The sequence below is a fragment of the Dipteris shenzhenensis genome, chromosome 31 (assembly GCF_047967505.1).
Source record: "Dipteris shenzhenensis isolate YYH24624 ecotype China chromosome 31, Dip_SZ_1.0, whole genome shotgun sequence".
NCBI classification, from domain to species: Eukaryota; Viridiplantae; Streptophyta; class Polypodiopsida; order Gleicheniales; family Dipteridaceae; genus Dipteris; species Dipteris shenzhenensis.
Window position 1 is genome coordinate 3,642,222 of NC_141626.1, and position 134,885 is coordinate 3,777,106.

A 134,885-nucleotide genomic window follows, 5' to 3' on the forward strand; every position below is an offset into this window, starting at 1 on the left:
TTGGATTGGTCAAGTTCGGGAGGAGGGCCCTTAAAATTAGGGTGCAAGTGAGGGAGAGAGTGGTTTTTGAAGGGAAGGAGAGGGGGGGAAGTAGAGAGGGCACGGAGGTGAAGGTCAGAGGGAGAGAGACGTGTTGGTCGTTGAAGGGAGGGAGAGAGGTTGAGGCAAGGGGAGTGAGAGATGGAGAGATGGCAAGGGGTGGGAGGGGAGCAGACGGCCTGAGTGCAAGGAGGGGGAAAGGGGAGGGGAAGAGAGGGAGTGGGAAAGGGGAGGGGAAGAGAGGGAGGGGGAAAGGGGAGGGGAAGAGAGGAGGGAAGCAGTAGGCAAAGATAGCAGGGAGGGAGAAGAGGCATCATAGGGAGGCATCGAGGGGCATAGTGTAGGCGGAGGGAAGAAGAGGCATCGCAGGGAGGGGCACAGTGCACGTTAATTTTTTGGGTGGTTAGCTTAGGTTAATTGAGCGTAGCAATTAGGAACGAACAAATTAATTAATAGAAATAAGGCATGAAGGCGAATAGTAGATTATACTTATTTGTGTGTACTTTCCCGCTCGTGCTTTAAATGTAAATATAATTAAGTACGTAAATGTGTACGTAAATCTATATAAGATGTGCGTGTATACAGCTCTATGCATGTCTTATCTTGTGCAGGAGTCTGCGCACAAGTACATATATACAAGCTTGGGTAAAAAAGGAGGGGTGATTATTGAGGGTAGGATTAGAAAAAGTAGGTTTATTCAAATTAGAGGGTTTGAATTATTTAAACATATTGCTCGTTTCATTTGAAGCGGGGTCAAATTTGTTGACAAGGTACCTTGCCACATCACATAATTCAAGGGATAAATTTATTTTTATGTCTTTATTTTGTACAATTGTCAGCTATTTCATTTCATATGAACTTCAATACAAAATGTTTATAAATTTGCTACGAAAAATATAGAACCTCTTTAGCACTCTCTTTGTGGACACTATTAATGATAAGAAACCATGAAAAGAAAATGATTAATTAATTAAAAATTGCTTATGGGACTATATTATAATTAAGTCCATATTTTATCTTTTATTTTATCAAAAAACACAAAATTCTACCTTGCAAAATTTTGTAATTAAAAAACCAAGCATATTGAAAGAATATCCAATCCAAGAAAAGCAATCTATACTACAAGCAAAAACTCAAAAGCCAGAGTGATTCATCCACTTCATAAAAACCATGAGGATAGTTTGAAACCAACTCATAACCTTCCCTATAGAGTCATAATCAACTAGAGAATCAAGTGACCCTTAATATAAAAGAAAATGGCTATTGTAACACTACTTCTTAGAAGCCTTTCCTGTAGGAATAGTAGAGGATCATTGTGTGTAATCTTTGAAATGATAGCAACTTCAAATTGTCTCCAAGCCCTTTGAAGGGGCAAGGCAAGTGATGAGGAGTAAGTCGAAACATCGAGCAACTGCGTTTGAGCGAGCCTAGAGTTCGAGAGATGCTTGTGATGAACTTTTTCTAAACCTATAGTAGCAATAGTTTTCTACTAGAAGTGGTTGAATCCACATGACACTAGTAGGGATTGTTCTTACTTATGTTTGGTATGATTCTTGGCAACATACAAAGATGAAACTTACTATTGGGGATAACTCGTAAGTCCATGCAAGTAAGCAATGATTTAATGAATCCCAAATGAAAAATTATTGGCAACACACAAAGAGAATACCTATTCATTGATAAATAATAAATCCATGCAAGTTAGAAATCATTCAATAGATACAAAAGGGGAAATGCTTCAATGTCTACACCTCGCGGTAGTCACTCAAAATTATGTAAGGTAGCACGTGAGTTGAACGGGTTTCTTTATTTTGTGGACTTACATACAAACAACAATAGTCCCGCACATGATATAGAAGCTCCTCCTAGAATAATCCTTCACAAAAAACTATTTGTAGCTCATCGATTTTTATGCTACCCATATGATTTGATCCATTTTGTACACAAAATGATCACATGAATAAAATGTTTAAACTATGGAACTGATAAATTATTTATCACCTTATGACCACGATGCTAAAAAAATATGGATCACCTTCATATGTCCATGACCATGCATATACCTTTGAACAAAGGATCCGAATTCTATATGAGAAAAATTTAAGAAAATATAGAGTTTGATAAGGTTTAGCTCTGATGAAACAAAGATAAGTACAACCTTTCTAAAGCTCTAGAATTTTGACACTCTAACATGATAAATGGATTCATTCGTATTATTTCAATCGTTTTGACTACAAACATGACCATAGTTGGAGTCCGATTGACCAAATTATGGCCCAAATAAAATTGGCAAGAGGAGCCTGGGAGGTTCCTCCTCCCATTATTTTTTGCCTTGTAAATGGAAATTTCACAAGAAAAACACATACTCTGACCCCTTTCTTCCACCCCTCCTTCTTCCTTGACCCTTGCAAAAACATTGCCAAACATTTTCAGAAATTGTTGTTTGTGTATAAGACAATTGATTCCTCACAATATCATGGGTAGGACAACAACTATAAAAGTAAGCAATGCATGCTACTTTTTGAGCATAAATCATCATACTAGAATGTCAATTTTATGAAAGTCCTCACTCGAACTATCACCTCGCTCGAACGCAGTTGCTTGAATTTTGGTAATCCTTGCAAGTGAGGGTCTTTGTTGCAATATGGAAATTTAACCCTATATGAATGTTCATATCTTGGACACTACATATTCAAAAAAAAAAGATGAGGAGGTTATTAATCTCTCTCTCTCTCTTAAGTAGCAAGGGATTTGAAACTTATTCTAAACTAAACGATTACACTATGCTGACATGTAAGCACATTAGGTAATTCACTCTGCTTACATAAAGGGATTTGAAACTTATTCTAAGCTAAACACATTGTATAATTCACTTTGCTTACATATCTTATCGCGCTTCATCTCTCGTATTCACATGTCCTACCAAACTCAATTAATTAATTAGTTTTGGTGCATGGAGGCTTAATTAAGCTAAGTTTATCTATGGATTAATTTATTTATACTTTAATTAACCTCTATTTTTCTATGGCTTAATTTATTCATGCATTAATGAGCCTATGTCTCTTCATAGCTTAACTTATTTTATGCATAGAATATGTCCAAGGGGGGCTTCCCCAAATGTTCAAGAACCCAAAACCAAGATTCGAACCCAAAACCTTCTTTTTCCCAAGCATGATCCCTACCACTAAGCTATTAAGTATTATTATATGCCCCTTTCCTGAAAATGGAATTACAAATCCTTCCTCATTCCCCTTCCCCTTTGGGATATGCTTTCCTCTTTAATGCCCTCCATAATTGGTCCCCCCCCTCCCCAATCTCACAAGTCCCTCCCTCTTTAATGTCCCTCCCCCCCCTTTTAACTTAATTCAAGCTCTCTCCCTGCCCCACGTGACACTAATTATTGCCCCCTTTCCCCCTTTACTCTTATATATTTTGGCATCATATACCACTCCCCTCTCCCCCAACTAATTAATTAATATGATTTTTTGAATGTTTGGGCACCTATTTGGATCACTTTACTTTAAAAATCTATAACTTGGGAATTAGGAATCATATGGCTATGATTTCAAAGCCAGAATTTTTTAAAAATGTATATAAAAATGAGAAGCTGAAAAACAGAGCCAAAAATCTAGAGCTTGAGAATTGACATTAATTCAAAAAATTGACATTAATTCTGATGAAATGGTACTAGATTAACAATGATGCTACCGTAACCTAAAATAACCATAACCTAACATACCCACCTAACAAAATCCTAAATCCTAACACTAGCCTTCAACCAGCCGCCCGCCATGGTAACGGATCTATGGAACACAAGGTATCACCATGGGGAGGGAGAGATCAAGAGAAAGGTTTTCACTAGAAGCAGTGAGTGAGGAAGGTTGATGCTCGGAGGGAGGCTGCAAGGAGGAAGGAAGGAGTATGGAGGGAGAGCAGGGGAGGCCTGTCCCTTCCAACAGCGAAAGCCTTGCCCAAACCTTCAATCTGTGCAAATTGAAACCCTTGCCCAAATTGACTTTGTCTTTGTAGTGATCGTCTGCCTTCTCAATCTCCTACACATGAATTCAAGCATTGAAGAAGTTCACCTTGCTAGGTAGGTGCATTTTGTATCAATTATAGAGGCATGCAATTAAAAAACCTCATGTGTTGCCTTCAGCATTCCTAACACGAGGAACCTCTTGTCATTGATGTCATGGGTGCTGAAACTGTTCTCCAGCAGTGTGTGAGTAAGCGATACCCACCCCTTTACTAAAACTGCTGAGATGGCCTACGAGGGATCAACCGCGTCACTTCCAAACTTGTCGAGATGGCCTCAAGGAGATTAGCCACATAACCTTGATAAGGGCAAAGTTGGCATTGGCCGATTCAATGAGAGAGTGAGGTAAAACGAAAGGGGGGAGATTAATTGGGAATTTAACTTAGAGTAATTCTTTAAATTTAAAGGACACCTTTTAAAGTTAGGTTAACTTTTTCCATTCGTGGTGGGAAGTAGGGGAGCTAATTAATTGAAATTTCCATTAAAAGTTCGTTAGGGGCACATATTACACTTAACAAAAAAACAAATTTCACCCTCAAGCTACATCAAATTAAAAGATGAAATCAAGGCAAGCCTAAGAACTCAAAATAAATAAATAGAGACTCATTCCATTAAGTACTTTTCTAAGGCACACAAATTAACTTTAACAACCTAAGCTAAAAGCCATATTAACCTAATTGCATCTGCCCTCTCCCATCTCCTTACATTCCGCTATGTCCCCATCTCTCCCTCCGCCACTCTCTCTCTCTTCTAAACAAACATTATATAATTCACTGTGCTTATAGAAATGGCTCACTCTACTTGATTTAGAAGTTGGATGGCCACGTATCCAAAGCCAAGATTTTTTTAAAATGCATATAAAAATGAGAAGTTGGAAGCTACACTAACCTAAAACAACCATAAGCTGACTAACAAACCCCTAACACTGGCCTTTAGCAAACCGAACACCATGGCAATGGATCTATGGAACATAGGGTTGGTTAGGTTTAACCCATGGGAGGAAAGCTCAGGCAGAATGTTTTTCCAGGGGCAAGTAGGGTTTGCCAGAAGTAGTGAGGGAGGAAGGTTATTGCTCAAAGGGAAGGTTTGACAGCCTTGCAGCTACTCCCTCTATGACCCTATCCACTAATAGCATCATCGACATCACCTCCAATGACATTCTATCACTTGCCCCTACCATATCCCCACAAATCTCCATCCTTTCCCCCTTTTTTCCCCTTCCCTCTTGCTCTTGCTCTGCATTCCTACCCTCATATCATGCATTCCATTCTTCCAATTCAATGTGATTTGCCCCTTTTTTGCTTTCATGCTCTCTCATTTAATAAGACCTACAATTTGCATGTATTTCTCTACTACAACCAATGTTTTTTAAAAGCAACACTCTTGAATCTTTGTAGTGCCTCTCATCATAGATGCCAAGTTGGCCATCCTTATGTAATAATCATTAAGGAAGAAGCATAATTGCTAGTTTTCAATGATCATCACACGAAAAGCACGATGGTAAGCTTTTTGTTTCGAGAAATCCTTGCAACAATGTGCTTAGGGTTGCTTGTTTGCAAGAAAGCAAATCCAGTTATTGATGATTTAAAAGTTACTAGTCATAAGCTTGATTCTCTTTTAATCATGTTTCAATGTGGGCCATAGGAAATGTGCAAGCATTCAATGGGAGTACGAGATCTACAATCCTTGTTATTGAATCTTAACAAACCTGTTGGCCATCACCTTGTGACTCATTTTTGGACATTCCTGATGATCGATGTTTTGCTAAATGCCTAGATTTGTGGTAGCTTTGGTTTTAATTTCAATTCAGTTGAGTGAGCATCCTTCTTTGCTATGGAGTTTTGCTCATCCCCCTCTCTCCATGATGTTGTTCAAACCACTTCCACCTTTAATTTCACTCAGCCACCACCATAAACCTACAATTCTTTAGTTGATCAATGAGCCGAGGCCAAACATAAAATCGATCCTCCACAGTTAGACTCTCGAGAATCAAGTTTTAGCTGCAATGAGCCATAAAAGGCTATTGTTTTCTAGGATGAGATATCACATAGAGTTGAAGTGTTCAACTTACCACAATTTTTTGCCTTTCTTTTGGAGAAAAAATGGTGGTAATTGGTGCATTCATTGTCCAAAAAAATTTGGTGTCCCTCTACAGGATTTGAGATTTCCCAACATTGTGAGGCTTCCAAAGAAATGTATAACACAGAAGATGGAGCATGACTATCTAACCATTTTGAGGACATGTTGGGCAAGGCACACCCCAAACCTATGGGTGGAAGAGGTTGCAAGGAGTGGAACGACTTTATGGGTGCCTAGTGTTGGGATAGCACACACTATTGGAAATGAATTAAATTATGCTCACATAGGTTATATTTAACCCTTTGGTTTACCTACTACTATAACCAATGATGACATTCTAAAAATCATGTTGCAGAAATTCTAAGATGATTCTTAGGTACATTGGCCATACTAAGATGATTCTTAGGTACATTGGCCATACTAAGATGATTCTTAGATACATTGGGCCATACAACTAGGTGGCATTCTTCCTTCAAAATATTAAGATGGATCATAAATACCATGGGTCATACAATATCATTTGTAGAGTGTCAGCAATTTATCAATCAGAGCTACCCCCTACTTCTAGGATACATGATGTATTCTATGTATCACTCCTTAAGCCACATGTTGATCAAGCAAACATGTACTCGTTGAGTTGCACACCTTTGGACAAACAAGTCTGTATCAATTTACCTAGAATACATGATCAAATGGAAAGGTTTTAAAAGTTAAAAGCTCTTGGCAACTCGAACTATCTATTCTTTCAAGAATGTCCTTATTCTATGCTTGGTTCAAAGTCCACACCCTTCTCTTGCTCGAACCCTTTAGCAGCCAAATAGGCTTGTAATTAGGCACATCGTCACCTGACCTTCATCTTGTAGACCCATTTACATGGCAATGCTTTCCTTACATGTGGCAAAGAAACCAAGTAACAAGTCTTATTATTCATGAGTGAGCTCATCTCTACTGGCATAGCATACTCCCACTTGTGCCGATCCTCAGGCATCATAGCCTCCCTATAGCAAAAAGGCTCCTCGCAATTAGTAAGCATCACATACTCTGCCCTTGGAACAAATCTATTAGGTAGTCTAGACATTCTAGTTGATCTTCTCAAGGGCATTTTAGTTTTGCATCCCACCTGCATATCAGCCTCATTGGGCTCATTATTTCCACCAATAGATGATCCATCATCTGCCCTTGATTGTGTGCCTGTGGGAGTACCTGGGGCACCATTTCTTGAACATTTGATGCATGGATAACTTGTTGTCTATCAACATATGCAGGTGGATTCACATCTTGGAAAGCAGTTCTCCTCATTTCCACATCCCTCATGGGTATCTTATGCATCTTCTTCTCATTGAAGACCACATGGCTTCGTATGGTCTTCTTTGCTTTTGGATCCGAGAGACGATATCCCATCTCTCCACTTTCACCATAACCCAAAAAGATGCATTTCCTAGACTTAGGATCGAGCTTCTTCCGAAGCTCTTTTGGCACATGTGCATATGCCTCACACCCAAATATATGCAAAGGAGAGTATGAGGGCTTCTTACCACTCCATGCCTCTTAAGGAATACTAGCATTCAAACTCTTACTAGGTGATCTATCAAGCATTCTTCATTGCCTCAGAACAAAAACCACCAGAAAGTCTTGCATTGGAAAGCGTACATTGCAACCTTTCCTGAATGGTGTGTTTTATTTCTTCTGCAACTTGATTTTGCTTTGGATTACGATGGGACGTGAGCTCCCTCTTACATGTATCGCAAAAATGCTAAAAGTCATGAGAGAGATACTCTCCACAATTTTGAGTCCATAGGCATTTAAGCGTTCTACCTGATTGATTTTCAATCAAAGAAAATGATTTTAAAAATACTTGGAACACATCGCTCTTCTGAGCCATAGCATAAGCCCACACTTTCCTAGTTACATCATCAATTAGTGTGACATAGTATTCAGTCTTGCCTAATGACCATGTAGGCATAGGACTAGATACGTCTGAATGCACCAAAACAAGCTTTTCAAGCTCTTTCTTTCCCCTTCTTTTATGGGCTAATTTAGTCTACTTCCCATAGAGACAATGCTCACAAAATTCAAAGTCAGAAAAACTCAATTGTGATACATAACCCAAACAACATAAGAGTTTCATTCCATTTTGGCTCATATGGCCCAACCGACAATGCCACAAAGAAGTACTTGGCTGCTCGATTATTGCAAAAACATGATTAGAAGCCCTTGATACATGTAAGGGATACAGAGTCCCACACTTGGCACCCTTGGCTGCATAGAGCCCTTTTGAATTTTCCAACTCCCAAAACCAAAGATGGTCTTAAAACGAGCATCATCTAGCTGACCCACTGAAATGAGACTCCTGGTCAACTTAGGCATATGTCTCACATTTTTCAAAACAAAAGCAGACCCATTTGCAAAAGAAAACTTTATGTCACCTACCCCCACTATGTCACATCCATAGTTATTTCCAAGATGCACACAACATGTCTTTCCATGGTCAAAAGTGGAGAACCATTCCCTATGGGGAGTAACATGAATGCAAAATCCAATCCTGGGAATATGTATTGTCTGAAGTGGTAAGCAACTCTGTAGGTATCCTAGACATGAAGAGAATGTCATTGTCACTATTATCAGTGGCTGCTTTGATCTCCTCAATCTTCACTTTTTCTTTGTCCTCCCTTGGACTCTCTTCCTTCTTATTTGTGCCCCAATTTGCATTCTTTTTCTTATCCTTTTGCTCTCTTTTCAGCTTGTAGCAATCCTTTTTCATGTGGCCCTTCTTGCCACAATGGTGACGCTCAATGTTTTGTGCCTTGGATTTGCTATGAGACTTCCCTCTTTCTCGGGACTTCCCCCTAAACTATGATCTTCCCCTTTGAACATTTAAGGTTGCATCCTGCTTCTTGCCATCCATAGACTTCCATCTAATCTCCTCGGCCAACAAGCTACCCACAACATCATCAAACTTTAGTGATCCACTAGGTGCAGAGTTATTGACAATTGTATAAAAAGTCTCCCATGAGGATGGCAATGAACACAAGAGGAATATTGTCTTAGTCTCCACATCAAAATTCAACTTCTGAGCCTAAAGTTGGCTGAAAATAATATTGAATTCAAGTGAGAAGCAATGGAGACCCCTTCCTTCATTTGTAGCTCAAACAATCTCTTCATGAGGTAAATTTTATTAGTAGAGATGATTTCCTTCTCATAAGTGGCACGTAATTTCTTCCACAAATCTTCTGTAGTTTGCTCATTTCCTATTGTGAAATAAACTGACTCTACAAGATGAATTCTAAGAGTAGACTTTGCTAATGCATCCAACTCATTCCAATCATCCTCAAACATAGCTACAGGCTTAGCTGCAATCCCTTCCAAGGGTTTAATTTGCTTCTTTTGAAATCCCTAATCTGTTCTTTCCGCAAAGAAAAGTTTGTCCGATCAAACTTTTTAATACTGAAAAACTCCTTTTAAGACATGGAAGAGAATGCCATGATGCAAATAAATAAAAATCCCCAATGCTAGTGCCTAAAAGAAAGAACCACACCAAATACTAGGTGCATCCAAATATGTCTTCCACAATGGAGGGTAATATCACCAAAAACCCAAAGCTCAAAGCATCAAAATGAATTTGGATCATGTACATATACCATGCATCCATATGAGTAAATCTAGCCCAAAAGAAAATCCCAAAAGAAAATGCCAACCTGCTGCAATGACAAAACAATGGCAAACCCAATGCCAATAAGAGCAAAATGCCTCAAGCGTAGACACCGTCCTTGGGCATAAGCATCAATAATGTCTCATCCAAGAGAGCATAGCACTATTAGTGCATTAATTGCAATGTGTGAAAGTTGTCCCTCAGCATAAAATAGCATCTTTGTGCTAAACATCTATCAATAAAGCAATTGACAAGGCAATCTAGGCCTATCAACACATCCAATAAGGATCGCAATGCATCCAAATGACCTATAAAGCATCCACTACAACCCAATGCACACCACAAATGAGTGCACATGGCTCAAAATGCAACCAGAGCGATCTACATAAGGTATGCTCAAAATCATGGCCTCCAAGCAATGATCGCTATACTGAAAGTAAGACCTGAGATACCTCAAAACCACTACAATCTTTGCATACACAACATCAATGACATGACTTGCAATTTTCACAACTCAAAGAATACTTCAAAAAATCACTCTGGATGTGAAGTAAACCCAAGTCAAATCTTGTAATTGACCTATAAATGAAACCTTAGAAGCCTAAGGTTCAATTTAAAAATTCCACGTGTCAAAAAATCAAAGGTTTGAACCTTTGAATGGATTTTTGACAGAGAAATAGATGATTCGATGTCTCAAAGAGATAGAACTTCTCCAAATCTCCACAGAATTGCTTAAGAGATGACAGATGGAGGTTTTCAGGCCTCTAGAATGCAATGGAGCAGATGGTTTTGGAAATCATGGTCCCAATTAACAAGTCCAACACATGGATTGAAAAACATTTCAGCAAACCAATCTATTTGTAAACACCACGTGAGTATGAACGATGAGCAACACATAAGTTTTAGGATATCTTGAGTCCACCGGAATTGACAGATCGGCAAATGGTTGCTTCAAACTTGAGTTCCAACACCCTAGCATAAAAATGTTGTGAAGCAAGTCAAAAATCCAATGAAATGATCCCGAATTCAACAATGAAGCAGTTTTCAAACTCCCAAAGTGCAATGGACACCAAATGCAAGCAATGCTTACCTCTTCAAGGTCATTTCGGACTCTCAATCACATTGAAAGGAACAAGGAAATCATCAAAATTGTATTTTTACTCCAAAACCACCTTCAAGCTTGTAAAAAACCATTGAGAGACTTCTAGAAACCATTGCAGGCTTCTACAAGGTTCCAATACCGCTTGGGTAGCTCAAACAAGCACCCATAGACTTGCTCCACCCTCCCACAGAGCTACAACAGTAGACCCTAGGCTCCAAGCACACACATGAGCTCAATGAGCCACCCACACACGAGCTTGAATAGACCACCCACAAGCATCAGCTACACCACTTGGGCTCTGATACCAGTTGAGAGTGCTCTCAAAACGGAAGCAAAACGGAAGAGGGTGAGAGAGAGGGAGAGCCAGAAGAGAGCCACACAAGTTTTTGTGGGTGTAGAACTCCCTAATCTTTTATGTCATTCGTATATATATATGTGTTTGAGTATTGTACATAACCGGGGAAAAGGCACAATGGCCTTTAACCCCCATCCCCCAAAGTCAACTTCACTCGCTCTCTCGTTGGTCCCCTAGATGGAGTTTTAACATAAGGCCTAAATAGGAAGGTGGGCTAGGTGTGTTTGACATCCAACAAGTAGCCTCTAAAATAGCAGTTTCTTGGATAATTATCACTTCAAGAGTTGGAATGAGCTCAACTCAAGTTGTAGAACTTCTCTTAGGTTTATTCTGAATGTTCCCAATAGTGGAAAAACTACCATATTGTCTGCCATCTGCAATCTTGAACTCTATTGCACTAAAGGTAGTTTGCCGTGGAGGTCACTATACCTTTGATGTAATCAAAAGGTACATCATTTTCTCATTGTTTGGATGTATGTCATACATAGAAATTCATGTCAAGGATTTATCATAACAAACCTTCCATTCAGAAAGGGACTACAATACTGGGAGCAATTGTGGTGTAGAGAACAATTTAGATGGAAAACATGCACGAAAATAAGGAGAGAGTTTAGACTTACCAATCAATAATCCTAAAGACTTCTTGAAACATTCAATGGAAAGGGGGTTCTTTTTTAGTGTATAAGAAAGAATTTAGCTAGGTGGGGTCTCCCCACTTTTTTTCCATTCCTATACCTTCAAAAAATGTTGAGTAAATCTTCAAGGTGTTGAACTCCATATGGAACTGATAGATAGTAGAACCTACTGGCTAACCAGATTTGAACGAATGTGGGTCAAATCCATACTAACAAAAGAATCCTCTCTCATTTGGTTAATACTTCGCAAGGTAGTTTGGCAAAATGCTAGGGGGGGCAATATTGGAAAGGAAGTTGGAAAATGTAAACAATGCCCAGGTCACATAGAAGATATCTTCCATATTTTTTTTGCTTATCCCAATGCCAAAAGATTATGGAAGCTAATACAATTACATTTAGGCAAGCCTATCAATTGGAAGGCATTTTTCCTTAGGGAACCTAGCATGAGCCAAATAGAATGTGTGGATACATGTTATTGCTCATGCCCTATGGTATATATGGATATATTGAAATAGTTTTCTAATGTTGAAGTTGCTTCATGAATTGGTTTAACAAGAACAATGCAGGTTGGACCAAGTAGTTTTGAATTACAATGAAGTGCATAATTATCTTCTTAAAGAACTAGAGGCTCTGGAGCTATAAATTTACTCTTGCAAATTGGGAATTCAAATTGAATATATTGTAAACTAAAGTGAAGATAAGAATTCACTGATGACCAACTAAATATTTATCATATCTTTATTCCTCAATTTCTATGAATAAATTTAGCACCAAACCACTTGATTAGGAGATTTCTATGAACATGCTAAATTGTAGGAATTGAATGACTGCATACGCATGAACTCCTACCCTGATGAGATGTGAGAATAGTGTTATGGTAGGATCCCACATTGAATCTAAATGATTCTTTAATTTATCTTGTTGATATAAGAAACTTGGAGACATATTTTGATAGTGCGTGAATTGGATCCATTCTATTAATAATGACCTAGCCAAATGAAAGATTTTTGATGGGCATGAATAGACTTACGTATACTAATCCATGGTGGAGTACTAAAAATGTCCATAAAGAAAAAATAATGAGATGCTGGCATTACTTGGTATGGGTTGAGATGATATGCCTGATGGATAAAAATTCAACATAGCAATATTCACTACAAGGGATCTCACCTACAACCAAGTTTATGAGTGATAAGACCCCCTTAAAAATGCATTATAAAAGGAATTTTTCCCCTATTAGAGGAAAAGAATGTTATCCAATGTCATTTGTTGTTCTGTCAAAAAAATTTAATGTATTTATCAATAAAACAATCTACACATCTCTAGAGCATAATTCTAGAACTACGCAACAATAGTACTAGCACTACAACACAATAAACATCAATATTAGGTCATACGCTCATACATCTTTAGAGACATAATTCTAGCATGGGTATCCAACTAACTAGGTTCACACACACTGCAATTACTAAGGGGCTCAATAAAAGTGTTGGTATAAATAGATGTGAGCCTTAAAAGATGGAGTGTGCATAAATATTATCAAAAAATGTCAATACATTGCAATTCGATACAAAATGTCTCTACATGCATGGGAATGCTAGGAGCCCTTGTACCAAGCCCCAAAATATATGTCTAAAAGTGCAAGTGAGAAGGTCCTCTTTCTTGGTAAAATTATAAAAAATGACACTACAATATAGTTCAATATAAAATTATAGTGCATACATGGAAATTCTAGAATAGTTATGAGTATCATCTTTAAAATACGAATACAATTGAATCCATGACAAAATGACAAAATGGCATGATTCACCGTGATTCCTTTTTTTTGTAGGTGGATGAGTAGCAAGTAATGCAACATGCACTGCAACATCTATCTTAGGCTATTGCATTTGTATCATTAGCAATGCTATAATTAACATAGTGCTCTTTCTAGCAAAGAGTTCTATAGTGCGATTGTGAACATTGCTAAAATAAACCTACACAACTTCACACCTTATTGACATGCACCTTGCCAAGGATCCACCACCATTGCTTTCTAAATGCAATTTAGCAATAGAAACTTTATGAAAAAAAACATTCATTTGTTTGGCTAGTAGCCTAACAATACTAATGTAGATTGATAGCAATAAGCCAGTCATTGTACGGCACTAACATACTCATCTCTCAATAAGTCATTGTGAGGCATTAACATACTCACCTCTTGATAAGTCATTGTGAGGCATTAACATGTTCCTCATCAAGAACGTAACTGTCTAACAACTCTGCGAATTCCTCCCTCTATTCGCTATTGGCAAATGCTATGAGATGGAGAGTTTAGAAATTCCTCCCCTTATTCACTTTTGGCACATGCTGTGAGATGGAGAAACTCATAATTTATTTCATGGTTAGATGATAACACATCCATAGACTATCACCACAATTTAAAGACATTATATGACATAGCATTGTGTATCTTCATAGGTGGGTCTCCCCTAGCTATTGCTAGTAGTGGACTTCATGAAACAATATAGCATCATACAACATTAAAATGAAATGCTTGGTCAAGGTCGTCTATAAGGCAAGTTTGGGGCAAGTGGTACATACATAAGAAACACCCATCATCCAGCAAGCAATAGAAAGAAAACTTGAAAGCAAACTCAAACACAATTTCCTCAATCTGGTTCCATGCAAGCGTTTAATTTCAACCATCAACACCCTCAAGGACAACGTCCAAAGGGAATTCTGCAAAGATGACATTCATGTACTTTGGGCTTTTCCTTAAACATGCCTCCCATGAGGTCATTCACATTTCTAGCATGGATTACACTTAGAAAAATCACCAACATTAGATACTATCAAAAGATACAATAAGATCAACACTAGTCAACTATCATAACTATATGCAAGCTCTCAATAATTGTTCCTCTTATAAGTCTCACCCTTTATTTGGGATTGATGTTCATGACCTCTCTCTTGTCCTGTGGCCATGCCACAATTGAATTGGCTCCCTACACTTGAAGATCCTACAATGGTGATTCTAGATATGATGCTTGAGGAAATGGTAGACCTATCTCAAGAACCAAAAGAGTGGGAAACAAATAAGGATGATGGAGGACCTTCAAATCCCTAAGGGCAATTTAGAGGAGCTCCTTGGTGATGCCCCCAAAGCTATGCTTTTAATCACATGATAGGTGTTTCCCAACCACCCTGCTTGAAGCGTGTTATAGCCTTTGATTCTGTCAGGCCTGAGCAATTGTCTTGTTGGACATTCTTTTTTTTGCTGAGGTATTTTAAATGGTGAGCGACTTGAGCTATGGTCTTAGTACTATGTCCTGTCTCACTTGCAGCAGAAAGTAGGTAACTATGTCTTCATCGATTAAAGCAGGGAGCCATGGTTCACGTACAGTTGACGTTGACAATCTCTCCGTCCAGAGTGAAGACTTGGCCATGCATTTGTGCAACATGTATAGGGTCAACTTTCTTTTTGCAACATTCACAAAAGGAGTCTCGTGCTACTTTAATTAATGATGCCGTGTTATTGCATTCCACGCAAGTATTGAAGTATGGTGCTCCAGTGTTTTCAAAGCTAAATTCTCCAATGATCTGTTAACATAAGCAGTTTGAATTTTTAAATTTATTTTCTTAATTGCGTATGTATTTCAAAGTAAAAGTAAAGTGCAAGGAAAAAAACGAAGATGCAATTTATTACTTCTGGCAGCTACTTTCAAATGCCTCTTGTGCAAATAGCATATGATGATAGACTTGGTCACACACAACACTTTGAGCCAATTTCGCCTGCTCTTGAATAGTACCCATGTACAAAAGAATGAAATCAACTCCTTTGGTAACACAAGACAATTACAACACTGTAAACACAATATTAAACACAAAAAGAAAACCCAGAAAGTGAACAACCGAGGAAGATGACTTGCTTCATGAAATACTACACAGGAACAAAGACAACAACGACAGAACAATTGCAGAGCAATTTATAAAACAAGGAGGGGTAACAGAACACAAGTCATTGCACACATACGAATCTTATGCAAAAAAAGCCAACAAAGCACGCTACAAGAACAAACTGATGATAATTTAACGAAGAATTTCAGCATTCAAGCGCTTGTAAAACATTTGAAGTACATTGAGGAAAGTATTTCCCCAACAGCCTCGAATGGAAAATAGAGAACTTAGCAATGTCCTTGTAAGATTTCGATGGTGTTTGTTTTATGGACCTTTTTTTTAATTTATGGAATGCAGCTACCTCTGCCAGCTTCTTGACATCTTCCTCGTACATTACAGTCCATGAGGCTGTACTTGTCTTAGCTAGAGCATCAAAAAAAGAAAAAAAGAAAAAAAGGGACAACTAGACAGTTGTACATGTGTTCCTGTTTACAACAACATCTCCAGTGCTTTTCCTTCAACTGTAAATAGCACTACAGGTTCTTGTACGTAGTGTAAAGTCATTGTACTTTTCTAGTAGCAATAAAGCTTGTCGTGCAATACTTTTGTATAATATTGTGCCATTAGAATATTATGAAAAACAATGACAAAGAAAAAACAAGTACGATCTAAGCCTATGCAACAATTGATTTCACTTGATAATGTCTTATTGAGCCAACATTGCACACGGATTTCCAACTATCCATACACAGCTAGTAACTGTCTATTTGATTCTATTTCATATTGCATAGAACAGAGTCTGACATTCGTGACCTTGCGTTATATTATGATGGTACAACATTTTACGCTTAAGCTTGAGCAACGGGATAATATTGCACTATCATATTCATCATCTGCCCTTGCACCAAAATTTTTACAAAGTCTTCACAATGTCCAGACACCAGGCGAGTATCTCTATTGAATGGCTTTACCAGTTGAACAAGGCGGCTTGTGGGGCGATCACTTTTCAATTCAATGGGCATCAAATTTACTACTCAGACCTATTACTGTTTGGTCACAACATTATTCTCATATCATAATAATGCATGGAAATCACTTTGAAACGCCTCAGGTGAAAATAGCATACGATGATAGGCCCGGTCACACACAACACTTTGAGCCAATTTTGCCTACTCTCGAACAATACCCGTGCAAAAAAGAATGTCTACCAACTATCAAAACAAAACATAAGCGTCAAATAACTACGGGTCCTGTTCTAGCCAAAGAAACTCAAGAGACAAACAACATTGACATCAAAATGAAATCAATTCCTCTAGCAACACAAGATCATGGCAACAGTGGAAACATAGTATTAAATACAAAAAGAAAGCACAGAAAGTGGACAACTGAGGACAATGCCTCGCTAAATGGAATAATGGACAGAAACAAATGCAACAATGACTAAACAATTACAGAGCTTTATAAAACAAGGAGGAGCCAATGAATGTAACAAAACACAAGTCATTGCACACATACGAATCTTACGTAAAAAAATGTCTTCAAAGTCATCCCAAAAAGCAAGCTGTAGTACAAGTAAGGAAGTAGTTGCATTGAACCGAGTGAGAAGCATGTAACGGTTATTGACATTTGTTAATTTTATATGATGAATAGTACTTACTGTTGTAACATCCTCAAATGTAGTTCCATCAGCAACTTTCAGATAGTGTTGCTTTGCATATTGCCCTTCGACATATCCTGCAACTATGAATACATCGATTTGAACAGTTCCTGATATGAACCTCTCCGTTTCATTGCAAAAGCTTGCAATGTTAACTATTGGGAACATTTGCAAGAGAACTTCAAATTTGGAATTGATATCATACGTGTTCCACTAGTTACTTTGATTAGAAATTCTAAGTCCGCCTTCTCATATATGCTTCCTTTTCTTCTTATTACTTGAAAATTTTTAACTCGAACACATGTATATTACTTAATTAGTTTCTTGTGAAAAGCAATTAGGGTATTATTAAATTGTAAAGTCACTGTGATCAGTCCCAATCGGTCGGTCGAATCCACATGGACATTTTGGTATTTGGAGTCTTTTTTCTTGTCATATGTGCCGCATCTGTTTAAAATTAGACCTTTAAATGCAACATCTCGTATGTTTATGTCGAGGTCTTTTATTTGTACAGCCTCAAGTTTTGAGTTTATCTCTGTATGGATTCTACCTGCTACGTTGGAGTATTTATCTATGTTGGTAGTGTTAATTTTAGTAATAGTAGGTTTTTTTGCAACAGGCAAAAGCTCATCGTCATGTTCTCTTTTCTGGGTGCGTAGTAATTGCTTTTTCATTTCCATGTCTCAAAGCATGCGTACCTGTCAAACCAATGAAAAGGTTAGTGAGATTAGTGTACATGTTTTTAATATGAAATGTACACTTTTACTATCATATCGAGTCTAATACATTATGATCTGTTTATCCCTCGATAGCAAGAGTAAAAAAAACTGTAACTCTATTAAAATATTCAATTGTGGATTTTTTATTTGTATAAAAGCAGTAAGGAATATTTATTTTCCAATAGCAATGAAGTCGTACAATGATATAATTAAATGTTCAAAATTATTTGCAATAGAGATAAATTGAAACCCTTAGATATTGGGGTTGTACCTTGTCAAATGGTTTTTTTAGTATCCTAGAATTCGTTTATGATATTGTATTTGTAGTTTTCAAATACCTTTTTGAGATCTTCTCTAATATAGTATGACCTATTTATCCTTCGATAACAAGAGTAAAAAAATTGTAATTGCATCTAAATAAAAGCAATAACAAACATTTATTTTCCAATAACTTTTTTTTAAAATTACAAAGAATTAGCGTGAGAGAAAAGAACAAGTGACCAGCTACATTGTATACAAATATTGCAACTCTAAATTACACTTTGCACAGGACAAATCAGTGGCTCTCAAATTTTGTCTATTTACTATTACATCGAAGTCCTGAGTTTGTAGAACTCACTACTGTAAGACAACAAGCACTGATCATTGTTTCAGACAGGGTATCAATAGTAGGATGATGGGTAGCACTAATAGAGAATGCTCTTGTACATATGTCGTGAAGCTTGTTCAGTATATATCTTTCCTTGGGTGCAGTAGTATATTCTAACCCTTTTGCTAATTTGCTTATGTTAAAGCAAAGTGAGTAGACATCTTACGATTTGCAATATCAGGGAGGGTTGATACTGAAACATTCAGGTGCAACATGACGGGACCTCTGTTTATGTTGCTGGAAGGTTTCTACAGTATCATCTAGAAGAGCCGGAAATGTTTTCAAGGTATCAGCTTTAGTATTCAAGTCCAACCCACCAAGCCAACAAAAACATCGTCTGTTTCTTGTGAAAAATGAACCATTGGAGTGCAAGTTGTTATGTAGAATGCCTTTGCTGTGTATATACTTAATAGTTTTGATTAATCCATTGACAATGTCAAATATATGGCACTTAAAACGTTCCAAAGTACCGACTCTTTCCAATATATCTAAAAAATCTTTGGGTACAGATCTACAAGTGTTTGCACTAATCAAGTATAACCACCTATCCAAGTGGCTACCGTTCCAGTACCTGTATATGACCATTGGCTCATTGTCATCTCTGACTAATCCTACTCCACTGACAATACCTGGATGAGTAACATAGACACATGTAGCCTCCAATAGCGCAAGCAATTCTTTACTGTTATGACTACTACTTCTTACAAAACACTTTGCAACAAACACACCATCCCTGAAAGTCTCCTCAGAAATCCTGACATTGCTGACCTGTGTGAATGTGAGCAATTACCCTTGCCTTTATAATCCTTATATAATTGCTTAATCAAAGCAACCTTATTCTGAAAACGAGGGTCACTAAAGACTTGATGGTCTAGTGACTGTGCAGATATGCCAATTTGTCCGACAATTCTGAGATATTCTCCTCGGAGTAATTCTTCACTCAACAACCAAGTTTGAGTCTCAAACTTTGGCCATCTGGTACATAGTTCTCTATAGTTGCAATTTCCTTTGTGAGAGTTTTGGACAATTCTTTTGAAAAGGAAACCGATGCATCTTACCTAAAAGACAACCCTCACATACATGTTTGAAAATTGTGTGAGTTTGAGGTATATCATTTGCCATGTCTTGTGAATGTAACTTGGCAAGAGCTCTATAATTGAGATGACTCATTCTCTCGTGCCAAAGATGAGTTTCAGCAAGGTGTGAATCTGAAATAGCAAATGCTTCAATAGAGAGTGCAGCTGAGTGATCATCAAGGTGATAAAGCCCCTTTTTCAAGGTGCCAGTGAGAGCTATGGGACTATCATCACGAAGATCATATACTAGGCATCTGTATCCATCAAAAATCACTCTGAAACCTGAAGTGGTAATTGCTGAAATTGAAATCAAGGACATTAGTCAGAGTGACAAGATGGCTTGAACTGCACATCGCCAATTCCTTTTACAACATAGGAAGAATTATTAGCGCATGTGACAGTCCCCCCTCGAGGTGCATTAGCTAAGGAATGAAACAACTGTCTACAAGATGTGACGTGCTTGGAAGCACCACTATCAAAATACCAAGATTGAGTAGCATTAGCAGTAAAGAATGAATCAACTTGGGAGGGATCAAAGGAGCAATGGACATCCCATGCCCAATCATCCTGGAGAGCATGTGCATGTGAGGCATCTGCTGGCTTGTGGGATTCAATTGCATGTGAGGCATTAACTATCAATCTTGCTTTCTTTTTCTCCAAGGGAATGCGCTTCCTGCATTCTGAAATTTCATGCCCTGGCTTGCGACAATAGTTGCATCTTTTCTTCTTTGACTTATCTGCTGTATTTTTAGATGCCTGGGAGGAATTGCCACTGCATCTAGGGAGGAATTGCCACTGTTAGACGCATATTTAGGCTTGCCCGTAGGCTTGGAAGCCTTGCTTTTTCCTATTTGCTGTGAAGCAAATGCATGATCAAGAATAGTAGCTTGCCTATTAGCATGACTTTGCTCTTCCTGCAAAAGCAAAGTGACTAGCTGATCAAAAGAGTAGTGGTCTAGATTACCCATGGCCACTAATCGAAGGGTTGTAGCAAACCGTTGATATGTACCTGGCAGTCCATTCAATGTGGTATTGACAAGCGGAGAATTTGGCACCACCTCATGAATATTGGCAAGTTATTCCATGAGATCCTTGACCTTTGTCAGGTATGCATCCATAGAGTCACCTTCATTCATACTGACTTCCTACAATTGCTTTCTTAAATATGCAACACGTGCCAAGCTCTGATACCAGTGTACGTACGGTGAGTGTGGAAGCAAGTACAAGAGTAGAGGTTGAAAGGCCGTCACATCAACTAGATAGAAGAAATGAAATGACAAGGTACATAAAGATAGACCCCAAGAGTAAGTGTCCTTCCTAGGTGTCACATAGGACTAAATGTAGTCCTATGTGGCGGAAAAGGCACTAGAACACTAAAGTGCCTATAACTATGCCTACAAGGCACACATACGACGGCCATCACTACGACCCGGAGAAGATGGCCTACATTCGCAGCTGATTGATTCATAGCTTTCCGTCGTTCTTCGGCCATCCCACACCTTTTTTGCCCGTTTCTCTGACCTCCAAGCTCTGGCTATGGCGGTTCCACCTCCGCTTGCAGTTTCGCTGCATGCTCTTTGAGCTCCATACAGATAAAGATGCATACTTCGCCCCTCCTCAGCTTCTTCCTCAGCTTTGCCTCCCTCGCTCACTCCTCGCCCTGCCCCCTAAACTTCACCGTCCTCGATCAGATCGAATACGTTGGCAAGGAGGTTGCTCGCTCCACGAACATCTCCTACCGCTGCACTAGCTACATGCAGGCTAAATTGCAGGGGAAACAATTGTGTCGAAGATTGCACTGTGGCAAACAAAAACTCTTAAATGTTACATGTTTGGGGTTGGCAGGCGATTCCCGGGGTCCCAAAATCACAGAAGGCTACAACCCAGCAACGTGGATGCTCGAAGTGAGCTCACCGGCAGCTGAGTTGCACCTCGGCGTCGATTTTGCACAGATTTACAAGGAGTCCACTCTTTACTAGTAAGAACTGGCTGCGCCTGAAACCCGCAATTATCCTCCTACTGATTTGATCGTTGACATTCTGCCGGTCTGTAACTGATAAGCTGCTCTCTGCAATGGCTCCTACTTCTTCTATCTCCTCTAGCTCGAATGTTACAGATAAGCTGCTCTCTGCAATGGCTCCTACTTCTATCTCCTCTAGCTCGAATTTTGTGGCTAGGAGGACATGATCGTGAGGAAACGGTGACAAGCGTCTGGGTATAGATCCTGGAATGTATTTACGACCTCCCCCTAATGCTTCTACTTCCTGAACTCGCTTCTCATACTGAGATTCCAAGAGGTCTCGTACCCTCTCCACATCTACTGCCAATGCTACGAGTGAGCCTCATCCACAAAGTCACAATGACAGAGGAAAGGTCCACAAGTTCTTATAAAATTTTGGTATCGGGGGAAGATGGTTTGCCCACACCCAACCCTCACACGTTCAATTTGATGACGGAGGTTTATGATTCTTCAAATAGCACCTGGGCAATGGCCGGCAATCCGTTTCCGGAATGGAGTGGTGATGTTTGAGCCAACGGTAGAGGTGTGGAGCGAAATTGGATGTGCCGATGCCTCTCTGCATCAGCATCCCGTCCTTGTTGACTGCAAAGAACCGGCTTCTGATGGTGGGCAGGTCAGTGATACAACAGAATCGATCTAAGGCGACAACGATTTGCATATGGGAGTTGCAGCAAGGTGCAGGAAAGGGTGCTTGGGTGGAGCTTGCATCTTATTCTCCACATCGCCACCGATCTTGGAGATGGCTACCCAGCGACCCTATTTTCCCAAAGCATAGCAAACTGATTTATTCTCGCAGGCCCTTTTAGAGATCTCGACTAGCTGCGAGGCAAGTAAAGAGCGAACTAAGGTCCATTCACTATTCATGTACGCCTAATGGCCGAAATGTTTTGGTGTGAGGATCACTGGCTGCACGATCAGCTGAATACGGAGCAAATTAGAGGCAATTCTGATCCGTGCTTGCTTTCGCTGATCGGATGAGGGCGTAGTTTGTATTCACAAAACAAGTAAATTTCGTCTGTCTCTTTTTCAATCTCTACTTCTGTACTCAATCTATCTTCTTTCTCTTACCATCTCTGTAATTTTATTACGAACTCGAGCCTCTATCACTTTCACTCACTCAACTATTCAGGGAAATTATACGCAAAGACATAACCACAGCCACTTCGCAAAACAAAACGAATATCTAAAATTGATCCATCGACGAAAACATCCGCTGACCTTCGTATTCGTAATATTCGCAACAACCGAGAGTGAAATAACTTCGTATTCGTAGTACTTCCAATAGTCCAGAGAAAATTACAACCCCGAGCTTCTGCTTCAGCGAGAAACGGCAACCTTGGAGCTTCGGTTCAGCAAGAAACGGCAACCTTGGAGTCTATCCGCAAGTGCACACACGACAACCTTGGAGTTTGTCCGCACACAGAGCAATAAACAAACGCGCGATAACGATGACAAAAAATAAAAACACGAGGTAAGCATGGAGCAAGCGTGAAAGTAGGCTACTTGAAGGCTACGTGTCGAAAAATTGTATGGGACACTTTCTTAACAAAAATGTAACGTAACGATAGCTCTGCGTGAAAGGCAGTGCTAATAAAGTTGAACGATAGGAAGGCAGTGCTAATAAAGTTGATCATGTATGCACAAAACTCTAGTTTCATAAGGAAGTTAACTAGATCCAGGCATGCAGCCCTAAGCAACTGGATGAAGGAGAAGGGTCATTTTATCCCACTATGCTGCCTGCCTAAAAATTGGATGCCATACTACTGGTAGTGTGGTGATGCCTTATGGGACGTTTCAATAATCTAAGTTGTCGTCTACCTGTGTGCTTGCTACTTCGTTTCTGGCAACAAATTGGGATGGGTGTGGGATGTGGAGGCTGTGTTGGGCATTTTGCATGACTTTTCGATAGGGTCAAGACGGCAAGATGACAAGATTCTATCTGTATTGCATGCCTTTCAAGAAGGAATTGGTGCGACTTGCCATGTTTCTCCACTTCACGTGACGCAGGCCGAGCCCAAACATTCATGTTCGCCCTTTCCCGCGAGTTAACTGGGCAACTCGAGCGAAAGCAACGAGAGGAGGGCGAAGCTGTACTGCCGGGTAAGCGAGAGCATACCAAGGAAGCAGAGCAACTGAGAGAGAGAGAGAGAGAGAGTCGTTGAACGCATGGGGGTGAGCATTGTTAATACTGTACTCCCTGTGCTCCACGATCGCTTTCCCAAGAGGCACAAGAGGAGGTTAGCAGAATTGGGAGGGGAGATTAAAGAAGGCGGTTTCGACAAAGTTGGAAGCAAGTAACAGCAAACACCATTCGTCGTCAAGAAACCAAAATAGATTCCAGCCTGCAGCATGAGGTTGTATCTGGGCCGTACCTGGGTTTTGCAAGCCATGCTAGCATGCTCGTGTTTTCGAGATTACAGTTACGATGCTCCGAGCCGGCCATCATAGAGGTGAATCCATTTGAGAATGACCTTCTATCCCGCACAATACACATCCGCATGTTATATGTTATTAGTTTTACTTTTCCCCTCGTAATCGCAATGGATATTGCTGTAGCGGTATCGTTGCGTACCTAAGCTCTTAATTAATAATATAAATACCGAAAATAAGAAGCCCTACCATGAGGGCGTCCAGAAAAAACATCCAATAAGCCAAAAAGGAATATTTACCCGTCTTGCCGAAGTCAAAGCTTCACGTAACATAAATCTGGGGGAAAAGCCTCTACTAATGAATATGTTGATATATAGTACACGTACCAACCAGATTGTGCATTGTGAGTTTCTTCTTGGATTAAGGCGAGCTGCATGATAATTACTTTAACAGACTTTAACAGCAGTTCATATACATCTATTTATCAAATAAACTTGCAAACACAATTAGAAGTGGCAGGGAATGTGCTCATTAGGCAATGGAGATACAAAAAACAAATGGAAAGGCTATATGATTTCTGTCAACAAAAGGAGAGGCCGAATCCTTCAGCAGCTATCTGGCTTTCCTGGTTTACACATGTTACAAGGCTTTCCTCCTCGTTGCACATACATATGAAAAGGCATATCCTAATATCAAGACCCTTGAGCTAGGGGGAAAATAATGAATATTATATTTTCATCCATTGCGCTTCGGGGCAGTACTTGAATCTCAGAACACTGTTATCAGTACAATAGGAGACCATATTGAGGTCTTTGAGCCACAGTTTGGGGCATATGCAATAATGCATACGGTTGGTATAAAATTACATTCGCAATAGCATGTGTTAGCAAACTGCTGTCGAAACTTCTGGCTGGTTTGCATTAAGTGAAGATCTCTGAGGGATGTTGGATTTCCGCAGCTTCACTTTAAAAGAAGCCTATACAGCACCACACAAAAAGTAAATCCATAATCATCCTTCTCTTTAAGTTATATTTCCAAATGCTGTCCTCCCCAGAAGGTTTTTCAATCACAGTGCACAGTACGATACCTTGGTATCTGGTCCAAATTCAATGGTATATCCTGCACGTATTCTTCTGGGTAGCAAAGAGGGCAACTGAGCACGCCTTCCTTCAACACTGCAATCATAAAAATTTGATTCACAATGTGCACTTCAAGAATTCTAAGAGTTCTAAACATTCTCACAAACGAGCACTAACACAGGTGGTCAGGAGGCAAATGGTATGACAAATTACATACAACCCATGTAGAAAGTTTGATATTCAAAGTTAAAAACTGTTAATGTGTAAGAGCAGATAAACAAGAATCATCTCCGGGGTGTGGACCCCAAATGTACTTAGCATTTGAAATGGAAAGGTCTTTAGACACTGCTCTTAAGACACACATGCTGTGCTTGAATGTGTCCGCATGGAGCCTGCAAGGAAATACTGTCACTATGTGTGTATATTTGTGCTGTCAATACCACCTACCTAAGCGAGGAAAGGATAGCAGTTTATACAAGATTGCCGTGTGAATACAAGAGCAATCTATAATAATGGGGGTGAAGATTGGGCATGTGTCATGACAAGAGAAATGATTATTTAGTTAATTAATAGTCATTAGAACCTTATTATTATTAGGCGCCAATTTGATGGTGCGGTTATATGTTTGTATTTATGATCGATCAAGCGGTGTAAATAGTACCGCCAAAACTATGTAACATTGGCCAATGATTAGTAATAAAGATGTGCACATACGTGTATAGGTCCTAGGGGCAATAGGAAAGGGAAAGGGTGCATTAGAGTGCATTGAATGGTAGGTGCATGGGCCATATGATAAGGGTAGGTGTAAATGGGAAGATGGAACTTGAGTGATCTCAAGCGACATTAATGAAAGGGTATCACCCTTTCATTGGAAATCTCACGTAGCATTCTCCCTACCACATTGCATTCATCCGTTATCTCTCTCCCACCTTGCATGTAGGTCGAAAAAGAAACAAGTACTCTCACGAGGGCGCTCTTCCCCATTGGAGGGCCAATCGGCATTCAAATTCTGCATGCATTGCACACATTTGCATTTTGGAAAAGTGTGGATCTTCACATTTGGTATCAGAGCGGTGACGGGTTATCATCAACTTCGTATGAAAGCTGGGGATGAACATAAGACTGCTTTTCGCACTCTCACTGGACATTATGAGTTTTTGGTCATGCCTTTTGGCCTAACTAATGCTCCAGCCACGTTTAGTAGGCTGATGAGAAGGGTTTTGCGACCCTACTTGGGAAAATTTGTCATAGTCTTTTTTTACGACATTTTAGTTTTCAGCCAGAATGAGGAAGAGCATAAGGATCACCTTGCTAAGGTGATGGAGCTCCTAAGGAAGGATCGATTGTTCCTAAATACCAAGAAGAGTGAGTTCTTCAAGACAGAAATAGAGTATTTGGGACACATTGTGTTTGCTGAGGGAATTTGGGTTGACCCTAAAAAGATAAAGGCCATAATTGAATGGCCAATACCCAAAAACATACATGAGCTGAGATCCTTCCTAGGGATGTGTAGTTATTATCGCAGATTCATTAAGAATTTTGTACGTCTTGCTTCCCCACTAACAGATTTGTTGAAGAAGCATTCCTTGTATGAGTGGAGAGAGGTTCACCAAGTAGCTTTTGAGGAGCTTAAGAGAACATTGGTGACTGCACCAATGTTAACACTTCCGGACAAGGACAAAGAGTTCTTTGTTGTATGTACGGATGCGAGTGGTACCTCGATTGGGGCAGTGTTGATGCAAGGAGGGCATCCCATTGCTTATGAGAGTAGAAAACTTCAAGGGGCTGAATGGAAATATATCACGTATGAGAAGGAGTTATTGGCAGTCATTCATGCTCTAAAGTTATGGAAGCATTATTTATATGGTTCTGCTTTCAAGATTAAGACTGACCATTAAAGTATCAAGCACTTGTTTTCTTAACCCATTGTCTCTTCAAGGCAAATCAAATGGGCTGAATATATTCAATCTTTTGGGTAATCAAATATCGAATATCAGAATTTAGTAGCTGATGCTTTGAGTAGACGGCCCTAAGTTAATCACGTTTCTGTGATTAAGGAGAAATCATTAGGAGCAATGGTTGAAGCTTATCCTTTAGATGAGGACTTTGCTGACATTTATGGGAAGATTTAGCATAATGAGGTCGGGGATTTAGAGGCTTATTCCATCGTGGATGGATACTTATTTTTGGGACGTGCCATATGTGTACCCAAAACATTTCGGTATCTAGTCATGAGTGAGTTACATGCGAGTCCATATTCTGGACATAGAGGCATTAGAGGGACCACTGATAATATTGAGAGATACTTCCATTGGCCTAAACTTCGCAAAGAAGTTTCGACCTTTGTTCAACAATGTGACGTATGTCAGCGCATTAAATCTGCCACAGGTAAAACTGCTGGTCTTTTGCAGCCTTTGCCTATTCCCTCAGAAAGGTGGGAACACATTACAATGGATTTTGTGTCCGGTTTCCCCAAGGTTGGTCAGTTTGAGCAGATTTTCACTGTTATAGATAGGCTAAGTAAACAAGCTCATTTTATTCCCTGTAAAAAAGAGTTGTTTGCTCCTGAAACAGCAAGGTTATCCATTAGGGAAATCTTTAGGCTACATGGGTTACCAAAATCCATTGTATCCGATAATGATGGCCGTTTCATTAGCAACTTTTGGACAGCCCTATTAGAGAATCTCGGAACCAAACTGAAATTTACTACAGCCTTCCATCCTCAACAAGATGGACAAAGTGAGAATGCCAATCAAACCATAATTACTTTACTTCGAACACCTGAATCTTTTGGCATATCAACAGCCTTTATTCCCCATAGCTCCATTTCATTCCTCCCCAGCTTTGTACCAGTCCGTGGTTTTAGTGGCTTCCATCGCTTTGTGTGGTATCGCAGTGCGTATCCATCTTCTTAATCTTGAGGTGCCCGGATATTTACATGGTGCTTCACCCTCCAATAGTATGATATTTGTTTCAGCTAGTAAGATGGGATATGGTGTCCGTACTTGTACCCTAGTTCTCCTATGGTAAAGCGTATGTGCACTATTTCTATGCTTTTCCAATATGATGTAGAGACCCGGGTGTCCAAGTTGGGCATCAATAGAGAACCACTATTTATTAAAAGAAAAACAGAAAGTTTACTAAAAGTCTTCAAAAGACCGAAGGGTCTATGAGGCTGAAAGAAGCTTGATATAATGAGCTGAATTGCTTGAGCTATCGAGCTCTTTATTTCAGCATAGTATTCAGCAAGGGCCTTAGCACGCCCTTTGCTCCAGCCCTTTGTGGCTTGTATGAGTTTTCGCTTTTGGCATTTTTCACACCTTGTCCCATAGGCCCATGAGGCCTTCCGTGGACGTTAATACATATCTCTCTCTCTCTCTCTCTCTCTCTCTCTCTCTCTCTCTCTCTTTCTCAGAGACTTTGCTATGACAGATCATGGAGCAGCAGGAGGGGACCAGACCACAAGATACAAAGGCTGAACAAAGACAGCGGCATGTCACAGATTTCTATGCATTTGAGTCAGCTCCAAGACACAATGGATTGAAAGAGCTAACTCATATGCGGGCGGTATGGATTGCTAATAGAGGATTGCAGAGGCTACCTGTGACATGGAGAGCAACCAAAGCACACTCCTCTTAAATCCAGAGGAAGTTTCGACCTGATTGCCAAATTTTGGACAGCACCATGCATATGCTTTGGTGGAGAGGTGATACAAAGCTTTAAAAAACCAATAAAAAAGGTGATGCAGAGGAATATAGTGCAAAAGATGTGATCCAAGCTGACCCGTGTATAGGATTGCAAGCGTGTGTGGAAATTCTCTTCAGGCACTTTGCCTCAAGACAGAACAGTGCATTGACATTGTGACATAAGGCCTCTGCCTTGCACACATATGACACAGGTGGACAACATGAGAATGAAACCTTTCGAAGATCCCATTGCACACAAGTGAGGCAAATCAAAGGTTTTGAATTTTTAGACTCCACCCTATATCAGCCATGCTCTAATGCGTCTCCATCCAACTTTACCTTGTAGTACAATCCTACGCAAGTACACTTGAACATCCAGAAGCACTAGAGACCATTTACACAGTATAAAGGTGTGTCTAGTGAAGTCATTGAAGCCATTGAAGCTTTTTGTCTCGATTTCAGCTCTGTTCTACTTGAGGTAGAGCCTAGCCTTAAAATGAAAAGGTTTCCAACCATCTATTTCTTTTCACTCACATAGAAAACGTTTTCCTCTTCATCTTTTCTTCAGAAATTGGCTCAATAATCCAAATCCATGTAAAATATTGACACCAAGTTTTGTCAGCAAGCCATTTCACGCTTATAGTGAGACAGTCAAACACTGACTCAAGCTGTGATAATCCCGCATGGATGTTTCAGGATTATCCAGATAAGGCAAAGAGTGGCCATGCATAGCTTAAAATCAATAGAAGAACTAACAATTGAAGGAATGGTTTGATCAGGACTTACTCAGTAACCCATGTGCCACTTGTGCTTTGAAGATCTGTGATGTAAAAAGCTCCTTCTCTGAAGGCAAATTGAGCATGCTTTTTGGATACCTGGATAAAATATGAGCGCTCTTTACATTTTCCCCTCACAAAATACTAGCTAAATTTTATGCTGAAAAGAACCCAAGAGAACTTTCAATGTAGCTGGATATATGAAGATTATTCACAGGTATCAAAGCACAGGTTATTAATCTCTCCTACCCCTGGTGCATTGATCAGTATAACAATGCCTTCTGATGGGTCCGGAGCGTCGTTTCTGCAAAATGGGAAATGGGGACATAGATAAGAAACCCTAATGAAGGAAAAACAAGCGTCAAACTGGCATCACTTCAAGATGTAAATGTACCCAACAATTGCCAACCATCCTTCCTCCTGGCTGAGGGGTATGATATCAGATCCAGCTGTTGTCACATCTAATTCAGACATCATTACTTGGGCTGGAGTCAAGTACCAGCTGCAACACACTTTCATGTCAATTATGACTTTGATCCTACTGTAGAAGCAAAATTTACACTGTTTATCATATTGGTTCATTCAAACAAACAAATTAGACCCTCTGCAACTAATGGTACATACTCTGCTTCCACAGAACGTTCTAAGGCATCATCATCTGTGAACCACACGCTGAGCTTGCTACTAGCCTGCATACATATTAAAAAATCGAAAAATTATTTCTGCCTTTACGCCTAGTATACAATCTTATTATTAGGAATCTTCCTTTCATAGAAACATTTCCTAGTACTCAAGATCAGTGATTATTCCAGCATCAAGGTTATTACATTGCCTCCTTGTGGCTTCCATCATGCACTTACCACTCAGAGTTAGCAGTTTTTTTCAAGCTCTCAAATGAGGATGTAGACTTAACAACACCAGGCTTAGGTGTTCTCTTAGGACATCTCTGAAATTAACTGCCATACAGAGAAAATAATATGCACATGTATAAGAAGACCATGATGTATAACTGCAGTGTTGAGCAGGGCTGGTATTGGCACTGCTTGATGCTATTGCAACATTTGAATAATGTGACAGGCAAAGTGAGTTTCTCAAACAAGACCATAGATTCAAAGGCACAAAGATGTGGACATCAGATAAGCTTACCCAAGCTCAACCGAAGAGTTAAAGAAAGTCAGAGAAGCCAGAAAAGTGAGAATTAGGCTGTTCACGGTTATGTGAGAGCAAGTTTTAGAGACTTTAACGATGCTCAATCTAGAATTGATGCATTTCTCATGAAGTTTGCTTCATACTATGTGATCACTCGATGATAGGATTTTATTAGAGCATTATGATTGTACCATGCACCTCGAGTTCCCATGTAGGGGTCATGATGTATTTCGTTTTGGTCTCACAGGTCATTTTTAGCGTCATGCAGATGTGAATACATATTTCTTTCATTGCAACAGCCTCCAGGCTGAACCAGAGCGTTACAAGATGAGAATGGGTACATTGACTTATCCAACACCCCCCCATAATGTCCACACTCGTCACATATATGAAATGAGCAGGTGGATGACAACCCTCCCCAAAATATATCATTCTATGCAACTTTATACCATGTCATTAGGATCAGAACTACTATTCAACATGTGGTAGAATCATTATCGCATCTAGTGAGAACTATTGATAATTCTGGTCGAAAAGATTGGATAATAGTAAATAAACAGCTGTTAAAATCTTCAACTTGAATTTTATATTTCATGGAAAAAAAGATGGCTTATCATCATTTCTCATTACATTTTTGTAATGATTTATCGATTATTGTTATTATGCTCTTACTTGATTTACTGATAGTATCCATCTTGTAATCTCTTGTACACTGCTGAGCAATACAATGACTCAAGGTTGAGGTACAGAGGGACTGTGACTTTAATAACAACTAATAATCTTGAACAGTAGTAGGGTATTCTGCCAATTTATGATTGATACTTACCAGTGACGATCTTGTAGTTATACTTGAGGCATCTCTAGGTGAATGGTAAAAAATTTCTTGTGAAAGGGTACTTGGGAGCTCAACATACCTGCTCCACCTCCCCTAGCTTGCCCCACCTCTTCCCCCTCCAACCCGATTCCCTCCCTCGCGACCATCCTTCCTGCCCAACCCTCCTCCAACTCAATTCACCCCCCATGCCAATCCGTCGTGTGCCTGTCACAGCCCCTCTTTGAGGGCCTTTTCTTGCCCCACCCCGCCAGCTTTGGGCTCCGCTTGTCTTGGCTGGTGTGTGTTCCAGCACCAGTAAACTGCCTATGTGGCAACATCTAAGGGCCCATTCTAGCACCCTCGTGTCTCTGCAAGGACTTCCCAATCCTACCCTCCACTCCCGCAAGATCTTCCATCCCTGATAGCTAGTCACAACCCTCCGCACTGGCCTGCAAAAGTTGCCCCCAATGGCCTCCCCTAAGGACTTCCCCCCTTTTTTACCTATAGGATGCGCTTGACACCAAAGAGGTTCTTTTGGGGTGGTGCTCATAGACCCTCGTTTTACCTCCTTCCCTTTCCCCCCTTTTTCCATCCCCCCCTTCATCCCTATTACTTTGCCATCCTCTTCTCTCCAATCTAGCACGACACAACTTTTGTTTGACAAAGGGTCTTGGTTTTAAGAGACGATCACTTGGTTCAAATAGAAGGGCTCACATGGCAATGCCCTCGACACCCTCTACCATCTAGATGTCCCTTTTCCCAAAGGACACCAATAGGTTTAGAAAATATAGCTTTCTCTTCATGATCGACAAATGGTGGGACACACTATTGTCTAGGCGAGCTTATCCTTGGAGGTGACCACAACCGAGATGTCATCATCTATGGTAGGGGTGTCTTTCTACTCCAACTTAGCTCCCTGCCACTAATACGTACAATGAACCAAACAAGTTACAAATCATGGGCGATGGCACACAGTATATCCACTCGGCCAATCTCCTAAAAAAAACTCCTCGTAAGATCCTACGCATGTTTTTCACTTGCATGTTTTCTCCAAAGCCCTCATCTCCCTAGATGAATCTAGATGCCATGTGTCAAAATCTGGAGGCCCTTAGCATGCACCCTTTTCTCCCTCTCTTGGGATAAATATTAATTCCATTTGCCTTGGCCCCTTGGCGATTCCCACATTTAGGTGCACCTAGGAAGGTCGGACAAGATCCTTGAGGGCATTGAGTTGGTTCTCCAAAGAACCTCAGGAGAGATTGAGTGCACTCACCAACCTGAAACAAGCCAGGAGGAAGAGCAAGAGATCGAGGAAGCTATCCTTGAGGCATAGCGGGAGGGGCTTGGTAGGTCCCTTAGATGCCACAAATCCTCCATGTTGATTTGGACAGTTCTCCAAGATAGGAGTTTCTCTCAGAGTTTTCTGCATGGAACAAGACCACAACAAGCCCTAACAAGTATGATCTTGAACATCGGCTTGAGTAGGTTACTTAGATGGAGTGAGAGGCATGGGAAATAGACCCTAGAGATAAAAGGGTCTTAGATTGAGTGGAGTGAAAGGATCATCGCTAGCTGACAAGGACGGAGTTGGACCATTGACCCTACGCCATTTCAGTTAGCACTCTTGGTTATGGGAGGGAAGTGGCAGACCATTCCATGAGGCTCAGTCAGAGGCAAGTGTTTCTAGCGATCCAGGATAGCGCACCTCATTTTATTTTCTTTTATTTTTTGCAAAAAAGAAACTTCCATTAAGTATAAACAAACCCCGCAAGAGCAAGCTCAAAGAAGAAATACATCGTACAATGCATGAGAAAAAAACTTCTCGGAAAGAGATGAAAAACAACTAAGGTTGAGTCTGAAAATGCCATGCCATCTCAATCCTATAATAGACTTAGAGAAGAAGGGGCAACCCCTCCGCTCTCTAAAGAACGCAAGCTGCACGAGGACCCCTGCATGCTCATACAGACGGCCATCGGTGTATGTATAATGTCTGTCCATATACTAGCCAAAAAGTTAGAAGGGTTAACCTGGGATCTATTCAATGCCTTTGTGCCTCCGGCTCTAGATATGCCACGCTACAATACTTGCTAGTATCTCCCATGAAGAGTTTGCAGAGACATCCATCACAACTCTAAATGGTGAGGCAGAAACATCATCCAAAGAGCATGGCTCAACTAAGTGGCGCCGAATCGATAAGGCCCAAGAGAGTCATGTCTCATAAAAGACCTGAGGCCCCGAAAGAAAAAACTCATTAACTAAGCCCCAAGTCACAAAGAAGGGGGAACGGACAAAGGTATTGAGAATCCGGGCTATCCCTCTCCAAATAATTCCTCGCCTATCTGCAATCCCATAAGCAATGCTGAATTAACTCCACCACAAGACAATTGTATATCTATTGCTGATAGTTGCTCTCAAACATAATGATAATGAATCTTAATGTGCTTTGTGCCCGAATGAAACACTGAATTTCTCGCAATAGAAAAAGCACTCTGGCTATTAATGTAGATGGTAGTAGAAGCTGGTTGGCTGATGTCAAGATTTGTGTTGTAGCTTACGGAGCCAGACACCCTACTGTAGCTGTGAAGGCTGCCCTATATTCAGCTTCACAACTGGAAGTATCAACTATAGGCTGCTTCTTGTTGAACCATGAAATGCATGAAGATCCAAGCATGAAACAGTTGCCATTATGAGACACTCTCATGTCATAACAACCTGCCCAGTCACTATTCGTGAAAGCATGCAAGACCAGTGGAGACTCGTCACCATAGAACAGTCCCAAATTTTGTGTGGACTTTAAGTAACGGAAGACCCGCTTCACTGCTTGCCAATGGTGTGTACTAGGCATGTGCATGTACCTGCTCAACTGAGAGACGGCATACTGAAGATCGGGCCGGGTATGACATAAATAAATAAGGCAACCCACACCCTCCTGATAAAGTTTGCATCAAATGGGCACTCCCATCCTCGGAGGAGAAATGAAAAGCCAGGCTCCAATGGTGTAGAAATTGGCTTGCAATCTTTGGAAGCGGTCTAAGAGCTGTCCAATATATTTGGTCTGACTCATAATTATACCCCCTTCAACATATGCAAACTGGATGCCCAAGTAATGTTGCAACCAGCCCATGTCTGTCATTGCAAAAGATTTTTGCAAAGCTGCCTTGAAATCTGCAATTTTCTGCAAGTTTGGCCTAGTGATAAGCATGTCATTTTTTGTTCACTTTTCCGGACATAAAGAGTAGCCTCCATAGGGCTGTTATGAAACCCAAGGCACAGCAAAAAGAATGTATCTTGGCATACCATGCCTGTGGTGCCTGCTTCAAACCATAAAGGGCCTTTTTAAGCCGGCATACCTTAGTTTCAGACCTTGGAAGTTCAAATCCTGGAGGCTGAGTGGCATAGACCTCTTCCACTAAATCCCCGTGAAGGAAGGCGGTCTTGATGTCCAATTGATGGACCTCCCAATGCCTGTGAGATGCAAGAGCAATGACATAGCAAATGTTCGTGATGTGTGTAGCAAATGTCTCTTCAAAGTCAATACCATGCTGTTGGGCATAACCTTTCGCAACAAGGCGAGCTATGTAGTGATCAACACTGCCATTAGCTTCGTGCTTCAATTTGTAAACCCACTTTGTGCCGATGGCACACTTGCCTGCAGGCAAATCGCACAAGTCCCATGTGCCATTCGCTTGAATGGAATCAAGCTCAACTCTCATGGCCTGCATCCATTCATGACTTTCAAACGCATCTTTGTGACATAGAGGCTCCTCATTACAGGAAGTGGCAATCAAACCTACAGCCAAAAAATTGCCTTGCATCTGTTTGTGCGTACCTTTAGTGCAGGCAAGCAAAGGCTCAGCCTGCTTGCTGTCCCTAAGGGTATCCAATATTATATATTATATTGTAATGTGTCTGTATATATATATATATATATATATATGCGTATACATACATACTTACATACACACACACACACACACACACACACTTACACCCCCCCTATATACATATAAATAATGTTATAGATAATATATTATTTAATATACATAATAATTTATATATTTATGTCTCTCTCTCTCTCTCTCTTACCTCCCACTATCTTTCTTATCTCTCTCTCTTTCCTCCTCTCTCGATGTGTGTGTGTTATTATAATACATATATGCTATAAAAATATATATATATATAAAATATTGTATTATATATTTATCTCTCTTTCTCTCTCACTCTCACTCTCTCTCTTTATCTCTCTCTCTCTCTCTCTCTCTCTCTCTCTCTCAAAACAAGCTGATCTAAAGAATAGTTGTTGGGGTTACCCATGGCCACTCATTCAAGTGTTGTAGCAAATCCCTGACATGCGTTAGGGAGTACATCGAGTGTGGTGGACACAACCTGTGAGTTTGGTACAATCTCATCAACATTGATGAGCTGCTCTCTGAAGTCCTTGACCTGTGTCAAATAGGCATCCATGCTGCCCCCTTCATTCATCTTAACATTATCAAGCTGCCTGTGCAAATAAGCAACTCTGGCCTTATTGCATATCTGATAAAGACTGGCCAAAGTGTCCCATGCAACTTTGACTGTTTTGCAAGACTGAACATGAGGTATAACAACTCTCTTGCAATTCATGGCAATCATTGCATGTGCTTGTGCATGTCGTTGATCCCTTCGAATGTGTTCTTGTGTTGGAGGGTCAACGGAAGGCATGGAGGGAGCAGTGGTAGATGAACAGAAGTGGCAAAAGTGGCTGCGGTGGCAACATGTGCCTATGATGAAGACACAAGTCTAGTCTTCGATCCAAATCTAATTCCCCAAAAGTTCCTAGACACCAACAGGTGGCGCACCAAGTATGACCACATGGGATAATTGGTGCCATCAAGCTTGTCCTCAGCTGCAAGCATCCCAAAAGATCCATGGTTTCCCATTGCAAATGAAAATCCCCATAAAATAAAAGTGCTCTGCAAGTGTCACAGCCTCAAGGCTACAATGCAAAGAGCCGGCTGCCCAAATATCTGCCTGCTTGCTGCAAATGTCAAACAAAAATGACAGCAGATGTCTCCAAGTGTCAGTGCCAAGATGACTACTCAAACACTAAGCAAAATGCACAAGCTATTCCCAAAATGACCTGCAAGACAATGTCCGTCCAATCAAAGGACGCCCCTGCAAATAGAGGTCCTGCAAATCTGAGCTGAATCTGTCCCACATGGTAGCTGAATGCCACAAACGTCAAAGGACAAAAAGCCCAAATCAAAGGGCAAATGCAAATAGAACCCAAATTTGGTTGTGTCAAGCAAAGAATGCTGCAAATATCAGCAAATCTGGCAAAAGCCCCAAATTTGGAGAGGGCAATTACGCCAAAAAGAGGGCAAATTGGTAAAAGCCCCAAAATAAGCAGTAATTTTGCAAACGTGAACAAATCTGCTGCAATTTCTTGCCAATGTAACTGAAAAACCCCCAATTTCATATCAAAGCAGCCAAACGTCACTGCTATTTAGGCAAATGTGAGAAAACAACCTGCAAATCTGAAAATACTTCGCAATCTGCCAGCAATAGATCCAAAATCCCCAACGTCAGAGTTAAAATGAAGTCAAAATAGGGCAAATACTGCAAAAGCCCCAAAATGTGACCAAAAGGAGCAAATGTCATTGCAAAATCTGCAAATGTGACACAAAAGCCCCAATTTCTAGAGCAAAACCATCTCAATGTCACTGCAATATGTGCAAATGTGACATAAAAGAGAGTGAAAAGCTTCAAATCCAACTATGCCAAGGCCCGGATGACTGAAAAGAGTCCAGCTCTGAGCTAAAAACCTTAAAAAACAGCTCAAAAAAGCTTAGAATCAACTTTTGTAGGAGAGGCACTGGCCTGAGCAACAGGTCCTACATGAGGTCCTCATTAGGATTTGCTTCCGCCTCTAGACCAGCCTCCACCCAAGAAAATTTGCTTGTATCTTCCAGCTGGTAGCTAATGGAGGTCTACCCATAGGACCATGGGTGGACGGGGTCTATCGCTCTTGTGACATTGTGGACCTTGAGATGGTAGCTCACTACCTGTGGAGCTAGTTGCCTAGCAACTCAAAGGATCTCGCAATGCTCTCTCAAGATTGTGGCTATGATACGACATAGCCGACGTGACTTCACTCAGACATGGCAACGTAGTTGAAAGAGGGACGACATGCTTTCCCCATGAAGATGGTCTCTTAAGCCTATAGATAGATGGACTGAGTATCGCTCACCTAGAAATTCAAGACTTGGTCACCACCACATTAAAGACTCAGGCATGGCAGCCTAGATGAAAAACGGGACGACATGCTTTCCCCATTGAGATGGTCTCTCAAGCCGGATAGATGGACTCAATGTCACTCACCTAGACATTCAAGACTTGGTCCCTCCCTCCCACCATAGACCTTGCTCTTTCATACTGCAATTGGGCAGCAGAAGACTCGGCCTGCAACCACTCATAAACATTTGGCATGATGTCATCACATCCTATAAGCCACCTCGGAGTAGGCCATGGAGGAATCTAAGAAGACCACCAAAAGAGCATTTCTGCAAGGCATAGCCGGCCAACAGCTTTAACACTCTCACAAATCAAGGAATCCATTGGTTGTATACACCTCCACACTTGTTGTTGGCACCTGTTTGGGGATACTCTAGGTAGTGACCTGGGATCCTGAGAAGGAAGCTGCATAACAGCCAGCTGTCCATTGGTCAAGCATCCCATGGATTGCTGATTTGTATCGGGTTTTACAAATTTTCAGCATTGTTACTTCAAGAATGAGCAGTTTTCCTTTGACTTATTACTTGCTGATTATAAGCCTTGATAGAGCTGCATGATTGGTGATTACCATCTCCTAAGCTTCAAGACTAGTACAAGAAGTTAATACAAGCAAGACATCTCCATCCAACTCTTGGTGTTAAGGTAACACCCTCAGGGGCAAATCTCCCATGAATTACTACAGGAATCCAGCATCAAATTAAAGGGAGTATAAATTTATTATCAGGACCTTGCTTAAGCTAGAAGACTAAATAACAAAGGGATGAAGCGCTATATACATATATATATATATATATAGATAGATATATATAATGTAAGCCTTGGTTCTTAGAGGCATTGAACCGAGATTAGAGCAGAGTAAAAGTTGAAGACACTAACAAGGGTCTAGTGGCCCAAAAATATATTTACAGAACTAGCAGATTATCTAATTAAAGCATAATAATCAAGGTAAACTTTCTGCATACATGTCGAAAGGCACTACCACCCCCACAAAGGCTTGCTGGATGTTTGTATAGAACACATAAGGAGCTGCTCAGCTCTCCTGAATCAGATAGAGACAAAATGTAATAAAAAAGGATCCATTTCATACTTACGTATCATGTCCTGAGTCTAGAAAAATGCAAACCTACTTTCAGATGAATAGCTGCAATCCTCCACCAACGAATATGAACATTCTGTCCCTGACAAACCCAGGGATCCATAACTTGACAAATTCTCAGGAGTGTAGCTAAACACCAAGAATTTTATTTGCCTCCAACATCTATGCCTAAAACATCTCCAAAATGTTTAAAAAAATTTAACATATCTCCATAATGCTTAAAGAGAGAGGACACTATCTTGACTAAAGATGGAATGTGGGAGAAAATAGATATGGCTACCAAGGTGTCACGGACCAGCCTCCTTCCTTGTGCTTTACGTTCCATCAAACAGTGGGTTTTCTGGGTCTTGCAATCGTTTCATCCAGATGGTGAATGCCAATTACTGCTGACTGGCGAGCGTTCTTGACATCAAGATGCAGCACCCTGTTGCAGGCTCAAGAGTTTATCGCTTAACGGTTGCTCACTAAAGGGCTTCATCGCTCAATCCTAGGCTAGAGGCTCAGGAGTTCGTCAATTGTTGCTTGATTGTTGCTCATTGAATGGGTTGGTTGCTTAGTCCTAGATTAGGCTCAGGAGGTTTTACTGCTCAGCTCAGCTCAAGCCCAGGGATTCGTCGCAGAACAACTCCAATAACCATCCACAAAAGAGCAGCACCCTGAGGACCAGGCCTTGTTCGAGCTGTTCTTGGGGAGTTCTCTGCATCTTGAACTCCAAGCTGTAAGCTCTGATTGGCAGCTTGCTAGTCTAGAGCTTTCGAGGCCTGATTTTTCAGTGAAGTCTCGCCAAGGGTCGCTTGAATTTTCGACCTCTTTCAGAGCTCTTCCATCTCCAATCAACAAGCACTTCTTTGGTTGCTCGAGATTCGGTGGTGTTTTTATTGCTGTTCTTTTTAGGAGCAGCCCAATGGAGTCCTTGGTGTAGCTTCTGCTTAACAGCTCCAGCACTTGGAGCCTTTCTTCCTTTTCAGGCAGCTGTTTGTTTCTCGGGAGAACTGACCTTGACAGCGACCCTTGGTCTGGCAAGAAGGGCTCACATGGCAGCACCTTCGACCCCCACTGAGGTTAAGATTATGCTCTCTCCGGAAGACAAGCAGCAGGTCAAGTGTGAAGTAGAGGCTTTGCAGGACAAAGCCTTGGTGGGTCGCATTGTTGGGCTCACCCCGTTAAGGAAACAGGTCAGGGATTGGCTTCAGGCGAGCTTAGCCCTAGGGGCTGACCACATCCAGGAGGTCACGATCTATGGGAGAGGAGTCTTCCTCATGCAGCTGAACTCCCCCGACACCATGGCCTCCCTTGTTGAGCAGAGCCCTATCCTACTAGGCCCTCATGTCGTCTACCTCCTTCCTTGGTACCATGGCTTCACAGTCGAGGACATGGATTCGACTCATCACGTGCCACAATTCCCAATGACACTCCGCTTCCCGGGGCTTTCGAAGGAGTATAGATCTATTCTTCCTTCCATAGGGAATTGTTTTTGCACAGTTCTAGCATTTCCGCAACAGACAGCGGCTTCAGTAGTGGCAGATGGCGGGGTCCCCCGCCTCCGGGTTATCGCAGAGCATTAGAATCCCTCCTAGAGGAGATCCTCCTAGAGACCTTAGATGGAGGCGAGTTTAGACAGCGTGTGGAGATCTCTGGCTTGCCCGGGCAGTGTCTTCGATGCAAACAGATGGGTCACCTGGCACGGGACTGTTTGGTGGGCAGGGCCCCTCACCAGAGACAGGAGCATAGGGAGGCTCAGCGCCTTTCGTCGGCTAGGCCCCAGCAGCAAACTCAAACACCTTGGGTCGAGCCTTCCCAAGGGACTTGAACCAAGGTAGAGAAAAAGAAGCCCTCCAAATCAGCTCGAAAAAACAAAAGGAGAGCCAGACTTAAAGAGCACAAGAAGGCGCAGACTTCTTCTTCCCAGGACACAGGGAAGGGGAAGGGGAAGGTACCAACGGAGTCCCCAAACCAGACACAAATGGAGGAGGAGCCTGGAGGAGACCTTTTTTGATCTCCCCTCAAACCCGCAGGTGACAGTAGAGCAGAGTACCCAAGTTCCCGTTCAGTGGGAGTCTGGAGCCCCAGTAGAGTCGGCTCCGAAGGTCCCTCCGCCTCCCCTACTCCTCCTCCCGAGATGGCCGCCCCCCCTGATCCCGCCCGCTGTTTCTCTCACCTCCCACCCCCCGCCTCTCCTTCTCGCCCCCCCCCCCGCCCCCTTACAGCAGTCTCCTCCCCCCCGCCCACCTCTTGCCCTTCCTCGTCTTGGCCTACGGGCAAGGGGGTGCCTGAGCACTCTTCAACGCGGCCCAGCCCTGGCTCAGCCTCCTCACAACCAGGGTCATCGGGGCCCTTCTCTCAGCTTCCACGTCCTAAGCCCCACCCTGGTCATCCTCTACCCAGAAAGTTTTGGAGACTAGGGCCATGGAACTACCTAGAGATTCCAGATAGATACCCGCTTGCTCTGGAGGTGTCAGTTCTGATTTTACAGCCCCGAAAAGGGGCTCAGGATCACTCCCACCATCCTTGAGCAGAGGCTGGATTTGTTTGATCCCAAAGGGAGGGGACCGCTCAGACATTCGACAGTGGAGACCGATCACTCTGCTAGACACCTCATACAAGATCTTAGACAAGGTCTTGAGTTTGCGGCTACGACCCCATCTAGTCAAGATCATCCACGACATGCAAACAGGTTTTGTCCAGGAGCGTAGCATCCTCAACAACATCTTCACCTTTTGGGAGGCGTGGGCCAGGGAGGAGGCGCAGCCCCTTGCGATCCTGCTGCTGGATTTTGAGAAGGCCTACGATCGGTAGAGTGGTCCTTCTTGGAGGGCACGATGCAGAGATTAGGCTCCTCAGACAGGTGGATCAGAGGGGTCTCCGCCTTGTATGCAGGGAGTTCCAGCCAGATGTTGATTGTTGGGTTCACTGGGGAGGCCTTCCCGCTCACCCGCTCTGTGAGACACGGCTGCCCACTGGTTCCCTTCCTCTTTCTCTTTGTCGCGGAGGCATTGGGCTATTTCCTGAGGTCGCAAACGATTGGCCTCAGAGGGATGAGGCTACCGATCAGACAGGAGGAGCTACTTCTGGACTCAGAGTTCGCAGATGATACAACCTTGTATGTGGAGTGTCCCACGAGACCTGGATGCAGTCAAGGGGGCTCTTGAGGTTTATTGCACCGCCTCAGGGGCAAGGATCAACTGGGGTGAATCAAACGGTTTTCTTTTAGTGACTGAGGAGTCCCAGGAGTTCTCATCCGAGTCAGCCTCCGGTACACGGAGGAGTTTGCACGCCAGCCGCTTATCTGGCACCCGGAGGTCAGAGACCAGGATGGTTTGATGCTAGGGTAGGGGCTACACATTGGCTGGAAACAATGGGACAGCGGCCTGGCTCACTCCCTGCGAACATGCTCTAGACTCCCATCACAGGCAGAGGCACGATTGGAGGTCCTTTCTCATCTAAGAGGGGCTGGCCAGAGGATGGTGGAGATAGAGGCAGCTATTTCTGACTATTGGAGGGAGGGACTGCAGGTTTTCACTCTAGCACACTGGCTAGGACAGTTCTCTAGGAAGGGTGTACCTCTGAGGATTTAGCTATGCCCGCAGCCGCCAGCCCCCACGAGCACGCAGTTCTATGATGTGGGACCGAGCGGACTACTGCAGCCTTGGATCACCGGGGATCAAGAGATGGACGGGATGTTAGGCCAGGTGGGTTGGCAGCGGATCAAAGTAGTGGGACGTTTGGGCAAGGAGTGGTCGATCGACCCCTCTTGCATCACAGACCTAGATGCCCCCCTCTGGAGACTATGGTTATGGGAGGGACGCCCTCTCAGCAAGATACAGTGGGACCTCGGAGAGTGGTTCTGGCCGGTCAGCAGAGCAGGTCTCTCGAAGAGAGTGGAGGAGGTCCCTTTGTTCTCGTACACCACGTGGATAGGACGTCGCATCCAGATGGGTGCAATGGCCTGGACCCCTTTGCGGGAGAGACATTGGAGTGCGCAGCAGGTGCTCGAGGAGGTTAGATCCAGCTTTTGGGCCCGCGTCCACGGAAGATATCCTATTTCTTCTGGATGGTCGCACACGGTGGTCTCCTAGTGGGTCCGTGGCTTCAGTAGATGCGGGTGGATGGCAGCTGCCACAGATGTACAGTCGGAGCTATGGAGACTATACCTCACTGCTTATGGAGCTGCCCAGCAGCTCAGAGGATCTGGCTCAGAGCAAATCCCTCATGGCGTTGCCAATTTGTTTTTGTTTTTGGCCACGATTGGCACCATTCCGGTTTTGCCAATTTGTATGGTTGTATTTTAAGCATTAATAGAAGTTCCTTTTCTCTGTTTAAAAAAAAAAGAGAGAGGACACTGCATCAAAATTCATAAGATGTTAAGCTGTATGATATAGAGCAACACATGTCTTCAGATTGACCGGGCTCATTTTTTGACACTTTTGAAATTTGACATTTCGGTATGTCTGTTGCCATTATTTACTATCTGCTTACCAAAAGCAACACTACTAAATACCAGGAAGATCATATACCTTGTCACTCAGTCTACAGCTGGGCACTCTTCCCTCCAGTTTTGAGCTGCGTGAAACACATATGTTTTGTCAAATATATGAAATTGAAGTATCACTAAAGACCAACACGCCACGATAATTTTCCACTTCTCTCAGGACAGCAAACTCATTCTGTGCACTGAAAGAAACCAAAAGCAACACAAAGTTGTACCTGTTACCACCAAGGACCCAATCAAGCATTAATGGCATACCAATGCTGATAAAAAATCTGCCCCCAACTCTTCCAGGATGAGGTATCCTCAATTTTGTCAAGAACTACAAGAAAATGATGTCAAATGTGGGTGAGACCCAAATTACATCCTCTTTTGATGCTTTGCTGGATTTGAGCAGCTACCTAAACATAGAACCAATGTAGCAAATGCAGCAGCATACCTCTAAAGGTCCAAGCCCTACACCCAAATATGGTTTGTAAGTGGAGGCCATTATAGCAGCCATGCGAGCCATGCCATGAATTGCACCAACCCTCAACACCCTCTCATTCTCATAGCTGCACACACCAATGGTACCAGCATTCTCAAACCCATACATATCTTCTGAGATCTATTGACCTGGGATGCGGCTCGCTAAAATAAAAAAATTATTGATTTCATAAAGCCAATCGGACTTCATTGGGGATGACTAACAGCCATTTCGCTTACAGCCTGAATACATCAGACATTCAACCAGCATCCCTAGGTTCAGGACTTACACAGCTTATAGATTATAAAGATTCATCCTAGTTTACAGAGTCATACCTCTTCAACGCGGCAGTAATGTTGACAGATTTGTCTTCTTTGGAGCACTGCTTCCATGCCTTCTCAAGTTCCAGTGCAAGTTGGTAGCCATCCTAAAAACCATGGTCCAAGAGTGTGATCACATATTTACTCAAAAGAGCGAGCAGCACATATTTACTCAAAAATGCGAGCAGCGTCTAATGGTTTCTATTACAAACCATGGAAAATTCCCACTAGATTAGCCCTTCCAGTGATCTACAATGAAGACTATTAACACATCATTGAAATATTCAAATATAGAGAGCAAAGCATGCTGCATGCATAGTATGTTTAACCTCAATAGCCATGCACCCTCCTTGTCCCATGTTAGGCTGCATGGCATGTGCTGAATCACCGAGGAGTGTTACACGGCCTTTACTCCAAGTGAATATAGGAATTCTATCATATATATCACGACGAAGAATCATCTCCTCAGGTGTAGCGAGCAGCAAGTCAATCACGCCATCACACCAATTTGTGAACAGTTGCAGCAATCTATCCTTTTTGCCTGCACAAATGATGTCCAACCTATCATCACCAGCAACTCATAAAGATCATTTAGAACACTTTAGATAAAATAGCAGAAATGGTCTCAAGGATTAGAAAAAGACTCCATGCAGATGTGTATTATGTGACAATAAATAGAGCCAAAAACAATGCATTTTCAATAAATGATTAAGCTTAGAGATTATATCCAAAACTCTATTTGCCATACACAGAATGGTATTAAGAATACATAACTTCAAAATCAGTATGAAAAGTGAGAAGATCTCATTGCAAACACTACCTGGTCGCAAGTTTGTGGCATCTCAAATCAGAGTGGGTGAAAAAGTGAGAAGATCCCATTAGTCCATCAATCATAGTCAGGGGAAACGGAAACAGGAAAATGGGAAATGGAAACCAAAGCATTTCGGGATTTCTGGGAGGGCGGAAACAGGGAAGCGCCACATCAGCAAGGGGTAGAAAAGGGCTGAAAGAGAGGACTAAAGGAGTGGAGGCTGAGCTTTGAAGGAATGGATAATGAAAGAGGACTGAAGCAGCCTGCAGGAGTGAGCACAGGGAGTGCAAGACTGAAACTGAAGGCCAAAACAGAGGTAGAAACAGCAAAAGGAAGATGGTGGGGGGTTGTTTTCTGAAACGTCCTGTTTCCGTCTTCTGAAAGTGTTTCAACCAGGCTGAAACGTTTCAGGCAGCCATTTCAGAAGTTTGAAACGTTTCAGACGTGAAACGGCGTTTCAGGCCTGGGACTTCTCTGAAACGGCGTTTCAGCGTACCTATGCCATCAATAGTTTGTGGCATCCCGATTTAAAGCCTGCCTCTCATGATGTCTCATTTGTGTCAAACTGCCAATAGAATGGTTATTAACTCGTAGAATTAACTCATATAAATCCTCAGAAATGTTGGGCCCTTGTGATTCTTCTTAATATAAGCTGAAAGCCGGAATTTTTGAATCACTGAGTCAAAAACCTGTTGCAACATAGGATGAAGACTCTAGAGAAAAAGAAACATCTGCATCCTGAACAGAAAGAGACTCTGGCACAGTCTTCACCGACATAGGAATTGGATCAATATCTGTACTCTCTGAAGAAGGACCATCTGACGAAAGAGCTGCATCGAATACATCAGGACTCATCATGTCAGCTTCAGTCAGGATAGCAACTTGAGAGAGAGCATGCGGATCATCCTGTAAAATCCCCCTTGCAAGGGGCACATCCATATCTAGAGGAGAAGGAGACTGATGGTGCTCAGCAGGGGTGCGATCATGAGCTTCTTCAGCAAGAGAAAATTGGCCTGTGATTTATCTACCTTCCTCCACTAGTGCTTCGGAGCAGTAGAAGAAAGCTTCTCCAATGAAGCCATAGCAGAAACCGGAGGAGAAGGGAGAGTAACCTTGACAGTTGAAGAAGGAGCAGGAGAAGTGGGCCTGGATGCAGAAGGGCAATCACGTGCAAAATGACCAACTTGTTAGCACCGATAACATGCAGTGGGAAAAGATGCAAAATGCAGCCTGATGCGCATCGGATGGGCAAATCCCAAATCAAGATAAAGAGTAGATGGCACGGGCTGCATCATATCCCACAAAATGCAAAGGCGTACATCACGGATAGCTTGCAAGAACTCCTGTCGCGGAACATGAAGAGGCCTCCCCAAAAGCGCTACAAAAGTAGGAAGATGCTGAAGAAGAGGCACAGGCAACCCTTTGAGAGTAATCGAGACCGGACAGTGTGTTAGAAGGGTAGCAAAAGGATCGAAAAGTGGATCCCACGGCATCACATAAGCAAAGAAACCAGCCCCAAGAACACCACCACAACTGACAAGCCGCTCTACCACATCAATCGAAGAACGGTGGGCAAATAAATCCCTTTGCCTAGAAAGACAAAGGAGGAAATACAATCCGAATCCACTGCGGCTTCAGCCCAACAACGAAGATGAGCAGCAGAAAAAACCCTGCCCATAAAGTAGAGACAGACTCCAAACTGTTGAGCCTGTCGAAGACCTGAAACCAGAAGGGCAGAATCCAATGAACAAACAAACGGGGAACCCGATGAAGGAACATCTATGACACAGGCTAAACATAACTGGCGCATATGATCCAGCTGAAGGGAAGAACAAGGGCCATCTGCGAGATCAAGCTTTGCCGATTTAAAAGAGGATGAAGAACGCAAAGCACCGCGCTTCCGTTGAATGAAAACTTGGGCAGGAGGAATAGAGGAAGCAGAAAACACAAAAGAGGTTTCGGGAGGAGCAGCAGTAAGAAAAGATGAAGAGGAAGGTGATGGCTGCAAGCAGTGTACAGATCGCACAGAATCAGCGGGGGAGAATTGAACGGAGAAGGGACTACAAGTTGAATCAAGAGGCTGGGACTGTACTGACGTCCGTACAGCCTGTACGGACGACCATATAGCCTGTACGGATGGCCGTACAGATGGTATGGATTGCAAAACTGGAGAGGGGACAGATACAGAGGTGGTGAAAGTATGTACGGACAGACTTGGGGGCTGCAAAACTAGCAACGGGATAGGTACGGAAGAGAACAAAGGCTGTATGGATGGGGAAGAGGGTCGTACATGCTGTACGGACGCCGAAAAATGCACAAAGGGGGGCTGACAGGGTACAAATGAGGGCGAGGAAGGCCTTGGGATGGACAGACAGGGTACAAAGGAGGGCTGAGGTACGGGAAGAGAGGTAGAAGCAGTCGAGCTCTCCATAGCTCCTCACCAGAAAGATACACAGGACCACACACACACCTTTTTCTTTTTTGTGGAATCTTTGAGTCATTATATTATAAAAAAAGCTATCCCAGAAAGGGAGAGCTATAATACATCAAGAGAAAATCTCACTGTAGGACAAATATACATCATGATCAAAGACACAAGATTGCAAGCAATCCAAAAGTGATTGCTGCAAAGAGTGTCTGAAGAAAGCACCAAAGACTCTATGATTATGATCCTTCCAGAGAGTCCAGAGTGCCCAATACCAAACCCAAACAAAAAAGAAATCAAACTCATGTCTGGGTGGATGTACACCAAAAAGCCAGAAGAACTTGCCAAAAGCAATCTGAGGAAACCGAGCTCTCAAAATCTGCTGTACCTGAAGCAAACGCAAGCTTTTTTTGCCATGGCGAGAACACCAGAAGATTTCTAGAACCTCAGACATAAAAGAGGCAAGATCAGCCTTGCTGAACATAATAAGAGACAAGTAGAATTGAATATACACCATCAGAATAGATTGCACAATTTGAGACGAACATGCAGAGGCCAAGTTGCCAATTTCCAATACTCTAGCTTTTTCTTGAGAGCTGTGAGAATCCAAGCAGATTGTTAACAAGGAGAAAGTGTCCAACTCAAAGGATAGCCAAGATGACGATCCAATTGAGTTAGTGGGATGATTTCTCTAGGCCATAAAAGAGAGTGCCATTCCTTGGAATGCAAAGGCAACAATTCTGAAAATTACATGAAGCCCAGCAGCTAAACCATATAAAGAAAGAGCTTGCATTAGCTCAGAAAGATCCTGCTCTGTATTTGCAGGGAGTGAAAAAAGAATCATCTCCATAAGCTTGAGCAAGCAATGGTTTACTATCATGAATTTCCAAACCGTAGCTACGAGATGATCCATATACTGAAACATGGGGTGCATGGCTATAGCATACAGGAGTGCACTAAGTGGACAGCCTTGATGCACCGAACAACGAAGAGTCCATGCTTCAGAGATATCCCCAGAAAGAATGCAAGCAACTTGACTGTCACTATAAAGCTGGTATATGATATGCCGCAATTTCTGCCCAAATCCCAAAGCATGCATTGTCTGAGAGCTGAAGTCCCATCGAACAGTATCAAAAGCCTTGGCAATATCAACTTGCAGTAAAAGAACATCCTGCTCTGTGTATTTGGCATACTCAATTCCAACATAAGCATTTGCGATATTATCAGTGATATACCTGCAAGGAACAAAACCATAACTGTGCAGGATGTAAACCATCATGCAAGTATCTTTTAATACGATCAACCACCATTTTGGTGATGATTTCATAATGACAGGCATAAGAGTACTGGGTCTCCAATCAGCCAATGATTCACAAATCTGCTTTTTGGGAAGAAGCTTTACTAACCCTTTTTTCCAAGAAACTGGCATATGTTGCTGTTCCCAAGCATGGTTGATCATACGCAGCCAAATGGGCTTGAGAAGATCCCAGTATTCAAGAAAAAATTCTAGTGTAAGGCCATCCCATCCCAGAGATTTCCATTTACCACATGATCGAACAGTAGTGGTCAATTCTGTTTCAGTGAAAGGGCATTTAAGCTCAAGAGCTTGTGCATGCGAAACAATAGGGAAAACATGCTGCAGTATTTGAGTCCGATCTGCCAATACTGCCGGAGAAAGAGGATCAGCCTGTCCAAACTGCCTGGAAAAATGATGAACACAAGCTGCAGCAAGTTGAGCTCGAGAGGAAGTCCAATGTCCATCAGAAAGCAGAGTACAACAAATATTGGTAGCTTGTCGCTTATGATGTAAGCTCTTTAAAAACCCCTTCGACAAGCAACCTTTATCCAAGAAAGCTTGCTGACGAGCTCATTCTATGATCATTACTTTGCAAACAATGTCTAGCTTGGCATAAAGATGTGCTTTCTTCAAGAGACAAAGACCGAAAATGACCGAGTTAAGTGAAAGACTGACAGGTAGATTTTGCCCGAGCAACCATATCCCTGAATGTTTTGAGATAATTTTTGCCATAATCGCAAATAACTGATTGCATAAAAGCAACAAATGCATCCCAAGCATAATCAGTATCAATAAAACTCTGAGGTGAAAGAGTTGTGTATGGCCAGATGTATTATCCCTTGACTGAGGAGCATTGTTGAAGTCACCACAAAAAAAAGCATACTTCCTCCATGGATACCTCTGCATATCTTCCCAAATCTGTCCTCGATGACGGGAGGATTGAGGAGCGTAGACAGATGAAAATTCAAAGATATCACCTTGAACAATGCATTGCATAACCATCCATCTGCCTTGTGAATCAATGAAGGCCACAGAGGGATGAAGATCATGCCTGATCAGGAAGACCACTCCCGAAAAGGAATGCTGTCCAGCATAGAAAATCTCATAACCGTGAAAATGACCATGCTGTCCAGCATACACATGCTGATTATGTTCCTGCAAAGCTACCACATCTGGCTATAAGTAATTGAGATACCCCCAGACTGTCTTCCATTTAGAAGCATCACGCAAACCCTATACATTAAGTGACAGCATATTTATAGATTATGTACAGCAGAGAGAGAACTGAAATCAGGCCTGCATATCAACCTCAAGATCCAGACCCCGGCCTTGAGGTATTACAACTGGTTGAGAAGTGGACAGCAAACCAACAATATCTTCTTCGGGAAAGAGAGTCCGACTGGCTGTCACAGCTGCCCATGTAACACCCACTCCTGAATTTTCTTCAGGAGTACAACCAGTCGAGGATGCACCATTCCAAGTGCGAGAAGGTAAAGGTCGTCTAGCAACAACAGTTTTCTTGGGAGTCTGCCAAACCTCCTGCAAAGTTTTGTCTTTCCCTTTGGGCTGAGAGGTGGAAGGCATAGAGGGAGAGGCATTCCCATTGGACACAACAGGGGTCTTGCCTTTTTCTTGAGCTGGAGTAAGAGGCTTGACACCCTTCTGTTTGAAGACAGGCTGACCCATCATTTCTTTAGTAAGCATCAGAGAAGGCATATTTTCCAAAGGCCTTCTGTGCATAACAAGAGGGCACTAAGAAGCCATGTGGCCAAACTTCTTACATTCAAAACATGCACTTGCAAATAGGCCCCACTTGAGCTTGTAAAAAGCACTGCCCATATCCACCTGATTCACTGTAACAGAATAGGAGTTAGGAGTGGGATGATCAGTATCCCACAAAATGCAAAATCGGTTGGAGTTCCCATTTGGCCGCGGAGGGCACACCACCTTACCCAACGATGCTGCAATTTTGGGTAAGAGAGAAGCCAAGCACTGAGGGAAGTCAACCACTTCCACCCATACCGGACAACGATGGCGAATTAAAGCCTGATAATCCTTGGTGGGCAACCAGGGAAAAACATGCACCATTTGCTGCCCATAAAACAAAGGGGAGTGTTCAAGGAGCATCTATTTGTGGAGTTCATCTGTCATAATAACCTCAAAAAAACCCCGAGCAGCATAATGCACTTTCTGAACAAAACAACCACCCAAAGTCCTAGTGAGCCAATTTCCCACACCTGCTGCAACAAAGATGCATCCCAGGAAAAAAAAAATAGCATGCTTAGCGTATTCACGCACGGGATCAACGATGTCATCCACCTCCACCATGAGCCCAACAGTGGGAGCAGAGTCCTTCCAATCCCCGCGCATGTCTTCAAAGCCCTCATGCATAACATTAAAAACTAGTTGAGCCTCAAGAGAAGCATGCATCGAGTCATCCTGACCCGAGTCTTGCTTCTGCTTCTTGTGCATGTAAGTCTTGACAGTTTCCATGGGAAAATGAAAGGAGTAACAAGGATAAGCTGAAAGGGAAAGACAAAAGAAAAACAGAGAGAGAGGGTGAGAACTCTCTCTACAGACCTCACCGACTGACAAAATCTGATTGTACGGACGCGACTGTACAGAATGTACGGATTCCTGTACGGAAATATCTGACAGTACGGATTTTTCCTGGCAGTATGGAATCTGTACGGATTTTTGTACGAAAATCTGCATGGAAAATTTCTGACAATACGGATTTTGTGCGGATTTTTCTGAGAGTACGGAATTTTCTGACAGTACGGACGGTTGACCCCCAAAAAACTGATAGTACGGACGGATGTACGAACGGGCTGACGCGAAAACATACGGACAAGCACCCGCTACGTGGGAGCACGAGGGCTGGCGCGGGAACCAAGAAAAGAAGCAAGAAGGGACACGCAGGATGCTGGCTGCAAGCTAGTCTCCTCCTCTCACCACAAACACACACCTCTCTCTACCACACACACACACACTCTCTTGCCTCCCAAAAGGATCTAACCTAATGGATGGATATAGCCACACACACACACACTTTTTTTTAGTGAAATCTTATATTTCTATGTAGGAAACCTCAAAAGAGGTAAAAACCCACCAATAAGTACAAGGAAAAAATTTACAAGTAAAGCCTCAGAGCAATAGTCATGAGGCAGCCAAGTAAAAAGTTACATATCAAGCTGGAGAAGGATCAAACACAGCATCCTCCAGCTTTAAATTATTGCTCTGTAAAAACTGATGCAGTGATGAAACCACACCATCAATAAAAACAAGCTGTTTTTTGTCCTTGTGATTCTTCTTGATATAGGCTGGTACCCGAAATTTCTGAATCACAGGGTCAAAAACCTATTGTAACATGGGATGAAAAGATTCAAGTAAAAAAGGTACTTCTACATCCCGAACAGAAGAAGACTCTGGCACAGGCATCAAAGGCAAAGGGGCTAAATCAACATCTGTATCCTCCGACGAAAGAACTGCATCTGATAAAGCAAGACTCAGCATTTCAGCTTCACTCTGAGGATCAACCTGAGAAAGAGCAAGGGCAGCATCCTAGATAATCCCCTCTGCAAGGGGCACATCCATATCCTGAGGGGAAGGAGGTTGAAGATGCTCAATAGGAGTCGCATCCTGAACTTCTTCAGCAAGAGAAAGAGTGGCCTGTGATTTTTCTACCTTCCTCCAATAATGCTTCGGAGTAGTAAAAGAAGGCTTATCCAGCAAAGCCTTAGCGGAAACCGGAGGAGAAGGAAGAGCAAACTTCACAGCTGAAGATGGAGCAGGAGGAGTGGTCATGGAAGTAGAAGGGCATGCACGTGCAAAATGACCAATCTGACGACACCCATAACAGACTGTAGGAAAAGAAGCAAAATGTACCCTGATGTGCATCGAATCAGCAAAGCCCAAATCAAGATCCAAAGTAGATGGCATAGGTTGCATCATATCCCATAAGATACAAAGTCGAACATCACAGGTAGCCGGCAAAAACTCCGGTCTCGGAACATGGAGAGGCCTCCCCAGAAGCATTGCAAGAGTTGGCAGATGATGAAGAAGAGGCACAGGCAGCGCTTTGAGGATAATCCAAACCGGACAGTGGGTCAGAAGAGAGGCAGACGGATCAAATAGGGGATCCCAAGGCATCACATAAGCAAAAAAACCCGCTCCAGGAACACCAGCACGATTGACAAGGCGCTCTACCACATCAATCGAAGAGCAGTGGGCATAGTAAAATCCTTTGCCTAGAAAGACAAAGGAAGAGATACAATCCAGACCCACAGCAACATCAGCCCAATGACGAAGATGAGCTGAAGATAAAACCCTGCCCATAAAATAGAGGCAGACTCCCAATTCCTCAGCTTGATGAAGACCGCTGCCCATAAAATAGAGGCAGACTCCCAATTCCTCAGCTTGATGAAGACCGGAGACCAAAAGGGTAGAATCCAAGGAAGAAACAAGTGGGGAACCCAATAAAGGAGCTTCTATGACAGAGGCAGAGCACAATTGGCGAAGAAGATCCAGCTGGAGAGGAGAAGAAGGACTATCAGAAACATCCAGCTTTGCCGATCCGACTAAAGGCGAGGCAAACACACCACCATGCTTCTACCGAAAAAAAACACGAGTAGTAGGAGTAGAGGTAGAAAGAGGAGGGGCTGAGACACGAAAAACAAAGGAAACAGGTGTTGAAGCAGCAGGAAGGGAGGGGGAAGATGACACCGAGGGCTGCAACACCGGAACGAAAGGCAGAAGAGGCGCAGCGACAGATGGAGACCGTATAGGCAGCCGTACAGCCTGTACGGACAGCCATACAGCCTGTACGGACGGCCATACGATAGGGTTTGCAGAGAGGAAAGCTGCTGCAGGCCAGAGGCTGAAGGACTCAGTCCTGAGGGCTGTACGGAGGGTGTAGGAGAGGCAACAACCTGTACGGACTGCATGAGGAGACCAGATGAAGGGCGCGACTGAACAAAACAGGGCTGGGACTGTACAAACAGGCGCCAGAAGGGAGAAGGAAGCTGTACGGATGGTACGTATGGGGCTGGGAGGTGAATAGAGGATGACGGAATAGAAACAGAGTGGGACGGAGGGTCGGCCAAGGCTGCGGGGGCTCCAGAGGTCTCCATCGCTCACTCACACGACCACACTCCACACACTTTTTTTTTTAAAATATCCAGTGCATATATTTATATGATCATAAATTTACATGATGGGAGGTCTCCAAAATGGAGAGTATCCCAAAGTTCAAAAGCATAAAAAGAAAAGCTCTATGCAAGAAGCATCCATATCACCCTCATGGCAAGCATCATATAAGGATTGCCGCAATGAGGCTCGGAAAGATTCATATGACTTGTGAATCTGCCGACCCAAGTATGCCAAATTATGCTCACTCCAGATTGTCCAAAGAGCCCAATATCGCACCCAAGAGAGAAATAGTAAGTATTGAAACAAAGACTTCATAAATCTGCCAAAGAGCCAGAAATGTTTCCCAAATCTGTGACTCGGGAAACGGATCCGAAGATAATCTGAAATTCTCCTGAGGAGAATCTTAGTACACGGGCAGTGCCAAAGCAAATGAATAATAGTCTCTGAAGGAGCCTGACATCTTAAACATGTGGATGGTGCAATGCGACGTTTAGCAAGTGTGACCCCCACTGACAATGTACCAGTCATACATCTCCAAAGAAAAAGTCTTTGTTTCAATGGCATTTTACACTTCCATAACATCCTGAGATTCTTACGCCACCATGAGAGGGGCTTCCTTATATGCCACAGAGAATTAGCATATTGCTGAATCCATGGAGCAGGCTGAAGAAGCCTATAGGCTTTGATGGAGGTTAAGGTAGGAAGAGGAACAGGATGGATGCATGTAGCAGAGGGTTGCAATTGCCAATCCATAAGCCTGTCGGTGTCAGCCACAGGAGGAACAGGTAGAAAAGGATGTAATAAATCAGCAATTTTCTTCCATATAGACCTATGATGCATTCCCAATGCATAGGAAGTAGTGGCTTGAGGAAAAGATAAGGCATATCCCTGATTGTAGGCCCGAACAGGTTCCTGTAAGGCGAGCGGAATTGCAAAAATGGCACTCCAATGAATACTTTCTTTCCTCATTGAGTTTGTCCCCAAGCAATTATCACGAGCCCATTTGACCTTAAAAAAGTACTTGTTTCTAGTCAAGTATCAGAGCAGTAGAGAAAGGACATCCAGGTATCTTTCCTACAAATCTGCCAATGACAACCTCCCAATGATCAGTAGTCCAATGACCATAAGCACAAGTCCTCATGTTGACACACATGGATGCTAGCATACAAGTCCATGGCTGTTGTTGGCGGAAAAAAGTATTCAGCATAGTCGCCTTCCTTCCAAGCACATGATATCTTATATTGAGGACATTAAGTCCACCATGCATCCTAGGAGAGCACACCATTTCCATCTTCATCAGTCTCAATGCTTTGACAGCAGGTTTTGTCCTCCATAACATCTCCATAGCTTGACACATAAAGACTGAAATATCCCTCGAGGACCAATGTATCAAAGGCAAATAGAACTGGACATAGGACATTACAATGGACAGTACTATTCTGAGCCTGACATGAAGAGGCCAAATAGAAATCTTCCAGTATTCCAGTTTATGTTGAAGTCTTTGGAAGATCCATTTTAACTGCTGCTTCCTGGTGATATGCCATCCTATGGGATATCCCAAGTGCCTGACTACATCTTTGGAATGCACCACCTGACCTGGCCAAAGAATAGAATGCCAATCACATTGTTTCAGGGGAAGTAATTTAGATTTGTCAAAATTGACATGCAATCCTGCTGCCAAACCATACAATGAAAGAGTGGTCATAAACATGTGAACTTCCTGGGGAGAATTCTGTGGCATAAAGAAGGAATCATCAGCATATGCTTGTTCCAAAAAAGATGCAGCCCCAGGGATTTTAAGACCAGTCATCTGTCCTGTGTTTGTAAGATGATCAAGATGCATCAAAAGGGGATGAGTCACAATGGCATAGAAGAGAGCACTAAGAGGGCAGTCCTGTCTAACTGATTGACCCAATGTCCATGACCGAGACAGATGACCCCCAAGAATGCACTGAGAAGTAGAGTCAGGATAAAGCCAATAAACTGCATTGCTATCTTGGGACCAAAGCCTAACTTTGTCATGATTTGAGAGATAAAATCCCATTGAACAGTATCAAATGCCTTAGCAATATCCACCTGCAATATAAGGACATCTTGATGCGAGTACTTAGCATATTCAATTGCAGTCAAGGCATTGGAAATATTATCATGGATTTGTCTTCGCGGCACAAATCCGTATTGATGAGGATGAAGTCCCGCATTCAGTATCCTGTGAAGCCTATGCACAATCATTTTGGTAATGAGTTTGTAAACTACATGCATCAAAGTACTAGGCCTCCAATCTTACATATGGTCACATAGATGTTTTTTGGGCACAAGTTTGACTATGCCATGCTTCCAACAGTGCGGTAACTGATTTTCTTGCCAGGCAACATTGATCATTTGCAAGAGGACATCTTTTAAATCATCCCAAAAAGAAATATAAAATTCCACCGTAAGGCCATCCCAGCCAGGGGACTTGTATTTGCTAAGGTGGAACAATGCATTATCAAGTTCTATGTCAGTAAAAGGTCTCTCCAAGGTAAGAGCATCATCCATTTCCACTATTTCAGAAACATATTGGAGAAATTCAGTCCTCGCATCAGTCATTTGATTTGATGGGGAACCAGGAGCAGAGAACAATTTCTAGAAATAATTTTGGCATTCATCTTGGAGATCAGAGAAAGAGTGCGTCCAAGAGCCATCTAGCTTCCTTACCCTTAGACATGAGCTTTTCTTTCGAGTAGCATGCAAGCCCTGGAAAAAAGCTTTTGATGAGCAGCCCTTATCCATGAGGGGCTTCATTCTTGCCCTAATCTGCCATTTGTGCAATTTCCTCTGATCATTAACAGTCAATTTAATCTGAGCATGTGAAAAGGAATCATTTTCTGATTCAAAGAGAGGCCTTAAATGTGAAAATTCAGTCAATTGTTGTGCTGTCCTTTTTGCCCATTTGACCTCATGCCTCCATTTAGTCATATGCCAGTTTCCATACTCCCTAATGACATTCTGTATACGAGAGACAAAACTGTCCCAAGCATAATCCATGTCCTCCTAAGCATGCAAAGGCAAGGGATGAATTGCAAATCTGATCATTTGCTGGAAATAGTGATGTCGGAAATAAGCCTGATTAACATGCCATAATATACTGGAAAGGGGACCACGCTCCACACACACACACACTTTTTTTTTTTGGGGGGTAAATCCATGATTATATTATCAGCAAAATTTACATGAGGGTCTCAAAAAACAGAGAGCCTCAACAGGAAATCAAAAGCAAAGAGAAACTATTTCCAGGCATGACTGAGGAAGATCTCCTTGATGGCAAGCATCATAGATAGATTGCCGTAGGGAGAGTCTGAAATATTCATAAGATTGCAAGAACGGATTCCCAAAATATCTCATGGTGCATGCTATGCCATGGTCCCCTAACAAGGACTATCAAAGTCTCATTCGGCATCATTGTCCACACACACACACACACACTTTTTTTTTGTAAAACCAAGATACTTATATTATAAAACATTCATTTACATCCAGGCCGTGCTCAAAATAGAGCTACAGCCCTATCCATCAAAAACAGTAAAAGAAAAGTTGAATACAAGAAACATCCAAATCTTCCTCATGTAAGGCGTCATATAAAGACTGCCTTAATGAGGCTCTGAAAAAGTCATAAGGATGCTAAAGAGGAGAATTCAGATATGCTTGGATGCGCTGCAGCCAGAGGGTCCATAAGGCCCAGTATCTGATCCAGTGGAAGAAGAGAGAATACTGTGACAAAGAAGCTGATAGTTTGCCATACATCTAGAAAAACCTGTAGAACCTGTGTGCTGGGAATCTGAGAGATAAAAAATAGGAGATTCTATCTAGAAGGTCTCTGGAATATGAACAAAACCACAATAAATGCGGAATACTCTCCGATGCAAGGTGACATCTTGGACAGAGAGGTGAAGCTATTCGTCGTTTAGCCAATTTCAGTCCCACTGGGAGAATACCAACAATACATTTCCATAGGAATAGTCTTTGCTTCAATGGCATTTTCAACTTCCATATCATTTGCAATCTTCCTTTCCACCAGGCTAATGATTTGTTCAGATGCCATAAAGAATTAGCATGATGGGCAATCCAAGGAGGAGGTAATATTAATCTATAAGCCTGTATAGATGTCAATGACTGCAAAGGCTTAGAAGAAATGCTTGGACTTGAAGGCTGAAGGTGCCAATCTTGAAGCCTGTCACTGCCATTCAATGTCGGAATCAGAACCAGAGGAAGTAGGAGATCAGCAATAGCTTTCCAAATAGGTCTATGATGCATTGTCTACATGCTGCTGGAAAAGGGAGAATATTTCCTTGCATATCTACAACGTCATCAATGAACCGGATACCCATTTTCATAAGAGTGTAAGCTCTGATGGGTTGTTGAACAGCAAGGGGAGAGGAAAACACAGCACTCCAATGAATACTCTCCAATCTGAGTGAAGATGCTAGAGAAGCAGGATGAGGAGACCATTTGATGTGAGAGAGTACTTGCTTCCAATCCTGAATCAAGGAATTAGAAAATGGACAACCAGGGATTTTACCTTGAAATTTTCCAAGTACTACTTCCGATGGATCTACTATCCAATGTCCATAAGCATGTGTGCGCATCTGACCACAAAAAATTGCTAGCATAATAGACCAAGGCTGCTCTTGTTGAAAGAATGTTTTGAGCATAGTGATCTTTCTTGCCAACACATGATATTTGATGTTTATTATATTCAAACCACCATGCATTCTGGGTGAGCAAAGCAAGTCCATTTTGAGCAACCGTAAAGCTTTTTTATGAAGCTTGGTTTTCCAAAAAATCTCCATGGCTTGAGACATAAAAGATGTGAGATCTCGAGATGACCAATGTAATAGAGGAAGGTAGAACTGGACATAAGCTAGAACAATAGACTGGACAATTCGAAGCCGTACATGCAGAGGCCATGTCGAGATCTTCCAATATTGTAATTTGTCCTAAATTTTGTTGAACACCCACAACATTTGTTGCTTATTACTGATTTTTCAGCCAATAGGATAGCCCAAATGTCTTACTATATTTTCCGGTTGAATAATTTGGCCTGGCCACAGAATAGCATGCCAATCACAAAGCTTGAGAGGCAAGAGTTTTGATTTCTGAAAATTAATTTTAAGACCAGCTGCCAACCCAAAATCTGAAAGGGTATCCATCAAGAGGCGAATCTCCAATGGACTGTTCTTTAGCATGAAGAATGAATCATCTGCATAGGCCTGCGCTATGAAGGGTCGTGAACCAGAAATCTGAAGCCCCTCTAGCTGTCCAGTATCAACCATGTGATCCATATAAAGAAGCAAAGGATGTGAAGCAATGGCATAAAGCAAGGCACTGAGAGGACATCCTTGTCGAACCGAACGTTCGAGAGTCCAAGACTCAGACAAATGTTTCCCTATAAAGCATTGTGCAGTAGAATTTGAATAAAGCCAATATATGACATTAGATAGCTTTGGCCCAAAACCAAGTTTTTGCATGATTTGAGAGACATAATCCCACTGTACTGTATCAAACGCCTTCGCCACATCCACCTGCATGACCAACACATCTTGATCTGAATATTTAGCATATTCCATTGCGATAAGTGTGTTAGTGATATTGTCATGTATGTGCCGTCTTGGAACAAAACCATATTGCCTGGGATGAAGTCCATCATGAAGGATATCCTTTATCCAATGTACCAACATTTTGGCAATCAGTTTGTATATCACCGGCATCAAAGTGATTGGCCTCCAGTCATCCATAGTCTCACAAAGAATCTTTTTGGGCACAAGCTTAACCAGACCATGCTTCCAAGCTGAGGGAAGATGTTGATGCTGCCATGCTGCATTAATAAACTGCAGAATTGGACCCTTCATTTCTGGCCAAAAGGCTTCGAAAAATTCAACCGTCAGACCATCCCAGCCAGGGGATTTATGTTTACCCAAATGCTTAAGAGCTTCATCCAATTCATCATCTGAAAAAGACATTTCCAGCATTGAGGCTTTTTGCGGGGAGACAATGGGAGAAACAAGCTCAGTAAATCTGTTACGAGCCAATGCGACCTGAGGTGCAGAAGAAGATGGCTGAGAATAAAGGAGCTGAAAATGATCCAGACATTGTTTTTCGAGCTGAGAGAGAGACTGGGTCCAGAGACCATCTGATTTCCTTACCCTCATGATAGATTGGCTTTGTCTGTGTGCATGTAAGTTCCGAAAAAAAGATTTAGAGGAACAGCCCTTATCTAGCATAGGTTTAACTCTGGCCCTAATCTGCCATTTAGACAGCTTGCGTTTGTCATTGGCATCAATTATAGAGGAAGCACAAGACAATAAATGCTGCTCAGAGTCAGATAGAGATCTTTGATGACTAATCTGTACAAGATACTGCTTGTATGATTTTGCCCATTGGATATGCTGTCTGGTTTCTGCCATGTACCATCTTCCATATTCCTTGATGACATCTTGAATACGATGTATGAAAGAGATCCAAGCAAATTCCAGATCCTTCTGAGCATGGGATAGCAATGGCTTGCAAGCCAGTCTGATCATATGCTGAAATTTTTCGTGAGAAAGATAGAATTGATTAACCTGTAAATTTCTCACTGAAGAGAGCTGCAAGTCATCCAGAGGCATACCAAAAGAAAGGGTGAGCCAAAGTGGAGTGTGATCAGATAATTGTTGTGAATAATCAGTCCACATCTGACATGTATATTCATCATATTGCTGAGCATGAATGAGATAATATCTATCAAGCCTGGCCCAATAATCTATAAAAGCATTATGATGATATGTAAATCCCATCACTGAAGGATGAGTTGCTGTCCATAAATCTGCAAATCGAAGTGATGATGTCATGTGTTCCCATTGCTGGATTTCAGAGGGCAGCATATGTGATTTATGAGTGGTATTGTCCTTCCAGTGAGGAGAATTGTTGAAATCACCACAAAGTAGAGCATTAGAGGACCAAGGATATTGCTTTATGGAGTTCCACATTTGAGCTCTGGAAGCTGAATTTTGAGAGGCATACAAAGATCCTATTTCAAAAATCTCTCCATTGATCAGACATTGGATAATCATCCATCGTCCACCTAGATCATTATATGCTATCAAGGGTTGCAGATCATGTCTGGCTAAAATGCACAGCCCAGAGAATTGTTCCGATCCTGAATAAAATATATCATATCCTGAAAAAAACCCATGCTGTCCAGCAAAAAAATGCTGATTATGCTCTTGGAGACATACAACATCCGGATGAGTTGTATTTATATAATGCCAAAGAAGCCTCCATTTATTCTGGTTGCAGAGGCCCTGTATATTATAGGAAAAACATTTAAGAGAAGCACGCATGAAAATATATACAAGAGAATGATCGGTCCTCCAAAAGAGCGGGAGGCCTCAAGCCTCTGCCATTGCCACAGGGTCTTGCTGACCCTCAGCTTCCAATTCCCTGATAATATCATCTTCTTCACAAAGGGGAAGACCCTTCTTGACTGCATTGACCCAAGCCTTTGAGATGGGGCTGCTTGAAGAGGTAGAAGATTGTCCTGGAGAAGGAGCAGAGGCATCCCAATTTTGAGATTGGAGAGGTCTTTGTTTGAGAGGCACCGTCTTCTTTGCAGTCTGCCATCCCTCATGAGATGATGAAATATTTTCTCCTAACTTGCTTTTGCCTTTATCCTTATTTTGAGCTGAATTGGCCTGGCTCCCTGTATGAACTGAAGGCTTTGCTCCTTTAGCTTCAATCTTTTCCACATATGTCTTCTGACCTCCTTTATTAGATGGCAGAGGAATAGCAGCTGGAGGAGGTGGATGAAGGATAGAAGGACACTCCGAAGCAAGATGCCCAAATTTATGACAAGAAAAACAAGCTCCAGCAAAAATGCCCCATTTTAAGGTGAAATATTTCTTGCCCAAATTAACACCCTCAATCTCAACTGCAATAGAAGAAGGGGTCTTTCTATCAGTATCCCATAAGATGCAAAAACAATTTTTATTACCTGTTGGACGAGGGGGACAGATCACTTGTCCCAATGTCATAGCTAAACCTGGAAGCTCTGTTCTCATATAATCTGGAAAATCAACCACTTCAACCCATACGGGGCAATGATGCTTGATGAGGTTCTGATAGTCCTTATTGGGGGACCAGGGCATGATATGCACCATCTGGCGACCAAAAAATAAAGGGGACATTTCCAGCATCTTTTGTTTTGTCAAAGCATCCAAAAGATGAACTTCATAAAATCCTCGGGAGGCAAAATAGACTCCTTCTACAAAGCATCCACCTAGGAGAGAATTCACCCATTGTCCCACATCATTAGCAAAGGGAATTTTGCCTGGGAAAAAGATGATAACTGCAGTTTGAGAGAGCTTCTTCAAAGGTTGCACAAGAGATGGCAGCTTCATTTTGTAAGTGAGTTCCGGAGCAGGTAGAATCCATTCCCTTCTGCTTTGTTGAAAATCATCATTCAGCATATTAAACACATAGGAAGCATCTTCAGAAGAAGGAGCTATGGGGGAAGAGGCTTCCCTTAATTGTCTTTTGGGTTCAGGAGAGAGGGCTCTCTTGACATAGAACTTGTTTGATTCTGCCATGGCAGCTAAGGGATTCAACAGATATGAAACAGCAAAGATCGGACTGAGCACAAAGAAGGGGAGGCAGACTGTACGGAGGTAGACCTGACGCACTGTACGGTGGCACAAAGAAAAGACAGAATTGTACGGACAAAAGGAGAGATTGCAAGTAATAAATGTCAAACTGTACGGGACTGCTGACAGGCTGTACGGGAAAGCAGACTGTGCACGGAAGATTCAGTCAACTATAAAGGAACTAGTACGGGAACAGTACGGACGAGCTGTACGGGAAAGTACGGAGAAGATGTACGGAATTTGAGACGGAGGACTGCGCTGAAAAGTACGGACGATCTGTACCGTTATTTGAGAAGGGGAACTGCCGGTACAAGCTGACGTAAGATGGAGCAGATTCCTTACGGAAGCTTCGTACGGAAATCGTACGACGACCGTACGGTGGTACGGAGAGCAACGCAGATCAGCGCTGACTGCTCTGCGCTTCGCTCACGATCGTCGCCTCTACACGCACACCGCTCAGCTAGCACCTTCGCTCACACACACACCACCCACACACACACACACACAAAGGCTCGGGTCGTGCAACAACAATAGCTCCCTCAGGATCAAGTTCGGACTATGAGCGCCACCTTAGTCTCAATTGTAGGTCGAGCCACCTTCAACAGCGGGCCACTACAGCCTAAAGTCCGGTTCTCTCCATTTCATGCCGCCTGCTGTCTATTTCACAAATCTAAGAAACCCCTTGCTGAAGCTAACCCCCAAGATGGGCCAAGGGTTTAGCCCAACTTGGGGTGACTTTGAACTATGACTCAATCAGCAAGCCCTCGTACTCTATCATTGCCGTGACACACAATCCCTATGCATTTATTTTACCTACAATAAGAAGTTAGAGAGGTTAAGCTTCAGCTTGCAGCCCTTGGAAGAAAGGTGAAGGAGATGGAGAGTAATGGCAGGCAGGAAATCATTGCAGAGGTCATAAAAAAATGTACCACACCTCCATCAGCAACAACACTTAGGTCAAATAGATCAAGATGGCCATCGTGGCCAGCAACAAAACCAATATAGCATATCTTTATGCAGAAGTAAAGAGTAGGAAGCTATAGTGTAGAATAAGAAATTACTATGTATGGGGGGCTGCCATTGCCTTAGCTGTCTTAATGAAGATGAGGGGTACACACATGACGAAAAAATCACATACCTCAAGAATGGGATACCACAAGTGGAATGGGATGAAAATGACATTAGCTGTGTCAATCAAAAAGGAACACGAGTGCAAGTTTATTTCCGAGAGAGTGTAGGAAGAATCAAGATTCTTCGACAGACAAATAAGCTGAAGGGTACAAGGACACGGATATCTGAGCAGCTCACTCCGACTCAGCTCAAACAAAGGAATATTGAACTCACCAAAGTGAAAGATGCACGCAAAGCCGAGAAATGGGCGGTTGACTGAGATGGACTAGATTTAATTAGAGATTTCAAATCTAAACCTAAGACTCTCGGTCTTAAACTGATGTAAATGAAGGCCACTTTGATATAGGACTAGAATATAGATGTGTGCTAAAATAATCTCAAGCTGAGTTGCCATGTGCACTTCTCGACTCTCTGAGACTCAAAGATGTACTAGTCACTCTTCTTTTGATGTGTACTTTGTCTCATAGGCCCGTGAGGCCTCTTGAGGACGTTAATCTCTCTCTCTCTCTCTCTCTCTCTCTCTCTCTCTCTTCTGTGGATACTGAGACCCTTGCTTGCACCATTTGAAACTGTAATGGTACCCTTTGGTCCGAGCCTCGGAGTTTCTCGGAGTCATACATAGGAAAAGGCATAGTCTTCTACACAGAGATGCATTAGAGCCCAGAGCACCCCTTACTGGTGGTCAGTGGATACACTTGGGAGTTAGCCTACAGGGAGGAGATAAGTGGAATATTGGGATCAGGAGGAGTAGCAGTCTTATATAGATCATCTCTTATTGGGGCGATATCATGGGAGAGGAGAGATCCACATTCTAGGTTTCTTTGGATTCGACTACGACGCATCACTAGTTGTAATCTCTTCATAGCGATCTACTACTTTCCACTAAACACCTCACACTTTGCCATGGCAGTACGGGAGGAGGCCGAGACATCACCATATACATCCCTCTATCATGATATCATGGATTTCTCGAGCCGAGGAGATGTTCTCCTAGGAGGGGACTTCAACGCGAGAACAGGAGCACGCCAGGTGCCACTACTGGATTTTCGAGAGGATGTTGTTTTACTTCCCGACATAGATCTTGCCGACGCTGACATGTCACGAGTGTCTGCTGATAAACGGGCTCCTATCCCTTCTTACGGGCATGCACTACTGGATCTAGGTACGGCACACGATCTCGTCATCTATAATGGTCTTGTGCGATGACACTCCTCCAGCGGCTTCACTTGCTTTCTGCATGGAGGGGGGTCTAGCGTAGTTGATTATATCTTGGGATCCCCTGCCTTCACATCACACATCACAGACTTCTCCATTTCACCACCACCACTTGGGGCTGATCACACGTATCTTCTTCAATATCACCACTCCCCGCCTTGCTCTAGTAGGAGAGGGAGGCCTTGAGACCGAGACAAAGCACACCTAGTAGATGGACACACATATCACACTCACCCACATCTCCTCCATTTTCAGACCTGGGGTGTAGCCGACTGGGGTTACAGTGGCACTCGTCAGATGTCGGGTAGTAGCCAGTAGGGCACGACAGGTTACTCATCCAGATAGCAGACAGTGATCCATTACGGGCTTCTTGCCTACACAGCCCTGTCTGCCGTGCTTGATGTTCTATATGCCTATTATATTGTATTGGATCAGATTGTATCTCCACATGAGGAGGATGATTCCACGATGGCTGTATATGATTTTGATGGACATGTGTTATGATATCATTGACTATGTCTCCACAATTTTCTAGCATGGGTTAAGATGCTCGCTTAGTAGCTCCACCCTTTTGCTCATTGTATCAGGTTTTTCTTCAATCTCATAGACCCATCGGTCTTTAGCAAACTTTAATAAACTCTCTCTCACTCTCTCTCTCTCTCTCTCTCTCTCTCTCTCTCTCTCTCCCTCCCCCCCCCCTCTCTCTCTCTCTCTCTCTCTCTCTCTCTCTCTCTCCCCCCCCCACCCCTCTCCCCCTCCAGCTCCATACATCTAGGGCTTGGGGGGGAGAGGAGTTCTCCACCAAGATCGAGTTGTACCATGACCACTTCCTGGGGGTCTCCGAGCACGCTCTTGTCATCAGACCTTAGTATCTCGAGGACAGGAGAGTCTCACATACACTCATCGGTCAGCTGCGAGTCTCATCACATCAGCTACAGATTGAGGTAGGGAGAGCTGCATGCATACCCAGAGAGCAGAGGACTTTCACACTATGCCAGATGGAGGAGATCGAGACGGAGGAGCATTTTCTATGTGTCTATCCAGTGTATTATGAGATCCGGCGACGATATCACTGCCTCCTTTAGGAGGAGCATGGCTTTGGTCCACTCACACGACTGATCCATTTTCACGATCAAGTCTATGTTGGGCTCTACCTGGTCGAGATGCGACGACGGAGAGACTCATTGATGCGACAGACTAGAGAGCAACATGGACTGATGCCACAGGTCACCGAGATCGACAAATCACATACTTTTGTTACAGACTTCTATGCATCTGAGCTAGCTGCCAGTGCGGCTAAAGGAGAGGAGCTTGATGAGATGAGAGCATCATGGATTAGCAGTGGGAGTGTCCACCACGATGCTAGACAAGGGGCACACACTCCACGTGCGACACGGAGAGAGACCAGAGCACGCACGATCAAGGTCCAGTCTATCTCAGCCCTTCTCAGAGGCAAATGCCAGAGACGAGACATCACCCTTGACATAGCCCACCGGATCCAGAGATCGAGGAGACCACGCCCTCCCCCTCACGAGACAGCGAGACAGATATAGATACGAGAGCTCCTCACATCTCATCACAAAGCCACTAGGTGACATGGATATACGGAACCTGAGCATGTTCTTAGTGAACCCTTTGCTTTAGCCCTCAGTGGCTTGTATGAGTTACTTTTTGGCTTGTACTTTGTATATAGGCCGCAAGACCTCTTGCAGACGCTAATACATCTTTCTTTCTTTCTCAGCCTAGCTCACTTGTGCAGCTCCAGGCAGCTCCAGCAGGTCATACACAGCCCTTGTCAGCTCTGAAAGGTTGCACAACAGCTCTAGCAGCTCACACGGCAGCTCCAGCAGGTCACGTGCGGCTCCAGGCGGTTCCAACAGCTTGCACATAGGTATCTCTAGTTCACAAGCAGTTCCAGCTCCAGTTCACGAAGCTTCAACAGGTCGTGCATAGGTACCTCTAGTTCACGGGCAGTTTCAGCTCCAGTTCGCGCATCGCGCCACTCAGATCTAGCTCCATGTCACATGCAGGCAGCTCCCGCACAACTCCAGCATTTTTACTCCGAGTTGGATTGAACCCCCAGGCCAACTCAGGGGTTAGCTCCAACCGGTGCCCAATTTATTGCAGGCCACCATGGAGCTCCCAAAAATGAAGACATTTGCTATTTAAACCCCAACCAACAAGTTCTCTTACTTAGCCATTGCAGCTTTCTTTGATATGTAGGTCTTTATAATATACTGCTGGAAATTTGTCAATTCCGTTCTTGTGTTCTTCCAAAGTCATTTTCTGCTCTATGGCGGGATTACACAAACAAAGATAAAGACGGAATATCTTTTTCATGAACCATCACAACCTTTAGATGGTCAAACGTACACACCCTTAAAACTTAGAAACCGGTTAAAAGCAGTGCCCAAGTATAATCATGCTCTCTTTGCAAGCCAATGACCTTGCATTGTATTTGGGAAAGCTGATCTAACATTGTGTGGAAATATCATTCAGGGATGAAATATCATTTTGCATATCATACAGGGATAACTCCACACTCCAAGGTCCAATTGATGATACTAGAAGAGAAATGTAACACAATTGACTGCATGTCAAGCTGGATATAGTTTATATCCTGCATGTGATATGGGAGTATAGGCAGGAAGGTTCAAGGAAGATCTCCCAATGTCATGCACATTTCCGTAACCCCTAACTTGCAGGCACCTTCTATGTTCTCTGCATAGAGGAATTCATTGGTTGTATAGGCCACCACAGTGGCTATTAGCATATACTCCAGGGTTAACTTGGGCAGTGAGCTGAAATTCTGAGAAGCAGGCTGCAATCAGCCAGTCTCTCTTTATTTTCAGCACCTTGTGAATATGTTGTGTGAACTGTAATGCTAGGACCATAGGTATAAATTATAGTAGAGAGGGGAGCCACGAGGGATCAATAGTGTAAAGAATGGAACAGTAAAGGATCGCAGCATTAGATAGTGTTCTACTGTCAAAAGTAAAAGGACTAGGATCTAGGGGCATACCTAGGCCTAGGCATCAAAATAAGGCTTGCAAAGGTTGGACTCGAAAGAAAAGGCTCCTACATGTTACACACCATATTCATGGAACTTACCTACAAATCATATATGGAATACCAGCCAGTATTATTTACGTCCAAGATAGTAAACTCTCATTTCAGTGCTTTACTGTATGCCATTGCTACTCATCCTATGCTGCAATATATTGATCATCTTGTGGCTACAAGATCACTTCATGGCTTGGAATTGGATGCTAATCGCCACATGGTTGCTCAAGCTTATGCTGATGATTCTTTCTTTACCCCGAAGAATACGCCCCATGATCTTGGTGCCTTGATGCAAGCCCTCTCTGTTTATGGTTTGGCAACTAGTCTTCGTAATAATTTTCAGAAGTCTAAGCTGCTCCCTTTACATTCCAAAGACTGGCATAGTCTATTATGGCCCGGGGATATCATTCCACCCACTCAGTTTGTTCGTCATCTTGGTTACCCTTTGGGCTAGGAACTCACTCGCCGACAACAAACTGATTGGGTTTTGGCTAAGCTTCGGAAAAAGCTTGAGTATTGGAAACTGGCAACCTGGCCTTTGCACGTTCGTCGTCGAATAGTGCAGTCCATCCTTGTGGCATATATTCAATTTTACTTGCCATTGATCATGTTCACTAAGGCAAATCTTACATCTTTCATGTTTGTCTTTATGGAAATCTTCTGGCGATCCAAACATGGCAGAAAAAGTCTCAGGCTGCTTTCGATGCATAACATTTTTTCTCCCAAGATGCATGGTGGATTGAACATCATGGATATTCATGTGCATATCCTTGCCCATAGGGGGAAAATGTTACTACCATTTTTGCAAGGTGATCAGCCTTGGGCTCTTATGATTACGACTTTGGTCACTCATATCAGTATTTCTGCGTTTGGTCATTGGCAACTCGATCAATGGGATTTTTTTTTTTGTACCTGCATTGTATAAAATCCTTTTGCCTCAACCTTGGGTTTCAGAGAGAGGTGATTCTGTTTGGCGAATGCATCACCCAGCCAAGTGGTGGAGGAAAAGATTACATCAACTTTGGGCCTATAAAGCACCGCTTCGGCAACAAGTTTTCTTTTGCAGAGTTCTTCTGTGAGTGTTCCCATCTGGACAGCTATTAGCTCATCAACGCATTGCTCCTGCACTTTGCCATAGATATTCTGCTTCTTCGGAGACTGTGCCTCACTTGTTTTGGCATTGTCCGTGCTCTCGTGAGTTTTTTTATCTGCTTCGACAGTGCCTGCAAGCGAGATTCCCATCTGTTCCGTTTGGGAAGTTCTTATGGCTATTTAGGTTTCATCCATCTAGACCGGAGTTTCATCTTTTCTTTGTTTGGGTTCGCTACTGGGCACTATGGACTTTAACATATAGGAATTGTAAAGTCTTTGGTGATCCTACTTTCTCTTGGTTTGGCTTTTCTAGGCGTTCTTTGCAGCAATCTTTCTTTGATTGCTTGCAGACCCGCTGCATAGATCATGAGGTCTTTTTGGCATATACTAAAATTTTCAGTTGATGCAATTGTAGCACCTTGTTTTGAGGTTGCTACTCATATAATATAATCAATCAAAGATTTCACCAAAAAAAAAGTGTGTGTCTAGCCTATAAAGGGCTGTAGTTCACTTGTCTCATTGATGATGATGAATGAATGAAAGCCTTTCATGGTGTCTACATTTGAGTATTATTTCCTCTCACCCTAGCCTATCTCTCTTTCTCTCTCACACACCATGATTCCTTCATGGTATCAGAGCAGGTCAGCCCTACCCTAGTCCGCCCTCCCACATCATCATCTTTTTCCAGCCCTAGATCTAACTCTGGTCAACTCTCTCCTATGCAGCCGCCTCATTCTGCCTCTCCTCTTGCAGCCATTTGCTACTGATTCTGCTTGCTTTCAGTTGTTTGCACCCCAACTAGAGCCTCTCCACAGCCTGCCTATTAGCACTTAGCCCTAGTATGAGCCTTGTAGGTCAGGTCAACTCTAAGAATTGACTTCTTTGTAGAGGTCTAGAAGGGAATGGAGCTTGTATACTATTATAGCAATAGATTGAGGCTATAGTTGGGACAATGATTAGTACCTACATAGTGAATCGTGCTATAGGCAAGGCATTCGTTGGCAAGCTAGATTGAGCATTCCTAGTGGATGGGGCTTCTGTGATATGGGACACAGAGGTCTACTGATCTAGAGTTAGGTTGCATGTCTTTCCTTTGACCTCCTCCCATGCTCAGGGTGCCATGAGTAGTTTAGTTCCGAGAGAATGATCTTGGAGGTTGATTTCGGTTGACTTGGGGGCCATATGGGCCACCCTTTATATTTTCCTAGAAGGGAATGGAGCTTGTATACTATTATAGCAATAGATTGAGGCTATAGTTGGGACAATGATTAGTACCTACATAGTGAATCGTGCTATAGGCAAGGCATTCGTTGGCAAGCTAGATTGAGCATTCCTAGTGGATGGGGCTTTTGTGATATGGGACACAGAGGTCTACTGATCTAGAGTTAGGTTGCATGTCTTTCCTTTGACCTCCTCCCATGCTCAGGGTGCCATGAGTAGTTTAGTTCCGAGAGAATGATCTTGGAGGTTGATTTCGGTTGACTTGGGGGCCATATGGGCCACCCTTTATATTTTCCTCTTATACATTTGAGCAATACTACAACTTGCTCCAGCTTCATGTTCGCTTCCCGCACTCCACTCCCGTTCCATTTCTTCCTACTCACAACAGTGGTATCAGAGCAGGTTCTCTTGCTCCTACCTGCCTTCCCTCGTGCTCTCCCATTGCTCCTACCTGCCATTTTGCTCCAGCTCAGTCCGGTGCCTCATTTCATCGCCAAAAACCTGTTTTCTTGAGAAGAAAAACAGTGCAACAGCCGTTTTTTGAACTTTTGAGGTCAGATTTCGATGTTTTTTGAAATTTTTGAGCTGCATGCATACTAATGACCTTGTCTCGCACCATTTTGGTAGGGGGGAAATTTTGTACATATAGTTGTACGGATGTCTATTCAGCCGTACGAACCTATACGGACACGTCAGAAGTTGATTTCGAGCATTTTTGGGCTATTTTTATAGGGTTTTTTACTCACATTTTGGGGCTTTTGCAGTATTTCTCCTATTTTGACTTCATTTCCACTCCAACATTGGGGATTCTGGATCTATTGCTGGCAGATTGCAGATATTCTTAGATTTGTAGGTTATTTTGTCACATTTGCTTTATTTCAAAAAAAATTGGGGCTTTTAGTCATTTGCCCCAAATTCGACATTTTTGCCCTTCCAAAAATTGGGAGTTTTGTCAATTTTGTTGAAATTTGCAGTGACATTGGCTTGGTACAGCCATTTTTGGGCATTTGGTAGACATTGCATGCAGGAACATTGACATTGGCTTAGAATTGCAGCACAATGAGCCACATTTGCAACTTGCAGCACAATTTGGGGCTTTTCCCAATTCGCCCTCTTTTAGGCATATTTGCACTCTCAAAATTTGAGGCTTTTGCCAGATTTGCTGTCCGTTGCAATGACATTTGCTTTATTCAACTAAATTTGGGTATATTATGCATTTGTCCCTTGATTTGGGCTTGTTGTCCTGTCAGATTTGAGGCACGCAACCTCCATCTGGGACATTTACAGCTCAATTGATCATTGGATACATTTGCAGACATTTGACCATTGTTTTGGGCTGATATGTTGCAGGACAGCTATCTTTGGTAGGGGGGTCCTTTGACCGGATAGATATTGTTTTCCAGGTCATATTTTTGGGGACAACACGTGCATTTAGCTCATTGTTTGAGCAATCAATTTTTGGTTGGTCATTGCCTGATATTTGCTATCATTTTTGGACAGCCAGCTCATTTTGCAGTGAAGCCTTGAGGCTACTCTTGAGCACGCATTTTTCCTTCAGGGATTTTTTGTTGGCAATGGGAAGCAATGATTGGATGGGTATGTTCTCTGTTGAGAACAAGCTCGATGGACCCAATTATCCCATCTGGTCATACATGTAGAAACATTTGCTGGTTGCGAAAAAAATTTTACGAGGCATGGCACAGTCACAAACCTGAAATTTCTCATATGCGGGTGTTCAGGTCATTGGCTTATGCTCATGTGCCATGTCAGCTGAGGCACAAGCTTGAAGACAAAGCTGTAAAATGCATACTCGTTGGTTCTAGCGTAGAGAGCAAGGGATACAGGTTGTATCAGCCCAGCACGGGCAAGGTCATTGTCAGTAGGGATGTTGTATTCACTGAAAATGTGCCTTTACCTTGGCTGGAATGCAAAAAAAAGCCTATTGTTGATTCCTCAGATGCCTTTGATACATTGTTGCCTCTCTTTCAGTCGCCCACAAATCCAGAGCAGCAAGTGCAGAGTGTTGTGCCATACACTTCTACCAGTGCACATCCCCCTCCAATAGCTCCTGCTCATCCTGATATGCCTTTAGTTGATGATCATGCTATTGAGCAGGCAATGGTACAAGAGAGTGCTGTCATTAAACGGAAAAAATCAGTCCCAAGATGGCTTTTGGACACACTTAGGGACAGCAAACAAACTGAGCCTTTGCCAGCCCGCACTAGAGGTGCACATAAACAGATGCATGGCAACTATTTGGCTGTACTGCTTGCAATGAGGAACCTTTATGTCACAAGAATGCCTTTGACAGCAAGGAATGGATGGATGCCATGAAAGCTGAGCTTGAATCCATCCATGCAAACAACACGTGGGAGTTGTGTGACTTGTCAGCAAGCAAGTGTGCCATAGGCACCAAGTGGGTCTACAAGGTGATGGCAATGTCAACCGCCTCAAAGCCCGTTTGGTTGCAAAGGGATATGCACAATAGCACGGCATTGACTTTAAGGAGACCTTTGCTCCCACCTCACGCATTACTACTATCAGGTGTGTTATCGCTATGGCATCTCATCGGCATTGGGAGGTTCATCAGTTGGACATCAAGACCGCCTTCCTTCATGGTGATCTTTAGGAAGAGGTCTATGTCACGCAGCCACCTGGTTTTGAACAATTCGGTTCTCAAAATATGGTTTGCAGGCTTAGAAAGCCCTCTATGGATTGAAGCAAGCACCCCGGGCACTATCGGAGTAAAGCAAGGCTGCCCCCTATCACCGACTCTTTTCGGGCTCTATATCAACGAGATCACTTCTTTTGTCGATCGACTGGGTTCGCTCCTGGCTGACCTGATGGTGCAGATATTGATGTACGCCGATGACATAGTCCTCATATCATCCTCAGCAGAGGGACTGCAGAAACATCTAGAGGCTCTGGAGATGTTCTACAGGGAGAAAGACTTGACAATAATACATTGGGAAGACCAAGGTTATGATCTTCAACACCTCACGAGCAATGTCCCGTCACCATAGTTTCACATACCGTGGCGAGCCTGTGGAGATAGTGCAATCTTACACATATTTGGGGATAGTGTTCACTGGATCAGATTTCACGATGATCCATGCGGGTATGGCACGACTCAGGAGGACGGGGTGCCCTGGCCCGACTAGAGAGGCGATGCTTCCAGGCACACATCCAGGACCCCCCGGTGAAGGGTTGGCTCTTTGACACGCTGGCGAGACCAACTACCATGTATGCAGCACCTTTCTGGGGGAGTGATATTTCAGCAACTGAGTGAAAGAGATTTCAGAGGCTACAGGTGACCATGGGATCCTAGATGATTCAAAGTAAACCCTCAGTTTCCCATCAAATTATACAGGCAGAGTTCACCACGACCCCTCTCCAGGTTGATGCCATCTTTCAGACAGTGACATTCCTCCACAGAGTTTGGGTCTTACCCCAGTGGAGACTACCGAGGCTAGCATTAGAGTCCTCTAGGCGACTAACAGAGAGTGGTGCTGACACGACATGGTACGCATGGATATCCATGTGGTTTGGTAGTCACGGCATTCAGATGGACAAACTTCCCCCCTTTCAGTACAGTCTGGACGCACCACCCGAGATGATCCCACGAGATGAGATCAATCGTATCATACGGTTGGACCTCCTCCAGCTCCATACATCCACGGTTTGGGAGGGAGAGGAGTTGAAGATCTCAGAGCACGGACTTGTCATCAGACCTTAGTATCTCGAGGACAGGAGAGTATCACATGCACTAAGGATCACCATTGGTCAGTTACAAGTCTCATCACATCAGCTACGGATTGAGGCAGGGAGAGCTACAAGCATACCCAGAGAGCAAAGGACTTGCACACTATGCCAACTAAACAAGATCAAGACGGAGGAGCATTTTCTATGTGTCTGCCCAATCTACTATGAGATCCGGGGACAATATCATTGCCTCTTTCAGGAGGGACATGGCTTTGGTCCACTCACACGGCTGATACATTTTCACGATCAGGTCTCTGTTGGACTCTACCTCCTTGAGATGCATCAACGGAGAGACACAATGATGCGACAGGCCAGAGAGTAGCATGGACTGACGCCACAGGACACCGTCGACAGATCACAAACTTTTGTTACAGACTTCTATGCATCTGAGTCAGCTGCCAGTGTGTCTCAAGGAGAGGAGCTTGATGAGATGAGAGCATCATGGATCAACAGTAGGAGAGTCCAGCACGATGCTGCTAGACGAGGGACACACACTCCACATGCGACATAGAGAGAGACTAGAACACGCACGACCGAGGTCTAGTCTATCTCAACCCTTCTCAGAGGCGACTCCTAGAGACGAGACATCACCCTTGACATAGCCCAATGGATCCAGAGATCGAGGAGACCACGCCCTCCCCCATGTCGGGAGACAGCTCGACAGACACAAATACGAGAGCTTCTCACATCTCATCAAAGTGCTACCAGGTTACCTAGATATGTGGAACCTGAGCATGTACTAGGAGTGCTAGCCCTGAGCACCTGACACTCTTCTGTTACTTTGCCACTCTAGTATTTTGTTCACTAGTTTAGCAATTTAGCTTTCAGTTTTCAGTTTTCAGCAAGGGTCTTAGTGAACCCTTTGCTTCAGCCCTCAGTGGATTGTATGAGGTACCTTTTGGATTTGCACTTTGTCTCATAGGCCCACGAGGCCTCTTGCAGATGTTAATACATCTCTCTCTCTCTCTCTCTCTCTTTCTCTCTCTCTCTCGCAGACCTGCTTTCTATGTACGCATATATCTGCTGACCTTTGACAGTTATATCCTGGCCAGACATACAACTGCTGGAAAAACATCTACAAGACACTTCAATTCACTATGGTCTTCCTATCCAATAAGTTTTTTCCAAATATTTTCATCCTCAAAAGACAAGAGAACTAGGAATATTGAACTACTACAAACCTTTTCAAACATTTTGCTTCACTATGGTCTTCCTATTTGGCAGGTTTTTTTTCAAATATTTTACACATAGCCATGTTAAAAAGGCAAGAGAACTAGGAAGACAAGACATACCACCATGGTCAACTCCTCCAGCAGGCTCATTGTAGAATGCATACCACTGCATCTTGCCATGGCCCACATCTGAAGATACAAAGTATTGCTTGTGACCCAAGAACACACGGTACCTTCACCAACAATAATTGTCAGATAATGATGGCAGGCTACCCCATCAGGTTCGCACAGAACATGATATAAAATAAAACAAATCTGACATGAATCCAAATATTAAAGGTTCTACAGTTTTATCCCCTCTCTCTTGCCACTCTTATCTGCCCTCTCTTTTAATGAATGTGAGCCACATTGTTCCTTCTACCAAGACAAGTGCAAAGAACCACGACTTTGTGCAATTGCCTTTTTTCATTCTCAGAAAGACATTACAAGCGATTGCCTAAACCAACGTGCTTTTGTCAATCAACTCAAGTGAAGTAATGGGGCAATCTATAAATAGGAAAAATACTACTTAAGGAAAATCCATCCCTCTATTCCACAAGGAATATTTTTAATTTTGAGACCCCATACGGATTGGCACCTGATATCCACAATACACTGTGAAGGTCCAAGGAACTACCTCATCAAAGTCAATGCAAGGGAAGAAAATATCAGATTCACATTTGAAACAAGCATCTAGATAGCCATGAGTTGTTGACTCAAGACTACAGCAAGGGAAGAAAATTTTACAAACAAGCATTTGGATAGCCATAAAGTTGGGGTCTCAAGACTATAGCTCTCTTTCATAAGAGGGTGTTTGATCCAAAGAACCAAAACAAGACCATTTACAGGTTTGTTGTGCCTTGAGTCTAAAAAAACTATTATGTAAAATGGCCTGCCCATCCTGTTTCTATAGCTTCCTCACTCAGAATGGAAAGCATTCATTGGAGTGCTGTGTTTTCCTCTCCCCTTGCTGTACAACAACCAATCAGAGCTTACAATCTTAAGAAGTTGGGCATCCGGTTCATTGATGACATAGTAGATACGCAAGGACATATTCTCTCTTTTCCGGTAGCATGCTGACAATACAATCTTGGGATGCATCACAGACCTATTTGGAAAGCTATTGCTGATCTCTTACTCCCTTTGGTTCCGATTCCAACATTGAATGTAAGAGACAGGCTTCAAGATTGGCACCTTCAGTCTTCAAGTCCAAGATTATCTTCTCGGCCTTTGCATTTTATTGACTTCTATACAGGCTTATTGATTGACATTACCTCCTCCTTGGATTGCTCATCATGCTAATTCTCTATGGCATCTGAATAAGTCATTAGCCGGGTGGAAAGGAAAATTGCAATTGATATGGAAGTTGAAAATGCCATTGAAGCAGAGACTCTTTCTATGGAGATGCATTGTTGGTATTCTTCTAGTGGGAGTGAAATTGGCTCAAAGAAGGATTGCCTCACCTCTTTGTCCAAGATGTCATCATACTCCTGAGAGTATTCCGCATTTATTGTGGTTTTGTTCATATTCCAGAGACCTTCTAGACAAGATCTCCTATTTCTTATCTCTCACATTTCCTGCACACATGTTCTACAGGCTTTTCTGGATGTATGGCAAACTATCAGCTTCTTTGTCACAGTATTCTCTTTTCTTCCAATGGATCACATACTGGGCCTTATGGACACTCTGGCTGCAGCGAAATCATGCATATCTGAATTCTCCCCTTCAGTACCCTTATGAGTTCTTCCGAGCCTCATTGCGGCAATCTCTATATGATGCCTTACATGAGGATGATTTAGATGTTTCTTGTATTCAGCTTTTCTTTTACTGCTTCTGATGGATAGGGCATTGGCTCTTTTCTTGAGCACTGCCCTGATGTAAATGAATGTTTTATAATATAATTTTCTTGGTTTCACCCAAAAAAAAAAAATGTGTGGAATCTCGCTCGTGGCTCGGAGTTTTCTTTGTTTGCTTTCTTTAAGTGTTCTCTACAGCAATCTTTCTTTGATTGCTTGCCGACTCGCCAAATAGATCAGGATGTATCTTTGGTTTATATTGAGATGTTCAGTTGATGTATTTTCCAGCGCCTCTTTTTTGAGGTGACTATTCTTGTAATATAATCAATCAAAGTTTTCACCCAAAAAAAAAAAAAAGTGCACGCGCGTGCACGCCAATCAGTTACAAGATCATTGCCAAAATGGTGGTTGATCGGATTAAAGGTTATTTGCCTAATGGGTTGCATCCCTCCCAATATGACTTTGTTCCACGTCGCATTATCACAGATAACATTGCCAATGTTTATATTGGGATTGAATATGCCAAATACAAGCAACAGCATGTTCTACTCTTGTAGGTAGATATTGCAAAAGCCTTTGACACAGTTCAATGGGATTTCATCTCGCAAACTATGCGAGCTTTGGGGTTTGGTCCAAAAATGCAGCAGGTTATTTACTGACTTTATAGAGATAGCAATGCGGCTTGCATTCTTTCTAGGATATCTCTAAGAGTGGACTCTTCTTTGTTCGGTCCGCCAAGGATGCCCTCTTAGTGCTTTACTATATGCCATTGCTACTCATCCTATGCTGCAATTTATTGATCATCTTGTGGCTACAGGATCACTTCATGGCTTGGAATTGGATGCTAATCGCCACATGGTTGCTCAAGCTTATGCTAATGATTCTTTCTTTACCACAAAGAATACGCCCCATGATCTTGGTGCCTTGATGCAAGCCCTCTCTGTTTATGGTTTGGCAGCTAGTCTTCATGTTAATTTTCAAAAGTCTAAGCTACTCCCTTTGCATTCCAAAGACTGGCATAGTCTATTATGGCACGGGGATATCATTCCACCCACTCAGTTTGTTCGTCATCTTGGTTACCCTTTGGGCTGGGAACTCACTCGCCGACAACAAACTGATTGGGTTTTGGCTAAGCTTCGGAAAAAGCTTAAGTATTGGAAACTGGCAACCTGGCCTTTGCACGTTCGTCGTCGAATAGTGCAGTCCATCCTTGTGGCATATATTCAATTTTACTTGCCATTGATCATGTTCACTAAGGAATATCTTACATCTTTCATGTCTGTCTTTATGGAAATCTTCTGACGATCCAAACATGGCAGAAAAAGTCTCAGGCTGCTTTCGATGCATCACACTTGTTCTCCCAAGATGCATGGTGGATTGAACATCACAGATATTCATGTGCATATTCTTGCCCACAGGGGGAAAATGTTGCTACAATTTCTGCAAGGTGATCAGCCTTGGGCTCTTATGATTAGGACTCTGGTCACTCATATCAGTATTTCTGCGTTTGGTCATTGGCAACTCGATCAATGGGATTTCTTTTTTGGCTGCATTGATGGCACTTTGCCTAGCTGCCCTTTTGCCTCCTGCTTGCTTCTTGACTGGAAGCATGTTCTTTCTCATCTGGAATGGAATGGACGGTAATCTTTGCTTGGGAATTCTTTGAGAGCTGAAAGCATTCACTGGTCGAAAGTCTTTCAACCTCCCTTGGCTTTACAGGAACCTTGACATTCCTACTTTGTCTCGTTTAAAGGCATCACCTCGGTTGCTAATGTTATAGATGATGCTGGTACTGTGCTCCCCTTTTCTCTAGCAACCACTGCATATGGATTGGGCTCTCATTATCGTCCTTTGTGGCGACAAATTACTTCTATGCTTTTGCCTTTTGTTTCGATTCCTCCTTTGGAACTCCAGGATTGACTAGAAGATCGGACTTTGACTTCTCCCGGGTCCTCTTCTCGTCCTTTAAGGCTATCTCAGATTACTGTACCTACATTGTATAAAATCCTTTTGCCTCAACCTTGGGTTTCAGAGAGAGGTGATTCTGTTTGGCGAATGCGTCGCCTAACCAAGTGGTGGAGGAAAAGATTACAGCAACTTTGGGCCTATAAAGTACCACTTCGGCAACAGGTTTTCTTTTGACGAGTTCTTTTGGGAGTGTTTCCACCTGGACAGCTATAAGCTCATCGACACATTGCTCCTACACTTTGCCACAGATATTCTGCTTCTTCGGAGACTGTGCCTCACTTGTTTTGGCATTGTCCGTGCTCTCGTGAGTTTTTTTATCTGCTTCGATAGACCCTGCGAGCGAGATTCCCATTTGTTCCGTTTGGGAAGTTCTTCTGGCTATTTGGATTTCATCCATCCAGACCGGAGTTTCATTTTTTCTTCATTTAGGTTCGCTACTGGGCACTATGGGCTTTATGGACATATAAGAATTGTAAAGTCTTTGGTGATCCTACTTTCTCTCTGTTTTGCTTTTTTAGGCGTTCTCTATAGCAATCTTTCTTTGATTGCTTGCAGACCCGCTGCATAGATCATGAGGTCATTTTGGCATATACTGAGATTTTCACTTGATGTAATTGTAGCACCTTGTTTTGAGGTTGCTACTCCTATAATATAATCAATCAAAGATTTCACCCAAAAAAAAATATGTGTGTGTGTGTGTGTTCCTCCAGTTTGATCTTGTAACTTTTTACTTGGGTGCCTCATGACTTTTGCTCTGAGGCTTTACTGTAAATTTTTCCTTTGTACTTATTGGTGGGTTTTTACCTCTTTTTGGGGTTTCCCACACAAAAATATAAGATTTCACTTAAAAAAACGTATGTGTTTTTCAAAGATTTTCACTATAAAAAAAAGTAGGTTTGTGTGTGTGTGTGTGCGCGCGTGCATGAGAGAGAGAGAGTGTGTGTGTGTGTGTGTGTGTGCGTGTGAGTGTTGAGTGTGTGTGTTGGAGCTCTTGTTTGGCCTCGCCAGGGATCCCGCGCAGCCCCGTCCGTACATCTGTACGTCACCGTACGGCGTCCGTACGTCAATATGATTCCGTACATCAGTACAAAAACCCGCGTCAGCTCTAGTTCTCCTCTCCATAGCTCCATACATAGCCCCGTACCTTTTGCGTTGTCGTACTTTTTCCTGAAGGTCTTTCCGTACGTCCGTACAACTGTCCGTCTTTCCGTACAAACCAGTCTTCCCGTGCCCCCTCTATATTTTCGTGCAGTCAGGCTTCTTTCCGTACAGCCCCGTGTGTACCTCTGTACAGTCCAGTGCTGTCCGTACAGTCCCGTGTTTTTTACCGTACAAGTCCTGAGTCTTGCTCTGGTGCTTTTCCGTACAGTCCTGTATCTCGCTTGTTTCATTTCATTTCATACTTCTCCGTACAGTCCCTCTTGCCTTGTCGTATCCCAATCATGGCTTCAAGTTCAGATGTTTGTACATATGCTCGAAAAGAAAAATCTACAGATGCTAAGCGACGTCCTTCACAGCCTGCAACACAAGATGAACTATGGAAGCTCAAAATGTGTTTGATACCCTAAAGGATGACTTTTAGCAGTCACGCTAGAAATGGGGCAAACCAGTTCCAGAGGTCACGTACAAATTGAAATTGCCATCCCTCGTGAATCCTCTCAGGAAGTTATCTCAAACCACGATTATTATTTTCTTTCCAGGAAGAATCCCAACAGCCAGTGATGTTGCACAGTGGATTAAGTCCATCCTTGGAGGATGCTTTGTAGAGGGAGTATATTTTGCATCTAGAGGCTTTTATGAGGTGCATTTATCAGATGCTTTGTGCAAACAGAGGCTACTTGAGCTTCTCCCCTCTTTTACGGGAAGCAGATGGTACATGCTATGCCCTGGTCCCCAAACAAGGATTATCAAAGTCTTATACGACATCATTGTCCTGTATGGAATGAGGTTGTTAACTTCCCGGATTATATGCATGAGGAATTGCCTGGCCTGGCTGCTTCTTTGGCCAGGTCATTTGTCCTCCACGCCCTATGGGAAACCGTAACACGTTCTGCATTCTCTAGGACACTGACACACCTACCCCTCCTTCTATTGTAGTGGAAGTTGAGGGAGTGCAATTGGGAAAAAAGTTTCTTGAATTGAAATGGGGTGTGTTTGCAGGAGCTTGTTTTACCTGCCACAAGTTTGGGCATTTAGTTGTTGAATGCCCAATGGTTCTGCATCAGCCCCCTCCCAATGCCTTGCCGCCCCAGACACGGGAAAAGAATGAGAATTTGCAAGCTAAGACAGCAAATAGAAATAGAGCAAAGAAAGCCAAACCAATGAATCAGGTGCAATCACTTGCTGGAAAAGGAAAAGATAAAGAAAAAGAGAAGATAAAGGAATCTGCGGGAACTGATCGGGATGGTTTTCAACAACCTAAGAAGGCAGTTGTATTCAATCTCGTCAATGGGATGCTTCTTCTCCCTCACCAGGACAGGCTTCTACTTCAGCTCCTGTCCTTCAAAATTGGGTGGGGGTCTTGAAGAAGGGCAGACCTATTTGTGATTCTGAAGAAGGGGAGAATGATATTTCTTTCATGGATCATGAGGGAATACAGCCCATGCAGGCAGAGGCTTTGCCTCTCTGACATCTTGTTCTATACTTATACTTTACTGTAAATACCTCTTCCATGCATCAAACACTGAAGTGCTTTACATACAATGTACAGAGCCTCTGCAATGTCTCAAAGTGGAGGCTTTTTCGGAATTATGTACATAAAATGCAGCCAGATATTGTTTGCTTGCAAGAGCATAATCAACACTCTAAGGTTGGTCATCATGATTATTTTGGCGGCTATGACATATACTATGCTGGTACCACTACCTACTCAGGTGTATGCATAATGGTTAGGCATGAGCTGGAGCCTCAGTTAGCCTTCAATGATAGCAGTGGCAGATGGATGGTCATACAATGTAATGTCAATGTGATATTCTTGAGTTTGCATCAGTCTATGCCTCCCAGACCTCTACCATGAGGGCTTCTTTATGGGATTCTTTAAGCAAATATCCATGGAGATCTAATGCATTCATCTGTGGAGATTTTAATAATTCCCCTCTCCCAAGAGATAACACCACTTCAAGATCTCATATGCTATCATTGGAAAGGCAGAAATGGGATAGCATGCTTCTTTCTGTGCAAGCTGAAGATTTATGGCTGCTCCTCCAAGGGTCAGTGCCTGGATATACTTTTCATCACAATGCACTTACTATATACTGGGCATACTGGGCAAGGCTTGACAGATGGTATTTGTTTTACCCACAACAATATGCAGATTTTAGCCCTCATCTCCTCATAGACTTCTCATTGGGCTTGTCGGATCATGCTTCATTATGGATGAATCTGCACCTTGGTATGCCACTGGATGATTTGCCACCCCTTTCCAGTAGATTGTTGCATGTCAATCAGGCTTATTTCCGACATCAATATTTTCAGCAAATGATCAGATTTGCAATTCATCCCTTGCCTTTGCATGCCCAGGAGGACATAGATTATGCTTGGGACAGCTTTGTCTCTCGTATACAGAATGTCATTAGGGAGTATGGAAACTGGCATATGACTAAATGGAGGAATGAGGTTAAATGGGCAAAAAGGACAGCACAACAATTGACTGAATTTTCACATTTAAGGCCTCTCTCTGAATCAGAAAATGATTCCCTTTCACATGCCCGGATTAAATTGACTGCTAATGATCAGAGGAAATTGCACAAATGGTAGATTAGAGCAAGAATGAAGCCCCTCATGGATAAGGGCTGCTCATCAAAAGCCTTTTTCCAGGGCCTGCATGCTACTCCAAAGAAAAACTCATGTCTAAGGGTAAGGAAGCTAGATGGCTCTTGGACGCACTCTTTCTCTGATCTCCAAGATGAATGCCAAAATTATTTCTAGAAATTGTTCTCTGCTCCTCGTTCCCCATCAAATCAAATGACTGATGCGAGGACTGAATTCCTCCAATATGTATCTGAAATAGTGGAAATGGATGATGCTCTTACCCTGGAGAGACCTTTTACTGATACAAAACTTGATAATGCATTGTTCCACCTTAGCAAATACAAGTCCCCTGGCTGGGATGGCCTTACACTGGAATTTTATATTTCTTTTTGGGATGATTTGAAAGATGTCGTCTTGCAAATGATCAATGTTGCCTGGCAAGAAAATCAGTTACCGCACTGTTGGAAGCATGGCATAGTCAAACTTGTGCCCAAAAAACATCTGTGTGACCATATGTCAGATTGGAGGCCTATTACTTTGATGCCTATAGTTTATAAACTCATTGCCAAAATGATTGTGTATAGGCTTCACGGGATATTGAATGCGGGCCTTCATCCTCATCAGTATGGATTTGTGCCGCGAAGACAAATCCATGACAATATCTCCAATGCATTGACTGCAATTGAATATGCTAAGTACTCGCATCAAGATGTGCTCATATTGCAAGTAGATATTGCTAAAGCATTTGACACTGTTCAATGGGATTTTATCTCTCAAATCATGACAAAATTGGGCTTTGCTCCGAAGATAGCAAATGCAGTTTACTGTCTTTATTCTGGCTCTACTTCTCAGTGCATTCTTGGGGGTCATCTATCTCGGTCATGGACATTGGGTACATTAGTTAGACAGGGCTGCCCTCTTAGTGCTCTCTTCTATGCCATTGCGACCCATCCCCTCTTAATGTATCTTGATCATCTTACGAACACAGGACAGATGACTGGTCTTAAAATCCCTGTGGCTGCATCTTTTTGGGCACAAGCATATGCTGATGATTCCTTCTTTATGCCACAGAATTCTCCCCATGAAGTTCACATGCTTATGACCACTCTATCATTGTATGGATTGGCAGCGGGATTGCATGTCAATTTTGACAAATCTAAATTGCTTCTCCTAAAACAATGTGATTGGCATTCTATTTTCTCGCCAGGTCAGGTGGTGCATTCCAAAGATGTAGTCAGGCATTTAGGATATCCTATAGGATGGCATATCACCAGGAAGCAGCAGTTAAAATGGATCTTCCAAAGACTTCAACATAAACTGGAATACTGAAAAATTTCTACTTGGCTACTTCATGTCAAGCTCAGAATAGTACAGTCCATTGTAATGTCTTATGTCCAATTCTTTTTGCCTTTGCTGCATTGGTCCTCTAGAGATATTTCAGCCTTTATGTCTCAAGCTATGGAGACGTTATGGAGGACAAAAACTCCTATGAAAGCATTGAGACTGATGAAGATGGAAATGGTGTGCTCTCCTAGGATGCATGGTGGACTTAATATCCTCAACATAAGATATCATGTACTTGCAAGGAAGGCGACTATGCTCCATACTTTTTTCCGCCAACAACAACCATGGACTTGTATGATAGCATCTATGTGTGTCGACATGAGGACTTCTGCTTATGGTCATTAGACTACTTATCATTGGGAGGTTGTCATTGGGAGATTTGTAGGGAAGATACCTAGATGTCCTTTCTCTACTACTCTGATACTTGACTGGAAACAAGTCCTTTCCCAGGTCAAATGGGCTCCTGATAATTGCTCGGGGGCTAACTCAATGAGGAAAGAAAGTATTCATTGGAGTGCCATCTTTGACATTCCACTTGCTACCTGTTCAGGCATACAATCTCATGAAATTGGGAATTAGATACATACATGATGTGGTAGATGATCAGGGCTACGTTTTATCTTTTCCTCAGGCCACTACTTCCTATGCATTGGGAATGCACCATAGATCGATATGGAAGAAAATTGCTGATCTGCTACATCCTCTTTTACCTGTTCCCCCTCTGGTTGACACAGACAGGCTTATGGATTGGCAATTGCAACCCTCTGCTACATGCTCTCATCCTGTTCCTCTGCTTGCCTTGACCTCCATCAAAGCCTACAGGCTTCTTCAGCCTGCTCCATGGATTCAGCAATATGCTAATACTCTGTGGCATATCAGGAAGCCTCTCTCATGGTGGCAGAAGAATCTCCGCATATTGTGGAAGTGTAAAATGCCTTTGAAACAAAGACTTTTTCTTTGGAGATGCATGACAGGCACATTGTCAATGGGAGTCATACTTGCCAAACGCTGCATTGCCCCATCCACATGTTCACGATGTCAGGCTTGTTGGGGTAAAGGCACTGACCACCCTATGTAAATAGTACTTTATGTTGTACTTTAGTGTAGGACACTTAAGTACACTAAGTACACATTTGTACTTAGTTGTACTTAAGGGTTACTACCTTATCCATAATATATATGTGTGTACTTGGGGAGGTACCACTCACTCATTGTGATTATCCCCACTATTGTGTGTGAGCAGTGAGTCTCTCTACTCCCTACTCTATCTCCCTCACACTCTATCAACTGGTATCAGAGCCAACGGGCTCTCTCCCTCCACTTCCACTCCCTCCTCTCCCTATCCTACCCCTTCCGTACGGACCGATCCGTACGGCCGTACGACATCCGTACAACCGTACGGACGGATCGCGAAGGGCGCAGGCAACGCTGCAACGGCGGCTTCAAGCGCGGGTTGTACGGACGAATCGCGAGGAGGCAGGCAACGAGCGTGAACGGCGGCTGCAAGCGCGCAGGGCGCGGCTGCCAGGGCGCAGGGCGTGGCTGCACGTCGCTGGCAAGGGCTGCAAGGCGCAGGCCACGGCTGCAAGGCGCAGCTGCATCGGCGTGGCCAGGGCTGTAGGGCGCAGGTCGGCCAAACCGGCCGACACAGGTCAGCTAAACCGGCCGACACAGGTCGGCCAGACCAGACAAAACTGGCCCAGCTCCTCCTCTACGTGGAATCCAGCATCGAAATCCAACCTCTACTTGCCCTGAAAAATGTGCTGAAGATATCTTGCAGCAGCTGCGTGCACTCCAATCAAAGCAGGAACAAGTTCTCTGTCAACATTTCGAAGGTACTGTTTTGCACGAAAATCGAGTGCATAGGACAGCAGCAAGTACACCGTACAAGTACAGCCAGCAGGCAGGGTACCGTGCAAAGGTACGCAAGGTGTTCTATTTGGGGCAGGGCTTACACTCGCACTGAGGCATTATGCCGCAAACAGTGTTGAGACAGGTCTTATCACTTGGCCAGTGATTGTACACAGTGGTGGCACTGAGAGTATGCATTGGACAGATCTGTACTTGATACTTGCAGTGTATGCTTTGTTGGATGCAACTCAATGGATTTGCAGTCAAACGCCTTGTGTGAGCAGTAGCAGTTGATGCCATTTACTGTGTCAATGCACGGAATGTGCTGCCAATTCAAGGGGCTTTTGATGCTATTATGCTTGTGACAAATGCTTTAGCTTGTTGCTGAAAGTACAATCACATTTGGTACAGATTTGGTGATTTTGACCAAGTTTGACTTTAGTCAAATTTGGGGCTTTTGTAGCCTGACCGGCAATTTGTCAAGTGGGAGCACTCTACATGCATCAGGCTATCTTGTGGAGCACTATTATGCTTTGAAAGTGCAAATTTGACTTACAGTGTTTGGTCAAAGGTCAATCTCTCATATTGGAGGTCACATCCCTGATTTTCTTCATGCATTCAAAGGGCTTTTGAGCCACCTTACTTCCAAACTGCAAATTCAGTTGGGGGGGAAGTTTATGAATCATATGAAGGTCTAAAATCAGGGATTTTCATCAAAAAATCAGAGATTTACAGTTACTGTTTTTTGACAGTCCGGGACTGTCAACCAGCAGGTTTGACCATATTTGACTATCAGAAAAGTCAAAAAGTACTGCTTTTTTTTTTATATCAGTTCTGGGATTTTCCTGAAGCGATTTGACGCAGCTGTACCGCACTTTCGCCAGCGAAAAAGACAGGAACAGCTTGCTGTACTGTTTCTGCAGCAAGTGGGAGAAAAATATTCAGTTGGTTTTGTGCCACTGAAACAGTACCAAGTTCACTTTTGATCGTACTTCCGCTGCGGGAGAATTTTTTCTTGGAGTGACTAGTGCTTAATTGCACACCTACAGGGAGTCTACTTTCTTTACTATGAGTTCCGGTAGCGACGTGTCGTCCTTGTTTCAGATAAAGAAGCTCGAAGGAGCTAAAAATTACGACATATGGAGGACACAATGCTACAATGTGCTGATGCAGAAGGACCAGTACAAGCCTATAAAGGAAAAGGGTGTTAAGCCCCCCAACATTACTGATGAGCAGTGGGAGAAGATGTACGGCTTGGCCAGGTCGACCATTATGCTTACAGTTGTTGATTCACTGGTTGTAGGCATCAGGGATGAACCTACTGCGTGGGAGATGTGGCAACGTCTTGAGGATACTTATGCCAAGAAAAGTGCCACGGGAAAAGCTTACTGGCTAAAAAAGCTTGTTGGTCTTCAAATGAAGGAGGGGACAGCTATGTCCACTCATATTATTGAGTTTAACAGCATATTCAGCCAGGTGATCAACCAGGGGTTGAAGCTCGATGATGAGCTGAAAGCTACACTCATCCTATGTTCTCTACCTGAGTCATGGGACACATTCAGGACTTCTACCAGCAACTCAAAAGCCATTCTGTTATTTGCAGATGTGGAGAGTGCTCTTCTACAGGAAGAGATGAACAGAAAGAACAATGCTATTGGGAAGTCAAATGCTTTGAATGCACGCAGCAGGTCCAAAACACGTGGAAAAGACAAAGAAAGAGAGAGGAGCAAGTCCCGCTCTAAGAGTGATCTTGTATGCAACTATTGTGGCAAGAAGGGACATATTGAGAAAAAGTGTTTTCAAAAGAAGAATGACCAAAGAGCCAAAGAAGGCAAGGCTCAAGGCAAGTCTAAGGGTAAAGAAAAAGAGGAGCTGAATGTTACTTATGTTAGTGACAGTGACAGTGGACATGAGATATGTTTCACCTCCTCACTGGAGGCTCATACACTTCATGCTGGTGATGGATCAGATATGTTTTCCTGGATTATAGATTCAGGTGCTTCCTTTCATGTGACATCCTACAGAAATCTGTTTGTCAGATATGCAGGAGGGCAAAAGGGAGTGGTCTTTCTTGGTGATAACCATGCATGTTCTATCATTGGCATAGGTGATGTCAGGCTTGTGCTTGAAAATGGCCAGCAGTTAATGCTCAAAGGGGTCAGGCATGTTCCTGAGGTGAAGAAAAACTTGATTTCCACAGGGTTGTTGGATGACGATGGTTATCATACCACCTTTGGCAGTCAGAAATGGAAAATCAGCAAAGGGGCAATGGCTATTGCCAGGGGTCCTAAGGTTGATACTTTGTACTCACTTCATGCTGGACATTGTCCGCATTCTGATGTAAATGCCACCGAGCTGCCAAAGATTTCATTGTGGCATAGCCGGCTTGGCCATATGAGTATTAAGGGAATGGAGCAATTGGCTCATTTTGGTTACTTGCCGAGTCTAAAATATTCAGATTTAAAGAAATGTGAATTTTGTCTCTACGGTCGTCAAGTACAAATACCTCATAAGAGAAGGTCAGATCAGAAATTACAGCTCTTGGAGCTAGTACATACAGATGTGTGTGAGATGCCTACACTCTCTTTAGGAGGTTCAAAGTACATACTGTCATTCATAGATGACGCCACCCGCAAAGTGTGGGTTTACACTCTCAGAAAGAAAAGTGATACGTTCAAGGCTTTCACTAAGTTTGTTGCACTGGTCGAAAATGAGACAGGCAAAAAACTGAAAGCCTTACGATCTGACAATGGCGGAGAGTATTTGTCCAAAGAATTTCAAGAATTCTGTGAGGCAAAGGGTATTCAAAGGGTGTTGTCTGCACCATATGATCCTCCACAGAATGGTACAGCTGAAAAAAATGTTCAGGACCATTCAAGAGAAAGTCAGATCCATGTTGTCACATGCTGCATTGCCCCACACATTTTGGGCTGAAGCTGTAAAGACAGCTGTGCACCTTATTAACAGGTCACCAAACAAGAGACTATGTGGTGGTGTGCCTGAACAGGCATGGACGGGCAAGCCTCCGTCTTACAAACACCTACGGGTCTTTGGTTGTGTCGCGTATGTGCATGTACGCAGGGAGGACAGAACTAAACTGGATCCAAAGTCTCTTAAATGCATATTCCTAGGTTACGGTGACAAAGGTGAGATGGGCTACAGGATTTGGGATCCCAAGAACAGAAAACTTATACGCAGCAATGATGTCGTGTTTGATGAAACCATCATGTTCAAGGAACCTGTTGTATAGCAGGGACCTTTAAAAGTAACTATTGATGATAACAGGCATCATGGGCAACACGAACAGGCTGTAAATCAGCCACAACAGCAGCATAACCAGCCATTAAATGATGCTGCAGCAGGTCCTAATGGACAGCCAGGTATGGCAGAAGACATCCCAATGGATGAAGCACAGTTAGGTGATCCTCCTGACATGCAAATGCAGCCAGGAGACATGGGACAGCCACCTTATCAGGGTGATGAACAGGCTGGACAGCCAGCTCAAGACGATGGTCATTGGGTTAGAAGGTCAACTAGACCGACGCGGCAGCCAGAAAGATTTGTTCCAGGCATTGATTATTTGATGCTCACTGATTGTGGAGAGCCTTCATGCTACAGAGAGGCTAGGCAGAGGGCAGACAAGGTTCAATGGGATCTTGCTATGAAGGCTGAAATGGACAGCCTTCACAAGAATGGCACTTGGGAATTGGTATCCTTGCCTACTGGTAAGAAGGTACTGCCATGCAAATGGGTTTATCGACTTAAGGTCACACCTGGTGAAAAGCCAAGGCATAAAGCCAGACTGGTTGCCAAGGGGTTCAAGCAGGAATATGGTGTTGACTTTGACGAGATATTCTCTCCTGTTGTTAAGATGACAACACTCAGAACTGTATTAGCATTGGTTGCACATGCAGATATGGACTTGGTCCAAATGGATGTCAAGACAGCATTTCTTCATGGTGATTTACATGAGGAAATTTTTATGCAGCAGCCAGAGGGTTTTAAAGTGAAGGGCAAAGAGAAGCTTGTATGCAAACTAAAGAAAAGTCTTTATGGTCTAAAGCAGGCACCCAGGGAATGGTATCATAAGTTTGATACATTCATGCGAACCCAGGGTTACAGGAGAAGTGACATTGATCACTGCTTGTATACCAAGAAAGCTTCAGATGGCAGTTTACTTATCCTCATTTTGTATGTGGATGACATGTTAATTGCTGGAAAATCTCATAATGAGATGAATGCCTTGAAAAAGAGATTGCACCAGACCTTTGATATGAAAGATCTTGGTGATGCCAACCATATATTGGGTATGCGGATACTTCGGGATCGGGAAAAGCGATTGCTATACTTGTCTCAGAAGGAATATATTGGCAAGGTCTTGCAGAGATTTCACATGGAGGGGGGGAAGAGTATTGGTACTCCATTGCCTCCTTATGTGAAAATCAGTGCTTTGGACAGCCCTCAGACAGATGCTGAAAAAGCTGAGATGTCAAAGATTCCGTATGCATCAGCATGTGGCAGTCTCATGTATGCTATGGTTGCAACCAGGCCCGATATTGCGTTTGCAGTGGGAGTGGTTAGCAGATACATGGCTAAACCTGGCAAAAAGCATTGGAATGCAGTAAAAGGTGTCATGAGATACCTGAAAGGTACACAGGACTTGTGTATATGTTTCGGCAGTCAAGATGCAAAAGTGCAAGGTTATACAGACTCTGATTATGCCGGTCACCCTGATACCCGGAAGTCTACTACCGGATACGTTTTCACTTTCACTGGAGGTGCAGTGTCGTGGGTATCTAGAATGCAGCAATGAGTTGCATTGTCTACTACAGAAGCTGAATATATTGCAGCCACTGAGGCATGCAAGGAGGCTATATGGCTATCTCGGTTAGTGGCAGATTTGGGTTATCCATTGGAGATTCCATTGTTGCATTGTGACAGTCAGAGTGCCATACAGTTGGCACGTAATCCTGTCTTTCATGCAAAGACGAAGCACATAGATGTGAAATATCACTTCATCAGGGAGGTGCTTGAAAACAAGCAAATTAAGCTTGTTAAGGTGCATACAGATGACAATCCGGCAGATCTGTTAACCAAAGGGTTAGCTGCAGAGAGGTTTGCACACTGCAGATCTCTTATGGGTATTGGTTGAGACCAATATTCTTTCTCTCCTTGAGGGCACACTGCCTTTAAGTGGGAGGTTGTTGGGGTAAAGGCACTGACCACCCTATGTAAATAGTACTTTATGTTATACTTTAGTGTAGGACACTTAAGTACACTAAGTACACATTTGTACTTAGTTGTACTTAAGGGTTACTACCTTATCCATAATATATATGTGTGTACTTGGGGAGGTACCACTCACTCATTGTGATTATCCCCACTATTGTGTGTGAGCAGTGAGTCTCTCTACTCCCTACTCTATCTCCCTCACACTCTATCAAGGCTCCTTCAGAGACTGTCCCTCATTTGCTTTGGCACTGCCAGTGTTCTAGGAACCTCCTCGGGAGAATTTCAGATCATCTTCGGCTCCATTTCCCGAGTCACAGATTTGGGAAACATTTTTGGTTATTTGGCAGATTTATGAGATCTTTGTCTCAATACTCACTATTTCTCTCTTGGGTGAGATATTGGGCTCTTTGAACAATCTGGAGTGAGCATAATTTGTTAATCTCCTATGCCCCTTCCTCTCTAGCTTTTCTTTAAACTTCTCCTATCTAGCTTTTTGTTGCTTGGTTATAAATTTAATCATTGTAACCAAAATTCAAATTTCATTTATCTTGTCCTCTATAGGTTTTTAAGATGAGCAACTTACACCAAATTCATGTATTTTGAGCCGTGAAATAGCCACATTTCCTAGCTAAAGCTGGAGATTAGAAAAGCTGCCAAACACTGAGCAACTCAAAATAGCTAAGCATGTGCACCTTCTAGCTTTATCTCTGAGTAGCGCTTGGATTATCACAATCCTCTGCACACACGTGCACTATAGAAATTTTATTTTAGTTTCATATATCCTCCTAACCTAAGTGTGATCTTCCTTAGCTCAGATCCACCGACAAAAAATGCAGAGAAACCAATGCCACCTAGCATTTCAATCTATCAATTCTCCATTAGCATTTTCATGATCCATCTATAGGATCCTCCCTAGAGATTTGTTAAGGCATTGATGACAATTCTTGAGGCTGGTTTTCATGCCTTATCCTTGGAGTCAAGGCGTAAGTACTCGACTATCAAGGATCTTGCGAAACATTCTATTTCAAAAGTGGGATACTTGGGTCGGCAGATTCACAAGTCATATGAATCTTTCCGAGCCTCATTGCGGCAATCCTTATATGATGCCTGCCATGAGGGTGATATAGATGCTTCTTGCATAGAGCTTTTCTTTTTATGTTTCTGATCTTCGGGATACTCTCCATTTTGGAGACTTGCCATCTTGTAAATTTATGAGCGTAAAAATAAAGCACTGGATATTACTAAAAAAAAAAGTGTATGCGTGCGTGAGAGAGGAGCGACCTCTGCTGTTCAGCCTCGTCAAGGTCTCCGTACAGCCTCCCTTTTTGTCCGTACGCCTATATGGTTGCCGTACAGTGTTCGTACACCCATACAAACAGATAGGCTAGGTCTGACGTACCTCCGCGCAGCTTTGAACGCAGTTCCATACCCGTCTGCATCGCCGTACGGTTTTTCAGGAAGACCACGTTCCGTACGTCCATACAACCCCGTCTGCATCTCCGTACAGTCCCGTCTGTTGTGTACTTCTCCGTACAAATTTCAGGAAGACCGTTTGCATCTCCGTACAGATTTCTAGAAGACCGTATGCAGCTCCATACAGTCCTTCTGTGTACTTCTCTGTACAGTCTTGTGTCTTTTCCGTACAGTCCTGTGTTTTGCCTCTATACTTCTCCATACAGTCCTGTGTCTTGCTTGTTGTTTCTATACTTCTCCGTACAGTCCTTCTTGTCTTGTCGTATTTCAATCATGGCTTCAGGTTTGGATGTTTGTACATATGCTCGAAAAGAAAGACCTGCAGATGCTAAGCGCCGCCCTTCAGAGCCTGCATCACAAGATGATGAACTTACTATGGAAGCTTAGTACGTGTTTGACACCCTTAAGGATGACTTTCAGCAGTCACGACAGGAATGGGGCAAACCAGTTTCAGAGGTCAATTGCCGTCCCTCGTGAATCCTCTCAGGAAGTTATCTCAAACCGCGATTATTATTTTCTTTCCAAGAAGAATCCCAACGGCCAGCGATGTCGCACAGTGGATTAAGTCCATCCTTGGAGGATGCTTTGTAGAGGGAGTGTATTTTGCATCCAAAGGATTTTACGAGGTGCATTTATCAGATGCTTCATGCAAGTAGAGGCTACTTGAGTTCTCTCCCCTGTTTTACGGGAAGCAGATGGTACATGCTGTGTCCTGGTCCCCAAACAAGGATTATCAAAGTCTTATATGACATCATTGTCTTGTATGAATTGAGGTTGTTAACTTCCTGGACTATATGCGTGAAGAGTTGCCTGGCCTGGCTCCTTCTTTGGGACAGGTCATTTGTCCTCCACGCCCTATGGGAAACCGTAACAGGTTCTACATTCTCTGGGACACTGATACACCTACCCCTCCTTCTATTGCAGTGGAAGTTGAGGGAGTGCAATTTTGAAAAAAGTATTTTGAATTGAAAAGGGGCATGTTTGCAAGAGCTTGTTTTGCCTGCCACAAGTTTGGGCATCTAGCCTCTGAATACCCAATGGTTCTGCATCAATCCCCTCCCAATGCCTTGCCGCCCCAGACACGGGAAAAGAATGAGAATTTGCAAGCTAAGACAGCAAATAGAAATGGACCAAAGAATGCAAAACCAATCAATCAGGTGCAATCACTTGCTGGAAAAGGAAAAGATAAAGAAAAAGAGAAGATGAAGGAATCTGCGGGAACTGATCAGGATGGTTTTCAACAACCTAAGAAGGTGGTTATATTGAAGCAACGCCCCTTTCAATCTCGTCAATGGGATGCTTCTTCTCCCTCACCAGGACAAGCTTCTACTTCAGCTCCTGTCCTTCAAAATTGGGTGGGGGTTTTGAAGAAGGGCATCCCCATATGTGATTCTGAAGAAGGGGAGAATGCTATGTCTTTCATGGATCATGAAGGAATGCAGCCCATGCAGGCAGAGGCTTTGCCTCTCTGATGTCTTGTTTTATTCTTATGCTTCACTGCATATAACTCTTTCATGCATCAAACACTTAAGTGCTTTACATACAATGTACAGAGCCTCTGCAATGTCTCAAAGTGGAGGCTTTTATGGAATTATGTACATAAAATGCAGCCAAATATTGTTTGTTTGCAAGAGCATAATCAACACTCCAAGGTTGGTCATCATGATTATTTTGGCGGTTATGATATATATTATGCTGGTACCACTACCTACTCAGGTGTATACATACTGGTTAGACATGAGCTGGAGCCTCAGTTAGCCTTCAATGACAGCAGTGGCAGATAATTGGTCATACAATGTAATGTCAATGGTGATATTCTTGAGTTTGCATCAGTCTATGCCTCCCAGACCTCTGCTATGAGGGCTTCATTATGGGATTCTTTATGCAAATATCCATGGAGATCCAATGCATTCATCTGTGGAGATTTTAATAATTCCCCTCTGCCAAGAGATAACACCACTTCAAGATCTCATATGCTATCATTGGAAAGGCAGAACTGGGATAGCATGCTTCTTTCTGTACAGGCTGAAGATTTATGGCTGCTTCTCCAAAGGCAGTGCCTGGATATACTTTTCATCATAATGTACTTACTACATACTGGGCAAGGCTTGACAAATGGTATTTGTTTTACCCACAACAATTTGCAGATTTTAGCCCTCATCTCCTTATAGATTTCTCATTGGGCTTGTCAGATCATGCCCCATTGTGGATGAATTTGCACCTTGGTATGCCTCTGGATGATTTGCCACCCCTTTCCAGTAGATAATTGCATGTTAATCAGGCTTATTTCCAACATCACTATTTCCAGCAAATGATTAGACTTGCAATTCATCCCCTGCCTTTGCATGCCCAGGAGGACATGGATTATGCTTGGGACAGTTTTTGTCTCGTATGCAGAATGTCATTAGGGAGTATGGCAACTGGCATATGACTAAATGGAGAGAGAGAGAGAGAGAAAGAGAGAGAGAGAGAGAGAGAGAGAGAGGTGTGTAGAGAAAGAATAGAAAGAAAGATGTAAGCCACTATGGGCTGAAGCAAAGGGATCGCTAAGGCCCTTTGCTTAGTACTGCACTAAACTAAGCTCAGAACTCAAAACTCAAAACTAGTACTTAATCTGAGAGTCAAAATGCATAACCGGGTGCCATGGTAGCTCTTCTATGAGCTGCAAAAATATATCGTATCTATGTCTATCGGGTCATCTCTCTTTGTGGCGGCAGGCAGGTCTCCGTGATCTCTGTATCCGATGGACCATGTCCAGAGTGATGCCTTTGCTCAAGCGATCCCCACAGAGTAGAGCTGGATGGACTGAACCTCCATCGTGCGTGTCTTGGTCCGTATCTGCATTGTGTGGTCCCTGCATTTCTGGCTACATCTCTCCTTGTTGTCGTCTCATCCCACTGACCCACATTGCCGTCATATCATCTATCTCCTCCTCCTCCACTACTCCACATGTCCATGGGCACATTCAAATGTGTAGAAATATGTGACATGTCGCTCAGCTTAATCCATCGCAGTCTCTTGTGATATTGTCCCCTCTTGCTGTCTAATCTGACGCAGCAAGGTATCTCTATGCTGCTGCATCTCTATCACATAGAGACCAATGCAAACCTAGTCCACGAAGTGAATCATTTGGGAGAGAGGCCCAAAACTGTGCCCCTCCTGAAAGAGACAATGGTGTGTACCCGGATCTCATAGTAAACTGGGCAAGTACATAGGAAATGATCCTCTAATCTCCACCTCAACCCTTAATTGATGGAACAAGACCCGCATTTGTCCGATGGTGATCCTCAGGGCATGTGAGATTGCATGTTCTCTAGATATTGGGGGTTTGAGGGCACCATCAGCTTCGAAAGGGGGGTAATACCCCAACGCGGTTGACCACTACATTGCCTGGTTTATATGAGAGCATAAATCATTGGTTGACACGATCAGACCTGGCTGAAGCAAAGATCAACAGGAGAGAGCTCAGAAGCGGGCTCTCCTCACACTCTACACCAATCAAGGCAATGCCAAGAGCAGGAACTGAAGCAACGATGGTACGTCAACAGAAGGCGACAAAAGAAGTAAAAGAAACCCCTCAAAAATCATCAATGTTGCCACCTCCTTTGGAAGAATTGGCACTTACCACTTTAGATGGAAATGCAACACCTTTTATGCCAGCACAAGGAAACTTTTGGAATTTTCTAGCATCCATTCAGGCAGCAATGATGCAACAGCAGCAAGAGTTAAAGAGTCTAGCACTAAAATGCCAAGATCTAGAGCATAAAAATGCTCAATCAGATCAAGTTGTGAGCACGCAAGCTGAGGAGATCGGTCACCTGCAACAGAGAGTACATGACTTGGAAGAAAACAAGACCATACAACAGCAAGGGATGCATTCTGTTACTTGGGCTGAGATAGCCAAGGGTGCAAATACAGAGGGGCATGGAAGCAATCAAGAAATCAATAACAAAGAGGTGCATATTGAGCAAGAGATAGATGCAAAAGAATGCATTGAAAGGGAGAAAAGAGCACAAAATATAGTCATACGAGGTATGACAAAAAAGGATGCAGAAACACCCCTGTCACTAGCCAAAGAAATTACAAATTTCTTTCAAGAGCATTTTGCTATGCAGGATGTGACTATGTTTGGAGCTCACCGGGTAGGAAAGAAGCAGGAAAACAAGGATTACCATCGAGCAATAGTGTGTACAATGATGGACAAAAGAAAGAGAGCAATTATATTGGATAGTAGCAAGGTGTATCTAAAAGGAACTTCTTATTTTGTGACTGAGGATAGGACACCCAAACAGCAAGAAGAGAAACGTCAACTCTATGAGGCCCGTAAGAAGAGGCAAGCGGCAAGAGAAGGAAATAATCTCTAGGGGTACACTACCCATGGGACCAAACAAAGTCTCAAGATAATGTTTTGGAATTGTAGGGGTTTCCCTTGGAAAAAAGGGGCAGGCCTTAATGACGTGCTTGAAAATGCTGATATAATCTTTCTGGCTGAGACATGGGAAAGGGACATATGCAGACTCCCCCCAATTCATGGTTACAAAGTGCACTCTCTATGGCAATCAAATGTTGGTAAACGTGGGCAAGGAGGGGTGGCATGCTTATGCAAAGAGCACTTAGAAGACATGGTGAGTATATGCAAAGATGATCCACATAAAAGGTATATATGGATCAAGGTCAAAACGCAATCAATGCCACTATTTATTGCAGGATGCTATATCCCACATCAAGACTCCCCATTTTATCAAAGGTTTGGTAAAGATGCATCAGATCCATATGGAGACCTATGCTTGGATGTGTCACATTTCAGACTTGAAGGACATGTGATGGTGCTGGGTGATATGAATGCGCGTATAGGGGACTCACAATTTCAGCCCCTCACAGAGCATGAGTAAGGGGACATGGAGACGCACTAAAGGTAGACCAAGAGACATAATAGGGGACTTCACAGAGGAAGAAATGCTGCAATATGTCAAACAATTGTATGTGCACACCCAAGCCCCACCTATGACAGCAGAGATAGTTCATTATAATGGCCCAAACGTCTTTTCATTGGATGGTGTGAATGAAGGGCTGAAGAAGATGGCTAATGGAAAAGCATCGGACACAATGCAATTGAGTGCAGAACTTATAAAATGGACAAATGAATACACACGAAGATGCCTAGTAGGGCTACTCAATGATGCAATGCTCAATGGTTTTCCACCCGAATGGCAAGAGAATTGGATAAAGCCACTTTACAAAGGAGGGAACCGCAATCAACTTACCAATTATAGAACCATAATGGTGAGCTCCACAATGGCAAAACTGTTTAGCGCAATAATTGAGTCAGAACTCAGCCTATGGGCAGAGTTGCATAAAAAAAGGGCCATTGGACAAGCAGGCTTTAGGAAAGCTCACAGCACTGTGGATCATCTGGTCACTATACGAGTTTTAATGGAGGAGAGTAGGCTACAAGGCAAAACCCTTTTTTGTTGCTTTATAGATTTTAAGAAAGCATTCGATGTGGTGCCCAGAAACAGTTTATGGGAGAGAATGTTGCAGTTGGAAGTACCACACCAACTCAGGATAGCAGTTTTCAGGCTATATGAGAAGGTAACATGCCAACTCAAGGGAAAAAATGGGCTATCAACAGCATTCTACAGCAATATGGGGGTGAAACAGGGATGCCCACTGTCACCTACATTGTTTGGCTTATGCATTGATAGACTAGAAGAATCGGCCGAGGAGACACTACAAGAAAAGAGCATAGACAGCCCTCAAATCTTGGGATATGCTGTATTACTGCTGTTGTATGCAGATGATGTTGTTTTCTTCTCACACACAACAGAAAAGGTGGGATGGATGATGCATGTACTTCATAAATTTTGTGTGGAAAGTGGCTTTGTTGTTAATGTCAACAAAACAAAGATGATGATAGTCAAAACAGTACAGCCAGCAAACACACCAAATATTATGTACCAAATATTATGTACAATGGCCAGCAAATTGAAAGAGTGCAAACTTTCAAATACCTAGGGGCGGATATACCAGCAAATCACAGGTGGAGTGATTGTGTTCAAAGAAGGATTGATGCAGGGTGGGGTAAGTACTATCAGTTTGAGAATGATTGCAGGAATAGTGACACTATAAGATGGGGTATTAGACAAATCCTTTTTGATGCATATGTTGTACAGACAGTGTTATATGGGGTGAAGTTTGGGGAGGAAGTATCTCAGCATCAAAATGGGATGATATTGAGAAGATGCAAAAATCATTCATCAGAAGGCACTTGGGAATCAAAATTACCACACCCTACTAAATCATGCTTCTAGAGACTGGCACCAAACCAATTGAAATAAGGGCATTGGAAAGAGTTTTCAAATACATCAAGAAGGTCAAGGCCATGGACATACACAGACTACCAAGAAAGGCATGGGAAGCAAGTAGAAGACTTCAAAAAACAAATAAGAGTAAGATACTATCCTCAGGATGGTGGCTAGATATTCATGGCTGGTTCCAAAGGTGGGAAGTTGCCTCATATTTAGATAGCCCCTCAGACAAAATGGATGAGAAGGCATTGCAAAAAGCGCTCCTTGAAGCATTGCATCACAAATGGCAATCAGCTAAGAAAAGAGCTAAGTTTGAATACTATTGCCAACATATTAGTCCCAGCTATTGGAGCACATATGCTCAAGCAAAGGACAATGTTCAAAGATACATAAGCATGCCCATACCTATTAATGTCAGGCGTAATATTGCAAGTACGCGTACCCGTTCTCATATGCTAGAGGTGGAGAGAGGAGCCTGGGGAGATACTTTAAGAGATCGATGAATTTGCCAAATGTGTGATTTGCAGGACATGGAGACAGAAGCACATGTTTTATTGACATGCCCACAGTATGTCCACATAAGAAAAGATTTTCAGAATGTCGTAGAGGCACTCAAATCTTGTGAGCCTACTCACGCATATACATCCTCCTATCTTGGGCACATATATTGGTAGGATTCTTAAGCACAGAGAACAATGCACAATGTCGTAGGCTATAAAGCAATGATACTGTGTTACTTTATCACCCCTTCCTCTTTGGAGGACAGAGACTTCCTTTTTCGTATCTTCTCTGATCAAATGAGGTCCCATGGGTTGTTTTTCGGCCCCCAGAGGACGATAATACAACATTCTATTCTATTCTATTCTGATAATCACTCCATCCTCCAATTCTCTCAAGAAGTGGTCGTCATAGAACCAAATCTTGGTGGAGAACTCTTGACCCCCCCTAAGTCCATGATGTATAGAGCTACAGTAGGTCCAACCATATTATACAGTTGATCTCATCCCGTGCAAGCAAGGGATGAGGGGCATCCAGGCGGTATTGAACGGGGGAGATGGTCCATCTAAATACCCTGACCGCAAAACTAGGGGCATCTAGGCTGTACTGAAAGGGATCAAGGGCCTCTAGGCTGTACTAGAGGGATCAGGGGCACCTAGGCTGTACTCTGTGTGTGTGTGTGTGTGTGTGAGAGAGAGAGAGAGAGAAAAGAAAGATATGTTAACGTCCGTGGGAGGCCTCACGGGCCTATGGACAAAGTGCAAAGTACACTGAAAGGGAAAACCTCATACAAGCCACAAAGGATTACAAAGTTGTCATGTAGTAAGTGTTGGGCTAGCTTGTGTGCTAGCCCCTCCAAAATCTAATCAATTAGCTTCCTAGCATTTTGCTTGGCTGCTCCAGCAGATTTTTAAATCTTTGTTATCCCCACAGCCTTCTCTTATGTGTGCACAGGCTCTACATCTCAGGAGTACATACTGCTCATTTTCTACCTCCACTGTGGAGCAGACTAGGATCTTTCCTCTATCTAATAGGCCCATGTGGCCTCCTGCATACTAATTATATCGTTATTTCTTTCTTTCTTTCTTTCTTTCTCTCTCAAAACAATCGAGCGAAAGATCATGAGGACTTATGTATTGAGTTCGTTGCATATGGAAAAGATACCTTGGCCCTGATCTTAGCAAAGCTTTTAATGAAGCGGTTTGCAGCGGTTTCCCTTACACGTAGACCCTTAACACCATTACCCCATTCACAAGGCAAGAGAACCCATGAGTCCAGAAAACTACAAGACCCTTATGATTGGACGTGTCATATCAAACATCTATGCATCAGTGCTCAACATAGAGGTTAATCGGTTTGCAGAGCTTCAGGGACTCAGAGCCATGCGGTAGGCGGGCTTCCACAGAGATCACGGGACCATGGATCACATACTCACACTCAGAGGAGTCATTGAGGAGGCCAGGGCAAGGAGAAAGAGGCTTTATTGCTGTTGTGTGGATTTCCGGAAGGCTTTTGACACAGTGCCAAGAGCCCGACTCATCAAAGGTTTGCAAGAGTTGGGGTACGATCAGGAGATAACCTAGGTAGTCATGTCACAACACAAGTTGCCTCACAATGCCCGCAAGTATGCCCCATGAGGTAAAGTATAGGGTGATAGCAGCACATCTCAAATGTGCTCTATAGACACCAAGCCCCATCAGAACCCTAGCCATGCTTGTATATAAATCGGATGACTCATTACAAATCCTAAGAAGAACCTTCGTTTTGGTTCTTTTTACTCCCATATAATCCTTTTATCACTTTTGGTTCACAAATGCGTTTATTTGTGTCGCTTATGTTGCCATGGCATACTTTGCTGAAAATTGTACAATCAAGAACAAGGGTTTTTCTTCCTTGTATCCCTTTACCTTCATGAGAAATATTTGAATAAAAAAAGATATAGTGTACATAAAATAGAAATCCTACTTGCTGAAATCTCTTGCATGATGATAGTTTATGTTAGTCTCCAATCCAGCAGTTCATTTCCAGAAAATAAGTCTTTTAGACAAGGATTTAAGAATTTTAAAAAGGAGGATACAGATCTTTGCACAAACTCATTTCAAAACAAGTCAAGAATTTTCAAACTTCTTAAAATATGTTGATAACGTTGCAAGCAAGCACAAATGCATCTTGATACCCGACTGTGTTGATATCAGGGGGAATAAAATCAGCAATGCCTGTGTAGCAAGTGTAGCCTGAATATGTAGCTTCACAAGGTCCAAAAAGCTTGGTCCGTACCTGAAGAAAATCATATAAGGCAATGTATAATCTAAGCTTGCCAAACAAGTAGAAAAATGAAATTCAACCATTTACAAATGTCCACACTTGATGAAATTTGAATCTATAGATGCAAGCACCCAGTCCAACATGCACATTGTAAAGACTCGAGGTACTAACCTTAGACCGGATGCCATCAGCACCAACCAAGAGATCACCTTTAATTCTTCGTCCATCTTCCAAGACTACAGTAACCTGTCCAACCAAGAGGAAAATTGATCCACAGTGCCAGCCCCAAAACCAGAAGATGAATCGAAAGTTTTCACATGCACTTGTGATAGAGAGCAAGCAAGCATGTAGACACCTTACTTATGCCAATGTCTACTCTGGCACAATTCTCGAGAATTACCTTAGATCCATCATCTTCAAAGTCAACAACATTGCTGCTGTTCTCGATGATATCAGGTCCCACAGCATGTGAGAGAATCTCTTGTAGAGTCATTCGGCTAATCACCCTTGTTACAGGTAGCCCTCTTTCCGCGGCAGGTGTGAACGTGTCAAATTTGATGTACCTGCAGATATGAAATGTCAGCCTGACATCTCAGTAAAAAGTATTTGTAGACCAGACGTTATAAACAAGAAAAAAGTGCCGAAGAAGACTCTCTCTCTCAAAAAGAAAGGATGATTCGAAGTCTCAGATGCTCTCGATTTTATCCAATGCCATGGAAACATGCTCTTAGTTTTATCCGAATGCCATAGAATGAATGCTTCCCCACATGTTACAGGAGTCCATGCACTGATCAAGCAACTGGATGAAGGAAAAAAGCTATCTAATTGTGAAGTTATACAAAACAACGTAAAATGCACAATTTGTTTGTGTACACACGTGTACCGTGGTAAATTGCGATTTCAGCAAATAGTCCTGAACAGGCTGCTAGTGGATTGCGATTTGCTGGGACAGCTCCTGGGAAGGGTGCTCTGGCAAGCTGGGACTGGCAGGGCTCCTGGCTGATGGCAGATCAGAGAAACTGGCTCCTGGAAGGTGTGTGGATAGCTGGGGAGCAAGAAAAACGAGATTCTGATCTGAGATGGAACTGAACCAGCCCTGGCTTAGCCCCCAATCCACTTGATCCAAGAATAGCTGCCTTTGCTTGCCCTGCAAGTCACTGGATTTTTACCCCTCTCTAACCCTCAGATCCTTTGCCTTTGCCCATGGAATTATTGCACTAAAGTGTCCTTTACAGTTTTAATCAGTTTGAGGCCAGGTCAGTCACCATAAATTCCTAAAAATTAAAAATTCACGTCCCCATAACAGACCCCCCTCTTGAAACACAGCAAACGTCCTCGTTTGCTGGTTCAAAACAGCAAGCATGAAAATCAGAAAACTGAAAAACTGAGTGCAGACTCTGCCAATATTAGAGGTTCAGATATGTGCTTGAAACATCAAAAATGCATAAACAGCATAGAAAAATCAGAAAATATATACAAGGTATGGCTAGATAGAGCTCGAGATAACCAGCCATTCCAGATATATAAACAGAAGCTGACAGTGACTAGTACACTGATCCACCATGAGCAAGCGGTACCTCGGGTGAGACCGACAATGTCACCAAGCGACCTCTAGATACCAGGAGCGGTTTGAACCAAGGGAGTGGAGGTGCTATCCCCCTCTTGAGCATCAGGCAATGCTCCAGACACACTCTGCTGAGCCTGAATGAGCCCCAACCAAAGTCAGCTCAAGCTGAAATGCCTCTAGGTAGAGCTGCAACAACTGAGGTGAATCTGACAGATGATATACCTTTTTTTGGTCGTCGCCTGCTCCATGTTAATAGTGCTTATTTGCTTCATCAACAATTTCAGAACATGGTGAGAGTGGCTGTCCGTCTCCTCCTCTTACATGCTCAGGAGGATATGGATTTTGCTTGGATCAGTCTTGCTCATCGCTTACAGGCTATTATTCAAGACTATGGACGGAGTTACATGGGAAACCTCAAGCTTAAGCTGAAATGGGCTCAATCTCACAAGCAGCAAATGGATGCAATCAGTTCTCATAGGCAGCTTACCTCTTCTGAACAGGATTCTTGTGCTTATGCGGTTCATATCATCCACCAAAATGATCTTCGCAAATTAAAGCAGTGGCAAATCCGAGCTCGCATGAAACCCCTTTTGGATAAGGGCTGCTCCTCCAAAGCCTTTTTTAAAAGTCTCCATGCGGATACGTGAAAGGAGGATATTTGCAGAATCAAGAAAGATGATGGCACCTGGACCACTTCCAAATCAGAATTGGAATTGCAACGTTCTAGTCATTTCCAGCATCTCCTTTCTCTTCAGCCTGATCATTTGACACAAGTAAATGCAGCTAGGTCTCAATTTCTTATGCATGTCCAGCCCATATTGTCTCGGAAATAGGCCCATGCATTGGAGCAGCCTTTTATGCTTAGTGAACTGGATGATGCCTTGAGTCATCTACGCAAAAGCATCTCTCCTGGTTGGGATGGATTGACTGTTGAATTTTTCCGTGCATTTTGGGTGATCTCAAGAACACTCTCCTTCTAATGATCAATCATGCTTGGGCAGAACAATCTCTTCCTCCATCCTGGAAACATGGCCTAGTAAAATTGATTCCCAAAAAAAGGTTGTGTGAGACGATGGCTGATTGGCGGCCTATATCTCTCATGCCTGTCATTTACAAACTCATTGCTAAAATGATTGTCCTCAGGGTTTGCTTCTTTTTGCAAGCAAGACTTCATCCCAGGCAGTATGGGTTTGTCCCCAGAAGGCAGATCACTGACAATATCTCCAATGCCTTGCTTGCGATTGAGTATGCCAAATATTCTAAACAAGATGTTCTCATTCTGCAAGTAGACATTGCAAAAGCATTTAATACTGTCCATTGGGATTTTATCTCTCAAACTATGCATAAATTGGGATTTGGCCCTCGGCTCGTCCATATCATCTACTGGCTTTATTCTCAAGCCATGGCGTAGTGCTTGCTTGGTGGTGGGTTGTCAAGAACCTGGACTATGACCCGCTCAGTGAGACAGGGTTGCCCTCTTAGTTCCTTACTGTATGCCATTGCTACCCATCCGTCACTGTTGCATATGGACTATCTTGCAGATACAGGACAGCTTCATGGCTTGCAAATTCCAGCGGCATAGTCATTTCTTGCACAGGCATATGCTGATGATTCATACTTTATGCCCAGGAATTCTCAAAGTGACCTTTCTCACTTGATGCATACACTGAATGCCTTTGGCATAGCTGCTGGACTGCTCTTCGGCATTTGGATAAACATATATCCCCTGGCTGGGATGGTCTGACGGTTAAATTCTTTGAAGCCTTTTGGCCTGAACTGAAAGGTCCAATTCTGCAGTTTATAAATGTAGCCTGGCAGCAGCAACATCTTCCCTCAGCTTGGAAGCATGGTCTGGTTAAGCTTGTGCCCAAAAAACCTCTATGTGAGACTATGGATGACTGGAGGCCCATCACTTTGATGCTGGTTATATACAAAATGATTGCCAAAATGTTGGTAGATCGGATAAAGGATATCCTTCATGATGGACTTCATCCCCGGCAATATGGTTTTGTTCCAAGACGGCACATACATGACTATATCTCTAACACTCTCATTGCAATGGAATATGCAAAATATTCAGGTCAAGATGTGTTGGTTATGCAGGTGGATGTGGCGAAGGCTTTTGATACAGTACAGTGGGATTATGTCTCTCAAATCATGTCAAAACTTGGTTTTGGGCCAAAGCTAGTTAATGTCATATATTGGCTCTACTCAGATTCCACTGCACAATGCTTTATAGGGAATCATTTGTCTGAGTCTTGGACTCTTGAACGTTCAATTCGACAGGGATGCCCTCTCAGTGCTTTGCTATATGCTATCGCTTCACATCCTTTGCTTCTTTATATGGATCACATGGTTGATACTGGACAGCTACAGGGGCTTCAGATTTCTGGTTCACGACCCTTCATTGCTCAGGCCTATGCAGATGATTCATTCTTCATGCCAAAGAATAGTCCTTTGGAGATTCGCCTTTTGATGGATACCCTTTCAGATTTTGGGTTGGCGGCTGGTCTTAAAATCAACTTTCAGTAATCAAAACTCTTGCCTCTCAAGCATTGTGATTGGCATGCTACCCTGTGGCCAGGCCAGATTATTTATCCGGAAAACATAGTAAGACATCTGGGCTATCCCATTGGCTGGAAAATCAGCAATAAGCAACAAATGTCATGGGTGTCAAACAAAATTCAGGACAAATTAGAATATTGGAAGATCTCCACTTGGCCTCTGCATGTACGGCTTCGAATTGTCCAGTCTATTGTTCTAGCTTATGTCCAGTTCTACCTTCCTCTATTACATTGGTCATCCCGAGATCTCACCTCCTTTATGTCTCAAGCCATGGAGATTTTTTGGAAAACTAAGCTTCATAAAAAAGCTTTACGGCTGCTCAAAATGGATATGCTTTGTTCACCAAGAATGCATGGTGGTTTGAATATAATCAACATCCAATTTCATGTGTTGGCAAGAAAGATCACTATGCTCAAGACATTTTTTCAACAAGAGCAGCCTTGGTCCATTATGTTGGCAATTTTGTGTGGACAGATGACCACAAATGCTTATGGACATTGGCTAGTTGATCCATCGGAAGTAGTACTGGGCAAATTTCAAGGTAAAATACCTGGCTGTCCATTTTCTAATTCCTTGATACAGGACTCGAAGCAAGTTCTCTCACACATCAAATGGTCTCCCCTTCCTACTTCTACAGATTCCTCACTCAGAATGGAAAGTATTCATTGGAGTGCTGTGTTCTCCTCTCCCCTTGCAGCTCAACAACCCATCAGAGCTTATAATCTTATGAAAATGGGTATCTGTTTCATTGATGATGTAGTAGATATGCAAGGAAATATCCTCACTTTTCCAGTAGCATGTCGATAATACAATCTGGGGATGCATCATAGACCTATATGGAAAGCTATTGCTGATCTCTTACTCCCTCTGGTTCCAATACCGACATTGAATGTCAGAGACAAGCTTCAAGATTGGCACCTTCAGTCTTCAAATACAAGCATCTCCTCTAGGCCTTTGCATTTATTGACTTCTATACAAGCTTATCGATTGATATTACCTCCTCCTTGGATTGCCCATCATGCTAATTCTCTATGGCATTTGAACAAGTCATTAGCCTGGTTGAAGGGAAAATTGCAATTGATATGGAAGTTGAAAATGCCATTGAAGCAACGTCTATTTTTATGGAGATGTATTGTTGGTATTCTTCCAGTAGGGGTGAAATTGGCTCAAAGACGGATAGCTTCACCTCTTTGTCCAAGATGTCACCTTACTTCTGAGAGTATTCCGCATCTACTATGGTCTTGTTCACATTCCAGAAACCTTCTAGACAGAATCTCCTATTTCTTATCTCTCAGATTTCCAGCACACAGGTTCTACAGGTTTTTCTGGATGTATGGCAAACTATCAGCATCTCTGTCACAGTATTCTCTTTTCTTCCACTGTATCAGATAGTAGGCCTTATGGACCCTTTGGTTGCAGCGTAATCAAGCATATCTGAATTCTCCCCTTCAGCATCCATATGAGTTCTTCCGAGCCTCATTGCGGCAATCATTATATGATGCCTTACATGAGGAAGATTTGGATGTTTCTTGTATTCAACTTTTCTTTTACTGCTTCTTATGCATAGGGCTTTGACTCTCTTTTGAGCACTGCCCATATGTAAATGAAAGTTTCATAATATAAGTATCTTGGTTTCACCAAAAAAAAAAAAAAATGTGTGTGTGTGTGTGGCGAAGGTGAGCGAAGGTGCTAGCTAAGAGCGTGAGGTCGTGAGCGCAGGTTCCTCGCAGGCCTCTCCCCCTCTGTCCGTACGCCCGTACGATCGCCGTACGGATTTTTTGAACGGCCGTACCAGCTGCTACGAGAGGGTCGCAATCCTTGTGCAGATTCACGTGCAGGCCCGTGCAGTTCCCTCACCTTGTGTCTTCCGTACATACGTACGATTTTCTGTCAGTCCTCCGTACAACACAGTACGCTCAACGCCTTTACATCTCTGTTTAACCCTGCCTTTCCCGTACAGTTCCGTGCATATTTCCGTTCAGTATCTTTGTCCGTACAGAACCTCTGTACAGTCTTCTCCGTATAGTATCTGATATTTTCGTCCGTATACTATCTTCCGTACAGTCTCTTGGCTGTCCCGTACAGTTCTAGTACAGTATCTTCCGTACAGGTTTTCCATACGGTATCTTCCGCACAGTATCTTCCGTATAGGTTTTCCATACAGCCTCTACCGTACAGTTCTGGACTTCTTCCCTGTGCCTTGCCGTACATTTCTCTGTCTGCTTCATCTTTCACTCTATTTCTTTCTTGCTTTGCCATATTTCAATCATGGCTTCAAATTCTGACGTCTGTACATATGCTAGAAAAGAAAGACCCGCAGATGCCAAGCGCCGTCCTTCTCAGCCTGCATCACAAGATGATGAGCTTACTATGGAAGCTCAATATGTGTTTGATACACTTAAGGATGACTTTCAGCAGTCACGCTAGGAATGGAGCAAACCAGTTCCAGAGGTCACATACAAATTGAAATTGCCCTCCCTTGTGAATCCTCTCAGGAAGCTATCTCAAACCGCGGTAATAATTTTCTTTCCAGGAAGAATCCAAGCAGCCAGTGATGTTGCGCAATGGATCAAGTCTATCCTTGGAGTCTCAACAAAGAAGGGAGAGTCTCTCCAATCTCTGAGAAAAGTAACTCTCTTGGAGGAGGCTGCTCGAGATGATCCTTGCATGGTCGCCCAAATGGCCATCACAGTGTGTATCGTATCTGTCCAAGTACTGGCCAAGATCTGAGAATGGTGAACCTGAGAACCCTCCAAAGCCTCAGTGCACCTGGCTCTCCAAATGTGCCATGCTGCAATGCTAGCTAGGATCTCCCATGGAGAGTCGACCGAGGAGTGAGCAGCCCAGATGGTACATGCCATGCCTTGGTCCCCAAACAAGGATTACCAAAGTCTTATACGACATCATTGTCCTGTATGGGTTAAGGTTGTTAACTTCCCGGATTATATGCATGAAGAATTGCCTGGCCTGGTTGCTTCATTGGGACAGGTCATTTGTCCTTCACGCCCCATGGGAAATCGTAACAGATTCTGCATCCTCTGAGACACTGACATACCTACCCCTCCTTCTATTGCAGTGGAAGTTGAGGGAGTGCAATTGGGGAAAAAGCTTTTCGACTTGAAATGGGGTGTGTTTGCAGGCGCTTGCTTTGCCTGCCACAAGTTTGGGCATCTAGCCTCTGAATGCCCAATGGTTTTGCATCAACCCCCTCCTACTGCCTTGCCGCCACAGACACGGGAAAAGAATGAGAATTTGCAAGCTAAGGCAGCAAATCGAAATGGAGCAAAGAATGCTAAACCAGTTAATCAGGTGCAATCACTTGCTAGAAAAGCAAAAGAAAAAGAAAAAGAGAAGATGAAGGAATCTGTGGGGACAGATCGGGATGGTTTTCAACAGCCTAAGAAGGTGGTTATATTGAAGCAACGCCCCTTTCAATCTCATCAATGGGATGCTTCTTCTCCCTCACCAGCACAGGCTTCCACTTTAGCTCTTGTCCTTCAAAATTGGGTGGGGGTTTTGAAGAAAGGCATCCCCATATGTGATTCTGAAGAAGGGGAGAATGCTATATCTTTCATGGATCATGAAGGCATGCAACCCATGCAGGCAGAGGCTTTGCCTCTCTGATATCTTGTTTCATACTTATACTTTCTGTATATATCTCTTTCATGCATCAAACACTTAAGTGCTTTACATACAATGTACAGAGCCTCTGCAATGTCTCAAAGTGGAGGCTTTTATGGAATTATGTACATAAAATGCAGCCAGATATTATTTGTTTGCAAGAGCATAATCAACACTCTAAGGCTGGTCATCATGATCACTTTGGCGGCTATGATATATATTATGCTGGTACCACTACCTACTCATGCGTATGCATAATGGTTAGACATGAGCTGGAGCCTCAGTTAGCATTCAATGACAGCAATGGCCGATGGATACTCATACAATGTAATGTCAATGGTGACATTCTTGAGTTTGCATCAGTCTATGCCTCCCAGACCTCTGCCATAAGGGCTCTTTTATGGGATTCTTTAAGCAAATATCCATGGAGATCCAATGCATTTATCTGTGGAGATTTTAATAATTCCCCTCTGCCGAGAGATAACACCACTTCAAGATCTCATATGCTATCATCGGAAAGATAGAAATGGGATAACATGCTTCTTTCTGTGCCGGCTGAAGACTTATGGCTGCTTCTACAAGGGTCAATGCCCGGATATACTTTTCATCACAATGCATTTACTACATAATGGGCAAGGATGGTATCTGTTTTATCCACAACAATATGCAGATTTTAGCCTTCATCTCCTCATAGATTTCTCTTTGGGCTTGTCAGATCATGCATGGATAAATCTGCAATTTGGTATGCCACTGGATGATTTGCCGACTCTTTCCAACAGATTACTGCGTGTTAATCAGTCTTATTTCCGACATCAATATTTCCAGCAAATGATCAGATTTGCAATTCATCCCTTGCCTTTGCATGCCCAGGAGGACATGAATTATGCCTGGGACAGTTTTGTCTCTCATATACAGAATGTTATTAGGGAGTATGGAAATTGGCACATGGCTACATAGAGGAATGAGGGCAAATGGGCAAAAAGGACAGCACAACAATTGACTGAATTGTCACATTCAAGGCCTCTCTCTAAATCAGAAAATGATTCCCTCTCACACGCCCGGATCAAACTGACTGATAATGATCAGAGGAAATTGCACAAATGGCAGATTAGAGCACGAATGAAGCCCCTCATGGATAAGGGCTGCTCATCAAAAGCCTTCTTCCAGGGCCTGCATGCTACTCCAAAGAAAAACTCATGTCTAAGGGTAAGGAAGCTAGATGGCTCTTGGACGCACTCTTTCTCTGATCTCCAAGATGAATGCCAAAATTACTTCCAGAAATTGTTCTCTACCCCTGGCTCTCCATCAAATCAAATGACTGATGCGAGGACTGAATTTCTTCAATATGTTTCTGAGATAGTTGGAAATGGATGATGCTCTTAAATTCGAGAGACCTTTTACTGACACAGAACTTGATAATGCATTGTCGCATCTCGGCAAATACAAGTCCCCTGGCTGGGATGGTCTTACGGTGGAATTTTATATTTCTTTTTGGGATGATTTGAAAGATGTTCTCTTACATATGATCAATGTTGCCTGGCAAGAAAATCAATTGCCGCACCTCTGGAAGCATGGCATAATCAAACTTGTGCCTAAAAAAAATCTGTGTGATCATATGTCAGATTGGAGGCCTATTACTTTGATGCCTGTAGTATACAAACTCATTGCCAAAATGATTGTGTATAGGCTTCATGGGATACTAAATGCGGGCCTTCATCCTCATTAGTATGGGTTTGTGCCGCGAAGACAAATCCATGACAATATCTCCAATGCATTGACTGCAATTGAATATGCTAAGTACTCGAATCAAGATGTGCTCATATTGCAGGTAGATATCACTAAGGCATTTGACACTGTTCAATGGGATTTTATCTCTCAAACCATGACAAAGTTGGGCTTTGGTCCCAAGATAGCAAATGCAATTTATTGGCTTTATTCTGGCTCCACCTCTCAGTGCATTCTTGGGAGTCATCTATCTCGGTCATGGACATTGGGTAGATCAGTCAGACAGGGCTGCCCCCTTAGTGCTCTCTTCCATGCTATTGCGACCCATCCCCTTTTGATGTATCTTGATCATCTTACAAACACAAGACATATGACTGGTCTTAAAATCCCTGGGGCTGCATCTTTTTTGGCACAGGCATATGCCGATGATTCCTTCTTTATGCCACAGAACTCTCCCCGGGAAGTCCGCATGCTTATGACCACATTATCATTGTATGGATTAGCAGTGGGATTGCATGTCAACTTTGACAAATCCAAATTGCTTCCCCTGAAACAATGTGACTGGCATTCTATTCTCTGGCCAGGTCAGGTAGTGCATTCTAAAGATGTAGTCAGGCATTTGGGATATCCTATAGGATGGCATATCGCCAGGAAGCAGCAGCTAAAATGGATCTTCCAAAGACTTCAACATAAATTGGAATATTGGAAAATTTCTACTTGGCCACTTCATGTCAGGCTCAGAATAGTACAGTCTATTGTAATGTCTTATGTTCAGTTCTTTCTGCCTTTGCTACATCGGTCCTCTAGGGATCTTTCAGCCTTTATGTCTCAAGCTATGGAGCTGTTATGGAGGACAAAAACTGCTGTGAAAGCATTGAGACTGCTGAAGATGGAAATGGTGTGCTCTCTTAGGATGCATGGAGGTCTTAATGTTCTCAATATCAGATATCATGTACTTGCAAGGAAGGCGACTATGCTCCACACTTTTTTCCGTCAACAACAGCCATGGACTTGTATGATAGCATCCATGTGTGTCAACATGAGGACATCTGCTTATGGCCATTGGACTACTGAACATTGGGAGGTTGTCATTGGGAGATTTGTAGGGAAGATTCCTGGCTGCCCTTTCTCTACTGCTCTGATACTGGACTAGAAACAAGTACTTTCTAAGGTCAAATGGGCTCCTGATAATCGCTTGGGGACAAACTCAATGAGGAAAGAAAGTATTCATTGGAGTGCCATCTTTGACATTCCACTTGCTTTACAGGAACCTGTTCGGGCATATAATCTCATGAAATTGGGAATTAGATACATCAATGATGTGGTAGATGATCAGGGCTATGTCTTATCTTTTCCTCACGCCACTGCCTCTTATGCATTGGGAATGCATCATAGGTTGATATGGAAGAAAATTGCTGACCTCTTGCATCCTTTTCTACCTATTCCTCCTGTGGCTGACACAGACAGGCTTATGGATTGGCAATTGCACCCCTCTGCTACATGCTCTCATCCTATTCCTCTGCCTGTTTTGACCTCCATTAAAGCCTACAAGCTTCTTCAGCCTGCCCCATGGATTCATCAATATGCTAATACTCTGTGGCATATCAGGCAGCCCCTTTCATGGTGACGGAAGAATCTCCAAATATTATGGAGGTGTAAAATGCCTTTAAAACAAAGACTTTTTCTTTGAAGATGCACGACCGGCACATTGTCAGTGGGAATCACACTTGCCAAACGTCACATTGCACCATCCACATGCTTACGGTGTCAGGCTCCATCAGAGACTGTCCCTCATTTGCTTTGGCACTGCCCATCTTCTCGGAACCTCCTTAGGAAAATTTCAGATCATCTTTGCCTCCGTTTTCCGAGTCACAGATTTGGGAAACTTTTTTGGTTATTTGGCAGATTTAGGAGGACTTTATCTGAATACTCACTATTTCTCTCATGGGTGAGATATTGGGCTCTTTGGACAATCTGGGATGAGCATAATTTGGCATACTTGGGCCGCCAGATTCACAGTCATATGAATCTTTCAGAGCCTCATTGCAGCAATCTTTATATGATGCCTGCCATGAGGGTGATATACAAGCTTCTTGCATAGAGCTTTTCTTGTTATGCTTCTGATCTTTGAAATACTCTCCATTTTGGAGACTTCCCATTTTGTAAAGTTATGACAATATAAATACAATGCACTGGATTTTACCAAAAAAAAGAGTGTGTGTGTGTGTGTGTGTCTTGCCACTTAACCTTGGGTATGGCCTTGTAGGCTAGTTAGGCCTAGTTAGTACATCTAGTCCACTTGGGACACTAGTCCTAGTTCACTTTAGACATTTAGTCCTAAGTTGAGTTTGGTCCCTATATGGGCCGCCACCATTTGTACTTTCTCATTATACATTCGCAAGTACACTCCATTGCTTTTTCTAATGCTTGTCTCCTCTCTAGCATTCCATCTTCCTTTCATTGCTCCCCGCATCCAACAATGGTGTCAAAGTTGGATCTCTTGTGTCTACTTGCCTCCCTCCGTGCTCATTGCTCAACCCAAGTTACTCTTAAGAAAACAAAGAACGGGCACCGACCTGATGCGTGATGCAGTAATGGTGGAGTGGCTTTTGGTTGAATGGTTCAAGCATTCATCCGCATTCAGGAGCTAACAATATAGCAGCTCCTTTGCCAACAATCAATTCGATTTTCGCCTTGAATCTTTGTTATCTGCTCTGTATCCAAACAATTGTATGGATGCTTTGCTGATAACAACTACTCACTACTCCAATCAGCGACAACAGTTAGTTTGATTCAGCCATGATTGAGGTGTTTCAGTGATTCAAAAAATTTATCTGCATTTGCCCTCTTTTCACACATTTGGCCTTTTAAAAATTGCCAAAATTGCAGTCTTTTGCTCTCTAGATTGCCTGGTAAGGCCTTCTCCTCCAATTTGCCACATTCAGCTTGCAAGAAATTGGGGCTTTTGTTCCCATTGCCTTTAATGGCCCTTGTCCATTGGGGCCTTGATTTTCAAGTACATTGAAGCAGATTTGTGCAGCTATTTGGGGAAGCCATTTTGCAGAGACTTGTTGGATAGATTTTTGCGTGCAGATTTTGGAGATAGATCTGTGCATTTGGCTCAGTGTTGAGCAGCCCATCTGGCATTCACATTTGCAAGCACTTTGCTCGCTGTCATTTTTTGCTTGACATTTGCAGATTTGCACTCAGCTTTTTCAGCAGCAAGCTCATTGCAGCGATGGCCTTGAGGCTTTGACATTTGCAGAGCACATTTATTTTATGGGGGATTTTGCAATGGCAAACAATGGTTTGCTTGGAATTCTTACAGCTGAGGACAAGCTTAACGGGACCAACTATCCCATGTGGTCTTACATGGTACGCCACTTGTTGGTCGCCAAAATATTTGGGGTATTGTTGCAGAAACAAAGGCCAAACTACCTCTCAAGCACAGGCACTTGCTGCTACCACAACCACTACAGGTGGGCTACCATTGCTAGATGTAGATCATCTACTACTGCTGCCGCAGTGCCTCCAGTTCCTCCCATGGAGGATCAATCCAGCGGGATCAAAGAGATGCGCAGGCACATGCCTTGATTGCTTTATCTTGCAGGATTACAGTTATACTTCATATTCATTTGTGCAAGATAGCCAAGGCCACTTGGGATACTTTGGCCAATCTTTATCAGATTCAATATGAGGCCAAGCTTGCCTTTTTGCACAAGCAAATAGATAATGTCAAGATGGAAGAAGTGGACAGCATGGATGCCTATCTCACAAAGGTCAAGGACTTTAGAGAGCAGCTCATCATGCCAGATTCTCAGGTGGTGCCCACCCCATTGGATAGCCTACCTGATTCATATCATGACTGCGATGTTGAGGCTAACACTAAAACCTTTGATCAGCTTGTTTCCCTACTCTTCAGGAGGAGCAGAGATGTCGAAACCAGGCTGCTTCCACTAATGCAGATTAGGCCTTTGCCATGGAGAGGACAAGAATTCAGCAAGTCTAAGCCTACTTATAATACCTCATCCTCTTCTACCCCAGAAGATGGGAAGAAGAAAACAAAGTCCTGTAATTATTGCAGGATGCTAGGACATAAAATCTATGAGTGTCGGAAGCACATTGCTTCAGAAAACCAAAAACAGCGCACGGCTTTCCACATCCTAAATAGAATATGGAGCCTATTTTGGTAAGAAGTGGAAGGGAGGGGTCCGTACGGAGCCTATTTTGGTAAGAAGCTTGTAATTTCTCATTTAAGGATTGAGCAAGAGGTGTATCTTCGTTGGATACAATGAAGAATCAAAGGTGCATCAATTGTATGACCCCAAAACAAAGAAGCTGGTGATGAGCAGGGATGTGGTGTTCCAGTAGCTAGAGTCACAAGAAATTGCACTAGAAGCTCCCATTGTTCCCCAGAGATGAGACTTGCTATCACGCAAGAGAAGGAGACAAGGGATCCAAAAACTAAAGAATCAGAGACAAAGGCTAAGGCGCCCACGCCAACAAGTCTGACTGCAGCAAAGGAAAGGAAGTACCAAACTGGCACTTGAACGTCTCATATCTAGATGAATACAGGAACATGCCCAAACTCATCCTCTAAAAACACAACACAGTGCAGTTTCAATCTCATGATAAGGTTGAAAACCATGAACTGGATGCATAGCAATGGACTAGCTACTATGACATCCCCACTAACATCATTAGTGCACAGCTGTGGGTTTAGACCATAGTATAAACATATGCTCTCACACATACAAATCCACACGTACTTGAGCATCCATTTATACAAAGGTCTTCGTACTGAGTTTCTGTCAGCACTCCGGAGGAGAAGGGCAGACGCAGCCATGACAAAGGTTAGCACTAAAGGAGATCTTGAAGATCTTGGAGGATTTAGGGATTGCATGTATTTCGGAGAGCAGTTCGGAGGTGAGGAGGTCTCAAAGAAAAGCCCTACCATGAACTGTGCTTTGATGTTTAGACCCAAAAGGCTGCGGAACCAAGGATCTTTGAAAAAGTAAAGGGAGCCCAAAAGTGACAAGATGATATGAAAGAAGAGATGGATGCCATTTTGAACCACACTTAGGCTCTTAGGATCTTGGAACCACACTTGAGATCTTGTTGATATACCCTGGAAGAGGAAGATTATCTAGACCAATTGGGTTTATCGCACCAAGTACAATTCCAATGGCATTTTGGACAAGTACAACGTAAGACTTGTGATCAAAGGCTATGCACCAACAGAAGTTGTTGTCTATGGAGAGACATTTGCTCCTAAGGCCAGAATGACGACCATTTGGAGGGTCATAGCTTTGGAGCGAGGACTATTTTTCAGATGGAATGAAGACTGCCTTTCTAAATAGTGAGCTTCAAGAAGTGTATGTTGAGCAGCCACAAGGGTTCTGACATCTAGGTGATGGAAAGAAGGTATGCAAACTTCGCAGGGCATTGTACGATATGCAAAGTTCACAGGGCATTCCATCTAGGTGATGGAAAGAAGGTATGCAGACTTCGTCGGGCATTGAACGAGCTGAAACAGGCCCCAAGGACATGGTACCAGAGGATAGATGACACCTTCCATGAGATTCGATTATCTCGTAGTCCATCTGATCCTAACCTTATCTCTTCATAAAAGGAGGTAAGACCATTATCCTTTATGTAGATGATTTAATTATCACAAGTGATCCCTGAAGGAAGATCCAGGAAGTCAAAGGACCCTTGATGCAAGAGTCGAAATGACAGATTTGCTTGGGATAAAAGTCTAGCAAAAGAATGATAGCATTTTTATTTCTCAAGAGAGGTACTATCAAGAGATGCTCAAAAGTCTTCAGTTGAAGCACTCTCGTCGCCCCTTGGTGTTTCCAATCTGTGGGCCCCAATTATCCCATCAACAGGTTCACAACCCAATCCACATATAGAAAATATTCCTGGAGGCAGATCCGTGAACGTAACTATTTCAAGGCCCTCAAGTCGTTTCAATCTCGTATATAATTTGTAAGTCAAGGGAGGGACTCTCTTCCGAGTCATTGACGATCCCAACATAGCGTCGTCCAACCGAGTCCCTCCCCGGACCGCTCTTAGTATCAACAAGTGATTCAAGGCTGGCCGAAAAGCAGAAGTTATGGCGTCTTACCACACACTCTTCAAGCATGCTGATCGAGGGTACTTAAACGCCTTTGACGAAAGATGGGTATGGAACACTATACCAACTGCCGCTGATGCCATCGACCAGACCGTTGATACGATCTCCCGTGATACATCCTTTAGCCATCACTTCCTCGGCTACACGTACGTCCACAGCTTCCAACGCAGCCAATGCATTGCTTTGTATCTGAATAGGCCCACGATATTGACCTTCACCGCGGATCGCACTCAAATCTCTCTCGAAAACCTTCACGTCTAAGCCTCTGGCTTTCGCAGCCAGTGCGAATACCAGACCCCCGATTCCTCCACCTGCGACAATGATTCGAGGCGGTCGACAGCCCTCATTAGTACCAATCTCTTGAGAGTTTACCATTTGTCCCGCGTTGGCTAAGTCGCTGCCATTGAGAGATGGGGACAGTAGGTCTACGGTTGTTGCGACGTTCTCACTGACGCATAAAGAGCTGCTAATGCGGCTGTGATCGTGTGATGGCGGGCAAGCGGATGTGGTAAGGGGGTGAAGGCTTGATGTGAGGCGAAGGGGCAGTCGGAAGGCATTGGGATCGCGACTGCGCAGGGTGGAGGAAGAAAAAGGCAGAGGTGAGAGTTGAGGCGAGGTGGAAAGCTCGGAGGAGAGGGAGAAGGGTGAAGCCGAGAGAGCGGGCGCCATTCGGGATGAGGATGATGAGGACGAGCAGCAACAACAACAACAACAGCACAATCTTGCAAGGGAACGCGTCACTCACTTGGGAACAATCCTGGTACTCCCACGTGTCGTCCACCACCAATCATCTTCCAAGAATTGTGTATAATTTTAGGCCATCCAAAAGTCTCGGGAGTCTGCCGTAACCACACGCAGCGAGACATCTTCCTTACCAGCCACACTGTATCCGAAACTACTGTGCGCACGAAAGACTAACGACCTGCCCCATTTCATGCAAATTCTATCATCTAAGCTTATCATGCATGGGACATTCCACAAGTGTTTTCTGGCATGCCAAAGGCAAAGCCATAGAGTTTGTTTTGGATTCTCTTATTCCCCTCCGCTGACTCTCAAGGTGCTAAACTATCTTTAATTTCAATAAATAGAATAACGAATAAAGGCCCCACGTAGGTTGGTTGCATTATAGTAAGAGTGAAGCATAGATGGAAAATCTCCAAATTAAAAAGACGTGCTTTTCACATATGCATACATTTCATGTTTTGCTTGATGGCAATTTTACATGACATGAATTCTCGATCTAGGCATCGAGGAGAAGGTGAAGAGACACACACATGCGTGTGCACACGTGTACACACAGATTGACAAAGAGTGTGCAAGAGAGAGGGTTGTTTGTTATACATGAGGGTTGAAATTAAACTACTAACATCACCAAATTTATTAAGTGTGTCATGGTCAAAGTTAGCACTATTGGCAAGGCTTGTATGGTGATCTCTTATACCAACAATATAGCAAAAGAACTTTTATAAACACAACAAACAATGCAAGAAACATACTCGAACCAAAAAATTATCTATAATAGAGTACTTCAAAATAGCACGTATGAAAGTAGAGTCTCATGTTCGAACATGCAATATCTACATGAAAGAACCAAGTGATATGTCCAAATACACATCTGCAAACAAAGTCATAACTAAATTTTCAAAATCTACAATACACATGCAAACATCCCTAAGGGAAAAGCCTGCGGCCATGTGCTCCACGTCTGTTGCGCATGTGTCAACGAGCGACGAACGTACCGCAGACTACCGACAACCGGATTTAGAACCACATCAGACAAAAAGACAATTTAAAGACTATAATTATTAAGCCATAAAACTTTCATGACTATATGTTGACAAAACCTAACTCATTCATTTTGCAGTACTTACTCGGACGCAAAGGGCCACGAACAATGCAGACAAACGTGTACGTATAGTCTACCTTTTGCCCTTGATAGAAAATCTGTGTTCGCGCACGTTCGTAGTATCCAAGCCAGCAAACAGTGATGGTTTGTGGTCCATCATCCCCATGAAGCCAGCAAGCAAGGACATTGTAATATCCCAAAGGATGGTCAACGTGGAGATTCATTACAAACCTTGAATCAGGAACGGACCTAAAGGAAAAACAATAGCACATTTGCCCACTCATATAATCCAAATAACCTTTTTTTTCAACAAAAAATAAAGCAACAAACAATATACAGGTTTTCTACCCAATGTAGCTCTCCAGCTCAAGCAGATTCAATAACAGTTGTGCACTCTCCGGAGACCTCTAGCCCGCAGGATCTATATATTTCTAAAAGTCACGACTCTTCTATTAAATATGTCAACATAGAACCTGGCTATCAAGCAATTATGTACCTTCTACATGCGGTCCTGCTTCGGTGAGAAACGTGAATTGCCTAGACATCCTATAGCATTGCAAAAAAGAAACATATGTATCAATCTGTAAGAACATGAGAAAACAATAGACTTTCTAAAGGCTTTCCCCAAGATATACAGCAATTCTTGGATAGAATATTAAATGAACTAAAGAAAATCTATACAAAGATTACACAAATGAAGATTTGCCACCCAAGAAAGCATTAGGAGGGCTTGAAACAACAGTGGCATACTCCTAGGCTCTTGCTTTTGCCAAATGCAAAACTTCCTTGTTTACAATATTTGTGGTAGAAGTCCTTTCCACGTCCTCATCACTGGCATCAGACACAGCCTCCAAAGTGAATACCTTAATAGCATTCAATGCTCGAACACATGAGAATGCCACGTATAGCTGCCCATGACTAAACACTAGTGTCACAAAGTATAGTCCCAAAACAAACAACGTTTGGCCCTGTGACTTATTGATTGTCATGCCGAATGCCAATCAGATAGGAAATCTCCTTCTCCTCATGTTGAATGGAAGTTTGCGGTTGGTTGGAATGAACGTTCTATCGCTAGCATAGGTACGTGTAATGATTTTAGCTTCTAACACTTTTGTGCAAAACTCTTTGCATATCAACTGCACCCCGTTGCATAGTCTCTAGCGAGGATTCTGATTGCGCAACAAAATTATAGGAGCATTCCTCTTCAAAACCAACCTATGAGGGGGGTATCCACCACCAAGTTCTGGACTGTTTAGGTACTCGACTGCAAAAAAAAAAAAAAGAGTTATCCACTGAGTCTACGCTTAAGTATCCCTTTTCCTCACCGGGCATTGCATTCAATGCGGTAGCATTCATTGCATCAACCTCGAGGTTTCGAGGTGCAAGAACAACATGCTCTGGGAAATATGGTGCACAATCCAAAACTATTACAAGCCCCCTGTACACCCATCCAATGAGGCCTTCCATGGACTCTGTCTCTAAAAGCATTTGTGATGGAATTACAACAATATCTTCTCTTATACATCTGCTTATCCCATTGCCAATGTCCAAAACCCATTGTGTGAACTCCTGCTCAGTTGAGTTATCCCCATTCCGAAGGACCCACATGTTATGCGTCAACTTCAGTATTGTAGTGCAACCCCAAATCCTTGAGTGGCATGAACAATGTCCTCTCATCCTACTCTTGGAAGCACTGGCAAGACTTATCCAAAATCCCCCCCCAACAACACAACCTTCCCACCAAAGAGTTGCTCATTCGACATGATATCTCTCAATGTTCTGTCTAATACCTAAAAAACAAACCGATGAGTCATGGGTGCCTCACCCCATATTATCAACTTAACCATCTTTAAAACATATGCGAGGTGACTATTAACCTTAATATTGCAGTTGCTAGGACCATGCAGCTCCAACGGTATCTTGAATTGTGTGTGCATCGTGCGTCCATTGGCTAGTAGCAACGCTACAATCCCATAAGATGCGCATGTCAAAGCGATGTGTCCCTCCCCACACAACCGAGAGAGAGAGCAATTGTAGAGGAAGGTCTTTCCAGATCCTTTCGGACCATCGAGGAAGAACACCTCACCATTGTTTGCGAGGAAGAACACCTCACCATTGTTTGCATAGACTCTTGCCAAAATTCGATCGAATGCAACACCTTGACAATGATTCAAGGTACTTTCCATCCATTGGTCAATCTATGCCTCTTTCGTAGCATCAAACATTCTTTCTTCTTACAACGAGCCATTTGTAGCCTCTCACAAAGATAATATGTCGACAATAGGCATTCCATCAAACTCCATCAACCTTCGTCCATGTTGTTGAAGAATGTGCTTCAAGTGCAATATAGCCTTCTTTATTACAACGGCACGATGACCAATTATTCCCATGCTTGATTCCAACACATAGAAAAAATCATCCAAAAGCTCGGAGAAAAATCTTTGCCACAAAAGACCGAGAGATATTAGCTCACATAAAACCAAAATTGTGACAAACAAGTGTCTCAGTTTCACACTATTTTGATAAAATACGGCCTCTTGCATACACACAAACCATTCGTCATTACTTTCCACAAACCTCATGCTATGCATGCTGCCTTGAAAGTAGGGTAGACTTGCCTTTCAAAAGTACGTAGATCATCAAAGGACTTGCAACCCATGCACATATTAAGAAGCATACGCATGAAGTAGAGCTCACCAGTGGAGGAAGAAATGTTGTACATTTGGCCGAGATGGTATTGCCCTTCTGTCTTCTAGCCCATTGCTTACCAGCTTTGTTCCAAACCAAATTGCTTGGCAAGTCACCGTATAGCAAGTTACTTGCGTCATGTTACAGCAACTGATCGTAAGTGAACCATTATGTGAGGGTAGTCTTTCAATTTTGTTCCCTATCCACACTACATTATGCAAATCATCATCATCTCAAAAGATGAACCTGCAACCTTTGCACATCTGGTTTTTCGTCGTGCATGGCATACTCATAAATCCGCCAACATGCTTCTGAACACACCTCTCTCTCTCTCTCTCTCTCTCTCTCTGGGTCTTCACATTCTCTTGTTGCACTCAGTGGCAAATCAAAAGTGAAGGTCATTAAATATGACCATTAGTTGAAACAAAAATAGCATACAAAAACCAAAACTAATCTATCTAAAAACTCAAATCTGACCATCTCAAGAAACGATGTCTGTATGAATGAATATATTCAAATGGAAATGATAAGCATTGCATAAGCATTTATGTGAATGCACAATTTACTATATTACCCATGCATACATGCTAATGTTTGTGAATCTATCTAAAAATCCACAACATGTTAAAATAAAAAGTCCATAATGTGAACGATGATGCATGGAATCATATATGCATTGAACCATATGCAAAAAAATAAAAACAGTTGTGTATATCTTAAACAAAGCTGAAATGACAAGGAATAATCCACAATTCAAATATTAAATTAAATTGGCTTCCACAGCCATATATATACTTCAAATGAAGGCAAGAAGCTCAAAAATATTATTCCCATAAATGAGATTAAATAAAATCCTTTGTGAAATAGACACACCAAAACTTGTCCTACTAAATAACTTAAGAGCGACCCAAGTATGGGGATCCCATAGAAGGATTTTGGGTTCCTCCACATAAATGATACAGAGGTCCCAAGAGCATCTCTCTCTCTTTCTCTCTCTCTCTCTCTCTCTCTCTCTCTCTCTCTCCCTCTCCCCCCCCCCGCATCTCTAACCAATTTTCTCCTATTGTCTTTCCTATTTTTTCCTCTTCCTTCCCCATAATTTCCCTAATTTCACTTGTTTTTTTCCCAATTCTTTTTATTAAGTTTTTAAAACTAAAATTTTAAATCATTTTTTCTTTTTTTCCAATTCTTTGTAGGCCCCTTTTTTGACACTTTTAAAGTCCACATCGAGCTATTTAAGTCTATGTTTAAGCCACTATTTTATTGTGACCCTGATAACAAGGGAGGGTTGTTCATGGCGTGTCTTTCCAATTAGAGTTAAGCTAGTTCTTACCTTGTTTGCTTGTTGGATGGTGGTAGGTATGCAAACTCTCCTCTTCAATAAAAGAGATGCTTATTAGGACTTCACCAAGCTCTTTTTTTTTTTGCAAAAACATTATTGCCATTTCTTATCAAAGCTCTTATATACTTTTTATGCAATTCCATAGGTGCTTTACCTACATACTCAAACTCTTCCTTAATTCTATAATGTTCTCTTTCTATCCTTTACCCTCACTCTTTTGTCTTTGCACTATGTAAAAGGGATTGTTGTCTTGTCTTCCACACACATGTCCTTTCCCTTGCTACTATAGACAGTTGCACATAGTACACTTAAGTCATTAAGGCCTTTTTAGCTTCTTGACTCCTTTCTCTAACTTGTATCCTGTTTTCATTTTATAATTTTTCATGGGATGTGCTCCAATCAGAAGCTCTCAGCAACCCCCTTTCAGTTCCTTCTTTCCCATCTTAAGCATCTTTGGATGATTGCACTTATTACATTTAAGTCATCATGGCATTGCGTTTTGACTCACTTCATTGCTTGCCGATCAATTTTCTCTTTCTTTTGGTTTTTTCTTCTTTCTAAGAAGTCTTCCACCCCAAACAATTCCCAGATGAGTCCACTCCATCCCTATTATGGCTATCATATAAACTCTTTTTTCCCCTTGTTACTTGCAAAACCAACAGCTCCCATTCCTCCAGTATTCACACTAGGTGATGACCTACTGTCTCACCTATTGTGTTGTATCATACTGGGGCAAAGATGGGTACACACACACACACACACACACACACACACACACTCAATATTCTCCTTTTTCTTTTGCATCCACTTAATTTCATAATCTTCCCTTTTCCTATTCCAATTCCTTTTCCTTCTATCTCACAAACACTCCCTAATTTTTTTTTTGTTCCTCCTTTCTTTCTTCTTCTTTTTTTAAATTTCTTTCTTAAAGTTCTAAATTTCTCTCTCTCTCTCTCTCTCTCTCTCTCTCTCTCTCTTCCCCACCCCGCCCGTATCTCTAGCCTAATTTTTCATGATTCCTCCTTTTTTTTGGGGCAATTTCTTTCTTAAATTTCTAAATTTCTCTCTCTTCCCCCCCCTGCATCTCTAACCAATTTTATCCTATCTTCTTTCCTATTTGACCCTCTTCCTTCCCCATAATTTTTCCTAATTTCACTTGATTTTTCCTTAATTACTTTTATTAAATTTTTAAAACTAACTTTTTAAGTCCTTTTTGCTTTTTTTCCAATTTTCTATAGGCCCCTTTTTTTACACCTTGAAAGTCCACATCGAGCTGTTTAAGTCTGTGTTTAAGCCACTATTTAATTGTGACCTTGATAATAAGGGAGGGGTGTTTATGACACCTGTCTTTCCAATTAAAGTTAAGCTGGTTCTTACCATGTTTGCTTATTGGATGGTGGTAGGTATGCAAACTCTCCTCTTCAATAAAAGAGATGCTTGTGATTACCCAGCTCTAATATTTTTTGCAAGAACATTATTATCATTTCTTATCAAAGCACTTATATACTTTTTATGCGATTTCATTGGTGCTTTACCTACATACTCAAACTCTTCTTTAATTCTATAATGTTCTCTTTCTATTCTTTACCCTTACTCTTTTGTCTTTTCACTATGCAAAAGGGGTTGTTGTCTTGTCTTCCACACACATGTCCTTTCCCTTCTAGTTCTAGATGGTTGCACATAGTACACTTAAGTCATTAAGGCCTTTTTTGGCTTCTTGACTCCTTTTTTAACTTGTGTCATGTTTTCCTTTCACAATTTTTCATGCTATGTTTCGCTCAAATTAGAAGCTCTCAACAACCCTCTTTCGGCTCCTTCTTCCTCATCCCAAGCATCTTTGGATGGTTGCACTTATTACATTTCAGTCATCATGGTGTTGCCTTTTGACTTACTTCATTGCTTGCCGAGCAATTTTCTCTTTCTTTTGGTTTTTTCTTCTTTCTAAGAAGTCTTCCACCCTTAACAATTCCCAGATGAGCCCACTCTATCCCTATTATGGCTATCATATAAACTCTTTTCCCCCCTAGTTACTTGCAAAACCAACATCTCCTATTGCTTCAAAATCGTATGCTTAAGCATTCTCTTACTCTTATTCCACTGCTAATTTGACACTTCTAAAACATTACTAGTCGATGCAGACTCGGAGGAACCAAAGGCTGAAGATCTTCTCGACATATCGGACGGCAATATTTTGCTAGATCTCACACCAAACAGGAGGATGGTGTGTTAGGAGAGCCTCAAGTACAACCACACTTAGTTTCAGAGGTTGGTGTTGATGTACCGGTTCTAGAAGAAATTCTGAAGGAAGATCATGAAAGTTTGGAAGACAATAATTGGATCCCAGATGTTATAGCATCGGAGATGGCCCTTTAAGTTTGGGAGGAAGTTCTGTGAACCAGGATGTTGAACAACTTGAAGGTGCACTTAATAGAGCATCTCTAGCCGAGGCTTTTGTCCGCGCAACGTATGGTCATCATGTTGCATTGGGATTGTGCATAGCAGCAATAGCCATAGGCTATTGTTTGATCCTCTCCCATCACAACCAAGGAAAAGACATGTTGCTCGAAGAATTCCGATTGTCATGATGCAAAATCCAAAAGTTTGCTCAGCAAAATTCAATGGCAAAAAGAATCAAGACCCTGATAGCCACATCGAGCAGTTTGAAACTCGATGGGTAGCAAGTGGATATGAACAACCAGCTGATGCTATGAAGAAGGAGCAGTTGGTAGTCACTTTGGTTAGAAAGGTGATGAGCTAGTTCATCCAATATGGCCTCGATCATTTTGTGGATTACGCAACATTGACGAATGCCTTTTCAACAAGATTTAGACAAGACAAGACAAGACACTGGAAACAATTTTGAAAAAGCTCCAAGAATTGAAATAGAAGGACCTCTTAGTCAAAAACTATGCCCAAAAGTTCCAAAATTTGAATTAGAGGCTGGAGGAAGGGACAGAGGCCAACTGAAGAACAACATGGAGACTATTTATACAAAGGATTAAGTAAACCACTGCGAAGCACCATCGCAGAGAGAGGTACCTTGAATGATGATGATGACTTCAACAACATGGTAGTGGTTGCATAACATGTCGAAAAAAGATTCGGTATGATGGAGCAAAAAACAAAACGAAGGAAAAGAAGAGATTTGAGGCATTTAGACTCCAAATTTTCTTCTGATGAAGATTTTGAATCCAAAAGTGAAGAGGAGGATGATTTAGATTTCGAAAAGGACGACTCTAAATTGGAGGATTTTGATGAGGAGGACAAGAAAAAGAGAAAGAAGACTAAGCAAAAAAGGAAGAAGGAAAAGAAGTTGAAGTCCAAGGAGCCTAAAAACAAAAAAAAAAGTTTGCATCTTCCGAGGGGGATATACTCAAGAAGAAGATACACTCGAAAACAGAAGTTTGCGTCTTCCGAGGGGGATAGACTTCTCAACGAAATAACTCAGTTATGAGTATTGTTCTCGCAAAAATCATGGCAGTGTTAGATGCCAGTATAATCCCAATTATAGGGGGAGACTCCCTCCTCATTTTCAAAGCAATGCAACATCAGCACCCTCACCTGTAGCAACATATCAAGTAGGGGTGAATGCTCCACAACAGCAAAGGAGTCTGCCCAATCCGAATTGGGGAAACCAATCTCTTCTATACAATAGAAACAATGCCACTAGAGATTGTACCTATTGTGGATAGCCACGACATAGACAAGGATTGGGATGTGAGCTTTGCTGTGCAAACATAAGAATGATCATGGGATATTGATTGTACCATACCAGAATCGTCATCAACAACAACAACGAATTCGCAAATCAAAATCAACAGCCACTGGCACAAACGAATACTGTAATCATACAAATTGATGAAAATGTTTTAAGAAAGGAAGCTAAAGAAATCACTAAACCTGCCTAAAGTGGGGCGGTAGATCTAAGTATTGTTTTGCAAGTGACCTGTGACTGTGTAGCTTGTGAAAAGGATACCGAGATGTCAACAGAACAAGGTTATCCCGAGGCACTCGTGGTCATAAGATCCAAGGGGAACATCCCTTGGAATAAAAAACTGCTTGAGGCAGACAAGTCAAAGCACCCAATTGATTGGGTTGAGCAAGATCGTGTTCGGAAAGATCTACTGAAGGTTATTGAGGAAGTTAATGTTGTTGAAGAAGGTAAATAGAATAAAAAGGTTACCTTCGAAGACCAGAAGATAGTTTCGAAAATGTAGAAGATAGTTTCAAAAATGCCTGTAGCAAGAAGTGATGAGGAAAAAAGACAAGTTGAAGAGGCGGAGCTAGTTCCAAAGAAGAAGGAGCAAGAGGGTGCTATTCAAAGGAGTGCAGCACAGCGAGTTAAGGGTATTGCTTCTGAGCAAAAGTGCAAAGGCGACTCAATGGCAAACCCAATGGCATAGCATACTAATACAGAAGGAGCTAACTAGGAAGAGCTGTTTCAAAATCTATTAAAGGCAAAAATTGATGTGACTTTGGATCAAATCTTGAATTTCGTTTAACTTTCAAAACCCAACTTTTGTCTAAGTTGGGAGCCACAGGTACAAGCCCAATGGATAAGGAAACCATATCAATTTCAATGTTTGTGGATTGACCTACATGGTAAGCTTTGTGGTAATTTGTTTTGAAGGGGAGGACAACTCTTATTCAATGTTGTTGGGTATACCTTGGTTTAGAAAAACCAAGATAAAGTAGGATTAGGGAGTGGATAAGGTCACTATTCACAAAGGAAAGAAGAAATTCAAGATCTCCATGGTACCAAAAAGGCATATACCCAAGGGTATTCAACCTTTGGCAGGCTAAAAGTATCAACATGGTGGTTGAAGTTAGTGATGATGAAGAAGAGTGTTTCCTTCGAAGAAATCCATCACTAATCCCTATCTTTGAGATTGTTGTGCAAAGCATTATACACAAGTATGCTAAGAAGCAAGCATATGATCCTTGTTCAAGTCGAGTGGCAGCAGTTTTGAAAGATTCGAATTCGGTGCGACTGAGATTTTGATGCAAGAATGGAAACACAACAAAAAATTGAAGTCAGATGATGAAAAGCAGTCCAAAGAATGAGAAGCTTATGAGGAGAAAGAAGAATATCATGTTACATCGAATATTCAAGCATTTGTTCGAGCAAAAATAGATTTTTAAGACCACCTTAGAAAGTGTGCAAGAGTTTAAGAGGATGAAGTTCAAGAAATGAACCTTGGGACATAACTTAATCTAAAAATGGTGCAAGTGAGTTCTTTGTTGGAAAATCCTTTTAAGGAACCATTGAAGGACTTACTACTTGAATTTGTAGATGTCTTTGCTTGGTAGTATACATATATGAAAGGAGTTGATCCATCCGTTTGTCAACATCGTATAAATTTGAAGAAAGATGCAATCTCGATAGTCCGACAAAGATATGAATGAACTCGAATTATGCAGCAAAAGTAAAGGAGGAAATTAATAAGCTGCTAAGGGTAGGTTTTATCTACCCTATGGACAAGTTCATATGGATGTCACCGATAGTCATCGTTTTGAAAAAGAATGGTAAGCATCGAGTTTTTATTAATTATCGCAAGCTAAATGCAGCCACAATAATGGATCCCTTTTCGTAACCATTTTGTGATACAATGTTGGATGCTATGGTGAGCCATGAAATGTATAGCTTTCTTGATAGCTTTAGTGGATACGATCAAATTAGAATGGCTCCAGAGGATAGAGATAAAACAACGTTTATCACGGAGTGGGGGGTATTTGCGAGCAATGTCATGACATTCAAGCTAAAGAATGCTCTCCCACATTCCAATAGTGGATCCAGGAAGTGTTTGCTCCTTATTTAACTACATTCATTCAAGTTTTCTTGGATGATTTCTCTATTTTTGAAAAGAAAGATGACCATTTGCCATATCTGAGGCTTTGTTTTGAAAGGTGTAGAATTGCAAGACTGAGTTTAAATCTCGAGAAATGTGCATTTGCTATCAAACAGGGTGTGCTGTTAGGTCATATCATTTCTAAAGATGGCATATCTATTGATCCTCGAAAGGTTGACGTGATTCAAAAAGATCATGCGCCAAAGATGTTGAAACAATTGTCAAAGTTTGTGGGACAAATAAAATGGCATAACTGATTTCTCAGGTATTTATCTGATGTGTGTGCACCATTAACAAAGCTAACTAGGAAAGGAGAAGTGTATAAGTGGGTAGATCAAGAACAAAGATCTTTTGAGATATTGAAAAAGATGCTGGTGATTGCACCCATATTGAAATCACTTGATTGGACGTTGCCTTTTCATATATTTGTGGATGCATCTGATATAGTGATTGGGGCTATTTTGATGCAACAATTTGTGAAGGGTTGGTCCCAACCAATCTATTATGCTAGCCGAAGGTTGGCAAGAGCTAAACAAAACTATAGTATAATAGAGAGAGACACACTGGGTATGGTTTACTCATTGCAAAAATTTTGACATTATTTGTTGGCTAGCAAAGTTCTTCTACATGTGGATCATCAAGTTTGATTCATTTGGTGAATAAGTCACAATTGTCTGGTTAATTGGTGAGATGGATTTTGTTGTTATAGGAATATGATTATGAAATAGTTCATACACCGGGTCGGCAGCATGTAGTAGCCAATTATCTCAACAGATTGCTAAATGGAGAGGAAACGATTGGAATCAAAGATGATTTACCTGATGCAAGTTTATTTTCAGTTTAGTCGGATATAGTTCAAGACTGGTATAATAAAATCCGGTAACCAAGTGGCTGTCAAAAATGAAGACTTCATTTTTGGAGGTGCTAGAGATAGTTTCTAACAAGAATATAGAGTTGCAAACAAATAATTTGCTACTATAAGAAAGAGTTAACTCACTGAGATATTTGTAAGATGAGCTATGATACATGTTGGAGGACACCGAGATTGATGGCATCTTCATGGGGAGTGGGGCGCTTAGTAAATTGAAACTTGATCTTGTGACTTTGAGTCAAAATGCATGGGAAAATTTGCAAGAAAGGTTGTTGATTATAGCTAAGAGGCCATATGATGCTTATGCTTATGAGGAATCCACAATTCAGGTTTTGAAATATAAAGTCATGGAGTAGGAGGAGTTTATCTAGGACTTACAGATGGGGAATGAGAAGCTCACTCAAGAGCTCCAATAGGTCAAGAAAGAGAGCTGAAAATGTCGTCAGGTTCGTTTTTACTAATAAAAAAGATTATGTTTCTCCTTTAATGAATGCGCAGGTTGTTAAAGATAAAGAAGGAATCAATCGTAAAGAGCAAATTGAATTGGATTGTATGGAAGTATTGATTGAAGATGAAGATGGTGCGGTGAAAGCTAAAGACGTACTAGTGGCAATGAGACCTATAGAGGAGCTAAATGTCAAGAAGGTTGAAGTAGATTTTTGTATGGCAAGCAACATTGAGATGTTCACAGAGGAAACACCTACCAAGGAGACTCCAACAATGCATGTATACACTATGGATACTCAGATTTCATTTACAGAGTAGATTCCCAACAACCCAATAGAACTATTGATGTAGGAAACTAATAATTTTGGCAACATTCCGTAGAATCATCCTAAAGCAGTCAAGTGGGATTGAACCAGTTTCATAGAGGGTTTGAGTCACAAATGTTTTGGCAAATCATTTGTACCACCGGGTGTGCCAGTGGGTACATATCCCACTAGAGGATAATAAAATTTTGGGATATTACTTTTGATCATGATATAAATAGATAGGTTCGAATTTTGATATAGAAGTTAGTAATTGCAAGGGCAATGCCATGTAGTTGCAAACGTTTTGATGCATATTCGGACGATGCTGGAAACATTGTAGACACTCGGAAGTTCCAAATGTTCAAAACTATCTTTTTATCTATTCTGACATGGATATAGTTGAAACTGTTGTAGTATTCTCTATTTTAGTATAAGTTGTTGTATACATAATACATGGAAATCCTATCTATTCTATTCTCACTTATGATATGGATCTTCAAGCTTAAGAATGCTATCTTTCTGTTTTCAAATGTGAAATGCTAAGTCTGATTTACTCTTAGGAAGATTGTAGGATATTTCCATGCCTATCACACTTTCTCAATGTCACATCACAACTACATAAATAGAAATGATCAGGGTTCTAGCAACTCAGAAAAGATATTATGCTGATTATAATCCTCTCCCTTTGCTACTTTAAGACAATCCAGACCCATTTATCATTTTGACATCATGTTGTATGTGCGTACAGGTGGCTTGGGAGTTGCATGTGCATTGGGGCGCGTGAGCATATGTGGAGGGTGGACAGTATGAGAAAAAAGGAGTCTCAAACATAGGAACCACGAATGACAACTTGCTTAAACTCTAGATTAGCATCTCCCTGATGCTTTTGAGCTAAGTTTTATTCTCATAGCTTGGATACGAGCGCTTGTTTGCTAGCATAGGCATGTAGTACACTCTTGTAGCTCTTCCCTACTCTGTAATAAGATGTGAACATCGGCTAATAAATTTATACAATTGGGATGATTTGCACCTATTTCTATGATAAATAAAAAAGACATCATCATCACGAGTTCCCAATATGTGCTATGGCTCCAAACGAAAAGCTCTCGTAATACACTTTGCATGCAAATAGAAGTTATGACCTTTCCATTATGGATCGTCTTCATGGAAGTGCAAGTATGGTGAGCACTACTACTTCGCCCATGAAATGCCCATTAAATCCCTTTTTGGTCTGCCACTCAAGTAGTAGCCTTATTGACGGTGGGTGAGCTTGGCAAAGTGAAAATAATTTCTTATTCTTTTTTTTGTGCCCTTCTCTAATTTCCATGTTCCCTCTTTCTCTCTTTCTATTTCAAGGCAAGGCCCCCTCCCCCCCCTCTCTCTCTTTTCTCTTCTCCTTGTGCACATCCAAGTCCTCTCTCTCTCTCTCTCTCTCTCTCTCTCTCTCTCTTCCAAGCTGCGCATATGAAGTAGGCCTTATCAATGCTTAATGAGCACTCATCTTGTTTTGCTTACAACAACTAAAAGGTAGGGTCCAGATAACACCCAATCTCAACTTTTCCATTGAGATAGGTACATGTTTGTTGGCATACCAGGCAATGAAGAAAATCTTGCTCTTCTGGCAGTTGTCCTTGGTGACGTAATCAAAATCATATATGCGTATCTGCACTCTTTCGCAAGAAGTGAAGCAATGATATTGTCATAGCTCTCAACGGCCCATCCGATCTTCTCCACAATTATATTGTTATTTGGTTATGCAATGTGACATAACGGTCATTGGAAAAATGATGGAGTAGAAAGCACTAGATCTAGGAGGATAAAGTTGTGGCCCTCAAAGACTGTTTAAGATTAAGTGGGGTGACTTGATTTCACTGCTTTTTAGCCATTGGGCTCCTACAACCACCTGGCTTGTATGGTGGGATGACCATCTAATCCACCAGCAAAGTCTACAGCATGCTTCAAAGGGTGTTCATGGTTTTACCCTTTCCTCCCTTCAAAATGAAGTGCCACATTGGGAAAAAATTCTTGTAGTGCCCCTTAGTAGGCATACAACTACTCGTCGATTGCAATTTGATCAAAATAGCCAATTGCTCATCGATGTGGCTTTGTGGACAATAGTTATCTAAGTGCAATGTAGCCTTTTTAACTTCACACTGCTCCACCCTTGTCGTCTCCACCACCCTCATCAACTTCACATTGCTCTACATCGATTTCCACAAACCCTCATTGATTTCCAGTCTATCAGTTCCCCAGTCATGGAGGACTGATGCTTCCCGTAACCAAGGACACCCTAGTAAGATTTGATAGCTACTGAGGACATTATGGAAGAGACAGTAGAGCAAGAATTGGCTGATATTAGACAACCCAAAAGAGCACCTAAAGAGCACCTAAATGACTCTTTGACACTTTGAAGGACAAAAAACTTGATGCTCGTTTGCAGGCCCGTACGAGAGCTGCAACCAAAAGAGATTTGGCAAACTCGGTTGCTCATGCATTGATTGCTACAGCATGTGATGAGGAGCTTGTTTGTCACAAAGATGCCTTCTCAAATGAATTATGGATGATAGCCATGCAGGATGAATTGGACTCCATTCATGCAAACAAAACATGGGAGTTATGTGACTTGCCTGTAGGCAAAAGTGGGTCTACAAGGTGAAAAGAAAAGCTGATGGTTCACTTGATAGGTACAAAGCCCGTCTTGTGGCCAAAGGCTATGTTCAGAAAGAGGGCATTGATTATGAGGAGACCTTTGCTCCCACTTCACGCATCACCACCATTAGATGTGTTATTGCCTTGGCTACCCACAATAATTGGGAGGTGCATCAGTTGGATATAAAGACATCATTTCTCGATGGTCTTTTGGCAGAGGAAGTCTATGTTGCTCAACCTCCAGGCTTTGAGGTTGAAGGGTCTGAAAGCAAGATATGCCGGCTTAAGAAAGCCTTATATGGATTGAAGCAGGCACCCACGGCTTGGTATGACAAGATTCACACTCATTTCCTCAGCCTTGGCTTTCAGAATAGTCCTACAGAGGTGACTTTATATATCCGCAAGAGGGGGGCAGATTTGTTGATTTTGATCCTCTATGTGGATGATATGATTCTCACCAGGCCACATCTCAGGAAAATTGTAGATTTCAAGCGGGAATTACAACAGTCTTTTTCCATGACTGATCTTGGCCAGTTGTACTACTATTTGGGCATTCAACTTGCTCAATCTAAGGGGGGAATTGTGATATCACAATCGAAGTATATTGGGTAGCTTCTACAGAGATTTCAAATGGAGGATTGTAATCCTGTCTCCACCCCATTAGAGACTAGTTTTCATTTCTCTGCTGAAGATGGTAGTGGTCCATGTGATGCTACCTCCTATCAGCATGCAGTTGATTGTTTGCTTTATTTGTGCCATACTGGGCCGGACTTGTAGTATGTGGTTTCTCAGGTGAGCAGATACATGCACAGTCCCACTCGTCACCATTGGCATGCAGTGAAACGTGTCTTCAGGTACATCAGTGGCACACAATACTTGGGCCTTCTCTACAGGGCTAATACTTCACTTATCATGCATGGGTTCACTGATAGTGATTGGGCTGGTTGCCAAGATACACGCAAATTCCACATTGGCAATTGTTTTATGCTTAGTTCTTCATGCATCTCATGGTTCAGCAAGAAGCAAGCTACAGTTGCCACATCTAGTTGTGAAGCTGAGTACAAAAGGCAACTTTCACAAGTATAGTTGAGTGTGTTTGGCTACGAAAATTACTTGAAGATCTTCTAGTTGTTCAGACAGCTCCTACCGTCATCCATACTGATAGTCAAAGTGCTTTGGCTATAGCACGAAATCTAGTGTTTCATGCTCGCACAAAGCACATTGAGGTCCATTATCATTATGTCAGAGAGAGATGGTCAGATGGTGAGATCAAGTTGCCTTATGTTCCCACTGAGGACAACTTGGTAGATCTATTCACTAAGGCTCTTTCACGGCCTAAG

General features: G+C 42.5%; 1 protein-coding gene across 1 annotated transcript; it reads right to left on the minus strand.

Annotated features, from left to right (window-relative positions):
* Window positions 1-24,820: 24,820 nt before the first annotated feature.
* On the minus strand, window positions 24,821-118,256 carry LOC147880915 (zeaxanthin epoxidase, chloroplastic-like). Its single transcript, XM_087402289.1, has 16 exons — window positions 117,613-118,256; window positions 102,332-102,494; window positions 102,103-102,177; window positions 101,843-101,943; window positions 75,528-75,640; window positions 44,740-44,951; window positions 44,426-44,517; window positions 44,064-44,178; window positions 43,843-43,946; window positions 43,653-43,698; window positions 30,431-30,495; window positions 30,201-30,308; window positions 30,056-30,110; window positions 29,817-29,905; window positions 25,353-25,440; window positions 24,821-25,241 (listed from the first exon to the last, which is right to left on the minus strand). The coding sequence occupies exons 1-16, from the start codon at window positions 118,215-118,217 to the stop codon at window positions 25,149-25,151; spliced, it is 2,124 nt and encodes a 707-aa protein (XP_087258415.1). The 5' UTR covers window positions 118,218-118,256; the 3' UTR covers window positions 24,821-25,148.
* Window positions 118,257-134,885: the final 16,629 nt, after the last annotated feature.

Excerpts from the sequence above, each read along its gene's own strand:
- LOC147880915 (XM_087402289.1), bottom strand. The coding sequence starts at position 118,217 with ATGGCGCCCGCTCTCTCGGCTTCACCCTTCTCCCTCTCCTCCGAGCTT. Across the intron at positions 43,947-44,063 it reads TAGGGCTTGGACCTTTAGAG|TTCTTGACAAAATTGAGGAT; the intron begins GTATGCTGCTGC and ends ATTTTCTTGTAG. Across the intron at positions 30,111-30,200 it reads GGATGGTTGGCAATTGTTGG|AAACGACGCTCCGGACCCAT; the intron begins GTACATTTACAT and ends CCCATTTTGCAG.